This window comes from Capricornis sumatraensis, chromosome 4 (assembly GCF_032405125.1).
Source record: "Capricornis sumatraensis isolate serow.1 chromosome 4, serow.2, whole genome shotgun sequence".
Taxonomy (NCBI): Eukaryota; Metazoa; Chordata; class Mammalia; order Artiodactyla; family Bovidae; genus Capricornis; species Capricornis sumatraensis.
The window spans coordinates 128689294-128833472 of NC_091072.1; the positions used below are offsets into that span (position 1 = coordinate 128689294).

At 38.6% G+C, this 144179-nt stretch overlaps 3 protein-coding genes across 11 annotated transcripts in view; 2 read left to right on the forward strand and 1 right to left on the reverse strand.

Moving 5' to 3' along the window:
• Nucleotides 1-65478: 65478 nt before the first annotated feature.
• KRAS (KRAS proto-oncogene, GTPase) lies at nt 65479-109390 on the forward strand. Of its 4 annotated transcripts, XM_068972032.1 has the most exons (7): nt 65562-65617; nt 69396-69517; nt 90526-90704; nt 91700-91859; nt 100105-100220; nt 100450; nt 105023-109390. In XM_068972032.1, the coding sequence occupies exons 2-7, from the start codon at nt 69407-69409 to the stop codon at nt 105137-105139; spliced, it is 684 nt and encodes a 227-aa protein (XP_068828133.1). In that variant the 5' UTR covers nt 65562-65617; nt 69396-69406; the 3' UTR covers nt 105140-109390. The 4 variants fall into 4 exon arrangements, with proteins under 4 accessions (XP_068828134.1, XP_068828136.1, XP_068828133.1 ...); XM_068972033.1 differs by lacking the exon at nt 100450 and having other exon boundaries at nt 65479-65604; nt 100105-100228; nt 105023-105109; XM_068972036.1 differs by lacking the exon at nt 100450 and having other exon boundaries at nt 100105-100228; nt 105023-105109.
• Nucleotides 109391-109909: 519 nt separating this feature from the next.
• On the reverse strand, nt 109910-116873 carry ETFRF1 (electron transfer flavoprotein regulatory factor 1). Of its 5 annotated transcripts, none has more exons than XM_068971697.1 (4): nt 116794-116873; nt 116491-116645; nt 110830-110917; nt 109910-110751 (listed from the first exon to the last, which is right to left on the reverse strand). In XM_068971697.1, exons 3-4 carry the CDS (start codon nt 110872-110874, stop codon nt 110530-110532), a joined length of 267 nt encoding a protein of 88 aa, XP_068827798.1. In that variant the 5' UTR covers nt 110875-110917; nt 116491-116645; nt 116794-116873; the 3' UTR covers nt 109910-110529. The 5 variants fall into 5 exon arrangements, with proteins under 5 accessions (XP_068827798.1, XP_068827799.1, XP_068827801.1 ...); XM_068971698.1 differs by having other exon boundaries at nt 116790-116843; XM_068971700.1 differs by lacking the exon at nt 116491-116645 and having other exon boundaries at nt 116794-116843.
• Nucleotides 116874-135126: 18253 nt separating this feature from the next.
• Nucleotides 135127-144179, forward strand: part of DNAI7 (dynein axonemal intermediate chain 7) — a 69749-nt gene continuing 60696 nt past the window's right edge. For both annotated transcript variants that reach the window (XM_068970944.1, XM_068970946.1), the window contains exons 1-3: nt 135127-135201; nt 139128-139229; nt 140301-140438. In XM_068970944.1, coding sequence (XP_068827045.1) covers nt 135142-135201; nt 139128-139229; nt 140301-140438 — 300 coding nt within the window. In that variant the 5' untranslated portion in view covers nt 135127-135141. The remainder of the gene's footprint in view (nt 135202-139127; nt 139230-140300; nt 140439-144179) is intronic.

Genomic DNA, 144179 nt, shown 5'->3' on the forward strand with positions numbered 1-144179 from the left:
TGGAGCTAAAGCAAAAACAATACCCAGTTATGGATGTGACTGGTGATAGAAGTAAGGTCTGGTGATGAAAAGAGCAATATTGCATAGGAACCTGGAATGTTAGGTCCATGAATGAAGGCAAATTGGAAGTGGTCCAACAGGAGATGGCAAGAGTGAACATCAACATTCTAGGAATCAGCGAACTAAAATGGACTGGAAAGGGGGGAATTTAATTCAGATGACCACTATATCTACTACTGTGGGGAGGAATCCCTTAGAAGAAATGGAGTAGCCATCATAGTCAATGAGAGACCGAAATGCCCTACTTGGATGCAATCTCAAAAATGACAGAATGATCTCTGTTCGTTTCCAAGGCAAACCATTCAGTATCATGATAATCCAAGTCTATGCCCCAACCAGCAACACTGAAGCTGAAGTTGAACGGTTCTATGAAGACCTACAAGACCTTTTAGAACTAACACCCACAAAAGATGTCCTTTTCATTATCGGGGACTGGAATGCAAAAGTAGGAAGTCAAGAAACACCTGGAGTAACAGGCAGATTTGGCTTTGGAGTACGGAATGAAGCAGGGCAAAGGCTAATAGAGTTTCACCAAGAGAACGCACTGGTCATAGCAAACAGAATAGATTAGAAACTCCAAATTTTGATATTTGAGTTACTCCAAAAACAGGTCCTTTTCAGCCTTCTAAAATCAGTACTACATCTGCAGCCCCTGAGCCCTCTGCCTTAGCCACACTGGACTCTTAATTAGACATCCTTTCTTCCTCCATCTCCTTACCTTCACTCACTCCATGGTCTTTGTCAGCTAGCATGTCCTAGGACCCAGTTAGGCCATAGAATCATGCAACCTGTTGTCTGCTTTGGTGAAATGGTCCTGAGAGGAAACCACAAGGAGGTAACCTTTATTTAACACAGAAATTATGTTCCAGAAACATAATTTTGGAAGTATTACCTCATTTAGTTCTAAGGACCCTGTGGGTTAGGTACTATTAAAATCCTGATCCAAAGGATTAAGAAACCAAGGCATAAAAAAAAATCAGTTGGGACTTCCCTGGCTGTCCAGTGGTTGAGATTTTGCCTTCCAATGTAGGGGGTGTCAGTTTGATCCCTGGTCAGGAAACTAAGATCCCGCATGCCTCTTGGCCAAAAAACGAAACATAAAACAGAAGCAATGGTGTACAAATTCAATAAAGACTCTAAAAATGGTCCACATCAAAAAAAATCTTAAAAAAAATACTTATGAGCCCAAGGTCAAAGAACTAATAAATAGCAGAGCCAAGCTTCCAATACAGATGGCCCCAGAAAGTTGAGTCTGTGCTCTCTTCTTTCTTTTTTAAAAATAATTAATTATTTATTTTTATTTTTGGCTGTGCTGGGTCTTTGTTGCTGGATTCGGGCTTTCTCTAATTGTCGTTAACCTGGGGGGTTTCTCTCTAGTTCTGGTGTGCAGTCATCTCATTGCAACGGCTTCTGTTGTTTCAGAGCACAGGGCTCTGGGGCATGAGTTGTGGCACACACACTCAGTTGCTCCACAGCATGCAGAATCTTTCTGGACCAGGGATCGAATCCACATTCTCAGCAATGGCAGATAGATTATTACCTACTGTACCATCAGGGAAGTCCAAGAGTCTGCCCTCTTAAATAATCACCATGCTGCCTCCTAAACATTTGCTGGGGCAGTGCCAAGGTCAGCAATTCCAGCTAAGGTTATCAGTCCAAGTGAAGCTAGACACCAACAGACAGTACCAGCATGTAATGCCAGACAGGTCAGGAATGAAATGCATTGATGTGTGAGGAGGTTCAAGGCTGACAGTCGTTAGATGAGCAGATCAGGAATGACGTTGATTAAAGTTCAGAGACTCAGGACCGCTATTAATGCAGTGTTGACCGTGACATCTGCTGTGGGTCAGAACTGCAAGCTGGGATCAGTTCAGGACTCTCACACAGCAAGTCCATCTTGTTAACACATTGTGTGTCCCTGTCCCCCATGAGAGATGAACCTCCAGAGAGAAAGAAACATGCTTTCCTTACCTTGGTCACCTCCATTAGTATCTGACAGAACATCTTTATTTAATCTACGAATATTTATCAAGTGTGCATATGTGTTACGGGGTTTCCTGGTGGCTCAGACTGTAAAGAATCTGCCTGCAGTGCAGGATCAAAACCCGGGTTTGGTCCCTGGGTTGAGAAGAACCTCTGGAGAAGGAAATGGCAACCCACTCCAGTATTCTGCCTGAAGAACCCCATGGGCAGAGGAATATGGCAGACTACAATCCACAGGGTCACAAAGTTGGACACAACTGAGCAACTAAGCACCCATATGTGTTATGAACATTGTACGGTTTAGGACCATTTCATGATTCCTTCCTCAGTGTTCTTTTGGTACTTTTTTCTCTAATTTAATCTATGAATTGCATTTATACAAGACATCTGATTGCTAAGAGTTCTCTCCATGTTTTTCACAGAAGCTATACAAATCGCCTCAAAACTGTAGGGCTGTCTGGAAATGAATTAGGGCTGAGACTTAAAGAAAGGACTCTGGGGAGTTTTAATTAGAACTGCAAAAGCATCATGCAGATTCCTTGCCATTTGGCGAATCAAAGTTGATCCCAATAAAATTGCTACACTTGGCTCAATTACAAGCGTAGTGTCTTATCCTTCTCTGGATTCCCCTAGTGTCTTGCACAGATTCTAAATATAGTAGGTTAGCTGTATATTCCAGTTGGTAAGACATGTTAGTGAAAATTTCATACCTGATCACTTTTTCTTTTTGTCTTCGAAGCTTAAAGCTATTTTCCTTAGGGGAAAGTTGGCTGCTACAATATAGAAAGGTCTGGGTTATTTGTCACAGGTCTCCAGCTCTAGAATTTAATAATAGCAGAAAAAAAGTTTGAGATAAATGCCTCTATTTTACAAGGTTACACAAAGTAAAGTTCATCCTGTTCATTATTGACCAGCAACCTAGACATTCAATGTTTTGCTTCTACTTAGGATAAAAAGTTTTTAGTGCCCTTTCCCTAAATCATGTTACTATAAGGGTTTTGAAGTTACTGGGCCTATTCTTCAACCTTCAGGCAGAACTATATTAAGAAATTTTCCTGAGCATCTGAGAATTAGTGGTGTTCTTAGATACCTTCAGAGCAGATTACACAGCTCCCACCAATAACCACTTGTAGTGTTTAAAAGCTGGGTAAGTACTCTTGCCTGGAAAATCCCATGGACAGAGAAGCTTGGTGGGCTGCAGTCCATGGGGTCACTAAGAGTCAGACACGATTGAGCGACTTCACTTTCACACATTGGAGAAGAAAATGGCAACCCACTCCAGTGTTCTTGCCTAGAGAATCCCACAGGTGGCGGAGCCTGGTAGGCTGCCGTCTATGGGGTCGCACAGAGTCAGACATGACTGAAGCGACTTAGCAGCAGCAGCAGCAGCAAGCTTGTGTAGTTACTTTACAGAGTCATTTCTCTTTCTCAGGAAAAAGCATGAAAAAATTTAGGAAATGGAGTTACTGAATTGTATGTGGGGCTGTCCTGGGCATCAAAGATGCTTGGATTTCCAGGCAAGAATACTGGAGTGGATTGCCATTTCCTTCTCCAGGGGATCTTCCCAACTCAGGAATTGAACCCGGGTCTCCCATATTGTAGGCAGACGATTTTCTGTCTGAGCCACCAGGGAAGTCCTTTATGGATATAGAGGAAAATGACTTGCATATATGGCATATCTGAACTTGGAGTACAAATATTGAGGTTGAGTCCTGGTTCTAACTCTTACTAGCTATGTGGCTTTCTAGGAATATAATAACGTTTACGAGATTCAATTTCTTTATGTGGGATCATAATAACCCAACAGAGTGATGTTTCATATACTGTGAAATATATAAAATATGACTGCTGTTATACAAAATATAAATGCCTCAATCCTTTTCCATTTCTACTTTAGCTTTATAGAAGAGATTATTTTTTAACTTCTATTTTTAAAAGATCTAAAACCATGCTTCTTTGTGGATGGGAGTATGCCCATTTAGTCATAATCCAATATTACTCAATTATTACAGAAAAATAAGAAATTACACTTGTGTCTCTTTTTCATGAGGTTGTACATTTTTCAAGGCAGAGATTCTGTTTTATTAATCTTTATAGTCTCATTATTTGGTACAATATGCAGAGTAGATATTTAGCAAATACTTATGGGATTGAAAAATTGCCTAAGTTATTTATACTATATAAATGTTAGCTCATTACCAAAAGGGTGTAATCATTAATTACTCTTAACTCCTTTTCAGCTTCAAATGTATAGAAAGATGTTTTTCTTCCTGTACCATACATATACCATCGTAAAGATCCTTAACATTGAACAATATAGCATGTCTTAAATCACAGAAACTCTTCTTTACCCTTAAAGATATGCTCATCATATGAACTGTGTGTTCATCTTAAAAGAGAAAAAAAAAAAACTGGTGGTTACATAGATCAGTAAGATTAATTGTTAGACAAAGAAGCAAGTAAGGTATTGAGAAAGAGACATGACTGAAAGAAGCGAAGAACATTTAAATGGCAAATATTTTACTCCAGGGATTTGGCTAAAGTATTTGAAAATCTTGGGGCCAATTATGTGAACTCTAGAGACTGTTGACAGGGTAGCTACACTATGTGGGTGCTGGAAAAGAATATGTCTTTTCTTTACACAAGCTTCCAGAACTAGTTCTCATGAATGCCTAAAATATTTGTTTTATAAAATCATGTCGGGAAGGTTTTTTTTCCCCTTTACTTTAAGAGACAACTATTGTCTTCCTGAGCTTCTTTACAAATAAACTTTGCTTCACGTTTAGTGTATGTTATTGGATATTTGTAGCAATTTCATAAATTCTTTCAAGGTTTTCAGTTTAGCTATGTGATTTAAACCTTTTGATGAAAGGCTATTTCACCAAAAAGAGTGTAAAACAGAAATTTTGTTTTACATATTCTTTTGGGTTGATCTTGTCAACCAAAAGAACTCCTTGAGTTCACCTTCCAAGGTCTGGGGGAGGGAATACATAGAAACATTTTCCTAAAGATCTTTGGGACTGGGCATCTTGCATATGTGGCCAAATGGGCTGATGGTTAAAGTGTGGGATAAACCCAGAACCCACCAAACAGTGTTTTTAGGATGGGCATGTTGTATTCATGGCACCTGGGTACATAAAACCATTCATACTCCAATGCAGAAATTTGTGACCAATCATAGACTCTTTGCTACTGATCATGAATGTAACCTTATCATTCCTCAAAGTACCTCCAGGCACCTGACAGGAAATCCTCTTACCATCCCAGCTAGAGAATCCTGACACAGTTCACGTGTGTACTTTGAACGACACGTATTTTGCAGAGGAAAGATACGTTCTGTGCATGACTCTTCATAGCAAGAGGGACTCTGTGATTACAGCCTATCCTCCAACACCTTCAGCCCTTTTTAATACCTAGATACATTTTAATACCTATTGCAAACCAGGGAAATAAGCCAGAGATAAACCATGCGATTGGAAATTAATTTGGAATCCATACGTCACTTTTGAAAGGATGTCATGTTAAATAAGGGCCTCCAAGGTGGTGCAGTGGTAAAGAATCCCACCTGCCATGCAGGAGATGAGGTTTGATCCCTGGGTCAGGAATATCCCCTGGAGAAGGGAATGGCAACTCACTCCAGTATTCTTGTCTGGAAAATAACATGGGCAGAGGAGCCTGACAGGCTACTGTCCACGGGATCACAAAGAGTCGGACATAGCTGAGTGATTGAGCACACACATACACACGTTAAGTTGAATGCCTTTCTTTGTAGGAGAAACTATATGAAATAAGACTTCTATCAAAGCGTTTGTTTTAGCCATGTTCTAATTTCCTCTGGGAAGTATTCTCTCAGCACCAGTTGAATTGAGCTGAAATCACATCAATAATTAAAATAATTGATCGTGGTAGGAGTTGTAAGAAAACAACTTTAAATTTCTGCAACACTTATGTGGATTTCAGGCTATTGCACTTGTTGAGAAATGGTTATGTTAAGCCTGACAAGGACAGAGGGATAATTTTTTAGATTTGGAAGGATTCTTTCTCCTTAAGGGTTAGAGAGTTTTCACGAAGAGAAAATTCCTGAAGCAGAAAAAATAGAGGCAACCTTTAGGTAGGTAGGAGAAAAGAGTTCTATCTCCATTCTGGCTAGATGGTAAAAAATAAATAAATAAATAAAATCCAGGTGTCAAAAATAGGTCCTACTAGCTGGGATTAACGGAAGCCTTTTCCCTGTGGATGTATGAAGGAGGCTAAGGATGAGTGGACTGGCACTTCATAGTGATGGACAAGTGAAATTCTCTAAACTACTTTGTAGGCTAGATTTTCTAAGTTTTTTTTTACTTTAAGTGTTCACTTTCTATGTAACGACTCAGACTTTTAGGAAAATTTTGTTTGACAGTTACAGATTTGTTAGACCTGTTAAAGATGATAAAGAGTAGGAAAGGGTGAGAATTTTGAAGATGATGTTCCAAGGCTTTTACACTAGGATGGTAACAAAAAACAAATATCAGTAAGAGACTTCCAAGAGGGAAAAGAGGAACTTAATGACCCACTGCAATAATGCTCTGTACCAACCCTCAGTGAGTTTTACCAGTTTAAGGAAAGAGATCTTACCTAGCAGGTACGATTGGAGCATTTAGCCTTGTTGTGAATGAGATGTTTCCATAAACTAATGAGGTTTCGCAGACATAACTGAAAATTGGGGGACGAGCTGAGGGCATCCAAGCATCTTTGCATTTGAGTAAGCCTTAACTAAAGGCTAAAGGTAGACATTTAGGAATAAAAGGTAGAAAAGTCTACCATAATACTGGACTGCATGTTGCCAAAGGGCAGATATTTGCTGCTAAGGAAAAGGCCATTGTAATGGGGAGAGGAGAGAGCTGTTAGAAAAAACACTGAGGGACTAACCAATACAGAGATCATGGGGTCAGGGGGCCTGGCCCTTTCAGCAAGACTTCCAAGGATGCTGTCAGTAGAGAAGGGTGGTTGGCATATGGTCAGTCAGTTCAATCACTCAGTAGTGTCCGACTCTTTGCGACCCCATGGACTGCAGCGCACTGGGCTTCCCTGTCCATCACCAACTCCCGGAGCTTACTCAGACTCATGTCCATCGAGTCAGTGATGCCATCCAACCATCTCATCCTGTCGTCCCCTTCTCCCACCTTCAATCTTTCCCAGCATCAAGGGTAAATGTATGAGTTGGCTGTTTGCATCAGGTGGCCAAAATATTGGAGTTTCAGCTTTAGCATCAGTCCTTCCAATGAATATTCAGGACTGATTTCCTTTAGGATTGACTGGTTGGATCTCCTTGCTGTCCAAGGGACTCTCAAGAGTCTTCTCCAACATCACACTTCAAAAGCATCAAAAAAAGCTTTCTTTATAGTCCAACTCTCACATCCATACATGACTACTGGAAAAACCATAACTTTGACTAGACAGACATTTGTTGGCAAAGTAATGTCTCTGCTTTGTATTATGCTGTCTAGGTTGGTCATAGTTCTTCTTCCAAGGAGCAAGAGTCTTTTAATTTCATGGCTGCAGTCACCATCTGAAGTGATTTTGGAGCCCCCCAAAATAAAGTCTGTCACTGTTTCCATTGTTTTCCCATCTTTTTGCTATGAAGTGATGGGATCAGATGCCATGATCTTAATAATGGTAGGAACCTCTAAGATTGCCCCCTATGAACCCCACTTCCTGGTATTCATACCTTTGTATAGTTCCCTCTTATATTACACCAAAATAGGCTTTGTGACCAATAGCATTCTGTAAAAAGTGATGGCATGTCCCTTCTGAGATTAGCTTATAAAAAGATTTCAGGGACTTCCTTGGCTGTCCCATGGCTAAGACTTCATGATCCCAATACAGGGGTCCCATATTTGACCCCTGGTCAGGGAGCTAGATCTTGCATGCTACAGCTAAGACTTGGTACAGCCAAATAAATAAAATTAAAAACAAATTTTTTAAAGTCTGCTCTCATCTTGGGAGATTATCTATCCATCTATTCATATACCTACCTTTCTATCTATCTTTATTCATGTATCACTTTCTCTGGAAGAAGTCACATCATGAGTAGCCCAACAGAAAGGCCAGTGTGGTATGGAAATAAAGCTACCTGTCAACAATCATGAATGGGCTTGAAAGCAAATTCCTCAGCCCCAGTTAAGACTTCAGAGACTGAAGCCTTAACCATTATCAGACTGCAACCTCATACAAAAGCTTGAGCCAGAACAACCCAGCTAACTCAATCCAGATTCCTGACCCTCAGAACTATGTGAGATAATGCTGTTTGCTGTTTTAAGTGCTAAATTTGAGGATGAATTGTCACACATTGATAGATAATAAGGCACAGAAGTGTGGAGCCAAGAAATCCAAGAGGAATGTCAAATAGAGAAACACTTACAGCTTACCAAAATCCCAGCTCATTCTCAGCACATCTGCTAATGTCAGGGACTTTTGGTTGGACACTAGTTGAGAGATGCATGCATGCTGCGTGCTAAGTCGCTTCAGCGGTGTCTGACTCTTTGCGACTTTGTGGACTGTAGCCTACCAGGCTCCTCTGTCCATGGGATTCTCCAGGCAAGAATACTGGAGTGAACTGCCATGCCCTCCTCCAGGGGATCTTCCCCACCCAGGGACTGAACCCCTGTCTCTTATGTCTCCTGCATTGGCAAGTGTATCCTTCACCACTAATAGCACCTGTGAAGCCCAGTTGAGAGATAAGATGGTAGATTAGTTTGTCCTCTCCCAATCTTCCAGCAGAGGAGGGAAGAAAATGCCTGGTGTGGATAATAGAAACTCAATTTAACAGAAGCTTTGGGGAATCTATTCAAGAGTGGAAGGGATTACCAGCCAACATGCAGGAGTTGTAGACTAGTGGTGAAACTTGCTTCTTGCAAACATTCCACTTCAAAAGGTAAAGGAAAATGACCATTCAAGACAAGAAGGAGCTCAACTTGTTTTTCACCAGCAGAGTAATAGATCATATGGGGTAGGGGACCTGAAAGCTAGGCATTAATGGTAACCTTCTCCAAACAATCTTTCTGATTTCTGGGGATAGAAGAGCAAAGAAGTCCATGAACAGCTTCAAATCAGAAAGAAACATACCCAGGGAAAGGGGACTTTAAAATCTTAACTCTAAGAAGTCATTCTCTTACTTGATTAACCAAAATTTCTAAAGGTCAGATTTCTTTGTGAGTGGGTAAACCAAACAGCAAATAGGGTGACATGTCTTGCTCTGGGAAATCTAACCAGCTGAATAGAACACTTTGTAGAAGAAAGAAAGTCTGCCCCAGCAGAAGCACACAGCATGCCCTAATAAATAAGGGGCAGGATAGCTAGTGGTTGGGTCCTGAGAGATCCAGTGGATGCAAGGAAATAGAACTGATGGTCCTGGTAGTAAGGTCGACTGAGATCTCAATAAAAGACACTTGTTTAGGAATTTTTCCCAGATGAGCAGAATCTTTCTGAGCCCTTTTCTCTTAGGGATGGTGATAAACGTGTGAGAGGTAGGAGCTTCCCTACTTCTTGTGGCTCAGTGGTAAAGAATCTGCCTGCCAATGCAAGAGATCCCACATTCCGCAGAGCAACTAACCTGAATGCCACCACTATCGAGCCTGAGCTCTAGAGCCCAGGGGCTGCAACTACTGAGCCCACGTGACACAACTACCGAAACCCCCACACCTTAGAGCCCCCGCTCCACAAGAGAAGCCACTATTAGGAGAAACCCGGCTCACTGCAGCTAGAGAATGTCCATGCAGCAGTGGACACCCAGCACAGCCAAAACTAGACACATAAATAATAAAATTATTTTTAAAAGAGTGAGAGGTGTACAGTAACTCCCCCACATACAAAACCATAAATTTTTGAACTTTCGAAGATGCAAGTACGCCTTTGCGTGTCTAATCACATAAATTAGTTCATATGTCTAAAATACATTGTCACATGCATGCATCCTTTACAAGTGGTGGCCCTTTTGTGTACTTTACTGTACAGTACTATGTAGAGTACAGTAATACAGTACCTTTATTTCAAGCCCAGGATGTCCAAAGGCAAGTATAAAAGCAGCAGAGATGTAGCTGGCACTACTGTACTTTTCAGGGTAGTACACTATAAGATTGGTGGCTTAGCGGTAAAGAATTGTTCCCACCTGCCAAGTGGGAGACATGGGTTCAATCTCTAGGTCAAGAAGACCCCTTGGAGAAGGAAATGGCAACTCACTCCAGTATTGTTGCCTGGGAAATCCCATGGACCTTGCAGGCTGCAGGCCATAGGGTCACAAAAGAGTCAGACCTAACTTAGTAACAGATTTTCACTTTTCATTGCAAGATTAAAAATGTTTTCTTTATTTTTTGTGTTTGTTTATTATGTACTAAACTACCGCACAATTGCACTCACAAGCTAGTAAAGTAATGCTCAAAACTCTCCAAGCCAGGCTTCAGTAATACGTGAACCATGAACTTCCAGATGTTCAAACTGGTTTTAAAAAAGGCAGAGGAACCAGAAATCGAATTGCCAACATCTGCTGGATCATGGAAAAAGCAAGAGAGTTAAAAAAAAAAAACACATCTATTTCTGCTTTATTGACTATGCCAAAGCCTTTGACTGTGCGGATCACAATAAACTGGAAAATTCTGAGAGAGATGGCAATACCAGACCACCTGACCTGCCTCTTGAGAAACCTATATGCAGGTCAGGAAGCAACAGTTAGAACTGGACATGGAACAACAGACTGGTTTCAAACAGGAAAAGGAGTACGTCAAGGCTGTATATTGTCACTCTGCTTATTTAACTTATATGCAGTACATCATGAGAAACTCTGGGCTGGAAGAAGCACAAATGCTGGTGAGCATATGAAGAAAATGGAACCCTATGCCCCCTTGATGGAAATGTAAATTGGTGCAAACACTGAAGAATAGTATGAAGTTTCTTGAAAAATTTAATAGAACTATGGTACAATCAAGCAATTCCATTTCTGAGTGCTCACTTGAAGAAAACAAAGTCAGTTATTTGAGAAAAATACATGCATCCATATGTTCATTGCAGCATTATTTACAACAGCCAAGATGTGAAAGTGACATAAGCACCCATCAATAGATAAATGGATGATGAAGATGTAATACATATATATATATATATACACACACCCATAAACATATCATGAAATATTACTCAGCCATTGAAAAGAATGTAATCTTGCCATTTGTGACAATCCCTGGTGGCTCAGATGGTAAAGCGTCTGCCCGCAATGTGGGAGGCCCGGGTTTGATCCCTGAGTCAGGGAGATCCTCTGAAAAGACTCAGGTTCAATGCCTGGGTGGGGAAGAACCCTGGAGAAGGGAATGGCTACCCACCCCAGTATTCTCGCTTAGAGAATTCCACAGACAGAGAAGCCTGGGGGGCTACAGTGCATGGGGTTGCAAAGAGTCAGACATGACTGAGCAACTAGCTCTTTCACTTTTCAGAGGGGAAGATGGTGAGGGGAGAGAAATAGATGAGGGTTGTCAAGAGGTACACATTTTCAGTTACAAAATAAATGAATCAGAAAAAAATAAAAATTTTAAAAAGCAAATTAAAGGAGTCACAGGTATAAAATGTATGGTGTGAGGAATATAGTCAATCATGTAATATCTTTGTATGGTGGCAGATGACAACTAGACTTACCATGGTGATCATTTTGAAATGTACAGAAATACTGAATCACCGTGTATGTACCAGGAACTAAATAGTGTTATAGGTCAATTATATTTCAAAAACAAACAAGCAAGCAATGTCATCGAATAAGAGATCCAATTTGTAGTTACCAGGAGTGGGGGATGAGAAAAGGCAGAATTAGATGAAGGCAATCAGAAGGTACAAACTTCCAGTTATAAGATAAATAAGTACTAGAGATGTAACGTGCATGCGTTCTGTCACTTCAGCCCTGTCCAACACTGTGTGACCCTATGGACTGTAGCCCACCAGGCTCCTCTGTCCATGGGATTCTCTAGGCAAGAATACTGGAGTGGGTTGCAGTGTCCTCCTCCCAGAGGATCTTCCAGACCCAGGGCTCGAAGCTGTGTCATGTCTACTTGCGTTGGCAGATGGGTTCTTTACCACTAGCACCACCTGAGCAGCCCAGAGAGGTAATGTACAGCATGACAAATATAATTAACACTGTTGTATGTTAGAGATGCAATGGAGTTGATTTGCATCAGTCACCTGCTCCCAGTGAGCAAGCAGGAATGCAACTCGAGTTTTTAGAAGTTTGGGGGAAGTTGCCAGAGTATTAACAAGGAACTCTGGATGCTTCTCAAATCTGGTGGAATCTTTGTTAACACAGATGATATCATATGTATCTGTACATCCCTATGGAAACTTAGGCAGAGTCATATTCAACTGGGAACACACTGGGGTACTGCTTTATATAATATATATATAATATATCCTTCTCTATAATGTTCAATAACCTTTGCTACTCCAAAATTTTTGAGCAAATTTATTGGCTTGGCGTATATACTCTTTACAAACTTAACTCTCCTATTACACTGTATTTTACCTGGTCTTGGATGTGTAGGACAGAGGATGTATGGGTCTAGAAGAAGTATGGGAATTTTAATCAGCTGAAAAAATGCTCTATAAGCATTGCAGTCAGAAATGTTTGAAAAATATCCTCCCACTCCTGGCTGAGGGCGTGGAGGGACTAGTGGGAGCTTGATGGGTTTTTATCCCTAAGTACCATCACTGCTCTTCCATACTCGTGAAATGTTATACTATCTTATGCAATGAGGAAAGATCTGTGCCTAAAATAAATACAAGTAATTTTGCATTTAAAAATGGGTATTTGCCACAATTAGAGAGCCCACAAGTCACAAGTACTGAGCCCATTCACCACAACCAGAGAGTCTGTGCACTGCAATGAAAGAAAGATCCCTCGTGATGCGACTAAGATCCTGCATGCCACACCTAAGACCCAATGCAGCTAAGTAAATAAATATTTTTCTAAAATGAAACATTATTAATTTAAAGATTGATATTAGCATCATTGTAATGGAGATTAAGCAGAATTTGATATCAGAATATCTGAATTCAAGTTTGGCAGACCACCCCATCTTTCTACATCTCCATTTCTTTATCTACAAATGCTTCACGTTTTTGGAGGTAGGTAAAGAGCTCTTATGAAACAAACAAAACAAAATCAATAGCCATAAAGGGAGAGACTGATACATTAGACTACATTAAAAGTAAGGACTTTTTATCAGAAAACATCAAGAAGAAAGTAAAAAAGGGAGCCAAAACCCAGGAAAGAACAAGCTGTGATGTAAATAAATGGCAAATAACATATCCAAAATACATTAAGAACACCTACCAAATCAATAAGAAAGATAATCCAAGAAAAAAATGGACATGGAATTTCAACAGACACTTCACAAGCAAAGATATCCAAATAGCAATAAACACAAGGGAAATAGTGTTCAATTCCATTGCTAATAATCAAAGAAATGCAAATTAGAGTGAGATAGTTCTACACACCCATAAAAAAGGGCAAAATTAAAGCCAACCATAGCAATGTGATAGTGAATAGTAAGAAAAACAAGAACATTTATATGCTCTTGACAGGGGTATAAGTTGGTATAATCAAATGAAAAATGATTTGGCACTATCTAACAAGTACAGGAGATCCAAGCAGTCCATTCTGAAGGAGATCAGCCCTGGGATTTCTTTGGAAGGAACAATGCTAAAGCTGAAACTCCAGTACTTTGGCCACCTCATGCGAAGAGTTGACTCATTGGAAAAGACTCTGATGCTGGGAGGGAAGGGGGACAACAGAGGATGAGATGGCTGGATGGCATCACTGACTCGATGGACATGAGTCTGAGTGAACTCCGGGAGTTGGTGATGGACAGGAGGCCTGGCGTGCTGCGATTCATAGGGTCACAAAGAGTTGGACACGACTGAGTGACTAAACTGAAGAAGTACCTAAGGCTTCCCTGGTGGCTCAGTGGTAAAGCATCCCCCCTGCTAATGCAGGAGACACAGGTTCAATTCCTGGGTTTGGGAAGGAAATGGCAAGTCACTCCAGTGTTTTTGCCTGGGAAATCTCATGGACAGAGAAGCCTGGCAGGCTATAGTCCATGAGGTTGCAAAGGAGTTGGACATGACTTAGTGGCTAAACAAGTGAGTACATATTTTGTGACTAAACAATTTCACTACCAGATACATTTACCCTAACCTGTGTACATGTGCACTTCTGGACACATATTCAAGAAAGTTCATAGAAGCATTATTTGCATTAGCCAAAAACCTGAAAACAATCCAAATTTCCATCAACAGTAAAGGATAAATAAGTTGTGGGATACTTATTCAGTGAAAATATTTCATTGCAATGAGAATGAGTGAACTGCAGCTGGAAACACTATTGTTGCTCAGTCACAAAGTTGTGTCTGACTCTTTGAGACCCCATGGACTGCAGCACACCAGGCTTCCCTGTTCTTCACAATCTTCCAGAGTTTACTCAAACTCATGTCCATTGACTCAGTGATGCCATCCAACCATCTCATCCTCAGTCACCCCCTTCTCCTCCTGCCCTCAGTCTTTTCCAGCATCGGGATCTTTTCCAATGAGTCAGCTCTTCACATCAGGTGACCAAAATATTGGAGCTTCAGCTTCAGCATCAATCTTTCCAATGAATATTCAGGGTTGATTTCCTTCATGATTGACTGGTTGGCTCTCCTTGCTGTTTAAGGGACTCTGAAGAGTCTTTTGCAGTATCACAGTTCAAAAGCATCAATTCTTGAGCACTCAGCGTTCTTTATGGTCCAACTCTCACATCTGTACCTGACTACTGGAAAAACCATAGCTTTGACTGCGTGGAACTTTGTTGGCAAAGTAATGTCTCTGCTTTTGAATACTCAGTCTAGGTTTGTGATAGCTTTTCTTCCAAGGATCAAGCATCTTTTAAATTTCATTTTAAAGAACCTAATTTTATCTTCCCTATCTACATCAAATGTCTAAGTTAAATAAGAAATGTAAAGTCATTTTAAAACTATAACATACCATATGTTTATACTATTGTTGTTTCTATTAATATCAACAGGCGAATAGTTATAAAGAACTTGAGTCATTCTTAACACTGACAATACTAGAATACCATATTCTCAACTGAAAAATCACATTTCCAAGGGCAGAATGGTTTACTAGCCCAAAACTCTGTTAAAACAAATTCATCCTGTCTAGACCTATGCAGCATCAAAAGTGAAAACAGATGACTTAGCTATTTCCTTTTCTTTTTAAACATGACTAGCAATGCTCATTGATATGACTTTGGGGCCAAATATGTGAAGATTATGTCAGAAAACTCAAGGCAAGAGTTGAAAATCAAGGAGAAAAATTCTAATTGAAGATCTAGAAGCATAATTTAAATCATTATGTTTCTTCCAGTTACTTGTGTACAGTTGAGGTTTATTTTAAACAATTACTATTTATTACTATTGATAACATCTATGGTAAAGTTAATAATAAATAGTGCTGAATTTCAGGGAATGTTGTGTTTAATATTATTCACTTTGTGAGCTTAATGAGGATCTTTTCTTCTGTTCTCAGTACCCTACCATGTCTGCAATCTGTTACCTATTATTATTAATAAATTATTAATAAAGTACTGCTTTCATTATGCTGTTCTCTCTTTGGTGATTTAGGGACATCCATAAAGACAGGAGTTTTTATGGAAGAAATCATTTATGTATCTGCTAGGAATAATCCTCAACAATCCCCTTTCTCCCTCCACAAATAATCATTCACCTGGTCCTCCTGATTGTACTTCTGTCATTTTATTTAAAAAGTTCTGGATTCTGTATTTTTTTCTTTCTTGCTGGCAATGATTTTAGTTCCCCCATAGGAGTTATTAAAAAGACCTCCTAACTGGCTCTTCTGCTTTTAATCTCTCTCTCCACTAATTCATTCTTCATGTGAAACACTTTCCAAAACAGGATTTAATTGTGTCCGTCCCTCTCCTTGAAATCCTGATGGCTCATTCCAGCTTCTACCTTTATTCTCCTGCTACTGGTCCTTTCCTCCACATCCCCATGGATTCCAGAGATAGGCTAAGCTACAATTACACTGAATCTTTGGGCATTGTCCCAACCCAGCCTTCTTATGCCTGTGTAAGCATCCCATGTCTTTCCACTGACACACAGTAGGCATTCAGTAAGTGCACATTGACAGTAACACTGTTAGACTTTATGGAGAAGCTTCAAGCTCCCCCAGGCATTTACTTTCTTTCTGCTTTGGGCCCCCAAAGTGACTTGGTTCCTGTCTTGATTATTGTTTTGAAACTCTTTAGTCTTTCTTCCAAGAACGGAAGCCCTATTTTATTTATCATGGTATCTGAATAGTACCTAGTCCCTGAATAGTACTATATATATTTATTTATCAGAGCCTAATAAAAAGCAGGGCTTCCCTGGTGGCTCAGATGGCAAAGAATCTGCCCCCAATGTGGGAAACCTGGGTTTGATCCCTGGGTCAGAAAGATCCCCTGGAGAAGGGAATGGCTACCCACTCCAGTATTCTTGCCTGGAGAATTCCATGAGTCTTGTGGGCTGCAGTCCATGGGGTCACAAAGAGTCGCACACGACTGAGTGACTAACACTTAGCACTTTTCCAGTAAGTGACAACTGGACATTTCCTCTGTACCAGTTACTATGTCAAATGCTGGTACACAGTGACTAATAATCCCATTTTCATGGCTCTCTATCCCTGGTGGAATAGTAGACCTACCACAGTTGGGTCTGAAAAAAAATATTTCCTATTTGCCTTCACTCATAGCAGATGCCTGGAATATCCCATGATGAAAGGATCAGCCTTTTCTTTTTTAATCAACTTTTAAAATAGCTCCTTTCACCCTTTCATCATAAATGCTCATACAAGCAATTTCTCAGCTTCTCTGTCACTTGACCTGAGGTTTTCAAAGCATCCCCTGAAGAATCTGATTTGAAAAAGAAAATCTGTCAGTTGTGATGAGGTGAAATTGATCCTTAGTCACATGTTCTCCTTTCTCAGACTGCAATACTAACCACCATTCTATTAAGTGGCGCCAATTATGTTTGAGAGTCCATCATGTGACCATGGGGCTATCTAGCCTCATTTGAATGAAATCGTTTAGATTTACAGGCCATCTAGAGAGTAAAAAAATCACACACCATCAATAAGCTTTACTCTTCACCATCCACCCTTAGGGTGAACTATATAAAATGATATGCTAAGGCATTCCTTTTAAGAAAATAATTTTCTTCCCTTCTAATGTAATTGATTTTGCATATTTTTGCCCTAACAAAAAGACTTTAAGGAAAGGTTTTATATTAATTATTAAGCACATACATATTAAATTCTCATCTTCCAGACCAGGTTGAGAATGTAAGTCAAATATCTGTATATCATTCATAGATGATCAGCTTTCCAAGATTTAGAGTTAATAAAATCCACATAAAATTATAAATGAGTTGATATGGTTTTATGGAATATAAATAAGTTGATAGCCTCAGGAAGAATGAGTTAATAGCTAACTTTAGATATCACCCCACACTGCCTGAAATACTCTTCATTTTGTCAGATTTCTAATCTTGGATCAATCCAAGTTTTATTTCAGCTGACAAGTTCTGCATTGAGAATATGGGACACTCCAAGGGGCCCAGTCATTCTCAACTTAATACCATTCAGTACCTGATTGGTTATCTCCCGGAAACATTCTAGTGAATATTAGCATCAGATGGATTTTCCCTTGGAATCCAGCTGAAAATAAAGGCAGTCAGATAATGAAAGTTTTAATGAATAATGAACTAGAAGTGGTGAGATAGGGAAGGAGGAACACTGTAGAAAGTAGACTGGATTCTTTCTATTGAAGGGCTTTGTGACACCGAAGGAAAACATGGGAACATCCAGTACTCAGAAGCAAGGTTACTGGTAAAACTACTTTTACAGAAAAATTGATCTTAAAGTCAGGTAGTCTACAAACACAGAGTTCAGCTTCACTTCTCTGTAATCTCTTGCCTTTGCCTTTCTCTGTGTGTTGGCTTCACCTGCAACCTGTGTGTGGGCATAGTGTGTGTTAGTCTGACTCTTCGTGACCCTGTGGACTGTAGCCCACCAGGCTCCTGTCCATGGAATTCTCCAGGCAAGAATACTGGAGTGGGTAGCCATTCCCTTCTCCAGGAGATCTTCCTAACCCAGAAACTGAATCCGGGTCTTCAGCATTGCAGACAGATTCTTTACAGTCTGAGCCAACAGCTGCGACAATTCCAGGTCACAACAACAATATCTAAAGGAAGATGGCAGTCTCTCCCTGTGTCATTGCAGGATGGCCAAACGTTTTCCTGAAGCCCCCCAGACAAACTTCCCTAGTATGCTGTATTGGTCGAAATTACGTCACAAATGGGTGCACAAATCAATCTCCAGTCAGGAGAAAGAGAATGCCATGACTGCCTTGGATCAATCAGAATTTAGCTCCTTCAGCTAGAGGTAGAATCACTACCTCCTGAAGCAACGTAGCACCATGGAAGAGGAAAGTGAGAGTGAAAGTGAAGTCGCCCAGTCATGTCCGACTCTTTGCGACCCTATGGACTGTAGCCCACCAGGCTCCTCCGCCCATGGGATTCTCCAGGCAAGAATACTGGAGTAGGTTGCCATTTCCTTCTCCAGGGGATCTTCCTGACCCAGGGATTGAACCCAGGTCTCCCGCACTGCAGACAGGTGCTTTAGCCTCTGAGCCACCAGGGCAGAGACCTAAAAAAGTGGAACTCTAATAAGCAGAAAATTAAAGGAAATTGGTTACTGATTATGTAACCAGTATCTGCTAGGTAGGGTTTCCCTGGTGGTTCAGATGGTAAAGAATCTACCTGCAATGCAGGAGACCTGGGTTCGTTTCCTGGATTGGGAAGATCCCCTGGTGAAAGGAATGGCTACCCACTCCAATATTCTTGCCTACAGAGTCCCATGGACAGAGCAGCCTGGGGGGACATGACTGAGCAACTGAGCACATTCACCTATCTGCTAAAGGTAAAGGATGCATGATTCTATGAAGTGAAAGAGAAGGAAAGACTCACGGGGGAGACCTCCAAATACAAAATTCATAGGTGTTAAACTTTTGCCTAGAATTCAACTCTGGATTTAAATTTGTCTTTGATGTTAACATCCATTATCATTGTACACCAGTCATAGAGATACTTGTCATAGAGATTCTCTATTTACCAATTACCTGATAATAGAAACAGTCTATTGATAGAAGTATTGAGTATACTAACTGGACCTCATGCTTCCTTTTTCCAACTGAAGCTAGTATAAAACTAATTTTTGCAATAATGGTTTCACAGACAAAACACTATGCATGTCTTGTAATTTCATGAAAAGGTAATTTGATACATGCATGGGTACCTAATATTTTGTGATTTAGTGCTGAGAGGAGATTTTACGCTGTTTAATTTAATATTTAGATTCATAGTCATTAGTTGCATTTTCTAATATTCTAGTATCACAGCTGTTATTTATTCATTTATTTCTCCAAGTAGTATTTACTATCTATATATTTTATACTACTGTTGTTAAGTTGCTAAGTTGTATCTGACTTTTTAACTGTAGCCCACCGGGTTTCTCTGTCCATGGGATTTCTCAGGCAAGAATACTGGAGTGGGTCGCCATTTCCTCCTCCAGGGGATCTTTCCCACCTAGGGATCGAACCTGCATCTCCTGCATTGGCAGGCAGATTCTTTACCACTGAGCCACTTGGGGAGCCCATATGTTTTATACCAGGCACCAAGCAAAATTCTAAGAATGCAAAGCGTGGCAAAAACTGAAAGGATTCTCAAGAACAAATAGATGTTTTGCTCAGTAGGTTTAGATTTAATCTCTTGAGGGATACTCATATTTTTTAAAATCATCCAAATGTAAACAGACTCTGAAAGAAGTAAGAAAGAAAAAAAAAATTTTAAGCCAACTTTCTTCAGATCTGGCACATAAATAATATGGTGTTTTAAGAATTATTTTGAGGGGACCTCCCTGGGGGTCTAATGGCTAAGACTCTGTGCTCCCAATGCAGGGCCCAGGTTCCATGCTTGGTCAGAGAACTAGATCCCACATGCTGCAACTAAAGATCCTGCATGCCACAACTAAGACTTGGTGCAGCCAAATGAATTAATTAAATCTGTTTTTTAAAAAAGAGAACTATTTTAAGGACTTCCCTGGCAGTCCACTGGTTAGGACTCAGCACTTTCACTGCTGTATCCTGGGGTTTAATCTCTGGCCAGGAGCTAGGATTCCGTGGCACAGTTTTTAAAAAAAAATCGTTTTCTTAAAAACATCTTGTGGAGGTGAGTTTACATTTGGGAGGAAGCTGTTGGGTAATATAAGGCTCTCAGTCTCTGGTGCTTATCTCCAAAGATGGTAAAAACACTTAACATGCTCAAACTGATGATATCATCTACCATTACACCTTTGCAAATAGTTATCTCATTATCAAATGTGAATAGAATAATGAAACGGGAAGACTCACAGAATCTGACAAATATATGCCTGTCCAACTAACAAAGCATGCATTTTAAAGATTTTGTGTTTCACAAAATGTAGGAATTTTGACTGTCAAGACCTTGGAGGCAGAGGCTATTTTTACAATTAGACAATTTATGCAACTCCCTGGTGTTTACTATGATACTTTATATTCAACATTGACTTGAATACTTTATACTGAGAAAAACAAAGATAATTCGTTTCTCATTGTTCATTTGTAAAATTTGCTCATTTGGGGAAAAATTCAAACAAAGGCACTCAGGGCTAGAAACAGAAAATACAGTTTTGAAATTACTGGCAACTGAAAATGTACTCAAACAGTAATTTCTGAATATACACAAAAATCTCAACATTGAATGATATTGAAACACGAAAAATTATGGAAACTCACAGGGAATATAAGTGCATCCTTCTTAACATTCAATTAGATACAATTCAACTAAACAAATACATTGCAAAATCCTAGATGAAGGTTAATGAGGGCATAGCTAAAGATACTAACTTTGAGAATACAGAAACAATTGAGCAATATTACAGCGCAGGATAAAATGCAAGCTCCTTAGCGTGGCATGAAATGGTGTCACAATTACACTTCTCTTGTGTTTTCTGTATCATCTTTTGCTAACTACCCCTCATTCCAGCTGTTGAATATAGTCTGGGATTCCCCATATCCTTAGTATCTTCCTGCCTTTCCCCAATATTTCATTTGTAATATTTTCAAGCTTAAAAGTTTGAAGAATTTTACAGTGAGCACCCATATGCTCACTATCTAGACTTTATTATTAATGTTTTATTGTACTTCTTTTTTATATATCTACTCTTCTCTTTACCCCTTTACCCATCAAAGTAGAGTCACCTGTAGTCTTCACCCTAAACACTGCATGCCTTTTCATTCACCAGAGATGAGTACTTGTTTATGACCTCTTATTTTCCTACTGAAGTAAAATTTACATGCAGTAAAATGTGTGAATATTAAGTGTGCCATTCACTGAATTTTGACTAACAGTGTGTAATATAAATCCCTATTGAGATATCTCACTATATCATCACTCCAAGAACTTCCTTCAGGCCTTAGTTCCCAGTTAATTCCAGCCCCAGCCTTCTACTGCTTAAATTTTTTCCACCAGAGATGAGATTTGTCCTTACCGTCAGAGAATTGCCTATAAATGGAATTACGCAGAATATACTCTTGTCTCATCCAGTGTACTGTTTTTGAGTGTATCCAAGTATATCAGCAGTTGATTCCTTTTTTACTGCTGAATAGTATTCCTTAGTATGTATGTATCACAGTTTGATTATCCATTCTTTTATTGACAGACATCTGGGCTGTTTTCTGGTTTTGTCTATTACAAATAAAGTTACTATGAATGTTCCTGTACAAGTCTTTCTTTAAACATATATTTTCATTTCTTTTGTGTAAAAATTAGTGGAATTACTGGGTCATATGGTAATTATACATTTAACTTTATAAGTAATAGTCAAATCTTTTCCAAAGTAGTTGTACTATGTTACACTTCTCTGCCAATGTATGAGAGTTGTGATTGCTCCACACACCCTTCAACATTTGGTGTTGTCAGTCTTTTTAATTTTAGCCATTCTGGTGGGTGTGTAGTGACATCTCATTGTGGTTTAATTTGCATTTCCCTAGCGAATGATGATATTGAGCCTTTTTTCATGTGCTTATTGTACACTTGCACACTTCCTTTTGTGATGCATCTGTTCAAATCTTTGTCTTTTTATTACTAAGTCGTAGGAGTTTTTCATATAGCCTGCTTACCAGTCTTTTGTCAGATGTAAGTTTTAAAAATGTTTCTCTAGGCTGTGGCTTACCTATTTATTTTCTTAATGGTATTTTTAAATAATCAGAAGGTTTAGATTTCATGAAATCTTATTTATCGAGTTTCTCCTTCATGGTTATTGCTTGCCATAGCCTAAGAAACATTTGTCTCTTCCCTATCTTGTTTTTTCTTTGAAAGCTTTTATGGTTTTACCTTTCATGTTTAGAGCCATAATCTAACTTGATTTATTTTTTTGTATACAGTGTGAGATGGATGTTGAGATTCATTTTTTCCATATTGATATGTAGTTTTTTAAGAACCATTTGTCAAAAAAATTTCTTTTTCCCATAAGATTGCTTTGGTATTTTGTCAAAAATCAAATGGACATCTAAGTGAGGATTTATTTGGAGGCTCTCAATTCTGTTCTATTGATCTTTGCTGATATTTATGCTAGTGCTATAATTTATTTATTATTGTAACTTTACAGTAAGTCTTGAAATCATGCAGTATTATATAAATGCTTCAATTTTTTTCCATATGTCTTGCATTCTAGGCCCTTTGTGTTTCCATATATGTTTTGGAATCAGCTCGTTGAGTTCTACAGAATATCCTTCTGGAATTATAATTTGGATGACATTGAGCTATAGATCAATTTTGTGTCTTGTCCTTTAAATTTTTTTTCTTTTTCTCCATTCTTTTTTGTAAGTTAACCCCCCTGCGTGAAATATACTTTTTATGTCTTTACTAAAAGGTGACTACTATTCATTTTTCAGGACTCAGTTCAAATTGCACTTCTGTTAAATTTTCTTAGTCAGCCCTCTGTGGCGATAGCATTAATTGCTTATTTCTTCTTTTGCACTCCACAGCTAGTTTTGCATACTTCAATGTAACTTATTATATGGTAATGTCAGACTTTATTTTTGGGGGCTCCAAAGTCACTGCAGATGGTGACTGCAGCCATGAAATTAAAAGACGCTTACTCCTTGGAAGAAAAGTTATGACCAACCTAGATAGCATATTCAAAAGCAGAGATATTAGTTTGCCGACTAAGGTCTGTCTAGTCAACGCTATGGTTTTTCCAGTAGTCATGTATGGATGTGAGAGTTGGACTGTAAAGAAGGCTGAGAGCGGAAGAATTGATGCTTTTGAACTGTGGTGTTGGAGAAGACTCTTGAGACTCCCTTGGACTGCAAGGAGATCCAACCAGTCCATTCTGAAGGAGATCAGCCCTGGGATTTCTTTGGAAGGAATGATGCTAAAGCTGAAACTCCAGTACTTTGGCCACCTCATGTGAAGAGTTGACTCATTGGAAAAGACTCTGATGCTGGGAGAGATTGGGAGTAGGAGGAGAAGGGGACGACAGAGGATGAGATGGCTGGATGGCATCACGGACTCGATGGACGTGAGTCTGAGTGAACTCTGGGAGTTGGTGATGGACAGGGAGGCCTGGCGTGCTGCGGTTCATGGGGTCACAAAGAGCCAGATACGACTGAGCGACTGAACTGAACTGATGATTGCTTTTGGTTACATATCATTCTTCCTTTTCTAGACTGAAAGGTCATGAGCAGGGAGCAATATTTTATTCAGAGTTATTCCCCCTCACCTCATGTAGTAACTGACACATAATAAACTATCCTTAAATTTTTATCCATGAAACTCTTTAACTGTGTGTCAACTCTTCACCAGAGGAGACATCTTGGTGGAGGAATACAGAAAAGAAACATGTACACAGATAAATGAATAAAATAATTACAGATAATGCTGCTGCTGCTGCTGCTGCTAAGTCACTTCAGTCATGCCTGACTCTGTGCGACCCCATAGACGGCAGCCCACCAGGCTCTGCCGTCCTTGGGATTCTCCAGGCAAGAACACTAGAGTGGGTTGCCATGCTAAGTGACATAAAAACAATAAAACCAAGGGAAGGGACAGGGAACAGAAGAATACAATGCAACTACTTTTCATCAGGTGGTCAGGGAAGGACTCAGAGGAAGTGACATTTTGAACTGAGAAATAAGTGATAAAATGGAACATCCGTAGGACTTCTAGGGGGAAGAGCCTTTCAGGCAGAAGGAACAGGAAATGCAAAAGCCCTAAGGTAAAATCAAGTTTAGACCAAAGAAGGGACAATTATTGGGCAATTAAGCAAATCTACCAGAGAACGGTGTCTGGGAAAGTTTCACAGGGCTGAGGCTTGAGAAAATGCGTAGGTGTTATCCTGTCAGAGAAGTCAGAGGGAAAATATTCTAGGCAGAGGGATATGGCAGGAAGAAACACATAAAGGGGAGAGTGGTAGGAGACAAGGTTATAGAGGTTGGCAGAAGTCAAGCAATGTAGGCCTATGGACCTTAGGAGGGTGAATGATTTTATTTTATTTGGAAAAGAAAGTTAGGAAGATGAGAAGTCAACATGGAGTACAGTTTGTGGAAATCTTGAGTGGCAGGTAGACACAGCTGGGTGACAGGAATGGTGAAGCCCTGAGAACAGGGAGACTGCCGCAGGGACTTGGTGAGACATAAGTGAAATTTTGACTGGAGTTCCTCAGTGGAATGAAAGGAGAGGCACCATCTTTGAGTTCTATTGGAGATGTCACAAACAGGTCTTGTGTATGGTGACTCTGAGACATCAAGAGGACTGGATTGAGGATGAGTGCCACTTGTTCTGGACTGAGTGTGTCGTGGGGCCATTGAGATGGGGAGAAAGACCACATTTGGACAGAGTGAGTAGGAGTGGGGAGAGGCCAGAAATCAGTAGTTAGAGGGCTTCCCAGGTGATGCTAATAGTAAAGAATCTGCCTGCCAAGGCAGGAGATGCAAGAGAAGCGGGTTGGATCCCTGGCTTGGGAAGACCCACTGGAGGAGGAAATGGCGCCAACTCCAGTATTCTTACCTGGGAAATCCCATGGGCAGAGGAGCCTGGTGGGCTACAGTCCATGGAGCCACAAATAGCAGGACACGACTAAGCATTCCCATTCTCTTGTGGAAATGTTGAGTTTGAGATATGCTATCCAGGAAGAGATGTCATGTAGACAATTGGATGTATGAGTCTGGAACTGAGAGGAAAGGTCAGAACTGGATGTACTTGGGAGTCATAAGCATATGGCAGGCATCCAAGGCCATGAGCCTGGAGATCATCAGAGAGATGGGGCGGGGGGAGGGCAGGGAAGAGGACTGAGGAACAATGGAGATTGGGAATGAGGAACTACTGTGATAGGATAGAATCAGAAGTCTGTGATGTCAAGGAAGCCCAGAGAAGGAAATGTTCCAACAATGAGTATAAGTAAGAGATCCAACTAAATGACGAGTGGAAAGCTGGCATGTAAGAACCTTGCAAAATAAAATTATTTAATCATAAAATCCATGTCAATTGAGTCATATTCACATAGCCTGATGATAGTGGGTTGAGGAGCGATTTCAAGGGAAGAAAGAAGGAGACAGGTAACATGGACAACTTCAAAAGTTTTGTCCTGAAGGCGATCAAAGAAATGTGTAACAGCTAAGGAGGAAGTAAAAGATTTCTCTTAATCATTTATTTTCTAATACAGATGATATTAAGACATGTTTGCATGCAGATGGAAATAACCCAACCACAAGGGAGAAAGCGAAAGAAAAAGAATTTAGGAATAAGATCCTTGTCAAGTTCTAACCAAAAATTGCAAAAATTTTCTTAAAAAGATGAATATATATTTCTTGGAAGCTTTCCTGGAATTTATAATAATTTCAAACTTTAAAAAGTTAGAGGGGACTTCCCTGATGGTTCTGTTAAGATATCACCTTCTAATGTAGGGGACACAGGTTTGATGTCTGGTCAGAGAACTTAGATGCCACATGCTGCAAGGCAGCTAAGCCCTTATGCCGCACTTACTGAGCCCCTGCACTCCAGAGGTTGTGTGCTACAAGAGAAGCTCACGCACGGCAACGGAAAGCCCACGTGCTGCAACAAAGACCCAGTGCAGCCAAATGTTTTTTAGAAAGTTAGAAAATATGAATAGTAATAATATCTAGTTCATGGGGTTTCTGGAAGATTAAGTAATTTGATATATATATATATGCAAAGTTAGAATAGTGCCTGAGTATACATTCAGCATTATTTAGAGGACAGGCATCATTTAAAGGTGATTTTCTTTTTTATTTTTTTGCTCTGACTCATTTTTATAGTTTAATTACCTAAGGGCAATCATATTTCTTTTAATAGCTCTTGAGGGAACTATGCATAATATGAGTATTATATATATGCACTACATTTATAATTTAGTATAGTGTTGTCACCCAGTAGGCTTTTTACAAATGTACGTTTAACATTCTCCTAGTGATAACATCTTTTGTAACTATGCTATATTCATCCAAACTATTAACTCAACTACAGACTACATGATTTTGCCAGTTTGTTTTTTTTTTTTCCCATTGGTCCTTGCTCTATTCCAGGACCTAACCCAGGATAAACATGACATCAGATGTCCTATCTTCTTAGTCTCCTTCTATCTCAACTGTGCCCTGGTCTTTCCTCATTTTTCACGATCCTGAACATTTTGAAGAGTTATGGTCAGGCATTTCATAGGTTAGTCTGACTATTCTCATGATTAGACTAGGATTATGGATTTAGGAGGGCTTCCAGGTAGCACTAGTGGTAAAGAACCCACCTGCCAATGCAGGAGACGTAAGAGATGGTTCAATCTCTGAGTTGGGAAGATGCCCTGGAGGAGGGCATGGAAACCCACTCTAGTTTTCTCGCCTGGAGGATCTCATGGACAGAGGAGCCTGGCAGGCTACAGTCCATAGTGTCACCCAAAGTTGGACATGACTAAAGCGATTTAGCATGCACGCAGGCATGGATTTGGGAAATAATTCCACAGAGGTGAATTGACACTGTCCTTGCGTCATGACATCCACATGACTTATTACTGACAATATTAACCTTGATCACTTTGTTAAGGTGCTGGGTGCCAGAACCCAACAAAACAATTCCACACTTTACAGCAAGTCACTGTGTCCAGCCCATACCCAAGAAGCAGGGAACTAAGTTCCACTTCCAGGAGCAGAAGTGCTTTCTTATAAGAAAATTTGCCCCTTAACCCCAGTTTCTTTATTCATTTATTTAAATCAGTGTGAACTGTTCTTGAAACTGTGTTAGTGTATGTGCTCAGTCATGTCTGACTCTTTGCAACCCCATGGACTGTAGCCCGCCAGGCTCCTCTGTCCATGGAATTCTCCAGGCAAGAATACTGGAGTGGGTTGCCATTCCCTTCTCCAATTATTTCTTGAATTATTAGCCAATACTCTATTTTGTTGCCCCAGTTTTGGTCCTTGGGTTCTTTTGGGTTAACTTCTGTCTTTTTTACATACTCTCACACTTTTTTTATTTTTACCCATTCTTTGAAAGAATAGTAAATGACAATGTACACAAAAAAAAGTGCCATATACAATTTAAACACGTTGTCATCCTCTAAAAAGTTAATCTTTGTTGGCAGTTACCTTTAATTTGGCATTATGCAATAAATACTTCCTGATATCAACTGTTTTCATTTAAGGTTTTGTTTTTAAAAAGTGAAGTTCCTTGAAATTCTTCACATATTGTTCCACGACCAAAAAAAGAACCTGAAAAACAGCTGATAGAACATTGAGTGTTCCCTGTGCTTCTCAGTCTCCTGGAAAGTGAGAAACCTGTTAAAAGAATGCTTTAATGATTCTGTTTTCCTATTAAAAATAATAACAAGGTAAATATATCTGCTTGGTTGAGAGGTGTGACTTAAAGTGAAGGAAGGGCCTCATGGTCTTGGTATCTTGTTGCTTTAGAAATACTAGAATAGCACTGCTAAGTGCTCTCATAATGCCTTTCTAAATATTTATTTGAGAGGTTCTTGCAGAGGCTTTTCTGAGCCATCAGGCATTCATGAGCATGACTAAACTGGCAGTCAGGCAATTTTCTGGAGAGAAATGCAAATGCAATGAAGATCTTTGTATCTATCATCTACAAGTTAGTTCAGAAAGAAGCCAGGAAGCTGAGTTGGAAAAATAACAAAAGCATTTATTTAGAAACTTACAGAGTTTAGTACATTTGTAATTTAGTATACTTAAAAAAAAAAAATCTAACAGCGTAAAGTACTTACTTTGTACTAAGCATTAGAACAGACATGTTCGTCACCTTTCTTTTTTTTTTTTTGTAATTTCTTTGTTTTTAATTGGAGGATAATTGCTTTACAATATTGTGTTGGTTTCTGCCATACATCAACATGCATATGTCCCCTCCCTGGTGGCCTCCCTCCCACTTCCACGCCATCACACCCCTCTAGGTTGTCACAGAGCACCAATTTGAGCTCCCGGAGTCATATATCAAATTCCCACTGTCACTTTTCTCATAACGTTAGAGGTTAAATCTTTACCCAAGGTCGTTGTATTAGTTTTGTTCAAGTTACAGAAAATCCAAAACTGCAGTGGCAGATAAAGAAGTTTATTTCCCTCTTGTGTTAGAGTCTTTGAGCTGATAAGATGTTTCAAATCATGCATGACTTGACTTTATAGTCCAAGATGGCTGCATATGTGTCCTAAGCAGGAGGAAGGAAAAAGAGGTCAAAAAGTGCATCCATGCTGCTCTTTAGAAAGATTCCCAGAAGTTTCCCCTTGACCTTTCTGTTTATACCCTCTTGGTCAGAACTTAGGCATGTAGCCATATCTTGCTGCAAGTTATGCTGGAAATGTAGTTCTTTTTCTAAGTGGCTTTGTGCCCAGTCAAGTTTTCTACATCTACAGAGGGGAAGACAGATATTAGGGACAACTGGAAGCCTCTGTGATAGTCATAAAGGCACAAATGTGATTTGAACTCAGATATGTCCTGCCCTCATAATCTTTCTACAACAAATTTGTTCATGGAGAAAGGTATAGAAAAGACATTGAATTGGCCCCCACTTTTAGCATTAGCAAGCTGAGTGAAAGAAACGAACACATGTGAAACAAGGTATGCAAAAAAGCTAAAGAAGTGTGAAGGGGGCTTTGAAAATTCATTTACATTGTCAAAGAGGTATCTTCATAAGTCTTCAGATCCTCCTGGAAAGGAAGAACAACACTGGGACTTCCCTGGTGGTTCAAAGAATCTGTCTGCTAATGCAGGGGACACAGGTTCAATCCCTGGTCCAGTAAGATTCCACATCATGCAGGGCAACTAAGTCCAAGCGCTACAACTACTGAGCCCATTCTGTAGAGTCTAGGAGCCACAACAAAAGAAGAAACCGCTACAATGAGAAACCTGCACTCTGCAACCAGAAGAGTAGCCACCACTCACCACAACTAGAGAAAGCCCATGTGCAGCAACGAAGACCCAGTGCAACCATAAATAAAAAATAAAACTTTATTTAAGAAAAAGAGAAATAACGATGATTTAAGGACCACTGTCCACAATTCTAAACTAGACCTGTGCTGTCAAATATTACAGCAGCCACCAGCGATACGTGGCTATTGAGCATTTGGTGACTAGTCATGATGTACTGTAAGTTTAAAACATGCATTGTGTTTCAGACTTAGTACAAAAAAAAATTTAAGTGTATCAGAGTAATTTTTTTCTACTGACTATATTTTGTAAGTATAACATTTTTGCTATACGGGATTAAATAAAATATATTATAAAATTACTTTCACATATTTCTTTTTACTTTTTAAATGTAGCTACTATATTTAAAATTGCATATGGGACTCACATTTGTGGATGTGTTATATTTCTATTTTAATTTGTCCTACAGCTGTCCTATCGTTGAAACAGTTTTTTAAAATGTTCATAGGATCTGTGAGAAAGTCATCTCTGAGGGTTCCAGAAGGAAGGATGTGGTAAACTGGCTCAAATAAACGATCTCAGGTTCTCTCTGGGATTTCTTGCTTAGCTTCTATGAATGTCAATGACGCTAGCTGATCTCTGGATAACTTGTATGGATTGACTCCAACCCTGAGGTTGTACTGCACCTCTCCAAGCCACACTTCAGAAGCATATGGCCCTTGTTATTACTAGACAGATAAGATGATTTATTAAGATTACTTTTTGAAAGCACCTCTGTTTGGTTTATTCACATCCACAAGGGGAATACTTTTAGGTTCGACTTAGTAATAACAGCTGGTCAGCACAGTCTTGAAGAACCTCATGATTTCTCGAAGGTGGCTGAAATCGAGTCCTCAAGCACAAGTAGTAATATTGTAACTTAATAAGTCTTTGGCTGGCTCAGAGTATTAAATTCATTAAAGTAATGAGGGGCTTTCTTATTAACCTCTTATCTATCTCTAGCTTCGGGTTCTCTTTAGCAGTGATTGATCTATACTTTCCAGATGAAAGTTCAGTGTTCTCTCTACTTAGAAAAAGAAGGCAGATTTGAAGAGTTCTGCATTTTTTTGTTCATTAGTATTTTACCATATATTGTCCACAGTGAGTATATCTTTCCCTTATTCTCCTATTCTGAATACACTTTAGTGTATATATGCACATATACATGCGTTATATTATTAGTAGTAATAATATAGTTCTTGGGTTGGCCAAAAGTTCAGGATAGGGGGACACATGTACACCCGTGGCTAATTCATATCAATGTATGGCAAAACCACCACAAAACTGTAAAGTAATTAGCCTCCAATTAAATTAATTAATTAATTTCTATAACATATAAAAACCCAAGAGGACTTTCTGGCCATACAAATACCTAATCAACAATAACATAATTATATGATTAATTAATAATATGTAATATTATAAGATCATGGCATCTGGTCCCATCACTTCATGGGAAATAGATGGGGAAGCAGTGGAAACAGTGTCAGACTTTATTTTTTTCAGCTCCAAAATCACTGCAGATGGTGATTGCAGCCGTGAAATTTTAAAAGACGCTTACTCCTTGGAACGAAAGTTATGACCAACCTAGATAGCATATTCAAAAGCAGAGACATTACTTTGCCAACAAAGGTCCATCTAGTCAAGGTTATGGTTTTTCAGTAGTCATGTATGGATGTGAGAGTTGGACTGTGAAGAAAGCTGAGAGCCGAAGAATTGATGCTTTTGAACTGTGGTGTTGGAGAAGACTCCTGAGAGTCCCTTGGATTGCAAGGAGATCCAACCAGTCCATTCTGAAGGAGATCAGCCCTGGGATTTCTTTGGAAGGAATGATGCTAAAGCTGAAACTCCCATACTTTGACCACCTCATGCAAAGAACTGACTCATTGGAAAAGACTCTGATGCTGGGAGGGATTGGGGGCAGGAGGAGAAGGGGATGACAGAGGATGAGATGGCTGGATGGCATCACTGACTCGATGGACGTGAGTCTAAGTGAACTTCGGGAGTTGGTGACAGACAGGGAGGCCTGGCGTGCTGCGGTTCATGGGGTCGCAAAGAGTCGGACATGACTGAGCAACTGAACTAAATTGAACTGAATATTATAATTACATTATAATATTAACATCATCATATAATATTATATAAAGTTATATAATAATATATGCTATATATTATTATATAACTATTTTATTATATATTATATATGTACACATGTATATAAATACAATATCTTATTTTTCTGAATATTACATATATGTAGGTAGACAAATAGAGAATCAATTTTCATGCCCTTAGCATTTTCATCAAATTTTGTCTCATTCCAGATTTCAAATATTCTATTCGTCCATTCTGCCATTGTAATGATCTTTTATTAGCTTCACATTATTCGGCACTCTCATGATTCATTTGAACAGTTTGCAAATACACGGTATGAAATTAAAATAGTGCATAAATGGCAACCCACTTCTGTACTCTTGCCTGGAAAATTCCATGCACAGAGGAGCTTTATAGGCTACAGTCCATGGGGTCGCAAAGAGTCGGACACAACTGAGCAACTTCACTTCACTTCACTTCATCTATAACATTTAAAGCAAAGCACACCTTTGATAAAGAACTTTAAAAAGTTTTCTTCTTTAACAAATATTGCCCTTGATGGCCAAAAATTTTTTTAAATGTATTGATGAAGGCAAGAGAAAGGAAATGTTGGCAGTGAGGAGAGGCAGTTGTCTATTCAAAGTGTACTAGTTTTTAAAAAGTTATCTTAAATTACTTAAGATATTTAAGTTTTGTAGACCACTATTGTTTGGTTGTCCCCAGTTCTTCTCTTCTGGGTCAAGCACCACTTAAGAAGTTTGTCTGCCTTGAGCTTCAGCATGGTGGTTCTTGTAGTAACGGTCAACTGTAGTACCCAAACTAATAACCACAAAAATGATGATGTGATGCAGGTTGAACTAATAATAGTTTTTCCCCAAGGTCCAGGAGATGGTGAAGGACAGGGAAACCTGAAGTGCTGCAATCCATGATGTTTCAAAGAGTCGGACATGCCTGAGCAACAGAATAACAACAACCACCCCAGGATTTAGAAGACAGAGCTGTTCTTCACTGAAGAAAGTGAAGGAGAAAGAGTGTGCCTGACCAGGTGACTGGTTTGAGAGCATATCACTGATATGCAAAGAGGAACAGATTCATGGGATGGACAGAGAGTTTTCAGAGTTTTTGTGTATCTGGTTTTGTTAATGTCTAAGGCACAGATGTATATCCTATCCTTAATGACAATCCAGTTAGACAAGGCAATAAATTTCGCTTTGCCTAAGTGAATTTGAGTGGTGCTCCTGTCACTTGAGAGCCAAACATGCCCTGGCTAATACATTATCCTTTTGGTAGTCAGCCTACAAGACCATTGCCAAAGATCACCAACTCTGGCAGTCACACCTTTGTGTAGTATCCTCATAGACTGAATAGGAAAGTGATCAATAAAGCACAATGAATGTGATGGTCTGTGACTTTGTAGCTTCACAGAAAGTATTAAGGCTTCTATTTTCATCTCACCCATTGATTGCAGAGGAGGCGCCAGCTGCCACGTTGTAAGGATGCTCAAGCAGTCTCAAGAGGAGACGTACATTGAGAAGAACTAAAGCAACTTGCCAAGAGCCAGGACCAATTTGTCACCATATAAGGAAGCCACCTTTGGAACCAGATTCTCCAGCCCCAGAAAAGCCTCCCAGTGACTGCATGAGAAACCTGACTGAAAGCCACCTGCCAAAGCCCGTTAAATCCTAGCCTTTAGAAACTATAAGAGATAATGAATATTTATCATTTCAAGTATCTGGTTGGAGATAATTTGTTAGCCCAGGCAAATATATTATCTATATCAAAACAGATAACTCATGCAGCTTTGAAGGAATATTGGAAAGAATTGAGAAGCTTCCTACAAATATAGTTCTTTCCCAGAGAGATGGTCAGAGCCTATGTTGGCTGATACCCAGTATTCCTATTCTGTCTGCTTTGCACACTTAACTTGCATTAGCATCAATCATAATAGAAGCTACTATCTCAACATAGAAGAAAAATAGCAAATCAACTCATTTGAATTCCATTTCATGACAAAGAATAATCTGTTAGTTTAAATAAGACTCTAGGTTGACTCTTACTTAAACATATCAAATCTCACTTGCTGTTGCTCATAGAAGAGTAAATATTAACTTCTTGGAGATATTTAAACACATTTTTCCCACTGGTCAATATAATAAAGGTAAGACTTTTCCTCAGACAAATGAGTAATTGAGAACTACTGTTAATATAATCTAAGGAGGACTCTAACATTGGATTTTCAAATTGGCTTCTCTACTAGAATATTAGATTTTAGTTTGATGTGGTATAAAACACAAAGTTATTTTTTGATGTGGTATTTTTAAGTTTGTTAAATAGAATTAAATATTTACTTTTTTTCCTGCCTTCATTTTCCATGTTTCTAGTTTTGATAATTATTACATGCCTTTTTGTTGGAATTCAGTTCAGCTTCACCCTCAAATGATAACTCAGCAAATGGATGTAGGTGTTTGTTCTGTTGGTCTCAACATGAGGCAGAGGCTTGCATGCCAAAAATCCATGTATTTTTGTGGTCCCAGCACTATTTATGGTGTGATTTCACATATATTCTCTGTACTTATTTCTCTCATATGTCAAATAAGTGCCCTGAACATGTACAATCCTAGTATAGTTCAGTTCAGTTCAGTTCAGTCACTCAGTCATGTCTGACTCTTTGTGACCCCATGAATCGCAGCACACCAGGCCTCCCTGTCCATCACCATCTCCCGGAGTTCAATCAAACTTATGTCCATCAAGTCCGTGATGCCATCCAGCCATCTCCTCCTCTGTCATCCCCTTCTCTTCCTGTCCCCAATCCCTCCCAGTATCAAAGTCTTTTCCAATGAGTCAACTCTTTGCATGAGGTGGCCCAAGTACTGGAGTTTCAGCTTCAGCATCATTCCTTCCAAAGAACATCCAGAGCTGATCTCCTTTAGAATGGACTGGTTGGATCTTCTTGCAGTCCAAGGGATTCTCAAGAGTCTTCTCCAACACCACAGTTCAGAAGCATCAATTCTTCGGCTCTCAGCTTTCTTCACAGTCCAACTCTCACATCCATACATGACTACTGGAAAAACCATAACCTGGACTAGAAGGATCTTTGTTGGCAAAGTAATGTCTCTGCTTTTCAATATGCTGTCTAGGTTGGTAATAACTTTTCTTCAAAGGAGTAAGCGTCTTTTAATTTCATGGCTGCAATCACCATATGCAGTGATTTTGGAGCCCCAAAAAATAAAGTCTAACACTGTTTCCACTGTTTCCCCATCTATTTCCCATGAAGTGATGGGATCAGATGCCATGATCTTCGTTTTCTGAATGTTGAGCTTTAAGCCAACTTTTTCACTCTCCTCTTTCACTTTCATCAAGAGGCTTTTTAGTTCCTCTTCACTTTCTGCCATAAGGGTGGTGTTATCTGCATATCTGAGGTTCTTGATATTTCTCCTGGCAATCTTGATTCCAGCTTGTGCTTCTTCCAGCCCAGCGTTTCTCACGATGTACTCTGCATAGAAGTTAAATAAGCAGGGTAACAATATACAGCCTTGATGTACTCCTTTTCCTATTAGGAATCAGTCTGTTGTTTCATGTCCAGTTCTAACTGTTGCTTTCTGACTGGCATACAGGTTTCTCAAGAGGCAGGTCAGGTGGTCTGGTATTCCCATCTCTTTCAGAATTTTCCACAGTTTATTGTGATCCACACAGTAAAATTGGGAAAGTCACTGAATATTGAGTTTTCTATTATCTGTCTGGTAAACTGGCATGCCAGAAAAATAACCCACACTGGTACATGTAAAGCAATAGATTTTAGTGTTCCCGATACCTGAGGTTGTGTTTTGTATAATGATCTCAGTATTGGAAAGATTTTTGAAAAAAGAAGCATTATTAATAAGGTAAAATAATGTTCTAGAATGCTGTTAAGAAAAAGTACCTAGAAGCCAGAAATGAGTCATAATTATGAAAATGACAATACCTTATCTTTGAAAAGCACAGTATTTTCAAGGAATTGTGATTTAAATTAAAATTGAATTACATATTAAATAATATGTGTGAATAGCCCAATGAGGTAATGACCCTTCTTTATGTTCTTCCTATTTCCTTGACTGTACAATAAAAATCTCTGAAAGGCTGGATTTTCACAGTAACAGTATAGTTTGGTATCTATAGTACAATATAATATTTTTATAGCAAACACTGACTATAACTCAGTCAGCATTTTATTCATGAAGCTGCTGAAAAATCCTTCTCTAAACCAGTAATAAAAAAATTAAGTCATGACCAGTAGAGTTATACTATTCAGTATCTGAGATGGAATGAACATTTATTTTATTACAAGGACCCTGGTGCATTCATTATACATTGTATCTTACTAGATCAGAACATCAAACCTGTGAAAGAGGTACCATTCTCCCCATCTTCAAAACAAAGAAAGAAAGGCAAAAAAAAGGTAATTAATTTATGCATTTTGAAATAACAAGAATGAGGAGGAACTGGGATTTGACACAGATCCCTTAGGATAGCTTTCAGACTTTGTTTTAAGCTGTAGAATCTTAAGGCAAAAGCTTCTGTGCATGTGAAAAATAGAAAACAGATAAATTCCTGGGTGTTTGGGTTGGCAGCTGGTTTTGTTTGCTGCTTCACTTCTCTTCCTGTCTCTGTCTTTCACTGCCCTGGAACATCCCCAGCTGAAAAGTACTGGGTTATGCGTTATGCCTTTGTTTGTTTGTTTGTTTTTATTTTTAATTTTGGCTGTGCTGGGTCTTTGTTGCAGCAAGAAGGCTTCTCTAGTTGTGCTGTGTGGGCTCTCTACTTGTGGCACTCAAACTTAGTTACCCAGAAGCATGTAAGATCTTAGTTCCCTGACCAGGGATCAAACCCATGTCCCTGCATTTGGAAGGCAGATTCTTAACCACTGGCCCACCATTATGCCTTCCTAGTCTAGCTTTTTTTTTTTTTTTAATACCAACAATCCTCATTTAGGGTGCCAAAACCTTTTCTACTAATAAGAATGTTTGACAAGCCAGAGCAAATCATACTGGGCTTCCCTGGTGGCTCAGTCGGTAAAGAAACCGCCTGCAATACAGGAGACCTGGGTTTGATCCTTGGGTCAGCAAGATCTCCTGGAAAAGGAAATGGCAACCCACTCCAGTACTCTTGCCTGAGAATCCTATGGGCAGAGGAGTCTGCTGGGCTACAGTCTATGAGGTCGCAAAGAGTTGGACCAACTAAGCACACACACATTCTATATATTGTTATACAAGGTAGACACGATGCTGATGATAAATTCTACTTGGTATATAAATAGCATCTGTTTAGTTTCAAAGTTAATAACACATGCGCAGGTCTTTTAAGGCACTTAGCTAGTTTTACTCTTCTCTCCTGAAAAGCATTCGCGTAGCTCTTTGTGAGAAGTTCTATTTAGTTGTGTTCAGTTCAGTTCAGTTCAGTCAATCAGTTGTGTCTGACTCTTTGTGGCCCCATGGACTGCAGCATGCCAGGCCTCCCTGTCCATCACCAACTCCTGGAATTTACCCAAACTCATGTCCATTGAGTTGGTGATGTCATCCAACCATCTTATCCTCTGTCGTCCCCTTTTCCTCCTGCCTTCAATCTTTCCCAGCATTAGGGTCTTTTCAAATCAGTCAGCTCTTCGCATCAGGTGGCCAAAGTATTGGAGTTTCAGCTTCAGCATCAGTCCCTCCAATGAACACTCAGGACTAATCTTTAGGATGGACTGGTTGGATCTTCTTGCTGTCTGAGGCACTCTCAAGAGTCTTCTCCAACACCACAGTTCAAAAGCATCAATTCTTCGGCACTCACCTTTCTTCACAGTCCAACTCTCACACCCATACGTGACCACTGGAAAAACCATAGCCTTGACTAGACGGACCTTTGCTGGCAAAGTAATGTCTCTGCTTTTGAATATGCTACCTAGGTTGGTCATAACTTTCCTTCCAAGGAGTAATCATCTTTTAATTTCATGGCTGCAGTCACCATCTGCAGTGATTTTGGAGCCCAGAAAAATGAAGTCTGACACTGTTTCCACTGTTTCCCCATCTATTTCCCATGAAGTGATGGGACCAGATGCCATGATCTTCGTTTTCTGAATGTTGAGCTTTAAGCCAATTTTTTCACTCTCCTCTTTCACTTTCATCAAGAGGCTTTTTAGTTCCTCTTCACTTTCTGCCATAAGTGTGGTGTCATCTGCATATCTGAGGTTATTGATATTTCTCCCTGCAATCTTGATTCCAGCTTGTGCTTCTTCCAGCCCAGCATTTCTCATGATGTACTCTGCATAGAAGTTAAATAAGCAGGGTGACAATATACAGCCTTGATGTACTCCTTTTCCTATTTGGAACCAGTCTGTTGTTTCATGTCCAGTTTTAACTGTTGCTTCCTGACCTGCATACAGATTTCTCAGCTGTGTTAGCCTTGTGTTTTTGCCATGTAACTCTGCCCCTGAGACAGAGATTGACAAAGCTTGGAGACTGGTGGCCGGTGATGAAGCCTGGCATGCGAGGCATGCCGTTTCTTCTCCCTGGCAGAGTTTTAGTATGAAACACCCAGGGAGGGTCAGCCTTGGGTAAATGCAGAAGTGAGGAGAGGGGTGACAGGAAATAGAAGCCATGAGTAAGCAAAGCCACGAGGCAGAAAGAAAGTGAGCAGCATGGAGTCAATAGCAATAGTTGGAAAAATAAGCAGGTGGAGAGACACAGCCAGAGGAGCTGAGTCATGTGCATGGCAGCAAGCCAAGAGTTCCTGTGAGGTCACCAAAGGGGAGCTTATATGGCTAGACTAGAGCTTTTACTCAGTTGTTGCAGAGTGCCTAGAACAAAAATCTAGTTTTCCATGAGCCTGCAATGAGAACTTTATCCATCTTTTCTACTTGCCCATGTTGTATCCTTTTAAATGATGGTGGTGTGTTTAGTGGCTAAGTCGTGTCAGACTCTGTGACCCCATGGACTGTGTCCCACCAGGCTCCTCTGTACATGGGATTTCCCAGGCAAGAATACTGGAGTGGGTTGTCATTTCCTTCTCCAGGGGATCTTTTCAACCCAGGGACCAAATTCACGTCTCCTTCATTGGCAGAAGCATTCTTTACTGACTAAGCCACCAGAGACACCATCCTTCTAAATAAACCTATTTAATTGAGCCAAGTGACCATTTCTCCTTTTTTGCCACCATAAAAAATCTGATTAACACAACATTGAAAACTTGCACAGTGCCTGGAATGTAACAGGAGCTTCATATAATGTGGCTATTATTATTTTAAAAGAGATTCTTCAAGCAAAAACTTCAGACTAATACTCAAATCCAAGTGTTGCAGTTGGTTTGAATTTGTAGCTTGGTAGCTGTCCATGGGGGTCGCACAGAGTCAGACACAACTGAAGCGACTTAGCATGCATTGAAGAGGGAAATGGCAACCCACTCCAGTATTCTTGCCTGGAGAATCCCAGGGATGGAGGAGCCTGGTGGGCTGCCATCTATGGGGTCGCAGAGAGTCAGACATGACTGAAGCGACTTAGCAGCAGCAGCAGCTTTTTTCCCTCCCCTGTCCTTTAAAGATTTTTTTAATTCTAGGAGAGTACCCAATTTGGATAAGTTTAGGTGTGGAAATAAAACACATGTTCTAACAATTTGGAAGAGATGGATGAATCTCTTGAGATATGAGGTTTCACAAAATATTTCAAATTATTTTTCAAATATTATTGGCTTGGCAAAAACAAAATGATTTTCTAGAAGAATTTCTCTTTTTAACATTCAAATGTCCTCAAGGGAAATGTAATATACATATTTCAAACTCATTCTACGTAACTCAGTATTATCTAATAGGACTTGATTGATGTTTAAAAATTCAATGAGTATTTTAACTAAGAGGTTTTTTTTTGGATGGTGATCGTGCTTTTTCAGAAAAGAGTTGAGTTAGATGATTTTTTAAAAGGGTCTTAGAACTTGGCCTCCAAACCTTACCAAATATTTTTCCTTCCTTTGTATAACAGGGGAAAAGTAATATCTGAAAGATCTCTTTTCTTCCAGTGACTAAAAAAACTACAGTAATTTGAATTCCAGAAAACTAAGGCAACAGGGGAGAAGCCAAACATATTCTTAACCTAGATGTTAAAAAAGAAAGAAAGAAAACAAAGAATAAAGGGAAGGGTAAAGAAAGGGTAAAGGGTGAGGGAAGAAGAACCAAGAGAGAGAAAAAAGAAAAAAGAACCAGTGAGATGACAAAGAATTACAGATTTGTGAACTGAATGACATGTAATCAATGATCTAAATTTCTCTGCAGAATGCATGCAGTCTCAGAACTCTGGAAAGATCAGCGGGTACGAAATTATACCTTGGCTCTATCCCCTTGGTACCCTATGCTGCTCTCATTATAATTATCATCAAACTTTATTGAAATCCCTTCAAAATGGATAGCTCTGACTGCACTGTGCATTGTGTGAGGGTAGGGTCCATGTTTGTGTTGTTCGGTATTATCCCCAGAACCAGCATAATACTCAGCAGAGCAGGTGCTCAAATTATTTGTTGAATAAAATGTTATAACTGTACCATCTGGGGGTTAAAAGCACAAGCTCTGGAATCAAATTCAATGTCATTTCCCACCTCTGTAGATTGGATAGAGTAACAGTGCCTGCCTCACTGATTCGTAGTGAGGATTTGATGAGAAAATACACATACAGCCCTGAGCAAGGTGCTTGGCATATTGGTAGTGTTGAAAAAATGTTCTCTATAACAATAATCCTTACTATCCCCCATTAGCAATGAATCTCAGCATTTGTCTTCAAAAAGAGAGAGAGGTTTTTACAAAAGCCAGTGAAGATAGATTAAAACACACACACACACACACACACACATTGTGATGTAATCATGTACATTTTACCAGCACTGTCTGAAGCATCACTGTCTGAAGCTCCCTTGCAAATTTCTCTTTTTTTCCGATTGGCTGGTTGGCCACTCTCACCAGTAGTGAGTAATTTGATCTTACTCATTTCTGGCTGAATTCAGTTGGCTGTGGAAAAGGCGTGCCGAAAAGTATGAAGGACTGTAACTCTAGATCCTTTCAGCCTAGTAAGTATGTCAATCGTCTAAAAGAGTGGCCTTGATTTAACAGTTACATAGTCGAGAATTCCTAGAGTAAGACTTTCTTTTTTCAACACCAGCATGACTCTGACCTTGAACAGAGTGTGTTCAGGTCATTCTGGAAGTATCCCTTGGACAGATGACTCAGAGATTGAAAAGCCATAAATGACTTGCCTGTAAGTTCAGAAATGACATTAGCGTTTATTTTTTTAATTGCTGAGATTTTTATTACCCTTTTTAATAGAATATAATTCCTTTATAATGTTGTGCTAGTTTCTGCTGTACAGCAACGTGAATCCTCTATATGTCATACATATATCCTCTTTTTCTGGGATATTAGCCTTTACATGAACCCAAAAATGAGGCTGGAGGGCTATAATAAAAGCTGCTGCTGCTGCTGCTAAGTCACCTCAGTCCTGTCTGACTCTGTGCGACCCCATAGACGGCAGCCCACCAGGCTCCCCCGTCCCTGGGATTCTCTAGGCAAGAACACTGGAGTGGGTTGCCATTTCCTTCTCCAATGCATGAAAGTGAAAAGTCAAAGTGAAGTCGCTCAGTCGTGTCCGACTGAGCGACCCCATGGACTGCAGCCTACCAGGCTCCTCCATCCGTGGGATCTTCCAGGCAAGAGTACTGGAGTGGGGTGCCATTGCCTTCTCCAATAATAAAAGCTAGAATTTATCAAACACCTATCACCGTGAGATGTTTTATAAATATTATTTTTAATTCTTATAAAAAAAACCTATGAAAGCCACTCTATATTTCCTACTTTACAGATAAGGAAACTGAGACTCACAGGTTTAAAAACCACTGGACTGTACCATCTTCATATTTTTTATGTAAATCTAAAACTTTTGAAATGTGAAGCTTATTTTGAAAAGCAAATTAAAACATTTCTTTTGTTAATGGAAACCTTCAGAAGAAAACATTGATTTAAAAAGTAAATTTCTAAAACATAAACTTTGAAAAAAAATCACTAGACCTGAGAATAAGCTCAGACCTGTCTTGACTTTAATGCGAGGAGCCTATGGTTTGCTGCTTTCCTAGTGCTTGCGTATGGAATTTATAATAAGACAGAAGCCATTATGTGGATGGGTGGGGTCTTTGTTTTGCTGTTGGGTCATACTCTTCTTAAGAATAGAAGAGTTGCCTGTCTTATTCACTCTTTTCTCATTGCCATTCACTCCAATGCCTGGCATAAAACAATACACATTAAATATGAATTGAATGAATGAATACATGCCCCCTTTTCCTTGGTGGCCTCTTGGAATGCAATGAATAGATACCACTAATTCATGAAACATCTTGTCAAGCATTGTTTTCATTAAGGTCTTCAATCAGCAAACAGCACAGGGACTTATTGCTTTAGTAAGTTCCTTAGGATGAGAGGGAATCTGAGGATCTCTGAAGATGCACCCCCAGTCTCTCTTACATACACACACACACACCTACCTACCTGCTTTAAAATTCTCTCCACTTGCTAGCCATACTTTCTAATTGACACCACTTAAAAATTGCTCCATTAAATGAATAAAAGCTCATTTAAGGAAAGTAATAAGGTGGAAAGTCTTTTAGCCTTAGGAAGAGAAGAAAAACTCTATTAAAGGGGATGTGACAACTAAAAAGAGCCTGTTGGAGTCCAGGCAAGGAAAGCCAAGGAGCCTGTTTCAAGACAGTAGGTTGGAGATTGTGTACCATGGATGCCCTGAAACCGTGGCAAGAGTAACTGAGTTTTTCACTTAGGGGCTTCACAGGTAAAATGGCAGAACCCACTTCTGCCTGGTGGCTAGGCCAGGCTTTGTTCTCCTCCACTGTGATCGGTCAGTGGCAAATGGTTAGCATGGCTCTACTCTTACGTTCAGAGAAGGCAATGACATCCCACTCCAGTACTCTTGCCTGGAAAATCCTATGGATGGAGGAGCCTGGTAGGCTGCAATCCATGGGGTTGTGAAGAGTCGGACATGACTGACAGACTTCACTTTCACTTTTCACTTTCATGCATTGGAGAAGGAAATGGCAACCCACTCCAGCGTTCTTGCCTGGAGAATCCCAGGAACAGGGGAGCCTGGTGGGCTGCCGTCTATGGGGTCGCACAGAGCTGGACACGACTGAAACGACTTAGCAGCAGCAGTAGCAACTCATACGTTCCCCATTCCATAAGAATGCGAGCCACGTCTGATCTGCTCACTGGAGTGCCTTGAGCAATGATACAGCACTGGTACTGAGTAGGTGCTCAGTACATATCTATATCAAGCATGTTTTGTTTCAAGCATTTCATCTCCTAATCACTCTGGGAAAAAAATGGATACAGGTAAGAAAACCTTCCATTTGGCAGTTGTAAAGATTGCATAGCGTTTGCAAGAGCAGTTCTTAGTTTTTCTGCTTCTTTATTTCTCTTTTTAAAGGTTATGTATTATTTTACAAGTAACAAACTTAACGGTAAAATTTTTAAATAATTAAAAACTTTAAACTTCACCACCCACTATTTTTTTTTTACCATGAATAGTTTACTGGGTAGACTTCTGAATACATATGTAAATATTAATTTCTTATTACAAAAACAGGATCATGTAATTTTATAATCTACTTCTTGATGAAAGTGAAAGAGGAGAGTGAAAAAATTGGCTTAAAGCTCCACATTCAGAAAACTAAGACCATGGCATCTGGTCCCATCACTTCATGGCAAATAGATAGGGAAACAGTGGCTGACTTTATTTTTCTGGGCTCCAAAATCACTGCAGATAGTGATTGCAGCCATGAAATTAAAAGATGCTTACCCCCTGGAAGAAAAGTTATGACCAACCTAGACAGCATATTAAAAAGCAGAGACATTACTTTATCAACAAAGGTCTGCTAGTCAAGACAATGGTTTTTTCAGTAGTCATGCATGGATGTGAGGGTTGGACTATAAAGAAAGCTGAGCGCTGAAGAATTGATGCTTTTGAACTGTGGTATTGGAGAAGACTCTTGAGAGTCCCTTGGACTGCAAGGAGATCCAACCAGTCCATTCTAAAGGAGATCAGTCCTGGCTGTTCTTTGGAAGGACTGATGCTGAAGCTGAAACTCCAGTACTTTGGCTACCTGATGTGAAGAGCTGACTAATTTAAAAAGACCCTAATGCTGGGAAAGATTGAAAGGAGAAGAAGGGGACAACAGAGGATGAGATGGCTGGATGGCATCACCAACTCAATGGACATGAGTTTGGATAAACTCCGGGAGTTGGTGATGGACAGGGAGGCCTGGCATACTGTGGTTCATGGGGTCGCCAAGAGTTGGACATGACTGAGCAACTGAACTGAAAGTGAAAGCGAAAGCGAAAGTGAAGTCACTCAGTTGTGTCCAACTCTTTGTGACCCTGTGGACTGTAGTGTCCGACTCCTCAGTCCATGGGATTCTCCAGGCAAGAATACTGGAGTGGGTTGCCATTTCCTTCTCCAGGGGATCTTCCCGACCCAGGGATCGAACAGAACTGAACTAAACTGATTTTCATTTAGTAATATTTTGGTAATAAATCAAAATAAATAATTCTATACCACCATTCTTAGTGGCAATATGACATTCTTAAGTGGCTATACTATGTTCTATATTAACAATCTCCTAGCATCCATTTTTTGCTAGTGTAACTATGCTAAATATGAACCTTATTACATGTTTAGAACATATTTCAAACATTGGACAAAGTTTTACTGAGGTCTGCAGTTAACAGGAAAGACTACGGAAGACCTACACCGGATATTAGAGCTGCTATCTCTAGAGTCCGTGGGGCCACCCAATGGCCTATTTTCAACCTTAATCATGTCTGTTGCCCCACTGTAGAGTTTTCTCACCCTCATCCATCTTTTGATTTATCTTTAGAATAGACTCTGCCCCTTATTGTTAAAGAAAGCTTCATTGTCCATGATCTATCTTTACCTCGGTTTTCCCTTTATTTCCATTCCCAGCCAGAAAATGTCATCCTAGCAGGATAGGATTCCAAAAGAAAATTTGTATTTATTGGGGTGACCTCCCCAGTTTTAAACAGGCCATTGGTTTCTGCTCAGTTCTTTAAGTCTTACCTCTAAGGTGGTGAAAGAGGGTGTTATGGTACCTCTCAAATTTCTTTTTTATGTTTTCAGCCATCTTCATCCCTGCTCAGCTAAGATCCCAAGCCCATCTTGTACTGGCCCAAGCCCTGGGCCAGTGACCTGGGCCATTCCTTTGGTTCTGCAAACCTGAGTCTTCTCCACACATCTTTCTCTCGTTTCAGCTCCCACGTCACCTTAGAATGGGCCCCACAGCAATGTATTTATGTTTTTCTAACTTAGAAATGCCACAAGCCATGGCTTCCTTGAACATAGAGAAACAATTGTTCAATTCAACAAATATTTATTGAATACCAGACACTGAGCATGGTTAAGTTGCGACATGGGCATTGAATGAAGACATTGAAAGGATAAGAGACATAAGTGTGGAAAACACATAGGCAGGTAAGTCTGAGAAAGGCAACAGAACACATCCCTGAACTTCTTAGACTGTGAACTACACAAGGGCAGGGAGGTTTCTTTGTTCTGCTTTATTTTTGTACTGCTGTATCCTCAGTGCCTTAAATAATGACTGGTATGTAGTAGATATTTGATGGATATTTGTTGGATGTATGAATGAATAAGACATGACTCTTGACCTCAAGAAGCTTACACTCTAGTGAGCAAGAAACAAAAATGGTACAATAATAAGTGCTCCTACAGAGATGGACACAGTGGGAACAAAGGTACAAAACCCAGGCTGGAGGTGATTAAAAGTGGCTGGAGACGAAAGAATTTGGTCTCCCCAGTTTTCCCCAGTATGTAGTAAGGCTGGAAGGGTTCTAAAGCAAATATTTCTGTCTCCTAGACAAATGGTTCTGGTCAAGAGACAAAATGTGTTGATGAGTCAAATTTTTAATTCTTAATAGGTGTAGTTATAATTTTAATTATTCTTCATGGTTGGGTGGGCTTCCCAGGTGGCTCTAGTGATAAAGAACCCACCTGTCAATGCAGGAGATACAGAGATGCAGGTTTGATCCCTGGGTCAGGAAGATCCCCTGGAGGATGGCATGGCAATCCACTCTGGTATTCTTTCATGGAGAATTCCATGGACAGAGGTACTGAAGCAACTTAGCACTCATGCATGGTTGGGTATTCCTTAACATACCGATTTCCACTTTACTGTCTATCATTAGAGTCCAAATATAAATTTTTGTAAATAATTTTAATACAACATTCCTTTTTACTTCTGCTATAGGCGTTGTGCCTTCTGATCAAGTACTAAAGTGAAGTTGAAAAAGAGAAGAGGAAAAATAGCAGATAGGCCCTTAGAACAATAAAACCAGAGGGAGAGGGGTCTGTGAATTACTGAGTTACTGTTGTTCAGTCGTGTCTGATTCTTTGCCACCCCATGGACTGTAGTACACCAGGCTCCCCTGTCCTTCACAATCTCCCAGAGTTTGACCAATTTCATGTCCATTGAACTGGTGATGTCACCTAACCATCTTATCCTCTGTTGCCCTCTTCTCCTTCTGCCCTCAGTCTTTCCCAGCATCAGGGTTTTTTCCAATGAGTTAGCTGTTCACAGCAGGCAGCCAAAGTATTGGAGCTTCAGCATCAGTCCTTCCAAAGAGTATTTAGGGTTGATTTTCTTTTAAGATTGACTGGTTTGATCTCCTTGCAGTCCAAGGAACTTTCAAGAGTCTTCTGCAGCACTGCAATTCAAAAGCATCAATTCTTCGGCGCTCAACCTTCTTTATGGTCCAGCTCTCACATCTGTACTGAGCTACTAGGAGGCCCTAATTTCTATAAAGTGCTTTAAATACTTACAGGGAAATTTTCTCACCAAAGAATAAACTAGAGGGTCTTCTTTGGTGGTCCTGTGGTTAAAAATTCACCTGCCAGTGTAGGAGCCATGGGTTCAAACCTCGCTCTGGAAAGATCCCACATGCCCAGGAGCAACTAAGCCCAGAGGCCACAACTACTGAACCCTCGAACCCGAGAGCCCATGCTCTGCAACAAGAGAAGCTACTACAGTGAGACGCTTGGACCCGAAAGGAGGAGAAGCCCCAGCTCGCCACAACTAGAGAAAGCCCAGGTGCAGCAACAAAGACCCAGTGCAGCCAAAAATAAGTAAAGAAATAAATTTAAAAAAAGAGAACAAACTAGAAATTAAAAGCAAAGTAGTCAGTGTCTTTCATTGCATCATTCTACTCCAAGTATATGAGAATCTGGAAGCTTAGGCCCAATTGCTGTGTTTCTACTTTATGCTGTTATAACATAATTTACATTCTATCTTGAAAGTCCCTTGGTTTAGGCCTAAAAGAGGAAAAAAAAAAACAAAAAAACATTCTTTTAGGAAAGGAAATTATCTCCTGAATGAAACCAGATTATGTTGTTGAACATAACATTATGGGTCCTTGTTCCCAAGTAAACACAGAAAAGGATTCTCTAATAGAGATTTTCAACTACAAGAGTACCTCTGACTCTAAACATATTGTTAGCACTCACAGATTCCTGCAGGAACAATGCACAGATGGTGTATTATATTGAGATTCTTGAAGGGCCTCTGTGTGTTGATGTTATCAGTTTATGTACGTGAGTGACATAGCTTCATTTGTAAATAATAGACAACAAGAACATTTAGTGATAAAATAGAATGCCATTTGGACTATTAACGTTTTCATTATGGCAAATGCAGAGTGGTGTGTAAAGTTTTGGGTAAACACGTTTGTCTCTACTAATGGTACGGATGCTTTGCAAAAAAGACTTGCTGAATATAAATTGAAGCTGATGTTGGTCATACATTATGTATAATATTAAGAGCTGTGCCACAAAAGCCTGCATTTCCTGGGTAACAAAACATTTAATATGGAAACTACATATATAATTTCCCAAGTCAACTCAAGAGGTTAAAACTGATGGATCATATATTGAGATAAAATCGTCTAAAGAACTCATTCTGTTCTTTTTTTCCAGTAGAAAGTTGAAATATTCATTTGTTTAATTCATTAATGCTTTAGAATTATTCTCCAAACAGAGCTGGTGCTGTTTCAGACATTCATAATATCTATCTTCCTATGCATGTAACATTCACTCCTCTCATTCTTTCAGTTCAAGTAGCAATGTTTCTAAGGAAAAAATTTCCAACTAAATGCCTTACAAAATGATTTTTGTGCTTCTCTTTTCAAACGCTGAGGTAATCATGCAGGAAAAGCATAAGAATAAATTATTCTCTTTTGGGGTGAAAGCATTCATATTTGATAAGCAATTTGAAAGTCAAATGAGATGTTACCTAAACATTTTACATTTTTTATGGGCTTATTTTATTTGGTATTCTTTCCAGGAAAGATCATTACTAAAAGAAATATACACATCAAAAATATTTATGACAAAGTACAGGTACAGATAATTTGTGTTGCTGCTGCTGCTGCTAAGTCGCTTCAGTCGTGTCCGACTCTGTGCGACCCCATAAACCACAGCCCACCAGGCTCCGCCGTCCCTGGGATTCTCCAGGCAAAAGTACTGGAGTGGGTTGCCATTTCCTTCTCCAATGCATGAAAGTTAGAGAAACAGAAATCTTGGGAAGTGAATGTGAAACAGAACCTAGTGATAAAAAGTTTCTACGAGAGTAGTGCTAAAGACAAAAAAGTAAAAATGTTTTGTTTTATGTAAATATGGGACCACTACTAGAAATACAATCTAGAAGATACAAAGAAGAAGGAGAAACAACAAATTACTCAGAGAGAAAAATATATATCACAGGAAATGTACCAGTAAGTCTGTTTTTAGAATGTCATCTGTATCTTAATGTGGCCCCTCTGGATGGCTGCCAAATCAGAACTGGACTAGAAATGTGGTTTGGGGATCTAAAGTTTGTTTCACATTCTTTCTCCTATCCTAAAATTTGTTTCTACTACATTTAAAACATCAACTGGCAATTAGTTCAGCATTTCATAATGTATACAGAGGCCCCAGGCTCTCGTGAAACCTTATGAAACTGTTTATAACATACCACAGTGGAGAAAAAGGCAAACTGGCAATCGACCTGCACCTCCACCCCCACCTTTGACTTTGCACCCTTCTTCTGGATACAACCATATATAAAAGCAATGAAATTCTATTTCAGTGTGATGGCTGCTGAGAACAGGGGTGATACACAGCCACCTTAGAGAATAACCAGGGCCAGGTTGGACTTCATAGCATTTTCTCAGGAGGTATAGGATTTACACTCGGGGTGTAATCTTGGCACATATCTACATATATTTATTGTGCATCCAGTCTGTGCCAGGTACTAAAACGAGTCTTTATGGAGGATGCAAAAATGAATGGAACACAATTATGTCTTCAAGAGGGTTGCAATCCAACTAGGAGATATGAATCATTACAACCAGCTATATAATAAAGGTATGTCTGGTGTGAAGCCTTGATTGTCTGATAGATTCATAGCCAACTTCAAAGAAAAACAGCTAAACATTGTTACTTATTATATACATGTTGCATCCCAATATGCTTTGAAGATTGGATCTGAAACCAATACCAAAATCCCAGAGGCTATCTGGGGCACAAGCTCTGCCCAAGACAGGAGTCTGAAATTGATGAGTCCCTCACCAGACAGCCTGACAAAGTTCACCTTCCAAAAGTTAACACTACTGAAGTTGAAGAAGTAGAGATAGATGCTTACTGTCACTGTGACGACAGAAAAGAAGAATAAGGAGCAAGCAGTGATGTGCTACTTGAGTTCGAATGGGGACGGCTAGCTGAGCATATGGCTAGAGTTTCTTTTGAGTCTGCAGAGTCCAGAGCACTGCTATGTCCTGGATTTAGACTCCCCAATGATTTGACTTTAGAGACTGTGGTTCTTTCTCTTACTTCCCTACAGAGCTTCATAATATATTTCTATCAATTAGGGGATTGCCTGCAGCTTCTCTGGTGGCTCAGCTGGTTAAAAATCTGCCTGCAATGTGGAAGACCTGGGTTCGATCCTTGGGTTGGGAAGATCCCCTGGGGAAGAGAATGGCTACCCATTCCAGTATTCTTGCCTGGAGAATCCCAAGGACAGAGGAGCCTAGCAGGCTACAGTTGATGGGGTCGCCAAGAGTCAGACACAACTGAGAGACTCACCTTTCACTTTTCCACTGGGTGTGCTTATTCCTTGAACACTGAAAAAATTCTAACACAAAAAAAACCATAGGAGGGTTCAGTGAAACACATAGGAGCAGGATCATTCTCACCTTGTAGTTTCTGGCACAGGACACCTAGAAGGCCCCACAGATAATGAATGAAAGAAGTGGATGCAGTGTGGGACTTTGCTGGTGGTCCAGCGGTTAAGATTCCCCTCTTCCACTGCAAGGCGTGCAGGTTCTATTCTTGATCAGGGAAATAAGATCCTGAGTAGCATGGCCAAAAAGTTAAAAAAAAAAAAAAAGGGTGGATATAGTAGTGAGAGCTGAGGAGAGTGGAAATTACTCTTTGCTAAGTGAATCAGAGACAAGCTTTTGTGAAGATTGTATCATCTGAGCAGAGACTTGAAGTCAGAAGGTGCCTAGTTGGGAATGAGAGGGATGGCTCCTCCAAACAGTCTCTAAAAGTGGGACTTTTAAACAGTTTTTAAGTTATTATGTTGTCATGAAAGTTGTTAAGGGCAAGATGAAAATACATTGGAGAGGTTGTTGTTTAGACACTGTTGTGTCTGACTCTTTGAGCCCACTAGGCTCCTCTGTCCATGGGATTTCCCACGCAAGACTACTGGAGTGGGCTGCCATTTCCTTTTCCAAGGGATCTTCCCAAACCAGGATCAAAGCTTCATCTTCTGTGTTGGCAGGTGGATTCTTTACCACTGAGCCACCAGGGAAGCCCACTTTGAAGAGGGCAGTAGGAAAATAGCAGTTAAAGAGTTGCACTGTTTGAAGGTACAGTGGTCCCTCAGCAACCCTGGGGGATTGGTTCCAAGACCCCTGAAGATAACAAAATCTGAGAAAGCTTGAGTCTTTTGTATAAAAGGGCATACTATTTGCTTATAACTTACACATATTCCCCCATATACTTTAAATCATCTCTAGATTACTGATAATATCTAATGCAAAGTAAATGATATGCAAATAGTTGCTGGGTATGTGACGAATTCAAGTTTTGCTTTGGGGAACTTTCTGAAATTTTTTTTTTTCTGAATATTTTCAATCCCGGGTTAGTTAAATCTGTGGATGCAGAACTCATGCATATGGAGAGCCTACTGTTTTCACCTTCTCATAAAACAAAAACATAGATGTCACACCTGTCTATTCCTCCTCCATTAGAACCTGCTTTTGCTAATGTTTGAGGATTAGGGAGGATTCAAACATGAAAACAAGAATTTCAGGCAGCAGATTCTTAGAGGCAGGAAAAGTAGGGAAGTCATGAAGTTTAGCGTAACGTAAGGTACCTAAAGGAGGATGCTAGTGGGAAATGAGACTGGAAAAGTAGATTCAGAGTTGAACTTTGTTCTGCAGGTATCTGTGTTACAGGCGATATGACTTTTATTCTTTTGGCTGTGCCTCTCAGTTTAGTCCCCCAATCAGTGATCAAACCAGGGCCCCCTGCAGTGCAAGCTTGGTGTCCTAACTGCTAGACCACCAGGGAATTCCCTATGATTTCTAAACTAGGGAGAGATGTCAGCATTGTGCCTCAAGAGGATTAATCTGATAATAGCATATGAAAGTGGATTTAAAGAGGGAAAAATAGTGGAAGGAGAGAGGGGCAAAAGCCCAGGTGAGAGGTAATGTGGATTATCCTCACTGTAAAACTATGTACTTTACAGTGTTATTATTTACTAATTGTGTAAGTGTCTTGCATTTATATGCTGCTGCTAAGTCACTTCAGTCGTGTCTAACTCTGTGGGACCCTATAGACGGCAGCCCACCAGGCTCCCTCATCCCTGGGATTCTCCAGACAAGAACGCTGCATTCCTCATTATTTATTTATTACAGCTCTTTATGGTAAGTCAGGACCACAGCAATACTACACATCTTTCTTTAATTTATAGAAATAGGATTGCATACTAGATGCAAAATTCCACAACAGCTTGTTTCTTCAACAGCACATAAGGAAAAATAAAAACCACTCCACACACTGTTTACTATTTTGGGTAGAGATGTTACTGAAACCTAACCAACCCCAAATTCTTGTTACAAAGTAGTGCTTTTTTTCTCAGCTGCTCTATGAATCTTTAGATTTAAAAGAAAACTGAAAGCAATCTACCTTTGGATGTTGAGCTTTATGTTAATGTCTCAATGCATAATATTACACATTTTAGGATTTTTGGATTTTATATACTCATGTTTCACCCTGTGAACGTAACATGCATCCCAGCAGCCTGCCTCTGACCATCTGAAAGCAAGCTCCCAATGGATGGTTTTCAAATGTTCTACTCGAGAAATATTTGAAAAAGACGACCCGACTCTGTATTGATAATGGCATCAAAAATTTTCTTCCTTCTTTTTCTTTATTTTGCAGGATTTTTCCTTTTTTCTTAGAAAAAGAACCAGACCAATGATTCTCAGTCTTTTCTCTCTGAGATGCAAACGATTGAAGACAATCACATTCATCATAGACTCCCATGGGAACTAGCTGCAACTCCTACTCAAGAAAGCACATGAGAATTCAAGTCAGCTTGAGAAGCATGTGCTCAAGATGACTCTGAACATGACTTAAATTTCTTAAAGCCAGCTCAAGTATGAAATCTTATAATATCAGTTACAAATGACTTATAGATATTTTCACAACTAAATCATCTCAACATCTTGCTTAGTTGACAGCTCCTAGCCTTGATGACGCCCTCACCAGCAAGCATTACTCAGTGTGGTAAAAGTATACACATAACACTCCCCCACCATCCCGATGCGTGTATCTTCCCAGTCTCTCTCTCATTTTTTCAATCTTTTCATTAAAAAAATTTTTTGGCTGTGCTGAATCTATGGGCTTCTGATGATGTAGAGCACAGACTCTACAGCACATAGGGTCAATAGTTGTGGTGTACGGGCTCAGCTGCCCTGAGGCATGTGGGGGTCTTAGTTCCCCCACCAGGGATCAACCCTGAATCTCCTGTATTGGAAGGCGGATTTCAACCACTGGACCACTAGGAAAGTCCCTTCCCAGTCTTAACTAGATATGAAAGTGAAAGTGTTAGTCGCTCAGTCATATCCAGCTCTTTGTGACTTCATGGACTATTGCCAACCAGGCTCCTCTGTCCATGGAATTCTCCAGGCAAGAATACTGGAGTGGGTTGCCATTCCCTTCTCCAGGGGATCTTCCCAGCCCTGGGATCAAATCCAGGTCTCCTCCATTGCAGGCAGGCTCTTTACTCCAAACCACGAGGAAGGCTTAATGAGACATAGATTCTCACATTTTCTTCATTTTTAGCTCTGCTTTCTGAGCTTTCATTTTTCAAACTCTATCAACAATTACATACACTTGTGTAGAATTGGTTCTTTGATTTATATATATATATATGATTTTTATATAGATCACAACAAATTTTCACTTAGAAAATCAGATTGGTTATTGGTTCATTTTGATTTATTTTCATGAAATTGAATTTAGGCTAATAGGTATTCTAAATCATAAAGAGAAAACAAGAAACATTCAATTATGTTCAAAGGCAGAGTACCTTCTCTCATCTAAAATCATGAGGAGAATTTGCATACCTCTCATGATTTTATCTATTAAACAACTCATTTGGGTTTTTTACCTTTTAGAAAATGATATAAGCTGTATAACATTGTTAAGCCAGAAATAATTCAGTAGAATGTCCATTAGTCCTTGTTTCTTGATGTAATAGCTGATTTCAGGATGGTTTTCTGGAAATAAATATTTATTATATTTTAGCATATTTTTGTGATTTGTCCCCTTCTTACTATTATGACACATGTCTAAGTTCTTTTTGTTGTTTTACTCAACAGGTATTTCTTGAGTGTCTCCTGCATGTTCTAGTGGTGAGAATTCAGCATTGAATAGAACAGACACAAATCCTAGTTCATGTATATCTTGGTTTCTAGCTGAGGGAAGGCAGACAGATGGTGATAAGTTCTATGGAGAAAAGAAGAGTAGATAAAGAGAAGAGAGACAGTTCTGGAATAGAAGTTGCAGTTTTAAAATAGATGGTCAGGAACATTGCTGAAGAAGTGGCATTTCAGCAAAGACCTAAAGGAAACAAGGGACACGGTCATGGGGTGATCAGAGGGCAGGAGCCTCCGAGGTGGTAGAAACAGCAAGTGCAAAAACCATGAGGTGAGCACTTGCCGATATGTCGAAGGAAAAAGAGGAGGCCAGTGTGGCAACAAAAGAGGAGAAGGACATGCCTCTAGGAAGGTAAGGGGGTCTCTCATGGGGCATGCTGAGGGGGCTGCCTTTGAATGACTTGAGAAGCTACTGGAGGTTTAGAGTAGAGGAGTGACAAACTTTTCTTGCAACTGACTTGAACATCAGTGGGTAGGATATAACATGAATTTGACACTTAATTGATGACTTTGGAAGGTCAGAGTATTTTATGGAGCTAGGCTAAGATTTAATATCTGAGGAGTTTCATAGTTTGGGTATTTTTTCAAAAAATATGAAAGGAAGGAAAGAAGAAAAGAAGGAAGTAAGAGGGAAAAAGGGAAGGAGGGAGGAGCAAAATAGGGAAATAAGGAAGGAAGAGAAGGAGAGAGAGAGAAAGAAAGAAGAAGAAAGAAAGGAAGAAAGAAGGGGAAAAAAGACACTGAGACACTGAGAGTAGAAATTTTCATTTTAACAACATTATCCATACTCCTGACAAACCTGGTAAATTAAAGCAATCTGGAGAATATATAGTGTGTTTATAGTCACAATAAATTGATGATAAATTCTTTGTTTTTGCTCACAACTTTCCTTCAAGCCAGGGAAGCACTGAAACTCTTTGTCAGTTAAACTGTCTGCCAAATACACAAAAATTATATTTGGAAATAATTCCTTTGGTGTCCTAGGAAGTTTAATTAATTGTTGTTTATAAAGTGCTTCAAAATCCTGTGGAACACAAAACTGACCTAAAAACAAGAGTTTGCAATTATCACAAGGAAGTACATTATTTGGGGCTTCTGTTTTACCTTTGCATATTACTGTAGTGATAATTTCTCCTACACTCCATTGCCAATGGAAGCCTTCTTTTCTTTTTCTTTTTTTTTTTTTTTTCCGACTGTTGCCTGCCATGTGGGAGCTTAGTTCCCGACCAGGGATCAAACACCTGCCCCTTGCATTGGAAGCTCAGAGTCTTAACCACTGACTGCCAGGGAGGTCCGATGACTTTTAAAAGGGATTCAGAGAGCGTGTTCTGAGAAGTAAAAGAATAACTTTAGAAAAGTTAACCATGGCTTTTGTCTCTATTAAATTTGATTCTTGTTTACCAGTAGAAATTTAGCAGTTCTTCAAATGGTAGTTCTCAGAGTATATGGTTCAGGTACCCCTGGAGATTTGAAGACCTTTTTAGGTGTTCCTCAAGGTCAAATCTATATTCATAGTAACACCAAGATGTTGTTTTCTTTTTTCACTTTCATTTCTTTTGAGTGTATAGGTGGAGTTTTTTAGATGCTATGTGTGATGTTTAAACAGAGAATCTGTCTAAAGTAGATATGAAAATCTAGCTTCTGTAAAGCCAGGCCTTTAAGAGATTTGCAAACATGTTAAAACAATGTTACTTCTCTCACTATTTTTAAAAACATGGTTATTTTCACTGGATATATGAAAAGACATATAATCTTCCACAGAGACTAGAAGAATTTAGCTCCCCCCCTAAAAAGTGTCTTGCTTCTATCATCTGAGGACATATGGATACTAAATTAGACACCTGGTCCCAAAGGGTTAATGCCCCTAGACTCCAAAATGTTCAACTGATGCGCAAAGTAAAGCTCTGTTGAATGTACAGAGCTTACAACTTACAACTTATCTAATAACTGTGATTAAGGAAGAGAGACAGAATCTAGGAAATCTAGCTTGTTGTCAATAAGTCATCCAATGAGCCCCTCTTTTAAAGAATACACCTAATTTCTGGTTTTCTTAGAAACAAAACAAGCTTTCAGTGAAGTCCTATTGCCTTAGGTAGACAGAGTCAAAAGCAAGAGACTGAAATTAACTTGCAAAGATTTTACTTAGAGTGGATTATTATTAGTTCTTGTATTTTCTTTAGAGCAACCTAACAGCAAATCTTTATGACGTGACTACTATGCGCTAAGTTCTCTCTGGGCACTGAGGATTCAGGGGTCTATGGCTCATGAAATTTATATTTCAGGGGAGGAAGAGACAAGCAAACAAATGACGGAGATATTTCAGATATGAGTGTTAAGCAAAGAGTGGTGTTAGACAGGGATTAGTTGAAGGGCAAAAGTAAGGGAACAGGGTGAAGGGGTGCTGATTGAGCAAGGTGTGGGGAAATCTCTCACTGAAGTGCTAATGTTAAGCTGACACCAGAAGGCAGGCTGAGGCTCTCTGGCAGGAAAATGCAGGTATGAGGCCTCAGGGAGAGAATTAGGAAGAAAGAAGTGGCTAAATCCCATGGATGGAGGAGCCTGGTAGGCTGCAGTCCATGGGGTCGCTAAGAGTTGGACACGACTGAGCGACTTCACTTTCACTTTTCACTTTCATGCATTGGAGAAGGAAATGGCAACCCACTCCAGTGTTCTTGCCTGGAGAATCCCAGGGACAGGGGAGCCTGGTGGGCTGCCGTCCATGGGGTCGCACAGGGTCGGACACGACTGAAGTGACTTAGCAGCAGCAGCAGCAGTGTAGCTGAAGCCTAGTGAGGGGAAGGGTCGTGAGTGGTATGATCTGAAAAAGGTAGAAACTACTGTTATGCCCAAATCGCGAAATCTCCCAATGACCACCAGGGAGCCAGTATCCGATGCAAAAGCAAGAAAGTTTTATTACCAAGCTGGAGGTGGGGCTCCCACCGTTACCAACGCAGCGGCTAAGGAGAGGAGCCCCAACTCTGGGTTACATTGCTTATATAGGGTATTCTCGCGTGAAAAATTCAAAAAACGGGAGTTTCCGGGTTGGGAGACGTCTAATTGGTTACCTTCTGTGGAAGGGTCAGGTGTTGGGTTCTGACTGGTTTTCATTTCCCGGGCTGGCCACGGGTTCTGATTGATTCCCATTTCCCGGGCTTAATTCGAATTTTCCGGGCAGGTCATAAGTCCTGAAGGTAAAGTCAGGAGATCCTGATCTGGGATCTGATTGGCTCGCAGGTGGTGGGGTGAGGTCAGGGGATTTCCAAAAAGCTCTTTTCCAGGAATTTTTACAAAATGGAGTGGCTTAGGCTCTTCACTTCAGGGCAGCAGAGGATGAGAGGGTTGAATGGCCTCACCAACTCAATGGACCAGAATTTGAGCAAGCTCCGGGAGTTAGTGAAGGACAAGGGAGGCTGGCGTGCTGCAGTCCATGGGGTTGCAAAGAGTCAGACATGACTTAGCGACTGAACAAAAATAACCTCATGAAATAGCTTGAAGGAGCTTGAATTTTACTCTGAGTGCAATGAGAGCTTGAGCTGGTCACACGATTCAGTTTGCATTTTGAAAAGAATTAGTCTGGCTGCTCTGTTATGGAACTTGATTGCAGAGGAGCAACAATAGCAGCCAGGAGACCTGTTAGCAGTTGACTGTCCCCTGGGAAATGGATGATGGGTGGTGGCTTGGAGAACAGTGGTCACAGTGAGAAACAGGAGACGCGGACAGATAGGAGACTGATGTGCTGTTTGTTTACAAGAGTGTATAAAACTTGTCCGGCTCATCGGAGCTCAACAAATAGTAACCCTTATGTCACCATCCCATTTCTAAACATGAAACTCCCAGAGATTCACCAATTTGTTCTAGTTCATAAGACTGGAAATTCAGCTAGTGCTAGTGGTTAAGAAGGAAATGGCAATCCACTCCAGTACTATTGCCTGGAAAATCCCATGGACAGAGGAGCTTGGTAGGCTACAGCCCATGGGGTCGCAAAGAGTCGGACACGACTGAGTGACTTCACTAGTGGGAAAGAACCCATCTGCCAATGCAGGAGACATAACAGACTTGGGTTCCATCCCTGGGTGGAGAAGACCCCCTGAAGGAGGAAATGGCAACCCACTGCAGTATTCTTGCCTGGAGAATTCCATGGACAGAAAAGCTGGGCGGGCTGTGGTCCATGGGGTCACAAAGAATCAGACATGAGTGAAGGGACTTAACACCGTACTGTTACATGATCCACGGAACACCTTACCTGAGGTCTTTTTTCCTTCCAATCTTTTCTGCCTTTAGCTGCCATTCTAATCTTTCTCAAACATTGCTTTCATCATGTTTACCTTGCTGATAAGAGTGTTATATGTATTGTGTGGGTATTGAGTAATTGCAGTAAACTAGGCTTGTTTGGGTGGGTGGGGTCACACACCTAAGATAGCTTCTCGCCTCTGGGATTTTAGAATTTACTTGGGAAGACATGATTAACTCATATGACATAATAAAGAGATCAAAAAGAGATGGCATACTTAAGGAAGCTTTCAAATAGGAGGAAGGACTTGTGCTAGATCTTGAAAGAAAGAGAATTTTAGCAAAGAGAGAGGCAAAAAGATGCCTGGTGAAAGGAGCAAAGACATAATATCCTAGCTTTGTGGCACAGAAGGGAGGTTTTTCTTTTTTTGAGGAAAAGAAGGCATCTTTGGGAAAAGGCAGGGGACAAAATCTCAGGGCAGGATGGTGCCAGACCATGAGTCCTATCATAAGCTGGGAGCCAAAGATTTGGACTTGCTGCAACTGGATATAGAGTTAATAAGGATTTATAAGCAAGAGTCAGTCTTTGTAAAGGCTTAACTGGGGCCAGTGATCATTTTCCCTCTCTAATTTTCTAAGGTAATGATCAGTCTTTATGTACTCATTAGGAACTTAGCTTGTAACTCTTTACACTTTTAAAATATATAATCTGTATGAGTGCAGCCTCTATGGAGTCGGTACAGAATATACGTTTGATGATGATGAAAGACATGTGTAAGGAAGATTCACTTGGCAATAGCATGTGACCTGAACGAAAAAGAAGAAAGCCAGGAGATAAGGAAGCTGTTCTAGAAACACAGGTGTGAAGGAAGGAATGCAGATGAGGCAGAGATGAGAAAAGACTAGGCAGTATCACTAAAAGGAGCTTGCAAGCAGAGAGGGGTAAACATTAAATTTTCAAATCTCAGTGTTTTGAAGGATCATGACAGTGATCAAGTGTGAGGGAAAAAACAAGGAGAGGGAAGTAGCTTGGGGAAATAAGATGGGGAATTTGGGTTTTGACCAGCATCCAAGAAGATGACTGGACATTCATTTAGAGATGATCTGAGAGGGACTTCCCTGGTGGTCCAGTGGTTAAGAATCCACCTTGCAGTGAGGGGGACTCAGATTTAATCCTTGGTCAGGGAACCAAGCTCCCACATGCCTCAGGGCAACTAAGTCCACAAGTTGCAGCTACTGAGACTGCGTGCCACAACTAGAGAGTTTACGTGCCACAAGCAAAGATCCTGCATGCAGCAACTAAGATTCCATGTGCTGCAGCTAAGACCGGGTGCAGCCAAACAAACAGAAAAAAAAAGAAATGGTCTGAGAAGTTAACTAGAGGAGATGAAGTGACTATGCAGAGACAAGGCAGGAGTTTTGTTATAACTTCATTCACTACATAGAGGCGTAACAATGAGGATACAGAGTGAAATGGGGGCGAGGACTTTGAGAAATTAACAACCTAGTGGAGAAAACAGATATGCCAAAAAGGGACACAAAGTCTGCTGAAATAACTGTCCAGAGGAGACTATGTGCTGGGTAAGGGAAATAAGTAGCACCTATTCAGGACTTCCCCGGTAATTTAGTAGTTAGGGATCTGCCTGCCAATGCAGGGGACATGGGTTTGATCCCTGGTCCAGGAAGACTCCACATACCCTGGAGCAACTAAGCCCGTGTGGCACAACTGCTGGGCTCACACTCTAGAGCCATGAGCAGTAACTACTGAGCCTGCATGCTGCAACTCTTGAAGCCCGTGCATGCAGAGCCTCTGCTCCGCAACCAGAGAGTCCACTGCAATGAGAAGTCTGCGCACTGCAACAAAGAGTAGTCCCCACTCGCCACAACTGAAGAAAGCCCGTGCAAAGCAAACAAAGATCCAGAGCAGCCAAAAATTAATTAATTAATTAAAAAAACCTATCTAAATAGCACCTATTCAGCAATTCATCTGAGAAAACTGATGGAGGGTCCATGTAAACAGCCATAGGTGGCTCCTCTTGCTTAACTTTCCCTGCTCCATGTCCTGCTGTTTGGCCACCACTAGACGTCTGGACCCAGGATTGGCACTCAAACAAAGGCAGTGGTCTCTAAGCAGGCATAAAGGAGAGCAAGTCACCAATCAGGTAGCCCATCAGGAAAACTATGTCCCATAAAGGCCCATCCTAATGAATAATGAATGACAGATACATTCAGATCCTCTCTCTTGGGATGTTTTAAACACAAGTCACAGAGAGTGCTCACCAGAAGCAGAGATGGCAGTACAGGCTGAGACTATGAAAAAGAAGCAGGGGGATGTGGATTTGAGAGAATGGCAAAATTACTAGAGTATAGGCAATAGATGCTTGTTAAAGAGGGGCTGAGCAAGCAAACAGAGCCTATTTTGGATCACAAGAGCTGCAGTTGATTCCTGGAATAAATGGGAGTTCTGGCTGATGATATGATACGATTTTCTAAAGTTTCCTAATTTTCTTTAAATAAACCCTCAGCATTTGCAGTATTGTGGACATGCCCTGGCATTTTACATCTCATAAGAGCCCAACTAATACAAGGGTGTCCCTGTTGCTTTAGCTTTTGATTCTATCAGGGAGTAGTACCCCATGAAGGGAAGGGTGAGTATGATCTTCATTGGGTGGTGGTGTTTAGTCGCTAAGTTGTGTCCAGCTCTTGTGACCTCAGGGTCTACAGCCCACTGGGCTCCTCTGTTCATAGTATTTCCCAGGCAAGAACACTGGAGTGGGTTTCCATTTCCTTCTCCAGGGGATCTTCCCAACCCAGGGATCAAACCCATATCTTTTGCATTGGCAGGCGGATTCTTCACCCCTGAGCCACCAGGGAAGCCCATGATCCTCATTAAGAGCAAAATGATGTGAGTGTGTGTACACATGTAGGTGGCTGCCTGCCCAGGAGTGTATAATAGTAGAAGCTAGAAACTTCAGTTACCTCTTAGAGCAAGGCTGACAGCACCAAAGTTTATATTAATACTTTTTGTCATTCCCTTTTTCTTGCCGAATCATTATCAGTGTGGGTCTGTGTGCTTGTCCTTGGGGAGGTGGCGGGGGTTGGGGGGGGTGGCGGGGGTGGGGAGGTGGTGGGGGTTGGGAGGTGGGAAGAAAGGCAAAGTCAGGGAGACTATGCAACTCAGGCAAAGAAAGCTAGCAGAAAGTGCAACTGCCAAGGAGAGAGGAATCTGAATATTTCTAGATCAGAGTTTCTCAACTTTCAGAAATGAAGATTTCTGGTTCATCTTAGATCAACTGAATGGGATATCTGGATCAGGGGCCTAGGAACTTGCATTTTTGTAAATTTGCCTGGTGATTCATGAAATGCTTTCCTTTAAGACCCACTGCTCTGAGTCGGACAGGACTGAGCGACTTCAATTTCACTTTTCACTTTCACACATTGGAGAAGGAAATGGCAACCCACTCCAGTGTTCTTGCCTAGAGAATCCCAGGGACGGAGGAGCCTGGTGGGCTGCTGTCTATGGGGTCACACGGAGTCGGACACGACTGAAGTGACTTAGTAGCAGCAGCAGCTCTAAGTCTGAGCTTCCCAGGTGGCGCTAGTGGTAAAGAACCCACCCACCAATGCAGGAGACATAAAAGATGCGGGTTCGATCCCTGCGTCGGAAAGATCCCCTGGAGGAGGGCATGGCAACCCACTCCAGTGTTCTTGCCTGGAGAATCCCATGGACAGAGGAGCCTGGCAAGCTATAGTCCAGAGGGTCAAAAAGAGTTGGATACGACTGAAGGGACTTAAGAAGCACAGTTTAAGTCCAGGGTCAAGAAAAGCTTGTTGGGGAGGAGGTGGCTGCTTAGGACCAAGGGTAGAAAGGCTAGCTGTGCGTATACTCACATTACGATAGATGGAAATGTGTGAGGTGAGGCAGGGGTGTGGGGTGCAGAGAACAGACAGTGGGATGCAGGTCTGTCTTGGCAATCCCCAGCCTAGATGATGACTGAGACATGTAATGGATTACATTTCTGCTCATGCCAGAATTTTCATAGTCAGCATAGAAGTGCTATATAGAGCTTTCCCCTCTTCTATATTATAGTCCTTTGAAGATTTACGGAGCACCAGCTATAGGGAAAACACTGTGTTAGCAGCTGTCAGAGAAAACAAGAGCTTATCATGTATTTGAAATTGGACAAAATAAATCTGTGATTTACATTGAAGGGTGACTACAAAGCAACTTAGAAATAAGTGCAAATTCATTCAGTAACAAAAACTCACTGTGTCCATCATGTGCTGCTCCTGCTAAGTAGCGTCAGTCGTGTCCGACTCTGTGCGACCCCATAGACGGCAGCCCACCAGGCTGCCCTGTCCCTGGGATTCTCCAGGCAAGAACACTGGAGTGGGGTGCCATTGCCTTCTCCAATGCATGAAAGTGAAAAGTGAAAGTGAAGTCGCTCAGTTGTGTCTGACTCTTTTCAACACTGTGGACTGCAGCCTACCACGCTCCTCGTTCCATGGGATTTCCCAGGCAAGAGTACTGGAGTGCGGTGCCATTGCCTTTTAGAATCTCCAGGGTGTGGTATATCAGAAGGTGATGTGGGTAAGTTTAAAAGCAGATTTTGTTAAGACTACAGAGACTTTGAGGTATTCTATCTAAAGAAGGATTAGATTCACACAGTTCAGACGTAAGGTAACATCAGTCATTCAACATTCCATGCACTTATTGAGTGTCTATTGTTTTTGTAGTGGTAAGTAAAGCAGACAAAAATCCCTACCCTTATGGAGCTTATATTCTGATAGGAGACAGACAAGAAAACAAAATAAATTGTATGTTGTGTTGCTGCTACTGCTGCTAAGTCTCTTCAGTCGTGTCCAACTCTGTGCGACCCCATAGACAGCAGCCCACCAGGCTCCCTCGTCCCTGGGATTCACTAGGCAAGAACACTGGAGTGGGTTGCCATTTCCTTCTCCAGTGCATGAAAGTGAAAAGTGAAAGGGAATTCGCTTAGTCGTGTCCGACTCTTAGCGACCCTATGGACTGCAGCCTACGAGGCTCCTCCATCCATGGGATTTTCCAGGCCAGAGTACTGGAGTGGGGTGCCATTGCCTTCTCCAATGTTGTGTTAGAACAAGTGGTAAATGCTCTGGTTCCTTGGTGGCTCAGACGGTAAAGAATCTGCTTGCAATGCAGGAGACCTGTGTTTGATCCCTGGGTTGGAAAGATCCCCTAGAAAAGGGAATGGCTACCCACTCTAGTGTTCCTGCCTGGAGAATTCCACGTTCAGAGGAATGTGTTCGGCTATAGTCCACGGGGTCCCAAAGAGTCGGACATGACTGAGTGACTAATACTTAACAGAGATGCAATACCAGGTGACCTTTTGGGAAATTCATTAGAAGACATTTGAACAAAGATTTACAAGTGTCAAAGAAGGCTTTTTGGATATATTGTACTGTGCTTAGTTGCTCAATCGCGTCTGGCTCTTTGTGACCCCATGGATTGTAGCTCTCCAGGCTCCTCTGTCCTACTGGAGTGGATTGTCATGCCCTCCTCCAGGGGATCTTCCCAACCCAGGGATCAAACCAAGGTTTTCCCGCATTGCAGGCGGATTGTTTACCAGCTGAGCCACCATGCAGTGTGTTCAAGATAAAGAGGCAGCAAAAGTGCAAATTCCCTGAAAAAGCCTGCCTGCATTTTCAAAAAAACAGCTAGGAATCAGCATGTATCTTTGGAAGTGAGGAAGATAGATTATATATTGGATAAGAGCTCAGAAAGGAAAGGGAGTAGGGTGTCAAATAATTTAAGGCCATGGAGGACGTGGAGATGTTTGTTCTATGTTAAGCAGGATGGCAGCCACTCTGAGCAGAACATGATCTGACATGAAAGATACTTCCTTTCAGCTGTGTGAACTTGGACCCAATTTGTAACCTATCTAAATTTGTTTCCTCCTCTGTAAACTAGAGAAAAGCATCTGACTTCATGAGGTTGTTGTGATGATTAAGAAAGATGATATGTGCATTTAGTATCTACCTGAACTAGGGCAGGCATATTCTTTTCCCTGCCCCGTTTCCTGTCTCCTCTCTTCTGCCTCTTCCACCTGGTGCCAGGTGCCAGGAGACAAGAGGCAGGAAACAGCCTGGAAGAGTACAGCCCACGTAAGGGAAAGGAGGAAAAGGGGGCAGCGGGTGTAAGGCCTAGGTTAACAGACATACCAGTTGGGCTTTAAAATAACTATTCGTGTTTTATGATGCGGATTAGAAGGACAGAGCTACGAGTAGAGACTCAGATGGGTGGTCCTACTAGTTATAAGTGCCGGTCTGCCAGGCCTCAATTTTAAAAAAATACTCCCCCAAACCTTTATAGATAGTTTATCAAAGCAGACTCTGGGCATACTAGAGTTATGTTTAATTGTTTCATTGTTTAACGTGCTAACTCCCCGAACGTTAACTGATTAATCTGTCTTCTAATTAATGTTTGAATGATTCTCCTCAAGTCTAGACTATTAAGGGCACTTCTATTTAAAAATAGTCTGTCGTCTGCTTGTACTGTCAGGTGCCGTAGGTATATCTGAGGTCGCCGTTTTGAGTGACCCGCGATGGCTTCGAAATATACATAAAAATAACAACAGAAAACAACAGATCCGCCGCTCCCCCCCCCCCGCCCCCCGCTTAATTAGTGGTGAAAGATTTTGTCGCGTTTGTCTGGGCTTGGGGCTAGCTCTCAGCCCCCGATTGTGGAGACTGGTAATCATCCAGGTGTGCTCAGAAAGCTCCGGGCCAGGGAACTGGCGGCCAGGTCTCTTCCGAGGTCCCCCAAGTTGCCTCCTACTTTGGGTGACTGCCTGTTTATTTACTTGCAATAAATGATTGTAAATGAATGTACCCAAGTGCAGGCCGACCCCATGGGTGGCGGGATTTTCGCAGCTCCACCGTGTGGCCCCGACAGCAGCGGGCGGCGCTGGCCTCGGCATCGCCGGGGTACCGAGCCCGCGCCGGCCGGGGTCCGAGGCTGCGGCTCTTGGCCTGCCCTGCGGCTGGAGCCTGGGGGCGGGCCCCGCGTGGATCCGCCGGCGCCCCCACCCGCGCGCGCCGAGGCACCTCCCAGAGCCAACCCCTCTGCCACTACGCCGGCCGCGCGTCCCCACCCTCCACGGCCCCAGCCACCCGCTTCCTCCGCCGCGCCGGCCCCCGCTCCTCCTCCGCCGGCCTGGTCCGCCCCCTCCCCGGCCCGGGCCGGCCCCTCTCCCTCTTCCCGGCGGCGCTAGCAGGCTCGCTCTTCCCTCTTCCCACAGCGCCCTCAGCCGCACTCCCGTCTGGAGAGGAATCGAGCGCCGAGCGCATCGATAGCTCTGCCCTCTGCGGCCGCCCGGCCCCGAACTCATCCGTGCGCTCGGAGCTCGATTTTCCTAGGCGGCGGCCGCGGCGGCGGAGGCACAGCGGCGGCGGCGGTGGCGGCGGCGGCTTCGGTGGCGGTGGCGGTTCGGCCAGTACTCCCGGCCCCCGCCATTTCGGACTGGGAGCGAGCGCGGCGCAGGCACTGAAGGCGGCGGCGGGGGCCAGAGGCTCGGCGGCTCCCAGGTGCGGGAGAGAGGTACAGAGCGGACCACTCCTCGCGGCTCCTGCCGGGGTCCCGACCCTCCTCGCCGGCGCCGGGCGGGGCCGGCGGCGAGTGAATGAATTAGGGGTCCCTGGAGGGGCGGGAAGGGGGCGCGGGTGCGGGGCCTGGGCGGGCGGGCCGCCGGGCGGACGGGGCCGGTTGGGGGGGCGGTCTGCAGGGGGAGACGCGGCGACGCGGGGAATGAGGAATGGGCGGTGCGGGGCTGAGGAGGGTGAGGCTGGAGGCGGCCGCCGCTGGGGCTGCTTCCTGGACGGGGAACCCCTTCCTTCCTCCTCCCGAGAGCCGCGGCTGGAGGCGGCCGGGGAGAAACTCGCGGGCCGGGCGGGCCGCCCCTCTGGGCGGTCGGGTGCGGTGGAGGTTACTCCCGCGGCGCTCCGGCCTCCCCTCCCCCTCGCCGTCCTTCCCTCACCCTCCTCTCCGCTCCCGCACCTCTTCTTCCCTTCCTAGTACTGGGCTGCCTCGGTTGCTGCCTTCTCTGCTGCATCTCATCTCTGGGACGAAGGTATAAACTTCTCCCCCAAGCGCAGACTGGACGGCTTGTGGTCCTTTTTCAGTGTGTAGGGCGGATAGATGAGTAAGAGGCGAGGTCGCCTTTTGGAAGCGCAGGGGAAAGTGCTTAGAGACCACTGATGGAGGTTATTGTGTTTGGAAAAAATGCATCTGCAGCCGAGTTCCTGACGGCTCCCCTCCCCCCCCGTATGGGCTGTGACATTGCTGTGGCCACAAAGGAGGTGGTGGAGGTAGAGATGGTGGTGAAAGAACAGGTGGCCAACACCCTGCAACGTAAAGCCTGGACTTCGTGTAAAGGAAAAAGTTAATCCCAGAAGGTCTGTTTTGCTTTGTCAAGTTAAAACACACACAGCAAACCCGCACGGCAGAAGCAGGGCTCTTTCTCTGCTAGTTGATTGTGAACAGCAGTAGTTAAAATTGCACGTGAAGTTTAATTTGCCTGTTTTCCTTTTCCCCATGCCTCCTGTATTACCCTTATGTGTACAAATTGGACTCCCAGCCCAGGAGTTATTACAGTACTCCTAAACGGTTCCTAGGCCTTTTTTTTTTCTTTTTTTTTTTCCCTAAAGCGACCTACAAGAGAAGTTAATTGTAGCAATCTGCCAGCCAAGTGCCTGAAATACTCTGAGGCATGTGCAGTGGTGCAGGTGAAGTCCTAAACTGGCCTTCTTAAATCTTGATATCCACCAAAACGAGTGGTTAAGAACAAAAAAGCATTTTCTAGTTTTTACTTACTATACATGTTACATTTGTAATGGAAGAAAAAATTGTTCAAAAGAAATTACAAAGGGAAAAAATTCTGTTCATAGTCATCATCTCAGAATCAACCTTATGAGTGATGTCATTCTTAGGTGACTAAGGTTCAAAATGCTGACTCGAACGTAGTGGACTAGAGACGTCAAAAATGGTTGATAGCAGTACTGTTTACCTTAGACTGTATCCGTCCACAGGCATTCCTGGTTTTAAGAAACAGTAGATGAAGTGATAATTCATTTTTTTTAATGGTCAAAAAAATGAACATTTTTTGCCTGAATGAAATGCTCAGTTCTGGTCCCAGTTCCACCCCTTACTAGCTTATGTAGCTTTGGACATGGAGAACTCCTTTGGCCTGTGATTTTCAATGGGAACCCATTTCTCTCTAGTGGATTAAAGAAACTTGATTTTTGAAATCCAAGTGAAAGATTTTTTTCAGAAATAACCACTGCATAAAAAAGTAGACCAGAAAGTGTGTGGTGTTGAGAATTCACATGTGTATCTGCAAGCTAAGCACTAATCCAGTATTTGTCCACAGTCTCCCCTAGACTAGCTCACTTACTGGCCATAAGGACTCTTCAAAATTACTGAAGATCCCAATGTGGAGTGTGTCAGTATTGCCACAACAGAAATTAGAATGGAGAATTAAACAATATTAATTCATTTAAAAAAGAAATAATTAGCCCTTTACTTGGTAACAGAAATAGAATATTTAATGAAAAGTAACTGTTTTCCAAAACAAATGCAACAGTTAGGGAGAAGAGTGGCATTGTTTCACACTTTCACTAATCTCTCTAATTGTATGGCTTCGTAGAAGATAGCTGGATCCTCATAGCTGCTTCTGTAGTCAATGTATTGTGATCACAGGTCTGGAAAATTCTACTGTATACACTTGTGAAAGAATAAGAGTGGGAAGGGTAAATCACCTCATACCATTATCATCAAACCAGGTTTTACCTCTTGGACCCTCTCCAAAAGTCTTAGGAACCCTGGTGGGTTCCTATACCACATTTTAAGAACTGCTCTTCTAGGCTATCCAGATTTTATTGGAGGGGTGGGGTGTCAGGGAACTAGAGGATACGTTTTGGTGTGATTATCCTCACCTATCACATTTGCTAATGCCAATATTAGGAATGAAAAGAGGGAGCAAAACAGGACATAATGCATGTTGGCGGTGGCCCTAGACAAGCCTCGGTGGCACAGAGCAGGCCCATGAGAAACTGTGATACAGCAGTTGCTGGGCCTGTCTGCTCTTTGGGAATGGGTTCAGGAAGTAGAGCCAGAGCAAGGATGTGGTGGGGTGGTGGGGTGCCTACTGGGAAGATTCTTGGTCTTCAGTAAATGGGATGCTGCATGTGTATAATGTTGTATAGTATATCTGCACTTTCATTAATCTGGAACTACTTACCGTGTAGTATATTCTTGGACATTGACTACCAGTTCACGACTGAAATTTGTAGTAATGTAGTTATTGAGGGAAAGGAGGTTAAAGTAGATACATTCATTTCAAAGAGTTTGAAACTAAAAAAATATTGTCTGTGTTGGTGCTGTTAAACCTTACCTGTTGTTGATATTTATTGCTACTGTTGGGAGTTGATATATGACAAGCAGAGAGTAAAAGTCATGTGGGTTACTGTGATATAACTAACATCTTTTAGAAATTCTCTCATTAAAAGCTTGCTTTTCTTTAAATATTATTTAATTCTATTTTCTGTGCAAAGTGCTTCAGCACTAGTAATAGGATATATTGTGATTGATGATCAGATGATCTATGCTGAATAGTTCACAATTCTCAAAGTTCTCTTATTTTTTACACCATTATTTTCCCCAGCAGATAATTTACAGATTACAGTGTCACCAGATATTGTCCTCATCTGCTTGGCATCTCAGTTTTTATTTTCCCAGCATAGTGTCTAGCTTTGACAGTCCTCCTGCCACCCCAATTTGATTCTTGCTAACTGTCCTGGAGAATGACCATGATGATGCTTTTTAAAAGTTTTCTATAGCTGTCGGCTCCAACAGAGACACTCAGCATATCCACTTGTAACTCTTAGGGGCCCACATCAGTGAGGAATACTGTGGTGGTAGCTGTCAACAAGTTCTGTGCGGTGGGTCCACGGGACATAGAGCAGCGCACTCAACACTTGTCCTGAGCAAAGTCATGGCTTGCTCCTCCGAGAGCCATTAACTGCTGCGGAACAGCAGACTGCTGGCTCTTTAGTTAGAGCAACCTGAGTTGAAGGTAAAAGAACTGTGCACTCTGAATGCAGTGTTCTCAAATGCTGATGAAGGAGTTTGTAAACAAACTACAGTTCACCGCAATACACATCTGTCGTCAACTGGTGTTTCCTTGAATTTTGTGAAGTATTTTGAAAATAATTTTCCATATAAAGGTGAATTTGTGTATTGATAGAGCATTTGGGCTACATTAACCTCATGTGCGGCACATGTTCTAACTTAGTCACGTTTTCGTTATTTTTATTATAAGGCCTGCTGAAAATGACTGAATATAAACTTGTGGTAGTTGGAGCTGGTGGCGTAGGCAAGAGTGCCTTGACGATACAGCTAATTCAGAATCACTTTGTGGATGAATATGATCCTACGATAGAGGTAAATCTTATTTTAATATTATGCATATTGACTTATGCAGGCCCATCCTTGGGTACAAAAAATGGTTTCTCTGATCATTTTCTCTGACTACTCATTATAAGGCAGTTATACTAATCATACTTTTATTACATTAACTGAAATGTACTTGGGTTTCACAGCTTTACTTTGATGTTATAAGTAACCACAGATACGAGAGCCCAGCCCATCTTCTCTCAGGATGGTAATACTGTGACGTTCACTCTGTATTAGTGTATGTGTATTTTGATTGGAAGTGTATTGCACAGTTTTCTCAGAGAATGAAAATGTGAGTTTACCTCTCGTCTGTACGATGAGACATATCTAATAGTCATTTTTAAAAAGGTGGCTTTTGTTTTTATGGGGTTTTGTTTTTCTTTTTTTTTTTGGTATTTTGATATCACATGTAGAAGTTGACACTGGTGATGCATAACCACTTGATAATTAAAAGCATTTGTTGAGTAGTATTTTCATATTTTCTTTTCACGTTGAAGTAGTGGAGAACCTACAACTACCTGATGCATTTTAGAAAGCTCATTCTTTGCTTCTGTGGATATGTATATCAGCTGATATATAAGGGTACCACCACCAGTCCTTACCTTTGCTTTTCAGCCCTTTTTCAGTTTATTCAAGCCAGTGTTAGAATTGTTTTTTTTAATTACAAATTGATTAGTTAGTAATTTTCAGACTTCTTCAGTTTTATGAAAATGAACCAAAGGATGGCTACCAGCAAAATGATAGAATAAAGGCCTGGCAGAGAGCTTGAGAGGGCAGGTAGTATTCCCCACTGCCTTCTGGCAGAACTGTACTCAGATGCTTGGAAGCAGATAAGGATTTATTTAATCCCAAAGACCTGCAGGAGAGACTGGCACATAACTGTCCTTCTTAACTAATTTCCAGAATGTACTTATTAGCATATTTCTTGCATAGTCTGAATCTTCCTGTTAAGTTTAACCTAGTACCAGCTCATTTTTGAAATAGATTTATGTTGTTAGATTATTTCTTAGACTTCTTTATTCCAGGTTAAGCAATCCTAATCCTTTAACTTTTATTCTAGATCTGATATTGCCAGATTTTTAATCAGCTCTGAAAAATTTCCCAGAACTTTCTGAGAGTCCCAAGCTGTAGAGTCTAGAACAAGTCAAAATGCCCTGTTAGGTACTATGTGTGTAATGTCTTAAAAAAAAACAAAAACACCTTGACTGCACTCAGGTAGTTTCTGAGGACATTGTTGGCCATGGGAAGATGTCTGTGCAGTGTAGCATTTTGAGGATTGAGTAGATAACTGTTCATAAGGAAATGTCAAATATTTTTGCTACTGCAGGAAAGAAGATGAAGAAAAACACCCTTATTGGCAAAGATCTGAGTTAAACACAGAATCAACTTTTACATGGCTTCCAGGTTTAATAATTTTGCATTAGTAAAAAGGAGAGTCTAACTTAAGTGGCCCACCTATGTAAGAGTCATTCTGTATTTCCTCTTGGCAAGTCAGTTCAGTGCTGATGGGTTTATTTTTTACTTTGAGGAGGATTAAATAGTTCACCTGTTCCTAAAGCCAGCATACTCCACCATTTAAATTGGAAGTAAAAAGGAGTTTTAATAGAATTTAAGTTAAGCAAAGCACGGTGGTTTTCCTGGGATTCTGGAATATGATTGTAGCAGAAGTGCCCATCTTCTCTGAAAATCTGAGGAATTCCATTATGCTCTGTTTCCTATCAGAGGTCAGGAATGATATATTAAGAACGTGATTAAAAAAAAAAGCTTAGGAAATCTTTTGGTCAAAATTGTTCTAAGTGTAATATAAATTTTAAATAAAGCTAAAAGGCTATCCTTTATTTGGGGGAAAGAAAAAGCTTATAAATTCAAACCCATTAACTCTGATATGATTTCTGCCAAATCAGAAGACTTGACCCAGGGAACCATTGATTACCTGTGAACTTTGAAACTGACGTCCGTCACTAGAGTAGTCACCTGGGAAAAGGTTTCGGAGATTGTCTCTTATCTCCCAAGTGACAGTGAGTCTCTGAGGGAACTGACACATTAAATTCTTGGTGTAGTTCAACTAGAAGAAAAGCAGGAGAATCCAGTTGTTTATTTTAATAAACAAAAATACGTGACATTTTTATAAAAAGTTGAAGAATAGTGAGCATCACTACTGCTAAAGTTTTTGATTGGTGGACAGTGTAGGTCAGAAAAAATAAGAGAGGACATAGACTTGGCACATTTGGAATTCTCATCAGTTTTTCTCCCTTAAAACAATGGGAAAGAAGTTTAGAGAAAAATTTCTAATTAAGTAATGCCTTATTTTCTGGTTGTTTAGAATTTTCAGAGATTTATACTGTAAGAAAGGTGGTTATAGTTTCATTTTATTGATAATAATGGTCTCTGAGAGGTTGTAACTTGCTTAAGGATACTTAGCTAGTAAGTGATAGAATTTTAAGTTTCCTGAGATCAAGTTAAGTGGAATTTCCACTGTTCCTTTTGTAGCTTTTTAAAAATGAAAAAACTGCCCTTCAAGGTAAGAAAATATTAAATATTGGAGGCTGATTTGGATTTCCCAGTATATCAAAATTTGAACTCAGCATACTATCTGATGGCATCCTAATGGCAGAGATTGATACAGAATTGGGTATGATGCATGGATGGAGCATGTTTATATCTGCATGATAATCACCTTTGCTTCTATGCTGAGAAGATTTTATCTTTATCTTTTATGAAGCTCATCTACGAGTTCTGAGAGAGAACGAAAGACCTTTTTAGCGGTGCAGGATTATTAAACACTCAGTCCTCATACAGTACTAAGCTAGAAATAATATGTACTTCTATAGTTTGGAGGTCATGGTTATTATAAAAATACATTCTCTGAAATGTGTTTTCTAAGGTAAAATTTGGTGGAAGCAGGAAAATGGAAGTAGAGATTGGAAGGATCAGGTGGTCAGTTAGCAAATATATAACAAGTATCTACTGGATATAATATAAAAATAGATATAAGAAGTATTTTCTCCCAGCTCCAATTCATTGACATCTGCATGCTTCTGTTAATGTGATATTTATAATTCAGTCTCTGATGAAACAGTTCTTTCCTCAATAAGGAAGAATGGATTTGTAATTGGATTGATTGGTTCCATCTTTAGCGCTCTGGTATGCTTATTCGCCAAGATATATCAGTTTCTCTTTGAAAAAAAAATTCCATGTTAATTGTGTAATTTACTTGCTGATTAAGGTATTTAAACTTTAGAGAATTAAATCAGTATTAAAGAGGAATTTAAGAAAAGCACTGTTTAATGATATAAGCTGTTAATTTTCTTTTTTCTTTCATTCCTTTCTTTTTTGTTAAAAAAAAACACATGTATCAGTAGTTACTAAGGAGGAATGGGTGGTGACTTTGCCCCTCAGGGGACATTTGTCAATCATCTGGAGACAATTTTGGTTGTCACAACCGGAGGACGGGGACTGCTACTGGCATCTATAGTGGATAGAGGTCGAGGGTTCTGTTAACCTCCCTGTAGTGCATGGGACAGCCCCCCCCCCAAAATGATATGGCCCTAGATGTCAGTAGTGCCCAGGCTGAGACCCTAATATGCATTACGTACAGATTTAAACATTCTGTAAGTTGTGAAATTCAAGTCTATGAGAGTGGTTTATGTTAGATTTTTTTCTTTTAACATAGTATAGATGGAAACCTTTCATTTTCTAAACTAGCAGTATATTAGCTTACTCTGGAGTTCTGTAGAAGCATTCTGTTGTTTTTAAAACAAGGTACACTGCAGTTTTGTAAATGCCTTTCTCTTCAAGGCTGTGGCCTCTCTTCAACCACCGTCCCCCCCCCCCCCCCCCCCCCGTTTCAACTGAGTGCCCTCTACTGGTCAACTTACTTGCTTTTATAATAAAAATTGAAATCCTAAGTTTGGATGTTTTTTTAATTAACCTGTGGGTATAAACAATTTATAACTATAAATTTTACTTAAAAGTCTTATTTTATATAATGTTTTAATAATCTAAAGTATCAGTTTTTCTCTGCTAGTATTAAGATTACTGTATGGACTAGTTGCTGCTGCTGCTGCTGCTGAGTCGCTTCAGTCGTGTCCGACTCTGGACTAGTTAGGCGTAAATAAATATGTGGGTGAATATTTTTAACTAAGAGTGGAAAAGCGGCAGTGTGAAGAAAACAGGGCGGTGCCCTTGTTAACATTGATTGAGGCTGCTTTGTCTGAGGGGACAAGAAGTGGCACTTTAGGTCTATGAGTTTCTTTTGGTGCACACAGGAGGTACCTCACGGAGTTCAAAGCTTAGTGATGAATTTCGTGGGGTGTTAGGAATGGCCTATTCAAAAGCGGAAAGCTGAAAGATAACATTATGTGCAGTTTTATAGGACTGTAGAATAATTGAGAGTACCTTATTGTGTTAATTTGTTTTTAGAATAAACTAACACAAAATTCAGGTACTGTATTTAGGTCAACTTAAGAATATTTATTTAATAATAACTATTTATTGAGACCTGAATGTTAAAAATTATTGGACATGTTTTATTCTAACTTGGGAGTTCTTATAAATACAAAGCTTTAAAAACATTCAAATGAAAGTTAGCAATGGAAATAAAAGGAAAACTTTTTATGGTTTGGCATCTCATAAGATTCTGGTTTACCATGTAATTAATTTCTTAATTCCATAAATGTTATTCAGTGCCTACTCAGTACCATGCAGCCTTCCTAGGGTCTACAAATACATTGAGAAACAAAAGGGACCACCAGTTCATTGCCGTTGTGGAGCTTATTAGTCTTAGATATATTTGGAAGCAGATCTACTGTTTATAGACACTAATCCTAATTAATGTAACTTAGAGGCTTCATACTTTAGGAGGGCAGTAGATTTCTTATATCTTAATTATATTATCTCATAGTACCTAGGTTTATGGAACAGTTATATTATTGTGATCTTAATATAATAAAATTAAAAATGGGTAGTAAAAATAAAATATTTGAGAGGATTAAATAGGGATACAGTGCTTACCTTAGGTAATTTATGAACTTTCTATTTGGAACATTTCAACATGCGAAGAGTTGACTCATTGGAAAAGACTCTGATCCTGGGAGGGATTGGGGGCAGGAGGAAAAGGGGACGACAGAGGATGAGATGGCTGGATGGCATCACCGACTCGGTGGACGTGAGTTTGAGTGAACTCCGGGAGTTGGTGATAGACAGGGTGGCCTGGCGTGCTGTGATTCATGAGGTCGCAAAGACTCGGACACGACTGAGCAACTGAACTGACTGAACTGAAACCCATGGAAAGGTAGTTAAAAAAAAAATTGTACAGTGAATACCTCTTACCTTTAAATTACACATACTTGCTTTATGTGTGTACACCTCTCTATGAGCACCCATAAGTGCTGAGTTACCTCAGTCGTATCCGACTGTTTGCGACTCCATGGACTGTAGCCCACCAGGCTCCTCTGTCCGTGGGGTCCTCCAGGCAAGAATACTGGCGTGTGTTGCATGTTCCCCTCCAGGGGATCTTCCCAGCCCAGGGACCGAACCTGCTCTCTTAGTCTCCTGCATTGGCAGGCAGGTTCTTTACCACTAATGCTACCTGGGAAGGCCTGTGTGCACACACATACTTGAATACGTATTATTTATGTTTGCTGAATTCTTTGAAAATAAGTTGCTTATGCTGGGACCCTTTTCCTCTGGATACAGGGGTCTGCAAACTACGACCTGCCTGTTGGCCCAGTAAAGCTTGTTTCTGTTTTTGTCAAGTTTTATTGGGGGCATAGCTGCTTGTAGTGCAGCTTTTGCACTACAGTGGCAGAGTTGAGTGGTTGCAAGAGACCAATTACTATCTAGTCCTTTTTGGAACAAGCTTGCTGACTGTCCTCTAACAGCAAGCATAATTTCTTGTATAACTCCAGCACAATGACAAAATATAGGAAGTTCAACACTGATAAAAAGTCTAAATTTTATCAGTTTCCAGAATGTGCTTTTAGCAGTTTTTTTCCCCCTGATCTCAGGATCACAAATTAACTGTCGCATCTCACAGTCTAGAAGGTTCCCAGCTTTTCTTAGTCATTCGTGGCATTGGCACATTTTGAAGAATTCAGGCCAGTTGTTTTGTGCAACATCTTCTCATTTAGTTTTGTCTGATGGTTTCCCTATGGTCAGGTTCAGATTGAACATTTTTGGTAGAAATACTCTGAAAGTGATGTCATACCCTCCTTGGGGTATCACATCAGGAGGCACAGTATGCTGGCTTGTTGCATTATTAATGGTGTTATGTTAACACTGGTTAGTGACTAATGTCATAGCTATCTCATATCTATCAGTTTTATCTCTGTGAAGGTATCTTTAATTCTTTATAATAGGTACTCTGTGGGGAGATGCTTTGAGACTGTAAATATCTTGTTCTCCAACAAACTTGTACCCAGTGGGTTGTAGCATCCACTGATAATTCTCACCATGTTAAACTACCACCATCTTGACGGCAAAATGGTGGGTAATCTGACTCTGTCATTATTTCTACAATTATTAGTTGACAGCTACCATTAAGTAAGGGTTCTCTCTTTTCTCTCCCTTCTCTTTATTTGTTTGGTTTGTATTTATTTGTATCAGTAGTGACCCACAGGTTCTTTTTTTATTTGATGTTTTAAAGTCTTTTCCTGTAATCACTGATTTTATGCTCACATTTATTTTTGAGATGACCAGTGAAATTGCTTTTAAGCTGGCCTCTGTATCTTATTGACATGTCTCCATCAGTTTTTGAACACTTTCTTACTTTCTGGCACAGTATATCCCAGGTTCACTTTGCCTATCCCTGTCTTGGACTCAGCCATTTGTCCAAAGGGCCCTAATTCATTTTAATAGGGAATGCTGTTTAGACATCAAGACCTGGGTATTGGGTGTGCTTGTGGCTACTGGGATGTCACTGCTTCTAGACCCGTTTCAACAGACAGAGCTAAGAGGTAGATTTTATTTGAAAATCATGAGTTCATTCTTCCTCTGTATCTTTCTTTACTATATGTAAATTTTGAATATTAACCAACATTAATTAATGTTAAACATTAGACAGCTGTGGAAATAAAAATGATAATGTCAGTTAACACAGATTGAATTATTTAACATTAGGTTAGCTTTTCTATTTGTGGACTTGGGATTAAATATTTTTCTCCATTAAGAAAAGTAGGGATTCTTTTCACTTTTTCAAAGCATTCTTAAACTATTTAGGAAAAAGTCAAGCTGTTTGGCTACATGGAAATTAAGACATCTTTAACAAAAATACAAGACAGGTGAAAACCTGGGAAAACTATTTGCATCATCTATCAAATCAGGACTTTCTTCTGTATCTGAATCAGAAAAAAGCAAACATCCAAAAAGATAAAAATGGGGCCAGGGGTGGGGGCTAAGCACACAAATAGCCAACCTATCCACACTCACACAAAAAGTGATGTAGAACCATGTTAAGGGATACTTCATTAATATGGTAATGCAAGCTCAAACAATAACTTTTTTTTTTGCCTGCACTCTGCAGCTTAGGGTATCTTAGTTCCCCAGTCAGGGATCGAACCCATGCTCTCGGCAGTGACAATGTGGAGTCTTAACCAATAAACCGTCAGTGGATTCCATTAGTAACATTTTTTATTTTCATGATGGCTAAGATTAGAATGATAGCACACCTGGAAAGGTATGGAAAAATGTGTACTCTTTATGCTGTAGTGGGAACATACATTATTGTAAACTTTTCTGGAGGTCATCAGTTTAGCAATACATATCAAAGTGGAAACCACATGTCAATTGATCCCACTTACAGAAATTTACCTGAAAGATTCAATTGGATAAATGTTTAAATGTATATCCAGGAGTGTTTATTGCACTGTTTACAATTTTTAAAAGTGAAAATAATCTACACATCTACTAGTAAGGAATGGGTGAAGTAAGTTATGGTATATTTATGTAAATGATATTACACAGTTGTTGGAAGGGATTAAGTAGATCCGTATGTACTGACATTGAAAAATGGTTCATTATGTAAGAGAAGCTGTATCATAGCCCTTTGTATGGGAATATGTACATAAAATATGGTAGGACATATGCCACACTCTCCGTAGTATTTTTTTTTAAACACGTATATACTGTTGGAGAGGGAAAAATACGTCCTCATTTTTGAGGGAGGAGAGTCACTAGAGTATTAGGTACTGTTAGATTACTTCATATTTATTTTCTTCCCCCTTTTAAAACCTTGAGGAGTTGAATAATACAGATGTATTAGAGATAAAAATATACAAAGAAATTGGTATTAGGCCCATTAAAGAATAGCTGAGAGGTACATAATTGAATATATGAAAATTATATTGGCATTCTGTAATTATTAAGATTGGATCCATGATGGAGCCATTCTGACCTTGGCATCAAGTGATAATTTGTGGGAGAATGCCACATGACTTCAACAGGTTACAGGTATAGGCTTATAATATCCTTATTTTCAAAATTTTGTCATTCAAATTTTCCTTGAGTTTATTCAGATTTTTGAACTAGTTTTATCTCTTGGGCATAGTACCCATTTTATTCTCTAGTCCTAAGCTAAGAGTCGATGGGTTTTTATAATTTCAAATATCCATTATTTGAAAGAAGTTTTTGTTTTCTTTATTCTTACTTTTAATGAATGTCTTAATCAGAATTCTGCTGTGAGAACAAGCTCTTTTAACACCCTTGCTCCCTAATCAATACAGAAATCCTTCATAAACCTCAGAGTTTTAGCTCTTTTTCCCTGGATCTTATCTAGCTCCATTATATTTATTTTGAAATACAGTGAGTGGTTTTGGGAAAAGTAGTCCAGGTGTAGAAGTTCAGTTAGCTTTTTATAGGACTTTTCAATTTATAAAGGAATTTTCGTGGTCTTTAATTCTAACCTGTATACAAAGTCCTGTGTATTATTATTTACCCACTTTTATAGCTAAAGGAATGAGAGCTGAGAGAACACTAGAGATTAAGTAGTTTGTGCATACTCACACACCACAAGTGGCCTTCCCTGATGGCTCAGTGGGTAAAGAAGATTGCCTGCAGTGCAGAAGACACAGGAGATGTGGGTTTGATCCCTGGGTCAGGAAGATAACCCTGGAGAAGGAAATGGCAACCTACTCCAGTATTCTTGCATGGGAAATCCCATGGACAGAGGAGCCTCATGGGCTACAGTTCAAAGGGTCACAAAGAGTCGGACATGACTAAGCAACTGAACGCAGGCACACCACAAGTAAGTGGAGTTCTGCAGCTGCCACATATGCAAGGTTCAGGAGTATATCTCTAGTTTGGATGACTTTGGCCCTGAGCATCAGACCTGTGTGTCAAAGCTGCCTGCAGGTCATAGCACCAGAGCAACCTACAAACGTATGAAATTCAACATGCCTCAGATTGAACCCATCTTTTCCTTTCCCCTTCCTCTTAAGTGCTCATCTCTAAACAGTTAGCTGTGCCATTTAAAACAATGGAAATATAATTCACATAACATAAAATTCACCCTCTTAAAATGTACAGTTCAGTGGTTTTTAGTATATTCACAAAGTTACGCAACTATCACCATCACCCTATTTAAGTCTATACCAATTAGCAGTTATGACCCAAACCCTCCTCCAGTCAGCCCCTGGCAACTATCAATCCATTTTCTGTCTCTGTGGATTTGCCTATTCTGAATATTTCATTTAATTGAAATCATGCAATATGTGGCCTTTTGTGTCTGGTTTTCTTCATGTAGGATAATTTTTCAAGGTTCATCTACGTTGTCATGGTTCGATACTTCATTCCTCTTTATGGCTGAATAATATTCTCTTGTATGAATATTTCTTTATGTAGTCATCAGTTGATGGGCATTTGGATAGTTTCCTCTTTTGGGCTATTTTGAATGACAGTGCTGTAAACATTGCTGTAAGGGATATATGAAGGTTTTTCTGTCCGTTTCACCCATTAAATATTTATTAAAACTGTTTAATCTTCTCCATCTTACTACTGTTGCTGCCTTACTTCAGGTTCTTGTAAAAGCTTCTGAAACTCATCTTTCAGCCTCTAGTCTGGGCTCTTTCTATAATTTGCCATAATAATGCTGTGAACCATAATAATAGTGAATCATGTCAATTTGATCCTCCCCCTACTTAAAAACCTTTTCATGACTTAGTATACAGTGAAGTTCAAAACTTCTTAATATGGCTTATTAGACCCTCCATAACCTGACCTCTGCTTGATGGTGCAGTTTCACTTCTAATTGCCTATAGTCTCTTAGAGGGACTTCTTGGTTCCATGTACTGAGCATGCCCCTTCATGTTTCTGTGCAATCTCTGCGCCTTTCTGCCTGGAGTGGTCCTCCTGTTTTTCTTAATTCATATAAGCAAAGTGGATCTCTTCTTTTATTTGCCATCTTGTTCTACATAAGGCGTTTTGCATCCATTTCATTGAGTTGTAATCAGGTGTTTACATTCATAGCTCTTTCACCAGACCTAGTTCTTTGAGGTTAGAAACTTTATTAATGCCTGGCTCAGTATGATACCTAGTAGATTTTTAGTAAGTGTTCCTATGATGCAAGGGAGGAAGGAGTAGGTAGGTCTGAGCGACTTCACTTTCACTTTTCACTTTCATGCACTGGAGAAGGAAATGGCAACCCACTCCAGTGTTCTTGCCTGGAGAATCCCAGGGATGGCGGAGCCTGGTGGGCTACCGTCTATGGGGTCGCACAGAGTTGGACACGACTGAAGTGACTTAGCAGCAGCAGCAGGTGGGAATGAACTAAAAAATAAGCCTGTGTTGGTATGTCCCAAATTCTTTGTTTCTGTATTGTAATTCTAACATACCAGGCTATTGTATGTTTCTAGCTGTCTTTGAGAACTAGCTGTGTACACTTTTGATGATTTATAACCAGTGTATGGAATACACTTCCCTGATAGCTCAGTTGGTAACGAATCCACCTGCAATGAAGGAGACCCTGCTTTGATTCCTGGGTCAGGAAGATCCACTGGAGAAGGGATAGGCTACCCACTCCAGTATTCTTGGGCTTCCCTTGTGGCTCAGCTGGTAAAGAATCTACCTGCAATCTGGGAGACCTGGGTTCTGGGTTCATGTGTGTTCTTACACATACATCATTCTATGATAGAATCTTTTAGAAGGGTAACAGAATACTTGAGCATTGAAAGAGTAAAAGTTTCTCAATTTTTTCTGTTGGTGTTATAGAGCTGTACATGAAAAATACTTCAGTTCAGTTCAGTTCAGTTGCTTGGTCATGTCCGACTCTTTGCGACCCCATGAATCGCAGCACACCAGGCCTCCCTGTTCATCACCATCTCCCAGAGTTCACTCAGACTCACGTCCATCTTACGATAGCACAATAAGAAAATCTCACAAACATTTCAAAAGTAAATCCTCAAAGAATACATTAGCTGACATTTCCAGCAGCCCTGTTCATATTTACAAGAGCATCTGATGGAATCAGCAGCATGAAGATGGAGATTAAATGGGATAAGGCTTGTAATATGCTTATCACAGTATCCTACATATAAATAAGGGTTCAGTAAGCCTTGGCTGTCATAATTACTATTAATAGTAATATGATTACTCTTAGTAAAAGTTAATAATTTCTTTAGATTTTGTGTTTACTCATGACAGGGTTAACTGCCTTAGTGGAAAACTCAGCTGAATATGTTAGAAGATGAACATACTGAATAACTTGATTACTGTTAATTATAATAGAAAAATGACAAGATGAGGTCCTGATAGTGAATTTATCTCATTCTTGAAAGATTTATTCCTGACTTTCAAATTCCTCTGTTGGATCTACATACCAGTTTCTACACATAAAACAACACTTGAAGGCACTTTAATAAGTTGGAAGACACTTTAAAAAACTTCAGTTGGTTCAGTTCAGTCAGTCGTGTCCAACTCTTTGTGACCCCATGAACTGCAGCACACCAGGCCTCCCTGTCCACCAACTCCCAGAGTTCACCCAAACTTACATCCATTGAGTCAGTGATGCCATCCAACCATCTCATCCTCTGTTGTCCCCTTCTCCTCCTGCCCCCAATCTTTCCCAGCATCAGGGTCTTTTCAAATGAGTCAGCTCTTCGCAGCAGGTGGCGAAAGTATTAGAGTTTCAGCTTCAGCATCAGTCCTTCCAATGAGCACTCAGGACTGATCTTTAGGATGGACTGGTTGGATCTCCCTGCAGTCCGAGGGACTCAAGAGTCTTCTCCAACACCACAGTTCAAAAGCATCAATTCTTCTGTGCTCAGCTTTCTTTATAGTCCGACTCTCACATCCATACATGACTACTGGAAAAACCATAGCCTTGACTAGACAGACCTTTGTTGGCAAAGAAATGCCTCTGCTTTTTAATATGCTGTCTAGGTTGGTCATAACATTCCTTCCAAGAAGTAAGCGTTGTTTAATTTCATGGGTGCAGTCACCATCTGGAGTGATTTTGGAGCCCAGAAAAATAAAGTCAGCCACTGTTTCCACTGTTTCCCCATCTATTTCCCATGAAGTGATGGGACCAGATGCCGTGATCTTCTTTTTCTGAATGTTAAGCTTTAAGCCAACTTTTTCACTCTCCTCCTTCACTTTTCATCAAGAGGCCCTTTAGTTCCTCTTCACTTTCTGCCATAAGGGTGGTGTCATCTGCATATCTGAGGTGATTGATATTTCTCCCGGCAATCTTGATTCGAGCTTGTGCTTCTTCCAGCCCAGCGTTTCTCATGATGTACTCTGCATAGAAATTAAATAAGCAGGGTGTAAATATACAGCCTTGACATACTCCTTTTCCTATTTGCAATCAGTCTGTTGTTCCATGTCCAGTTCTAACTGTTGCTTCCTGCCCTGCATATAGGTTTCTCAAGAGGCAGCTCAGGTGGTCTGGTATTCCCATCTCTTTCAGAATTTTCCACAGTTTATTGTGATCCACACAGTCAAAGGCTTTGGCATAGTCAATAAAGCAGAAATCAATGTTTTTCTGGAACTCTCTTGCTTTTTCCATGATCCAAGGGATGTTGGCAATTTGATTTCTGGTTCCTCTGCCTTTTCTAAAACCAGTTTGAACATCTGGAAGTTCATAAAGCCTGGCTTGGAGAATTTTGAGCATTACTTTACTAGCGTGTGAGATGAGTGTGATTGTGGAGTAGTTTGAGCATTCTTTGGCATTGCATTTCTTTCAGTTCAGTTCAGTTGCTCGGTCGTGTCTAACTCTTTGCGACACCATGAATCGCAGCACGCCAGGCCTCCCTGTCCATCATCAACTCCCAGAGTTCACTCAAACTCATGTCCAACGAGTCGGTGATGCTGTCCAGCCATCTCATCCTCTGTCGTCCCCTTTCCCTCCTGCCCCCAATCCCTCCCAGCATCAGAGTCTTTTCCAGTGAGTCAACTCTTTGCATGAGATGGCCAAAGTACTGGAGTTTCAGCTTCAGCATCATTCCTTCCAAAGAACACCCAGGGCTGATCTCCTTTAGGATGGACTGGTTGGATCTCCTTGCAGTCCAGGAGACTCTAAAGAATCTTCTCCAACACCGCAGTTCAAAAGCATCAATTCTTTGGCACCCTGCCTTCTTCACAGTCCAACTCTCACATCCATACATGACCACTGGAAAAACCATAGCCTTGACTAGACGGACCTTTGTTGGCAAAGTAATGTCTGCTTTTGAATATGCTGTCTAGGTTGGTCATGCCTTTCTTTGGGTCATTGTGTACAAAAAAGATAAAAATCCCCAAAGGGCAAAGGACATAGGTTATGGGAATAAATATGACAAAGAAAAACTATGTAACATTACTAGTCCTTAAAGAGATTCTAAAACAATAGGGTTTTTGGTCTAACAAACTGAGAAAAATAATAATGTAAGACCTATTGTTGAGTGAGTGGTGATGAGATGAGTACACCGTTAATTATTATTGTTTTTTAATTAATGGAAAATTGCTTTACATTATTGTGTTGATTTCTGCCATACAACAATGTGAATCAGTCATAATTGTATATTAATATATAACCCCTCCCTCTTGAGCCCCCTCCCCTCCCCCCACCCTTCTCCTTTCAGTTCAGTTCAGTCGCTCAGTCGTTTCCGACTCTTTGCGGCCCCACGAATCGCAGCATGCCAGGCCTCCCTGTCCATCACCAACTCCCGGAGTTCACTCAGACTCACGTCCATTGAGTCGGTGATGCCATCCAGCCATCTAATCCTCTGTTGTCCCCTTCTCCTCCTGCCCCCAGTCCCTCCCAGCATCAGGGTCTTTTCCAGTGAGTCAACTCTTCACATGAGGTGGCCAGAGTACTGGAGTTTCAGCTTTAACATCATTCCTTCCAAAGAAATCCCAGGGCTGATCTCCTTCAGAATGGACTGGTTGGATCTCCTTGCAGTCCAAGGGACTCTCAAGAGTCTTCTCCAACACCACAGTTCAAACGCATCAATTCTTCGGTGTTCAGCCTTCTTCACAGTCCAACTCTCACATCCGTACATGACCACAGGAAAAACCATAGCCTTGACTAGGCGGACCTTAGTCCGCAAAGTAATGTAAAGCACCAGGCTGAGCTCCCTGTGTTAAATAGCAACTTCCACTGTCTATTTTATATGTGATAGTGTATGTATGTCCGTGCTACGTTCTCGATTCGCCCTACTCTCACCTTTCCTGACTGTGTCCATGTATCCACAAGCCTGTTCTCTATTAGCGTCATCAGTACTACTTTTTGAGATTCCATATATATGTGCGTTAATATGTAATAATTGTTTTTCTCTTTCTGATTTATTTCACTCTGTATAAGAGGTTCTAGGTTACTGACTCATATTCGTTCCTTTTTATGGCTGAGTAATATTTCATTGTATATATGTACCACATCTTTATGCATTTATCTGTTGATGGATATCTAGGCTGCTTCCAAGTCCTGGCTATTGTAAATATTGCTGCAGTGAACATTGGGATACATATGTCTTTTATAGTTATGGTTTTCTCAGGGTATATGCCCAGTAGTGGGATTGTGGGGTCATATGGTAGATTTATTCCTAGTTTTTTAAGGAATTTCCATACTGTTCTCGGCAGTGACTATATCAGTTTACATTTCTAAGAAGTATGCAGGAGGATTCCCTTATCTCCACATCTTCTCCAGCATTTATTGTTTGTAAATTTTTTGATGATGGCCATTCTGACTGGTGTGAAGTTTATAGTTTTGATTTGCATTTCTCTGATAATGAGCTTTTGATCTGTGGTATTAGAGAAGACTGTTGAGAGTGCCTTGGACAGCAACGAGATCAAACCAGTCAATTCTAAAGGAAATCAGTCCTGAATATTCATTGGAAGGACTGATGCTGAAGCTCCAATACTTTGGCCACCTGATGCAAAAAACTAGCTCATTGGAAAAGACCATGATGCTGGGAAAGCTTGAAGGCAGGAGGAGAAAGGGAAGACAGAGGAAGAGACGGTTGGATGGCATCAGGGACTCAATGGACATGAATTTGAGTAAACTCCGGGAGTTGATGGTGGACATGAAAGCCTGGCATGCTGCAGTCCATGGGGCTGGAAAGAGTTGGACAGGACTGAGCCACTGAACTGAATAATGAGCAGTGTTGAGCATCTTTTTTGGTGTTTATTGGCTGTCTGTATGTCTTCTTTGGAGAAATGTCTGTTTAGGTCTTCGCGCATGTTTTGATTGGGTTCATTTTTTTTAAGCTGTATGAGTTGCTTATATATTTTGGAGATTAATTCTCTGTTGGTTACTATGTTTGCAATTATTTTCTCCCATTTTCAGAATTGTCTTCATCTTGTTTATAGTTTTCTTTGCTGTGCAGAAACTTGTTTTACTGGGTCCTATTTGTTTATTTTTGGTTTTATTTCCATTAATCTAGGATGTGTGTTAAAGAGAATCTTCCTGCAATTTATGTCAAAGAGTGTACTGTCTGTGTTTTCCTCTAAGAGCCTTATAGTTTTTGGCCTTACATTTAAGTATTTAATCTGTTTTGAGTTTATTTTTGTATATGGTGTTAGGGAGTGTTCTTAATTTCATTCTTTTACATGTAGGTATTCAGTTTTTCCAGGACACTTATTGAAGACACTGTCTTTTCTCCGTTGTATATTCTTGCCTCCTTTGTCAAAGAAAAGGTGTCCATATATACGTGGGTTTATCTTTGGACTTTCTATATTGTTCTGTTGGTCCATATTAATTTTTTTGTGCCAGTACCATACTGTCATAGTATAGTTTGAAGTCAGGGAGGTTGATTCTTATCGCTGTTTTTATTTTTATAAGACTGTTTTATAGTGCCTGCATATGTTTACAGTGGAACGGTTTATTCATTTGTTCAACTACTGAATACCTACTGTGTTTAAGACTGACACACAGGGTACATAATAGTGAATAAAACAGATGCAAGCTGAACCATCCTGGAGTTTAAAGCCAAGTAGGGGATGTCGACTTGAATAATTACACATAAGTACATAGTTGCAAATTATAATATGATCACCAGCTGCTGTTAGAAGATATATTGTAGGACTAGCAACAACTGCTAGAGAGCAATTGTAGGAGATTGCATGAGACACAAGCACATTGGGCCAGGGTGATGGTGGTGAGTGCTTGGATTTGGAGTATATTTTGAAAATAGATAAGTGGCATAAGATTGTGGGTATTAAAAGTCTGTAATTTTGTGCTCTGTGGTAAAATGTTAAGTATATTTCTTAACTATAGTTTTTTGGAAGTAAACCGTATTTTCTTAGCATCCTTTACCGTAAGTAGCATTACTGTGTCAAAGACTATGAACATTTGTGTGGCTCTTGATAAGTACTATACTTGCTTTCCCAAAGGGCTGTACCTGTTAACTGTTATCACCAGAAATGTTTGGCTTCAGTCTGTGTTTAACTTTTGCCAGCGTAGTATATTTCATTTAGAAAAGTTTTTCTTTTTTAAATTAAAAAAATAGTACTTTAGCTGGGAATAAGGGGAAATTATGGAATAACTTTCCCTCATTTACTATTTTATTGTATTGAGTTAGTTTTTAAGTGACTTCGTTTTATCCTAGTTTCTAGAGGATGTTAGTAACATATGTACCTGACCTAAAAGTTTATTCTATATTATTAGTATTATTCTGGGAGTAACACTAATTAAAAATGTAGAGTCTTATTCCTTTTCTTGCTTTATCTTTAACTAGTTTCATTGTGGAATTTATGTGGTTTTAAACTGGCTATGCTTTATAACTTGTATTTTCTCAGTGATGATTTGTTTTTTACAAATAAAAGGAGTAATATATGTTAAGAGTACTTTAGATTTGTGATAAGGCATTTTATTAGCTTAGAGCAGGGCTGGCAAACTTCTGTTAAGCATCATTTGATTCTTTGTCACATAATCTTTTTTTTTTTTTTAACAATCAATTAGAAACCCAAAAACTATTCTTGGCTCATAGGCCACAGAAAAACAAGTGAGCAGGATTTGGCCTGTGGGCAGTAGTTTGCTTATTTAGGCTTTTCATCTTGGGAAAGTGTCACTGTTGATACATACATTTTTTCTTACCTCCATATACTTTTTTTCTATGGCTGCCCTGAAGCTGAAACAAACGCTCTAGTATTCACGTGTCATTTTTGTTGTGCTTGCTGTCTGCTTTGTCTTAAAACCTGTCAGTTCTTTTCAGATCACATCTCACCATGTAACACTTTTGTTCTTAAGTTTTTACCAAGTTGTATTGCCTTTTTATATAGCTCAGTGACTAGTTACGCTTCTAAGGATGACCCTAGTTACAATTAACTTGGGAAATACTGGTTTAAGTTTTTCAGTTCAGTCGCTCAGTCGCGTCTGACTCTTTGCAGCCTCATGAATTGCAGCACACTAGGCCTCCCTGTCCATCACAAACTCCCGGAGTTCACTCAAACTCATGTCCATTGAGTCGGTGATGCCATCCAGCCATCTCATCCTTTGTCGTCCCCTTCTCCTCCTGCCGCCATCCCTCCCAGCATCAGAGTCTTTTCCAGTGAGTCAACTCTTTGCATGAGGTGGCCAAAGTGGGTGTTTTTAACCTAAATCTATTCTCTGTAATTAGCAGATTCCACCTCATTGTTTATAGGCAGGTTGTAGATTATTTTTTTTTCAATAGCAGAATGTGAGTCAGAACCTTGCTGTCAGTATCTTTAGGGCTTAGAAGGGAAAAGATAATAGGAATGAACAGAAACTGCTTTCCCAGTTTCCCAGTCTCTTTGATGGAGTGTTCATCCTGGGAACATGCTATGAAATACATGCAGAAACTGCGGCTATTTTACATTACATACTTTTGATACACAGAGTGTTTGAAAATTTTGTAAATGGGAATTTACTGAGTTTGTTTTAGAGGCAGTATCTGTCATCACATGTGAGTGATCCTCCAGCCACGCCTTAGGTATAGATCTGTATGGCTCGAGAAACAACAGTCTTTAATTCATTGTTGATAGGAAATTTCAAAGACTAAAGAAACTATTAACCATAAGGTTAACTTGTGCTAGTATTGGCAAGTGAAGACTATGAGGAAAAGTCTTTAGTCTGTTTTACGTGCTCAGTAGCCACACTTGGGTAATGAATGGATTGACTTGAATACGCTGTACTTTGCTCTCAATTCCTGTTCTTTGATTATACCTCGAAAACACTTTTTTATTAAATAATTTATGATATACAGGAGTTCTTTCAAGTGGCTAAGGGAATTTTTTTTTTTTTTTTTTTGGTGTTTAATCGCTAAGTTGTGTCCAACTCTTTTAGGCTAAAATAAAATGTCAACCAAATATTCAAATCTTTGGTCAAGAGCTTCTTGTTTGGAAAATTATATATTCATCCTTTTTTTCTGACTAGTGAGACCAACAGCTTTTTATTATAGACATTTGGAAAATACAGTTTACTTTAAAAGATAAGCACAAGATCATAGTCTAATATGGTAATCTTTCACACTTTTTAAAATTAAGAGGCAAAGAAAGAAATACATTAAAAATAATATTTGTTACCAAAAAAGATAAGTAATCAATTATTTCTTAAGTTAATTCTTTCTATCAGAGACATACTCTGCTAACATTAATATACCTACCACCATGAATTTTTTAATGTATATATAGATATGTTTATACAGATGTGTAGAAATACTGGGAACATGTCACATGTGTATCTTAGAATACTTTGTATGCTGTGAACATTTTTTTCAGACATTTTACCAAAAAACATAATTTTTAATGACCACTTTTTAAATGATAGATTGGTTTGTAAAGTAATTCATGAACTAAAGGTGGAACAAGAAAAAACAGTGTCCTTAGGCTTATACTTTATATCCATTATTAGCCCTACCTCTGCTTCTATGACCTCACCTTACACCAGCTCTTTCCCTTATTTTTTGAAGTCTATTTTGGCAGACAGTGTGTGAAATCTTTTAGGCATGAGGATTAATCAAAAGGTTCCCAGGTGGCTCAGTGGTAAAGAATCTGCTTACCAATGCAGGATATGTGGGTTTGATCCCAGGGTTGGGAAGATCCTCTGGAGAAGAGACTGGTAACCCACTCCAGTATTCTTGCCTGGGAAATCCCATAGGTAGGGGAGGTCTGTCAGGCTACAGTCCATGGGGTCACAAAGAGTTGGACATGACTGAGTGACTGAGTAGATACACACAGACTAATCAAAAGTCAGAGGAAAGTCAAATTCATTTCAAGAGTCTGTTATGTTACTCACCCTCTTTTCTTTACTCCCTCTTTGAGTTGCAGTGTCTCTTAAGGTATCCAACTCTTTCTCTTTTCTTCTCTACTCCCTCTCTTTTTTACTAGGGATCTCACAGAATTTGCAGACAGAACAATCATTCTCTTTAGCAGTTTCATAGTATCTATCTGACTGTTAAATATTGTTCCCAGGACTGTAGAAATGGACTATGGAGGCTATGAAAATTCTCAGTATTGACCATTCTCTTATGAATTCCCTTGACCATAGGTAAAATAATTGCATGACAATTATTTGTAAGTTGCTTGGTTTTTCTTGCCACCTAAATCATCCAGAATAGTAAGAGTTGGTAGAGCTATCCCATTTTGTAATAATTATTTTTCTTTACAGAGAATTTTGGGTCTTTCTGTTCTCAGTCTGTGCACTTGCATTGTTGAATCTTCTTGTAACATCTTTTTTTTTAAAAAAAACTTTTAAAACCGTGGTAAGATACACATAAAATTTATCATTGCCATAATTTTAAGTGTACAGTTGAGTGACAATAAGTTAAATTCACAACATTGGACAACCATTAGCTCTGTTTCCAGAATTTTTTCCTCATCCCAAACTGAAACTCTGTGCCCATTAAATAATAACTCTCCAATTCCCGTGTCCTCAGCCCCAGGTAACCTCTTTCCTACTTTTTGTCTCTGTGACTTGACCTTTTCTAGGTATCTCAATATAAATGGAATCATATAATGTTTGTCTTATTGTGTCAGACTTCATTTAGCATAATGTTTTCAAGGTTCATCTGTGTTGTATAGCATATATCAGAATTGCATTTCTTTTTATGGCTGAATAATATTCCACTCAGTGTGTGTGTGTGTGTGTGTGTGTGTGTGTGTGTGTACAGTCATGCTGTCACACACATTTTATTTATCCATTCATTTTATCCAACAAACATTTGAGTTGTTTCTACATTTTAGCTATTGTAAGTAATGCTTTGACCATTGGCATACAAGTATTTGAGTTTCTGCTTTCAGTTCTTTTGTTAACATACCTAGGAATGGAATTGATGGATCGAGTTTCTCTGCATCCTTACTAGCACTTATTATATTACCTTTTTTTTTGTTTTAATAGCCACTCTAATGGGAGTGAAGTGGTAGCTCATTGTCATTTTGATTTGCATTTCCTGAATGAGGTTGAACATCTTTTCATGTACTTAATGGTCATTTGTGTATTTTCTTTAGAAACCTGTCTATTCAATTTGCCCAGTTTTGAATTGGATTGGTTTTTGTTTGTGAGTTGTGTCTAACACCTTTTTAGAAGCAAAAGGTGCACCATGATAACCCAGACTGTGTTTCTCCCTTCTCAGGATTCCTACAGGAAACAAGTAGTAATTGATGGAGAAACCTGTCTCTTGGATATTCTCGACACAGCAGGTCAAGAGGAGTACAGTGCAATGAGGGACCAGTACATGAGGACTGGGGAGGGCTTTCTTTGTGTATTTGCCATAAATAATACTAAATCATTTGAAGATATTCACCATTATAGGTGGGTTTAAGTTGAATAAACTGAATTGACATTGAGGAGTAATTGTATCTCCGTTCATTGAGTCTTTGCTAACTGCCATGCACAAATTATCTAATATAAAATAATTTTTGTGAGGTAGGTAATATCCCTGTTTTGCATATGAAATCTTATGGATTGAGCAGTTGAGCAGCTTGTTCCAGATCACACAGTGGCGATGCTGGAATTGAAAAGCAGGCCTGTTTGACTCTAAAACTGTGCTCTTAACCACTCTGTACTGGAGAAACAAAGCTTAATGCTAGATCCATCATAAAAATGAAAACCATGAACAGAAATGTGAAAAGATAATTGAGATGGCACCACTTGAATAGCCTTAAAAAATAAGTCCATTTAGTGTGGCATTTCTTGGAATCAAATAAATATTGGCTTTAGATAATTAAGGAAAAAACACAGCTCTGAAGTTAAAAGACAGAAGTGTTAATACAGTTTTTAAAGAATCTTGGTGAATTTGCATAAAATTGATTACTTTTATTAAAATAATTGTTCACATAGAAATAAAATCTTTCCACTTGGTGCTCTTTTTTAAGAATGGAAAGTTAAAAATATGTTAATGTTGTAAACCATGTTTTCATAAAAACATTAAAAACATTCTATATATGTATATTTAACAACATATACAGTATGTGTTTTTAAGATTATAATTTTAAAAATTAGGCATAGCACTTTTTTGGCCTAGCATTTTTCATTATTTCTGTTTTATCATTGTGACCTATCTGCATATGAACCTGTTAGACTGTAGTACTATTACATTTCTGGATATTTGATCTTTTAAAAGGCATAGAAGTTCTCTCTGTTTAGAATAGAGAAAAATAAGCAGAAGGAAGAGAAAGGAAAATTTGGTGTGATGGGAACTAGGAATTACATTAACAACCTTTATTTTATGAGACAAAGTTGTGAATAGTTTCTGAGAGATTTTTGTTACTAATTCCTATGCTATAACTTTTTTTTTTCCTCCCCAGAGAACAAATAAAAAGAGTTAAAGACTCTGAAGATGTACCTATGGTTCTAGTAGGAAATAAATGTGATTTGCCTTCTAGAACAGTAGACACAAAACAGGCTCAGGACTTAGCAAGAAGTTATGGAATTCCTTTTATTGAAACATCAGCAAAGACAAGACAGGTAAGTAAAATTGTAATAACAAGTCTGTCCTCTCAAACTATATCAAGTGATTTTAATCATTAATCACAGTTTACTAATATATATTCCAATAATGTGATTTTGGGAGCAGGAAGGCGTGAGCATTAATAAATGGACATACCTGATAGCATAACTGTTGATTTTTTTTTCCATTATACTAAAGTAGGAAGTAAAACAGTATTTACTTGGTAAATGTTCTCTAAAGGGTATGAGAGGGCAGTCCTCATTCCCGTGTCCATGTGTTATTTTTGGCTTTGGTTTCTTTCCACATTGAACAGTTCAGCACATCTTATAGTTAGGATTCAAGAAATGTGGGAATTTTTTTTTTTTTACTGTTTTATTTTTTTAAATTAAAAGGGAGACAAGTTTTGAGTTTCCTATTTTTGAAGTGCTTTTAAGAATATTATGTCATATGTTTCTAGATTAAATGTTATGTGTTTGGAGAATTTTACTTTGCTAGAATATTCTTTCAAAGGATATATTTGTTTTTCAGGGAAGTTTTTATTAAGGCAGGAGAATATTTAGAAAGCAAATAGAAATTCTCAGTTATTCATTTACTGTGTTGTTCTGAAAAAAAACACCACCACCACCAGAGTGATCCTGAATGTTGTTTCAAAAATTATTTTAAAAGTAACTTTTTCCCTAGGTAAAATTAATTGATATGATTTAACCTCTTTGTGTGAAATAAGAGTTTAACATATAGAATAAATAAATTCCTAGAAAGGAATATATAATGTTATGGAATACTGGTATGTTCCATACAAGGTGAACATTTGTTTGGGGCCTTGTCTGGTTATGGCCCGGAAAACCAATCTCATGGAATTTAACTTTATCATGCTAGAAGTTAAGAAAATTGATGAAAACTCATTACATGGTTAAACTTATAAAAACATCTTATAAATCTTTCACTGAATTTTGTAAAGGGATAAAAATTTTAAAAGTAAACTGTTACTCAGCTAGTATATATATGTCTGCTTCCCTGGTGGAAGATTATATGTACCACTTTCTAGTTGTACAAATTTGGTACACAGTAAAAAAAAAAATTCTATTTTAAGTCTTCATTTGGAATTAAAAGCTGAATTACTGTAGTTTTTAACCGTAATACAGGTTATCTCATTCTAAAACCTGATTTATAAGTTACAGAAATACTTGGTATATACATTACTTCATTTTACCTTGGAAGAATTAAGATTTTATTCATAGCATTCCCAAGTCCCAAAGGGAAGAGGTTTGATTTTTATCATCTTTGTACTGGTCTTCTCTGACTAGAATCCTGGATTTCGGTTAGGAAGTACTCAGAAAGCATGATTGTAACATTGTAACTTTTTCTCCCACTTTCATATGAACATTTTTCAGATATAAAATTGAAGGATTTTTACTGAAAGCATTTGCAAACCTGCTACCTAGATTTTACCATTAACATTTTATTAACTTATATTATTTATAACTTTAAAAATAAATATTTTAGATTGGGAGATATATTAGTTTACATTGTACAAAGGAAAGAAAAAAGCCTAATAAGAGACTTTGCCTGATGTTGTAAAGGGCTGCAAATAAAGCTGTACTTCTCATACTTTAATATGCATAAGAATCAAGTGGGCTTCTTATTCAAATCCAGATTCTAATTCTGAATTAGAATTAGGGTCTAGGTTGGAAGCTGTGATTCTACATTTTTAACAAGCTCGCAAGTGATGCTGACTTTGGTACATGGACCACATCTGGAGTGGAAAGGTAATAAAGGACAGAAAAAGAAGTCCTGTTACTTCTGCAGTGTTACCCTCCACTCTTATTTGATATAAGAGCCTGAAATAGTTGTGTCTTTCCTTGTTGTATGGTTACTACCTCAGAAGTAATATTGATTCTTAGTGTTTGACATTAATACTTTAATACACCACAGCATTCATAACTAATCGGAAAACTACCTGATTTCCTTTTAAAATAGATTTTTAGGTTTTATACTGGTTTTTGTGGAGGGAGGGGTAGGGAAGGTAATTAGGTATGTGATACCTAGTGGATTAACCTGAATTTGTTTTGTAGACATTTTTATGGATCATCGAATTAAAATATACATGATATATTACAAAGAAATACTTGTACGTTATTCCTTAACCTTCTAGCCCTCAGCTTTTCTTATATTTATATCCTGTTTTATTGATCTGGTTATGTAATTTATGGTGCTGAACTACAACTTTGATATTTAGTTTCTGATCTTTGATTTCTGTATTATATGGACTTGTTGATTTGTCTCTCAAAAGTTAATTCATTTCTTTCTGTTGAAATTAATTTGATATTTGCATGCTCTTAGAAGACTTGAATTAACTATTCCAAGTAATTGAGAAAATGAAATATGTAAATTTTTATAAATTTTAATTTACATCTCCAGTTTTTGTGAAAATTTGAAGCCCTATTTTCTGGAGAACATTTTGATATTCATCTCCTATTACTTGTTTATTATTTGAGCAAAATGAATATGCATATCCTCATTGTAGTTTATCAGCAGCTACTTGTTTAATGCCCTGTTTTGGTCTTGAGCATGAACTTAAAACACAAAACAAGAGAAAGTTGTATTCAAGTTAGTAGGAACAGGACATGCATTTAGAACTTTTATAGATAAAAGTCAGGGGCTGGCAAGCTTTTTCTGCAGAGGGTCAGATGATAAATACTTTAGGCTTTTGGGCCCCAAGTGATATCTGTTGCCTTTTTTTTTTTTTCTTACAGCTCTTTAAAAATGCAAAAATCAGTCAGCTTGTGGGCAGTACAAAAATATAGGCTGTGGCTGCATTGGGCTTGTGGGTTGTACTGTGCTGATTGTTGATTATCTAGGGAACTGTATTCTTTGACCAGACATGAGAAGTTAGGTCAGACTTTCAACTTAAATTTTATAGGCTAACATTAGTAATTTTAAAGTAAAATTTACATATTCTGTGAAAGAGAAGTAGGAGTTTTACTCTAGTATTTTTAAGGTAAGGGTTGCAGACTATATATTTTACCAACTTAATTTGTTTCTTATTTTAAAAAGCCCATTTTTATGGCTAAGATACAATTCTATTATATTTTTATAAAATTATAGTTTGCAGCTATCATTTTAGTCCACATCTGAAAGGCCAAAGAAGTTTTTGTTTCTGCAGTTAGGCTGCATCGGGTTCCTGTGTTCCAAGTGTATAATAAAGTCTGCTGTCTAGATGACATTTTTCTGGCCTCTTTGGGCAGTGCATGGCAGTGTTCACAAAGGCTGTTGAAACCAAATTGTTGACACCATGGTAATCAGCAGTGTGTTTTCCAGTCTGCTAAAATCAAAAGTGGGGAGCATTCAGGAAAATGGATGATAAAAGCAGAATTTTCTGAGTATCTGTTACTTCTGATTCAGCTTTTTTGCTTTCTGGAGGTCTCAATTTGAGCATAATGTGAAAATTTGTTTTATGAACTTAAAAATGTTTTAAATTAAAAAAAATTTTTTTTAATTAAAAATATCAGTTTTCTGTTTTGTTGTTGTTAATTTCTAGATACATAAATTTAGTTTTTGGGAGACCTCCGTTAAAGAAAGCTTATGATCAAACTGTTTTAACAAAGCAAACCAAACAAAAAACATTCTTATGTGCCACATTTCTCTGTTTACCAGTAGTTGGGGTTGTGTACAAAAGATTGATATTTTGAACTTTGCTTTTTATGAGTTCAGTTCAGTTCAGTCACTCAGTCGTGTCCGACTCTTTGCGACCCCATGAATTGCAGCACGCCAGGCCTCCCTGTCCATCACCAACTCCCGGAGTTCACCCAGACTCACGTCCATCGAGTCCGTGATGCCATCCAGCCATCTCATCCTCTGTTGTCCCCTTCTCCTCCAGCCCCCAGTCCCTCCCAGCATCAGAGTCTTTTCCAGTGAGTCAACTCTTCACATGAGGTGGCCAAAGTACTGGAGTTTCAGCTTTAGCATCATTCCTTCCAAAGAAATCCCAGGGCTGATCTCCTTCAGAATGGACTGGTTGGATCTCCTTGCAGTCCAAGGGACTCTCAAGAGTCTTCTCCAACACCACAGTTCAAAACCATCAATCCTTCGGTGCTCAGCCTTCTTCACAGGTCCAACTCTCACATCCATACATGACTACTGGAAAAACCATAGCCTTGACTAGACAGACCTTAGTTGGCAAAGTAATGTCTCTGCTTTTGAATATACTATCTAGGTTGGTCATAACTTTTCTTCCAAGGAGTAAGCGTCTTTTAATTTCATGGCTGTGGTCACCATCTGCAGTGATTTTGGAGCCCCAAAAAGTAAAGTCTGACACTGTTTTCACTGTTTCCCCATCTATTTCCCACGAAGTGATGGGACTGGATGCCATGATCTTCATTTTCTGAATGTTGAGCTTTAAGCCAACTTTTTCACTTTCCACTTTCACTTTCATCAAGAGGCTTTTTAAAACTAGACAAAACAATTAACCGAGGACCTGCTGTGCACCAATGCATAGCATAGCCTCCGAAGCAGCTCAGTAGTTCCTGAGGTAGGTTATCGTTCGGCAAGGTTTCTTTCCAATTCAGTGATGCACAGTTGCTTTTTAGAATACATCTTGTTCCTCCCATTGCTCTCCCCCAAGAAGGCTAGAAGAGGGGTGGCAGAGGATGAGATGGTTGGATGGCATCACTGACTCAATGGACATGAACTTGAGCAAACTCCAGGAGATAGTGAAGGACAGGGGAGCCTGGTGTGCTGCAGTCCATGGGGTTGCAAAGAATTGGACAGAACTTAATGACTGAACAACAGCACAGGAAGGCTAGTATTCTTGCATCTGTCTACAGTTCAGGTATTTGAAGTGTTATTTCATTGAAAGAGTTTTGGCAGGTAGTAAACTGTTCAACTGGAACAAGTACTTGTTTAAAATTGAATTGGTTAGTGAAAGCATTACAGGCACCAGGATACAGAATGATGTGGTTAACAGTTCTTTCTCATACTGAAGTGCTGTATTTCCATAGTCTCCACAGTATGTTTTCAGATAATGACTGAGCTGAAAGTAATGTCAAATCTCTTGATTTAAGAAAATGTACAAATATATCTTTAAAAACTTACTTTAAATTTACATACATAGATACATGCACTTTTGCTCCTACAGTACGCACTTGTGTCTCAATTGTTTAATCAGTGAGATCTGAAGATGAGTATTTTGTGGCAACAAGCCATAGTCTCAAGAATAAATCATTGTGTGCTGGTTAAGACCTTAGCAACTAGCCATAGTAGGTATTAAACATCTGTTTTGGCTGTGCTTAATCTTTTAAAATTACCTACAAATTCTGGAATATGAAACCAGTGTTTTGCGCCAGTGGTTTAAGGTACATACGAGGATCAGTAATGTTCTCTTCATGTCAGTATGACTTTAAAGCATATTATCAAGAAATAAGTAATTAAGTCTGAGAAAATATGGTAAATAACAGATTCTTTAAAATCTAATTTAAATTTTCTATTAGTAAAGATGAGAAATGAAAAAGTCATTCTGGAATAACTATTTCTTGGTGGTGTTAATTATCTTAGCCTCTGAGGTCCTGATACTGAATTCTTGGTGGCGGGTAGTATAGTTCTTTTTAATTATTGGCTTCCAACTCTCTCTCTGCATTGCTGGAAACAAAAATCATATATTCTGATATTGGTGATGGGATGTGCATACTTAAAAAGCAGACACATTCAAACTAGTTTTAGAAATAAATTACAATCAAAATTTGCTTCTGCTAAATTAGTAGAGCAACAAAACCCTGTTTTTTCCCTCCATCATAGAATATTTCAGTACTTCTACATTGACCTTATACCTTCTTTTTTAAACAGGAATGAGAGTTTTTATTCTTAAAAATATGAGCTTTACTTGGTTTGTTTTATTTGTATATACATATATTTGAAATTTCTTGCATTAATTTTCAAATTGAAAAGAGAATCATTTGTGAAGATATCTTAAGTGTCAGCACAGGCTTTATATTTTATATGCATTACTAAAGCTCTTTTAATACCTTAATTATTTATATAATAATGAGAATAGTAATTTCTTAAAAACAGACCCTCTCCTCTTAGACAGTAGTGATAAATACAAAATATTAAAAATTTTATATATGGGTGCATGTGGCTGTCTCATTTAAAGTACCAACATATTTAATGATATCAGAAAATAGTTGGAATTTTTATTTTGTAGTTGGCTTAGTTACCTAGTTGATTAAATTGATTTCATTAAAAGTATACAGATTTTTATATCACAAGTTGATACAATAACTTCAGAGGTACATTTTAATATATAATTAACATTATTTAAATCCCTACTTAACTAAAACTTAATTTTATGAATTTTAAATTAAAGTTTTACTTCAAAGATAAATTACTGAGTTCCACTGAAGCAGTTCTTAATACATTCTAAAGATTTATAAGCATTAATATTGCTATAAAAATTGAGATGCCCCTTTTCTTTTCCTTAACTGATGTAAGCAGTGGATGTGTGATGATGTATGTATGCTAAGGTTAAACTTTAGCTGTTGGTTTACTTAAGTTAATACTTAAATGGCTGATTCTCTGTGCTTGACTGAATTTAAAACTGCAGATCATATTTTTGGTACAAATTAGCTTTTTAGGTGCTGGGTCCATTTTGTCACATTTGGTTTATAGAAAGACTGGTGTTACCAATTGCAGAGACTTAAATATGCCACTTCCCATAGTGAGTAATTCTATCTTAAAATTGAAAGAACAGATTAAGTTTAAAAAAATATATACAGTAAAATAAACCACTAACATTTTAAAAGCACATCTTTCTTTCAGAAGAATGGAACATGTCTTTTAAGTTAATTTGTACCACATGTAAATTAATGCGTGCTTAAGTCACATCAGTCATATCTGACTCTTTGAGACCCCATGGACTGTAGCCTGCCAGGGTCCTCTGTCCACGGGATTCTCCAGGCCAGAAAACTGGAGTGGGTTGCCATTCCTTCTCCAGGGGATCTTCCCAGCCCAGGGATTGAACCCACGTCTCTTACGTCTCCTGCATTGATAGAGATGGATTCTTTACCATTACCATTAGTGCTGCCTGGGAAGCCCTATGTAGGTTAATGTTTGTGTTAGTATTTCTTTTTAGAACTACTAAAGAATTCCTAATATTTTTGAGAATATACTTTAAAGAAAATTTTAAGATATTTTTAATATTTTAAAAAAATACTTTTAAGTGTTCTTAATACTTTTAAGAAATTAATATTTCTTTTTTTAGATGTAAGCTTCTACTTTGGTGGTTACATTCTTCTGGACAAACTAACAGTACAGTTAATCTAAACATTTTGTCCTCTTGGCTACTGTCTAATTTTCTAGACTAGAAAAGACATAAAATATCTCCCTATGGGCATATATGATTGTGTTTGTTGTCGTAGCTTTCTCACCATAGCCTTAAGCAGAAGAAGTCCCCTTGGCTCCTGCGGAGTGTGTAAATTAGAAGATATAAAGCCAGGACATTGGGTATTGTTCTAAAAATTATTTTTTAAGACTTGTAGTACGGATACAAAATTATATTGCTCCTATTTTGTATTTTTTAAACGATTAAAAATATTTTCATTTTATGGTAAGTAGCCCTCATTTAGCATTTTTATTTAAATAGTGCAGTTCTCGATCCACAAAAGTCCCAGTCTCGGTTCCATTTGTGGGCTCTAGAAATTGACTGGACAGTTGCAATTGAAGATAGTGAAGTTCAATCACAATTGAACTTGTGATTCCAGTCTCTTGACCCAGCTATATTTTGAGGTGTTGTGTGCATGTTTGTGTGTGTGTGTTTAAACAAAGGTCTGACTATCCCTTTTGTACCATTTTTCTCCTCACTCCTGACTCAGAGCAGGGGTGGGGATCAGTGGTACAAAAATAACTTGTTTTCCCTAAGTCAGAGAAATAATTTAAATCTAACTTCAGTTTAGACTTTGATTTAATTCTGTGACTAACAAACTAAAATGATTGCATTAATTGATATACAGGTACTAATAACACATGTACTTCAAAATTTTAAAAAAATTCTTATCCCATTACAAAACAAAACTTGACTTCAAAGAACAAATCCCAATTTATGCCCTATTTTAATACTGAATCCCCAGTTCTATTCAAACAGTCTGATGTCTGTTTGAAAAAAGAAAATGCTCAAGTAAAGCTCAAACTTTCAAATTTCGTGCACATGGCTATCCCAATAAATTACTATTACCAATGAAGCAGACTTTAAAGAAGTTGTGTTTTACAATGCAGAGAGTGGAGGATGCTTTTTATACATTGGTGAGAGAGATCCGACAATACAGATTGAAAAAAATCAGCAAAGAAGAAAAGACTCCTGGCTGTGTGAAAATTAAAAAATGCATTGTAATGTAATCTGGTAAGTTCAGCATATTAATTTTGGCAGAAAGCATATGTTTTTCATAGCTAACAAAGTAGCAACCACATGAGATCTACTTTGGTGTGGGATTCTAATTTGAAGTATTAAAAAAATAAACATGTAGTTTGCTTCCACAGTCAATACATTTATTTTTAATCTAATGGGTATTAATTATAATTGAGGCAGATTTTGATGGCTATAGACTATTCTACATTTGTCAGGGTCTTGAGAGACAAAATATGCCGTATCATATAGCAGAGTTGAATGGCCCAGAAGGTGGGAAAGGATCACTCATACAGAGTATGTTTTCTTTTGGACATTCCACAGGCAGGTACTTATTCTGTCTCTGCTCTCTTAATGTAGTGACATCAGCATCACTTCTTTACCCAAGTGAGAAACCTGGGAGTCTTGGGATGACTCCCTACTTTTCATATCCATTTGGAGGCAACCACAAATTTCTGTTATGATGTTACCCTCTTAACTTTTTTTTACATTTATTTATTTTTGGCTGTGCTGGGTCTTCATTGCTGCGCACAGGCTTTTCTCTATTTGCAGTGAGCAGGGGCTACTGTCCAGTCGCAGTGCATGGGCTTCTCATTGTCATCGCTTCTCTTGTTGCAGAGCATGGGCTCTAGGGCACATGGGCTTCAGTACTTAATGCACGTGGGCTCAGTAGTTGCCACTGTTGGGCTCTAGAGCACAGGCTCGATAGCTGTGGCACCACGGGCTTAGTTGCTCCATGACATGCTGAATCTTCTGAATCAGGGATCAAACCTCCATCTCCAGCACTGGCAGGCAGATTCTTTACCATTGAGCCACTAGGGAAGCCCACATTCTAACTTCATCACATCATTAGTTCAGACTTCTATCATTTCTTGCTGGGATTGTTGAAACCTCTTACTTGGTTTACCTTTTGCTGCCTTCATTCACAGTGCAACCAGAGAGATATACCTAAAAGGTTTCATAGAATACATATGGCTCCTTAACACCTTCCTTCCCCTCTCACCTTTGGTTTTATCTCTAAAAAACTCCTTGACTGAACTTTTTTTGTCCTCTTGTAAATCAGCACTATGTTACTTCTTACCTTCCCTTAAGTATTGGCTGTTGCTCTTGTTTGGAATGCTACTGTTCTTACCCCCTAGTTTTACTAGTTAGCACACTTTCATGCTTGTCTAATCTGTTCTCTAAGAATCTTCTTTAAACCACCAGTAGACTGGGCATAATGCCCTTCTTGTGTATTCCCAGTTTATTGCTCTTAACTGTTACACACTTTCTGTGTTAAAGTGACATAACCTATGTTTGATTCCTATACAGTAAGAATTTTAGAGAGCTAGAATCTCATATTTCTAATCTTTGTATGTCCGTGGCCTAATGAGGTTCCTGGCACACAGGAGCTGCCCAGTTGGATTTATTGAGTGGAATTTCTCAATTTCCTTTCTAGACCAACCCATATTAAACTTGATTTTCCTTAGAAAATATTTCCCTCAATAGATGACATAAAGTTCACGCCAAAGCTTAAGGTTTTGATGCATATTATTTGTAATATATAATGTTCTGGGAGAACATGAAATAAAATTGGAGGATATCATTTATTGTGCTGATTAAACTAAAGGTTGGTGTTCTTCGTATGAGTCGAAGGTCTGAAATAATGTATCTTCAAAAATATACTTCGGAATAGTAGATTAAGTTCCAAAGATGATATGTGGTATGTTACAAACTAAACTCAGATGAAGAAACAAAGCAAAATTAATGACCAGCATTAATTTTTATTGATTTATGAACTCAATATTTTTTGAGCATCACTGTACAAAATAATATTTAATTTAGAAGTGATAAAACCCAGCATTGGGATGCAATCTGAAAAGTAAAACTTCTGAAATAACAGCATTTATGACCAGAGTTAAGTGCTAGTCTTTTTTCTTCCTGCTCTGTTATTATTAGATGATTTTTAAAGTGGAACTATTTAGAGTAAAATAAGCTTTATGCTTCAGTTTTTATTTGAAACAGATGACAGTGTATACTTTTCTAAAATCTCAAATTTGTGCAAACTATTTCAGTGACTGTAGTGTAAATGTCAAATTGTTGGGCATGATGAATCTTTTTCAGTGATCATGAATAGCATTTTATATAAGGAAAAAATTGTACTTGCTAATACCTAAATTTTTAAATAAAGATATTTTTACAAAATTAATTTGACAGTGATAAATATATGCAAATTAGTTTTTCTTAGTCCTAAAATGATGGGTTTGAACAAAATAACCCTAGTGGTATCCTGTTTTGTCTTCTTTACATGTATATGAAAATGATTAGTTCCCACGTGAAAAAAAGGCATCCATTGCCCTGTTTTGATCAATTTTAATATTTTACTAATCATTAAAATTAATAAGATTTTATAGAAAGGAGAGTTCAGTCCAATATAAACTATTTGTCAGAATCTTAGAAGAAGGTAATGTAATCAAATTCTCCCTTCATTGCCTCCTAAATGATTATATATTGTTTTCACCTTAGGGTGTGTCTCCTCTGTATCTGTCTCATGGTTTTTCATTTTGTCTACTTGAACACATTGATGTTTTTCTTCATTATAAAAACTGTTGAAGTAGACTACATAAGGATGTGTGATCGAAGGGAATTTGTGAAGGGTAAGGGAGTTAGAATAGATCCTCTCTTAAGATTCCATCCCGTTCTAATAGTTTATGTTTATAAATTAGTCAGGGTTGGTATTGTTTATAAGAAAATAATTATTCTTTATTGTGTCATTGGAAGTTTTTTGCTCTTTATGTGTTAACATGAAGATTTATATAAATGAAGCCTTGATTGTATTGCTGATGAACTGTCCACCTACATTTCCTCTCTCCTGTGGGTGAAGCAGAAGCATAGGTTGTATCAGTAATGGTATCAGTAAGTGGGGAACATCAACTGAAGTTTGGGGGCTTCACTGGGAACTTCTACTCACTAGTGTTCAAATCAATAATGCTGGGTTTTATACCACTACTATTGTTTAAATGTGAGCAAGCCTTTCATTCCCACTCTGTTTAATTCTTTAAAAACATTGCTAATACTTTTATAAATTTTACATAAAATGTGAAAATCAGTTAAATGTAACTTGCATGGAAATGCCCAGAATTAATTTAGTTATTGAAATATTAATTGTAGAAGATCTTAGTAATGCATACAAGAGAATTATCTGTTAAATTTTCAAGATAAAATAATGAATGTGTTTCTGTTCGTATTCGACAGAAGTGGTTAAAATGAGTAAAAAGCCAGCTTTTGTTGTTCTTGAAGTGGCTTGATTTATACAACTTTGTTGTGTATTTGTTCCTGAGACTCCCTCTAGTGTCTAGGTTTGAAAACATCATCAAGTTAACAGGCATTTGATGACAGTTACTGGGGCTTCCCTGGTAGCTCAGCTGGTAAAGAATCCACCTGCAATGCAGGAGACCCTGGTTTGATTCTTGAGTCAGGAAGATGCCCTGGAGAAGGGATAGCCTACCCAACTACAGTATTCTTGGGCTTCCCTGGTTGCTCAGACGGTAAAGAATCCACCCGCAACGCAGCAGACCTGGGTTCAATCCCTGGATAAGGAAGATCCCCTGAAGGAGGGCATGGCAACCCACTTCAGTATTCTTACCTGGAGAATCCCCATGACAGAGGAGGAGCCTGTCAGGCTACAGTTCATGGGGTTGCAGAGTCAAGACCCGACTGAGTGACTAAGCACAGCACAGTACTCTTCAGTTGAACAGATTTTAAAATACATATTTTAAATACAAGATCGTATTTTTTCTTTAATTTTTATTTTGCTTGTATGTTTAATTTGCTTTTAATAGGGGTAGGGTAAGAATAGACTTAGGTGTAGATCTTGTACCATTCAGGATTGCAGGGTTAAAATCAGCTGTACTATTACCAGTTTGAGTGGTATTTTTCATGTTCTGTATGAATGACTAGGGTGAAAATTATTTTGACTCAAAATCACTTTCAGCCATCAGTGATTTGGGTACCTTACTTTGATCAAAACAAGATTACCAAAATGACCAAATGGCAATTTCTTTGAAGATAACAGCATCTGACTTTATATGACAAACTTCTGAATACTTCATATGCTAAACAGATATTAAAAGTATAATGAAACATCTCCAAATCAGTGGACTTCACCACCATTTAAATGATCTAGCTCATTTCTCCAATAGAAGCATTACATTTTTCAGAGTAGCGTGTCTTGTGGTCATTTTAAATTTTCTTCTCACAAGTATGTGAATTGAAACTAATCCCTTAATAAAACCAAAAGTAATATATTCTGATACTTTATACTTCATGATAATTATTTAAATCTAAATAATATTGAACCAGAGCTCAAATATAGTGAAATAATTATAAAAGTAGTATATACTGGCATGGCTTATATCAAATGTCTAGAAACTCAGGGATAATTAAGTATAAATATATATTCACATATATACACAAATACATTTGGATTTTGGTGACAGAGATATGCCAGTATGGAAAAACTGGTAGCAAATTAAGTTCTCAGGAAGTCATGTGTTAATACCTAAGTGTATGTAGGATTCTTTGCCATTGATTTCATTGCCTTTTGTGAAAATCAGTGTTCCTATAATGTTACCAAAATATCCTTGAAGACACTTAGGAATCCTGAAAAATCTGATATATATATGTCTAAAGAGAAATGTTAAGTATTCTTATTCTTTCTCAGTATTTCCACTAGTAATACATCCTTTCTGTTTTCTGTATACCTCAAACTATCATATATATTCACGTTTTAATACTTGTTATATGTTTCAGGGTGTTGACGATGCCTTCTATACATTAGTTCGAGAAATTCGAAAACATAAAGAAAAGATGAGCAAAGATGGTAAAAAGAAGAAAAAGAAGTCAAAGACAAAGTGTATAATTATGTAAATACAATTTGTACTTTTTTCTTAAGGCATACTTAAGTAAAAGTGGTAATTTTTGTATATTACACTAAATTATTAGCATTTGTTTTAGCATTATCTGAGTTTCTTTCTGCTCCATCCATACTGTTAGCTTTTATCTTGAATGCCTATTTTTAAATGACAGTGGAAACTTTTTTCCTTCAAGTGCCAGTATTCCCTGCGTTTTGGATTTGAACTAGCAATGCCTGTGAAAAAGAAACTGAACACCTGAGATTTCCGTCTTGGGGTTTTTGGTGCATGCAGTTGATTACTTCCTATTTTTCTTATCAATTGTGAACTTTAGTGTGAAACAAATTAATGAGGCTTTCAAATCATCCCTATTGTATTGTTTTATCTAGTCACACACATGGATTAATTACTCATTATAACTTCAGTTGAGATTTCATGATTGGTTTTACTGAAACATCGAGGGAACATGAATTTATGGGCTTCCTGTAGTTTCATCTTGTAGGTATCATTGTCCTATAGTTTCAGTTACCCTTAATGAATGTAAAGTTACACTGTTCACAAAGGTTTTCTTCTTTCCACTGCTATTTGTCAAATGGTCACGTTCCCCAAAATACTATATTTTTTCTATAAAAAGGGAAAAAAATGGAAAAAAATACAAGGCAATTGAAAATATTAAAAGGCCACTTACTTTCCACATTAGGTAAATTCTTATAATGCTCTGAATAGCTTTTTATGTTAAGGCAGACCCAGTAGGTATTGAGGATTAGAACAAGCATTTTGGAACTATATTTACATGCTTTAAATTTTTGTAATAATTAAAAAATTTTAACATGTATAAAGAGTTCTCATAGGAATTACATACAGTCTCCCTGTGTCAGATTGCTCTTTCTTAGTAAATCTTTTTCTTGAACTTCAATCTTTGAAAGTAGTTTTAATTCTACTGGTAGTGATGTAAAAGATTATTTGGGCCAGTTAGCTTGGTAGGTGTTACAGAGACCAGGGTGGCAAAGCTGGGCCTTGTGTGAACCTTTAAGCTACATGGAGAGTTTCACAGAGTGGACTGCATCCCTGTGGTCTTCCATTGTTGCCATGCCTTGGTTGGTCAAAAACAGGGACTTGCAGAGAGATTGAATAGCTCAGCAAGGTACATTCTCATTATGTCGTAGTCCTACTCAGGAACATCACTTTTTTAAAACAAAAAACCCCAAAAAACAGAACTTAAAAAAAAACCATATTATTTTAAATGAGATTTTAGGTGAGGTGGCAAGATTTTAGTTTTTTTTAAATGTTGAAAAAATGTCAAAATCTTGAGTATTGGCTAGTTCTCTTTAACGCTGGCTAAAGTAACATTTCGTAAACACTTCAGTACAGTCTGGTCCATTATTAAGAATATCTAATGCTTATACAGTAGATAAAGTAATGCTAACAAAATGATTCTTTGAATGAATTTAAAATGTTAACTTATTTTAAAATATTTGAACTGAGATAGTGTGTTGAGGTGAAAGTATCACTGGAGAAGGAGGAAGTTGACTTAGATTCTAAGTTATGTGTCTTTGATTTTGGACAAATCACTTACTAGCCATTTCTTCATTTTTAAAGAAGTCATCTCAAAGGCTGTATCTAGCTTTATAACTATGTGATTTACATTCAGTTTACATAAGGATATACCTATTTGTCAGTCTCAGCACCATCTGTAACTTTTTACCTGTGTTATCATCTTCAGTGCCAGTCTTAGGCAAAATTGTGCAAGAGGTGAAGTTTATTTTTAAATATTGTTCTCTGCTTCCAGGACTTTTCCCATATTAGTGTTGTCTTGCCTGCCTACCTTACCCTTCTCTATGTCCCATGACTTGATGTTTTTTCTTATAATATTTCTCATTTCTCTGATCTCAAGATTTATTGCTGCTTTGGATATCCATGATGGCCTCCTATCAAATCATATCAAAATGTCCTATATTGTAAAATTCCTCAGGCTTAACATAATCTGACAGAAACTATAATGGGATTTGACCTAATAGCTAATTTTCAGGTTGTGGCTGTAGCAATTTAATTTTAATCCTCTGAACATCATCTCTTTGCTGCCTGGTCCATCAGTGATAAAGTAGGAGTTTTCATACCTGGTATGAATAGTTAGAACCCTATCCCGTGAAAGGAGAATTTAATAAAAGTAGTGCTGAGAGAATTCCTTATGTAATTTACTAGGACTAGCTCTGCTAATAGTGATACATTCCATTGTTTTAAAAACTAAAATCTTACCGTGAAAGATACTTTCAAATTTAATTCATGTCTTACTTCTTTAGCAGAAGTCATTTATTCAGCAAATATTTGAGTGCCTGCTAGATGCCAGGCACTGCCCAAGGCACTGGGGATATTAAGAGTACCCAAACACGGGACATAAGGCCTGTCCTTAAGTAGTGTTTATATTCTAGAGGGTCTATATATCAGTGAGGCATCTGACACATGACCCAGATACAACATAATGCATATTGTAATTCTGCAAAAAAATGATTTGGTCTCTAAGCTTAGTTTCTTCCAGTTCTAAAATAATTGTTTTGCTCTTATTCCAATGTAGCTGTTTAGTCAAGCTCTTTTTTAATTAAATCAGTTTACTTCAGTGTTTTAAAGGAGTAAATTTGATTATTTTTTTAAATTTGGCATAATTATGTGATTCTATTGAGACAATTACAGTACAAATTAAGTTGTATGTCAGATAATGTTAAAATCCCCCTGTGTGTAGTATGGTCTCTTTGTATAAGTAATTATAATAGATGTTAAAAATTAAATATTGAATTCTAAAAGTTGTTTCTTCTGGGTAAAAATAAACAGATGCCTGAGGTAATTCACAGAAAAGGAAACTTCTGTGTAAAAATCAATATGGTTTCTGAGATGCTGTATTAAACTACAGGCTTTTGGAACATTAGGTAGGGAGTTAAGACTTGCTTTAGTACCTCCTCTTGTTTCTAAACAAGAGAAAGAAATGGCCATACTTCAGGAATTGCAGTGTATAACTGAGATGATTTTTAGGACTCTTGAATTTTTGATGTAGCTGGGCAACTTTTTTATGGCAGTGGTAATTATCCTTTATTATGTGAATTTTGAATGGTTTAATAAAATGTTTGTTTTTGTAGAGATTTTAAAAGGGGAGAGATAATCCTAGAAATAACATAAATGTTATCTAATTACAGCCTTAAAGATAAAAATCCTTGTTGAAGTTGAAAAAAATTGCTAAATTACATAGTTTTAGACATTAACGATTGTGGAAGAATGTAGCAGAAGTATGTAGTAAAATTTGAGTATCTCCACTTAGGAATTCTAGGCTCTATTTTAACTGAGTCACACTGCATAGGAATTAGAATCTAACTTTTATAGGTTATCAAAATCTTGGCCACCATTGCACAATTTTGTCCTAAAATATATGGAAACTTTGTGAGGCATGTTAAGTTGCAGTTTGCACAAGTTCATCTCATTTGTATTCCAGTGATTTTTTTTTTTCTAACCATTTTTCCTAAACATATACACATTTAGGTTTCTTTGTAGGCAGTAAAAACTACCTGCCCTTTCCATCTGTCAAAAAGTAATAATTTATTATTTTGTATTAATGATTTTTAACAACCCATTAGTAACTTTAAAGCTGAATTTATATTTAATAAGTTTGTTGTTGATATTGGGTAGCATGAAATCTGCATTGAGAAATTGAACAGCATATAACTGGTAGCTGTAAATTCCTTCAGAAAATGAAATTTCTTTCTTTCTAGAGATATGTTCACATCAGTTCCTAAAGATGAGTCATAACTAGTAATACTTGTTTCAATAGTTTTAAGTGCCTGTTTGGGATGATAATAGGCAATTTTAGATGAATTTATGAAAAAAAAGTTATTACCTGCAGAAATGTCAATTATAGACGGTCCCCTTCCCTGTAGAGCTAAATGGGTTATGTAATGTTTTATTCAAAAGTTTCCAATTCCACTGTCTTGTGTTTTCATGTTGAAAATACTTTTGCAGTTTTCCTTTGAGTGCCAATTTCTGACTAGTACTCTTTCTTAATGTAACATGTTTACCTGGAATGTATTTTAACTATTTTTGTATAGTGTAAACTGAAACATGCACATTTTGTACATTGTGCTTTCTTTTTGTGGGACATATGCAGTGTGATCCAGTTGTTTTCCATCGTTCGGTTGCGCTGACCTAGGAATGTTGGTCATATCAAACATTAAATTTAAAATGACCACTCTTTTAATTAAAATTAACTTTTAAATGTTTATAGGAGTATGTGCTGTGAAGTGATCTGAAATTTGTAATATTTTTGTCATGAACTGTACTGCTCCTAATTATTGTAATGTAATAAAAATAGTTATGGTGACTATCATAGTGTGTACTTTTTTTTTTTGGCTGTGCTGCAACGACTTGTGGGATCTTAGTTCCTTGACCCCGACCTGGGTCCACAGCAGTGAAAGTGCCACCTCCTAACCACCGGATTGCCAGGGAAATTTGAAACATTATCCCCACAAATGATACAGGATAGTTTATAAGCAACAGATGCTATAGTATATTAGTATATCTTTTCTTTAGCTTATGAGCTAGATGTTTTTTATTTGTGTAAGGCGCTGTGAACATTGTGTAAGAGTTTTAAGTGTTTGCTTAAAACCATGTTAGGTTTAGGTCCTATACTAACTCATTTAGAAGTGGATGCAAACCAAATCTGCCTTTATGACAAAAGAATAGAATAACATAAATCATTACTTTTTATTGAAGAAGGTAATTGGTATACAACAGGTGATTTAAGGCCCAAAGGCATCCAATTACAAAATTAATACTGGAAAGAAATAATTAAATAGGCATATTATGTAATGCCAGTCACTGGTAGGCTGTTTCAGGTTCTTAACTCTATGCATATTAGTTCTACTAACTGCACTTGAATCATTACCAGATGCTACTTCTTTTGCAGTGAACACTGGATATGTGCTGTTAACATTTCAAATGGGGTCAAAAATGAGCTCCTTTAAAAGTTAAGGGAAATAAACTTGCAAGAAAGTACTCTGCTTAAGTGTACACTAAACGGCATTCGCTTCTCAGTAAAATGCGGAAATGGGCTAAGAATAATTGGCAAATTTTTCATTAAAACTTAAGTACATTATATTTTCATTCAAAATTGGGTGCTCATCAATTTTTAATAAGTAGTTGGCAACATTATATAGCTAAATTACTATAAAATTGACATTTAACAGTTATATAAAAATAGAGCATAAAGGTTGCTGATAAAGCAGTAGAAGTTGAAACCTGTTTTAGTTTAGTAAGGCGGCTCAGGTATTTTTAACACAATATATCTTGACACTTTAAAGTTATTTTTGTCATAGCTGGTACATAAACAGCTGGCACTGATCTTCAGTCAAGTGATAGTAATACTGATCATTTAGTTTTGTTGGTATCTGAATAATAGTGTTGTTTCATAGCTCTGTATTTCCTAAGGAAGTATAATGCTTCTAGTTCTTTCATTACAAATTTGCCCCGTTCAATAAGTTCTTTGATCTTCTCTGGGTCCTTCACATCTTTGTTTTTAAGGAAAACATTCTTCAGACGCCTTTTGAAATAGTCTGCCCCTTTTGGATAGTCTCGTCCAAGATACAGCAGCTTAAAAAAGAAAGATTATATGTTTCTGAACAACCTATGTCATATAACATTTACAAAACCGGCAATATACTTACTTACATTCTTATAAAGATTCAATACTTCTCCTCTTAAAGAATTGGCCATTTTCTTTTATCATGGAAAATATCCACTTTTATATGTAATATACCTAAAGAAAAAGAAAAATTTTTACAAATAACTGCATTGTAGTCTTGAAAAAGATTTACCCAGTGGTAAACTGGTACCCTTTTTTTTTGCCATTCAATAAAAGTTGACTGTGCACTTTTATGTTCCAGGCCATGAGATGCAGCTGTGAACGTGTCAGGTAAGATAGCTGCTATCACAGAATTAGCCTCTCCTGAGGGACATTATGAATTGTGGTAAGCTTCTGTGAAGGAAACAGAACAATTAGAGAAAGCAGATCATCATAGCTAGATAAGCAGGTGGACCTCCTCTTACAGAGCGGAATGAATTAGAAGTAGATTTGGAATCCCAGCTGAGTGTTGTACAGGTTGCTTAATCTTTCCGAGCCTCTTTTCTTGTCAAGAGGGGGAACTGTCTGCCCTGCTCTCACGGCAAGGCTCGAACTGTTTGCAGGACACTGGGAAGAGGCCTGACCAAATCAAGCGTGCCCTCCTAAGAAAGGCTAAAGAGTAGGACGAACAGGTGTGAGAGTCAGGCAGGTTCACAGCTAATGGCAAATGGGCAGGAGGATCGGTGATGAAGAGACCAAGTGAAGAACCCATAAAGGAGGTACGTGAGGAGCAGGCAACATCCAGTGGGATAGATAAGCTTAATCTTCATGTGTACTTTGTGCTGCTAGTGAGAGGCAACATCACAGTCTAAACATAGAAAATAATTCCCAATACTTGTGATGGTTGTGGGGGTTAACTCCTAAAATTCATACATGATAAACATTTAGTTTGTGATAGGCCCCAAATGAATGTCAATGCCATTTATAACCTTAAAATTTCATAATGCCCATTTGCCCATTAATCTAAAATAACATACTTTTTTATATCCCTCATTAACATTTTTATTTTAAAATAATTTCATTCAATCTTTCAGAAAAGCTGCAACTCAGTACTAATAACTTTTTTCCCTGAACTATTTGAGGATACGTTGCTAACATGATACCAAATCAGCCTGAATACTTTGCAGTGCCATCCAAAAGAAATGCAGTGCAGGCCACCATAGTCCTTATTAAAAAATAAAACAGCTCTATTTTAATAATGTATCATGTTTATCCAAAATATTTTAAGAAGTGTTATGCCAGACATGTTTATAAGTACCAGTGGCTTAGTTGCTACCATACTGGACAACAGTTTGAGGTACTTTCTATGAACAAGGACGTTTTCTTACAGCACAAAACCACCATCAGAATCAGGAAATTAACAAGCACTGCTATGTTACTACCATTGAATCCACAACCCCGAGTTTTGCCCTTTGTAGCAAAAGAATCCAATCTACACTGATTACACATTGCATTTAATTTCCATGTCTCTAGCCTTCAATCTGAAAAAATTCCTTTTGAGTTTCCTTGATTTTCATAAACTTGACATCTGTGAGGATTACAGGCCATTAATTTTGTAGAAATATGTCTTGTTTTGATGTTAATTTATGGCTAGATTCAGCTTACATAGTTTGGGCAGAAACATTAGACATGCCTTATTGCATTGCATTATATTATGTGGACACAATTCTAGTCTGTTCCATTATGGCTGAGGTTAGTTTTGATCACTTGGTTAAGGTGGTGTTTGTCAGGACTCCCCACAGTTACTTTTTTTTCCTTTGAAGTTAGCATTTTGTGGGAGGTACTGTGAGACAAGTATATGTCATCCAGAAAAACCTTTCATCTTGCAAAAACATTAAAAGTAACAGAGCTTATGGGGGTGGGGGGGGGGAGTTTGAGACATAGCACTCAAATCCTCTGCAGCTGTAAACAGCACCAATTAAAAAAACATAAATTGGGACCTGGAGAGCTGATCTGAGCCACTCAGATTGCTCTCAGCATTGCTGGAGGATACCACATAGATAGGTGAAGATTACGAGTAGGAGTAGAGGGCTGGAGACCAGGAAGGGATCACAGGAGACAGGAGGAAATCCCTGGGGATGATGGTTTTATCATCATGCTTGTGAGGTTTCATAGGTGTAGGTATGAGTCAAATTTATCAAATTGTATTTATACTTGACAAGTGTAGCTTTTGTGTGTCAATTACACGTTAGTAAAACTTTAAAAGTAGTGTAGACATGCTGGCAGAATGCTAAGAGTAGAGTTGGGAGATACTGAAGTGCACGTGAAAGTAGACATCTAAACCACAAGGCTGGTCAGTAGGGGATTCAACCTGTAACCAGGTCAACAGTTGTACACCTCTCTGGGAGGAAGCCCTTTTTTTTTTTTACAAATATACTTGAAAGGCTTCTGCTGCCAGTATAGCAACTAAGTGAAGACCTTTTCTTACTGAAGTTTATAGATCTGCTTCTGTGGCTTTTCTTTCTTAGGAAAAAAAAAATATAGGAGCCAACACTGCTTACATGTTAATAACTGTCTGCATCCCCTATTTACTAGTGATTTATGAGTTCACAGTGACAAGTATACAATGTATCAGAACATCAGAGTTCATTAATATTAACTTTCTTGTTTTCCTCCAAAGTGCTATTTTTCTGCTTTTGTGTGTTATCACTTGAACTTTCCTACATAAATGGTAGTCCTTTTTCAAAAAAAAAAAAAAAAAAACCTTTAGAAGATCCGCTTAGAGGTTGCAGCTTAGAGACTTTGGGGCTTCACTGCTACTGCTGCTGCTAAGTCGCTTCAGTCGTGTCTGACTGTGTGTGACCCCAAAGACAGCAGCCCACCAGGCTCCCCCGTCCCTGGGATTCTCCAGGCAAGAACACTGGAGTGGGTTGCCACTTCGTTCTCCAATGCATGAAAGTGAAAAGTGAAAGTGAAGTCGCTCAGCCGTGTCCGACTTTTAGCGACCCCATGGACTGCAGCCTACCAGGCTCCTCCATCCATGGGATTTTCCAGGCAGGAGTACTGGAGTGGGTTGCCATTGTCTTCTCCAGGGCTTCACTGAGGGTGATCTAATTGGGCCCTTTATTGGGGAACCTCTGATGTTATCATCTTAGTCTGTTCTCCTGGGCTGGTCAGATTCCCCAGTTAAGAGTCTTCCAATCTTCTGAGGATTTACTAAATTAAGAAGTGGAAAACGACTCAGGGCCTTGCATTCAGCATCATGTATACTCAAATGCACCTAACCTGCTCCCAGTGTGATTCGCACTGAGGACACCTTCACACCATAGATTATTGATTCTGTCCAGAAATAAACCTCTAGTCTTCTGAGAGTGAGGCATGCACTTAGAGGTGTTTCTCAAATAGCTTTCACTTCATCCTCTCTGATTTATTTCATTCTTCATTTCCAACTCCAATGGCCCTGTTGCAGGGCCTTTTTGAGAATTATGCAGTATAAATTGGGCTTTGCAAGTGTGCTAGGTGACAGTCATCTGTCTTGCAGCTTCCAAAGTTTTACTGTTGTCATCTCCTCCTCTATTAGTCTAATTTACTTTTTAAATGGCTTACTAAAGATTTAGTGCTTTCAGGAGTGAAATTAGATGCGTCTATCTAACCGGGTACAGCAACAACTAATTCCATTTTTGAAACTTTTTTTCTGAGAGCCATTTTTTGTGTGTTTTAATCTTACTGAAAATGACACTTAAGGAAGAACCTTTTGCTTTTAAAATAATTGTAAATTAAATTACATTAGATGTAATGTCAAATCAGAAATTACAGCCTGTTTAATTCCTGGCAAAGAGCATAGCTCTATTTAATTCATAATTTGTAAAAGCTTTTAGAAATGTGGCTTAAATTATCTTTAGCTGTTTTTTTTTTAACAAATTATGCATAAAAAAGGACCTGCCAGGCAAAAAAGTAGCTGCTGTGACTGAGATAAATTTGTCCCATTCCTTGATATATTAATTTTTATGAGTTAAGGAAATGTTTTATTACTGCATACTGACCTTCAGGCATTTAAGTTTACTATAGCCTTTAGGAGAAACAGGTTTCCTCAGGTGAACTGGTGAACAATTTAAATGCAGCAGGGACCTGGGGCTGCTCCTTAACCCTGCATAAAGTCATGGAAGTTACTGTTTTTATAAAGAGCCAAATGAGAGTTAGGGACTGAGAAGTTCCCTATCATTCTAAGAAACCTGGATGGAGGTGGGCATACAATCCACATTGATAGCTCTTTCCCAGTGACTTGTGGGCCAAGACTTAACCAACTCCAGTATCGGGTTAAGTGAGAAGGCAATGGTAACCAACTTCAGTATTCTCGTCTGGGAAATCCCAGGGACAAAGGAGCGTGGGGGGCTACAGTCCATGGGGTTGCAAAAGAGTAAGATATGACTTAGTGACCAAACAACAACATCATGGTGCCCAAAGCTATTACTGATCACTCTTCCCCATGAAGTTCAGATTTGACTCAGATGGAGCACATTTCCCCAAAGTAGTTAAGCCCAAAAAGCTTCACACTAAAATTTATCCCAACACACTTGCCAGCACCAAAGGATATGTAATCCGAGAGGCAGGTGGCAAGAGATTTTGCCCCCAAAGCTGGTATGTTGCTTGGTTGAGGCCTACCTAGAAGCCAGATTTTAAAAGTGAGTTGGAAGATGGTCATGTACGTTCAGAGGGGCTAGGAACTGCACCTGTCTGGAGGTAAAAGTGAACAGAGGAAATGGGCCTTCTTCTTCTTGCAGGTTGTAAGACTAGTAGAGAACTAAGTAAGCCCACTGGTATAATCTCATAGCAGAGCAGTCCCCTAGAACACAGTGCAGCATGTTCTAACACATCCATAGCAAATCCTCCTCCCTGGGGGGAATTTGGTGGAAGGAGAACTGGAGCAAGTCTCTCCCCTGAAATCCCACGATATCAAAATTATTTGTGATTACCATTCACACTTCCTTACTCCCATCAGAGCTGAGTGAAGTTCTGTAATCATACACATTAGTTTGACTGAAAAACGTAAAAGCTTAGGTCCATACCAGCTTCGGAACGGTATATCAAGTCGACATTAAGACGTTTTTAATCTTGCTACCAGGGATGTGAAGGTGAAATGCCATAGCTATGAAGCAATCTGGATTTCTGTGGGAGAATAACTTTGACCTATAACGACTAGCTCAGTCAGAAATACTTATTTAATAATACCTTTGGTCAATGAAATTGCAAGAGAGACTGGGTTGTGTGGACATAAAATTACAATCAGAGATGAGAAATGCTGGCAAGAATTTTAAAGCATTTCATGTCTTGTCAGGCTAAAATGGGGTTTAAGCCTAAACGGGGTTTAGATCTAAATTCATACGGAATTCAGATACGCTTTGGAAGGTTAATGTCTCAGTCTCTTAATTTCTTCTAGTTTTCCTGTTGGTCTAAGCTGCCAGAGTTTCTTCATGTTGGTAGACCGACATTCGAAGGGTTGTGTTACCGGTTAGTACACTGTGACCTTGACTCTGGGCACAAAATTTAGCGCGTCTTGCTGGGTCTCTGAGACCTCCACCAGTAAGGACTGTTACCCAGGAACTGCTTCAAATTAGTTCCAATTCTTGCTTAGAGCGCCTCTTAAAAACACAAAAAACAAACCCAAAAAACAGCATATACCTTGATGGCTCAGGAAATACACAGGTGCAAGGAGAATAATCTGAAGGTCATTTAAAAATAAACAACCCTCTAGGAGCCAATTTATTTACCTCTTTTTCTAAACTGCCAATTGAGCCCAGCCCCACGCTGGTCTAAGCGGTGGCGGCCCAGGAAGCCGACCCGGTGTCAGCCACTTGACCCAGTCGCGTAGTCGGCGGCCCCCTTCCTTCTCGAAATCCGCAAAGAAAGATTCGCCCCAGCAAATCTAGGGAAACAGGGAGAGGGGCCGTCAACGTCGGAAGACGCACATAAGCCCTTTTCCTAAACCTGCTGGTCCTCTCCCAGAGGATACCGCCTCCAGACTCAAGCATCCGGAAAACAAAATAAGACGCCCCGGCGCGGCACTCACGCACTTTCCGGCACGCCGCAGCCGTAAACGCAACCCTCAGCTCCAACGCCGGAGGCTGTCGACCAAGGCGGGCGGCAGGCTGTAGTGGGGCGGAGCAACCTGTCAGGGAAGTGGGTAGGGCACCGTCCGGAAAAACCCCAGCGCGACTGCGCGAACACAGACGCGGGGCTCTCCGCAGCGGCCCTGGGGCCCCCCAGTGGGCGGGGCTTGTCGTCCTGACAACGCGGGAGCGTTTGTCCACACGACCCAGAGATCACACTTGGCCGACTACCGAGGTCGTGTATGCTTCAACATGGTGAGCAGGAAACGCAGGGGAGCAGGGTCAAAGGGCGATCATTGATGCTCCTGCGCTGTGTTAAATGATGTGGCAAGGGCCTGTCATATTTTATTAGAGGAGAGCGAGTCGGTTTAGGAAAGACCCCATATCCTTAGCGGGGATGGACCTCTCCTGAAGTATGGCCTTCCATTCGGGGTCTGATGGACGGAGAGAGAGTCCAGACCTGTTTCTGCAAACGGGGAATGGCCAGTTTGTGGTGTTTTAATGAGATCAGATGATATTTTAATCTCCAGCTGCTGCTAAATTCAAATATTCGTCTCAATTTAGTTACTCCTAGTAGTGATAGACATTCCTGTGAAATTTCTTTTTTTTTTTTTAATTGAAGCTTGGTGGAAATGCATAGTTTTGTTTGGTTTGCTTTTTCCGCCTCAGCAATTAATTGAAAGCTGCTGCAGTTTACTCTCGGAGAAGGCAATGGCACCCCACTCCAGTACTCTTGCCTGGAAAATCCCATGGACGGAGAAGCCTGGTAGGCTGCAGTCCATGGGGTCCCTAAGAGTCAGGCACGACTTCACTTTCACTTTTCACCTGCATGCATTGGAGAAGGAAGTGGCAACCCACTCCAGTGTTCTTGCCTGGAGAATCCCAGGGACAGGGGAGCCTGGTGGGCTGCCATCTGTGGGGTCGCACAGAGTCAGACACACTGAAGTGACTTAGCAGCAACAGCAGCAGTTTACTCTGCTTTGAAAATTTATTTTATGTGGTTTTCTGTGGAAATTTGAATTGTTTTGTGATTCAGAGTATGCAACCTGCCTGGTGTTTAAGTACGATAGAGCGTCTTGTTTTGTTTTTCTGCACTCTTCAGCTGTCGTGTCTTCTCCAGGAACACAGACCAACATGTAGCTATAACATGTTCTCGTTTCCCATTTTCTTAAACGTGATTTCCATCTTCTTCAGTGATTAAAACCAGATGGAAGTGGAAAGCGTAATTAGTTAATTATTTAATTCATTAATTAAAGGAAAATATGGAGCATACTCTTTGTGCTTGGCACTAGACTGAAACGAAGTACACAAAGGTGATAATTACAGTCTCTCCCTGGTATGGAAGACAGACTTAGCAAATTAATTACAATACAGTTTTATAACTATAATCATTGAAGTGACTACGATGGAGTAACACAAAGATGGGAATGTTAAAATTAGGGCGGGAGAGGAAAGGGGGACAGGAAGAGCAGAGCAGTGCTTTTCAAGCTGTGTTTTAAAGTATGATGAATTTACCAGAAGTAATGAGAAGAAACAGGGTGTGGAGAGCGTTTATGTCAGGGAGAACAGAAAGTAAATGGATTTTAAACTGACTTAAAGCTGCTGATAAGGGAACAATAGGCACCTATTTATTTTCCAAGCAGTACACAAGTTTATTGTTTTTAGATCCCTTTGGCAGTCTTTCTCAAAATGTGGTTTCTGGAAAATTGGAGTAAGCTTGGAATGTACTTGCCAGGTGGCTCTAGTGGTAAAGAACTTGCCTGCCAGTGCAGGAGACATAAGAACCACAGGTTCCATTCCTGGGTGGGAAAGATCCCCTGGAGGAGGGCATGGCAACCCACTTCAGTATTCCTGCCTGGAGAATCCCAAGGACAGAGAGGTCTGGCGGGTTACAGCCTATGGGGTTACAAGAGCTGGACACTACTGAAGTGGCTTAGCACGCACGCAAGCCTTGAATACCAGTTCAAATGCAGCTTCCAGGAACAGACTGGACTCCAGATCTAAGTATTAGTTTCCTAGGACTGCCAAGTAACAACATACCACAGATTAACTGGCTTCACCAATAGAAATTTATTGTTTCATAGTTTCAGAGTCTAGAAGTCTTAGATTAAGGTGTTGTCAAGGCTGTTCTCACCCTGCCGGTGCTAGCTTCTGCTACTTTTTGTCTTGTGGCAGCATTATCCCATTCTTTGGTGTTATCTGAGTGTGTGTCTCTGTGTCCACAGTTCCCCCTTTTTACAAGGTTTCCAGTCTTATTGAATCAGAGGTCCAGCCTATTCCAGTGTGACCTCATCTTAATTTAATTACATCGACAAGGACCCTCTTTCCAAACAAGGAAACATTTGGAGACACTGTGAGATGGGACTTTAATGTATGAATTTTGAGGGAACGCAAGTCAACCCATACCATGAACTGAATTACAATGGGGAGAGAGAAGTGAGTGTGTACACTTTTAGCCCAGGAATATGCATTTTTAACAGGCATCCCATGTGATGCTTATGCTGAGAACTACTCTACTACTTGATGCTCTTATGATTTGCAGGAAGAATGAGTATATACGGTTTCCCTGATAGCTCAGCTGGTAAAGAATCTGCCTGCAATGCAGGAGACCCTGGTTTGATTCCTAGGTTGGGAAAATCCACTGGAAAAGGGATAGGTTATCCACTCCAGTATTCTTGGGCTTCCCCTGTGGCTCAGCTGGTAAAGAGTCTCCCTGCAATGTGGGAGACCTGGGTTCGATCCCTGGGTTGGGAAAATCCCCTGGAGAAGGGAAAGGTTACCTTTCCCTGGAGAATTCTATGGACTGTATAGTCCATGGGATTGCAAAGAGTCGGACACGACTGAGCGACTTTCACTTGATTGTATGTACTTATCCTGAACCTGCCTCACATTAAAAGCATTAATGAGAGATGACAGTTTGCCCACCTTTAAAATGTGGCTTCTTGGGAACAGGGCCATTGCTGTTTACATATTCTGCTGTATAGAATTTATTTCAAGATGGAAGTATGTTAACTATTAATGATAGCAAGTATGGTTAAAAATAAAACACCTTTGTAAAAGTTGTGAGAGTCAAGTCACCATTCTTATTTATGTCATCTCTAGTATCTCAGAGAACTTTGTGTGTAAATCATTAATACATTAATGATTAATCATTAATTATTAAATCATTAATAAATACCTGTTGAATGAATTAGTGAGATATATACACTTTACAAGAACATATAATCTACTGCTTGATGTCAGTTTTAACATTTATATTTTATATAGTGATAACCTTATGACTTGAACCAATAACTTCTCTTATACTAGTCTTCAAATGTAGAAAGTATATCATCTTACAGTTATATGATCCCCTACAAATTCCTTACCAGAAATCTAGTGAACACAAGGGCCAAATCAGGAAATTACAAGTAGTGTTACTAAAAAATACTTGTAAATATTTATTGAAATACTGTACTTTCTAAGATCTGAAAAAGCATACCTCTGCTTTAGGACACATTGCTGAATAGAATCACTTTGCCATAGCTTTGCCTGCTTTAAATTACTGATGCTTTTTTTTTCTGTAAAATCAACAATCTAACTTGATAGAATGACTGTTTCTCTGTGATGTGAAATCATTCCCACACTTTTAGGCTTGACGTTAATACCAATACTTAGTCAATGATTCCTTGTTCTTTAGAACCCTTTAAATCAGTGCCTTCTTGACTGGTATTCTGTTTCATAATCAGATATTTCATTAAACACGATCATTGATTGTCATAAGAAAGTTTAAAATTTGCTTACAAAAGATGCTTCAGTGGGTGAACTATCATAGTGTTTTCTAGACTTGTAGTTCTGTCTGAATTCTTTCCTAAGAAAACCTTTTGAGGTAATTTTAGATTTAAAGAGAATTTGCAAAGAGGGTACAGAAAGTTCCCTTGTCTTTTTTACCTAGCTTCTCTTAATTTTAACATGTTAGGTAATCATGATATTTTTGTTTAAAATGTATGAATTATTTTTTAAATTTATCAATTCTTTTGTTTTTCCAACTTTTAGGCTCCCAAAGCAAAAAAGGTAGGTAGAAATTATTTCTCAAAATAGTTTTAAAGAGCTGACATTGTACAAATCGAATTTTTAAAACATTTTCTGGTAGTTGTATTATAGTTTATAGAGTTTATACTAAGCTTAGTTTTTAGACATTAATGCTATTTAAATCATTGAATAACCCTTTACAATAACAGGATATATTTCAAATTTGATGTAGAAAAATGGTTCTAATTTCACAAAGACTTTTTTAAGATAGCCTTTAATTTTTACTTGTGTCTAGATTGAAAGTATTTTATTGTTTGTGCTGTAGAAAATTTTGGATTAAGAAGCTTTTCTTCATTTCAGATAAACCCATAAAAATGTAGGTCCAAAACATTCTGTGATTTAAAAGTGAACCCTAAGATAATATGTTTCTAAATGGGTTGCATGGTAACATGTACTGAATTTTTCTGTGCTTTGTTAAAATTTCCCTTTCTTAAAAGATGTCTCAAGTAACTTTTTCTCTCTTCACTGAGTAGATGTATACTTTAAAGCAGAGATTGTAGTCTCTTACTGGCAAACATATACATAGTTCATTTAACCTAAAAGTTCTTTTTTTAATCAGTTGCCAAAGGATTACCATGCAAAAATGTGATTTCTATTCTTAAAAAATTGGCAACCTGATAACACTGTTCCCATAAGGGAACAATTGACTAGACAAGTGACAGCTACCCCATTTTGGAAATGCTTCCCCTTTTGCTATAGTCCAGACTATGGCCAAATCTCTTTCATTATTTACCTCTCTGGTCCCAATGGGATTTCGATTTGGATTGCCAGGTTTAAGTCATATCTGAAGAGTCACCACTCTGTTAATTTCCTATCATTTTCTCTTGTGAAATCAATTGTACTATGTTCTGATAGCACATGAATTCGTACATACCTCAATTATACTACCTGTCATTTTATTGTAATAATTTTTCATTGTGAGCTGCTCAAGGTCAAGAACATGTTTTATTTATTTTTGGATCCATAGTGTTTAGTCTAGCACATAGTAAAAATTCACTGAATATTTGTTGAATAAATATATAATAACCCATTTACCCTACCATTACTTATAAACACTTGGGCCTATGATTATTTAAGAAGAAATGCTTATATAAGTGTGTCTTTGGTATGTATACAGTTGAACATTTTTTCAAAAAATACTGTTGAGTGCCATCAGTTTTTGCTTTTCTCAGTCACTTGAACCCCCTACCAACCTGATACTGTGTTAGGGACTGTGGATATAACTGAGCAACATTTATAAAACACATTCTTATGGGGAGTATTCTGGAGGACTACAATCATTTATACGTGGGTTTACAGTGGTTTATTAGTTTGTGTGGACATTTCATTTTTGGCTTTAGATCATGAAATCTTAGAGGCATTGTTTTAAATCTGAAAAGTTTTCACTTAATGATGTCATATTTTATTAATTCTAGGATACTCATCTTTTTACATTTTACATTTTAACATGACTGAAATTGAGATGTATCTTATGGTTGCTAATAGCTTCCAATCATTGTAGTCCTGGATTGATGTCTTTTTCCTCCAGAGATGTTTGCTTCTGTCAGTCACATGGGCTTACTACCAACCCAGTACTACTTTAAATTCTCTTCTTGAGGGTTTTTGGACCACACTAATGGTATGAGTCAGACTCATGAACTGGCTTGTGGTTTAAATTTTGAGGGATTTTTTTTTCTTTATTTCTATTCATTTTCAGGATCGATAGATGCAAGTTTCCTTGCTATGTCTTTCTGTCTCGTGGGTTCATTTATGTTTACCTAATATCCAGCTGTATACAGGCATCTTCTTTTATATTTGTATCTTGGGAATGTAATCTATTTCCTTTTTTGGTATAATAATTTATACCAGTTTATAATAATTTATAATAATTTAAAGGTACATCTCACATTCGATGGCATCATAGATTCTATGGAGTAAATATATCTTGGGGAACTTTTTTTGTTTCAGCACATTGAGATTGCATCACTTCTTTTCACAGCTATGTCACATTTCACAGAAGTATGTCTATGATTTTTATATTGTTCCTATTTTTTGCTACCACATACAAGGTAGAAATGACGACTCTTGTATATAAGACCTTGCAAACATATGAAAAAATAGTTGCTTCACTGATTTTGCCGTGTTCTAGGTAGTTAAGAGTACAGCAGCAAGACTAAGGGTCCCTGTCCTCTTGAAACTTACATTCTTTTTTTCCAAGCTTTATTAAGATATAATTGACATATAACATCATGTAAATTTCAAAGTATACAATGTAATGACTTGACATATGTATGTAAATATTATGAAATGATTACCAATATAAGATTACTTAATGCATCCATCACTTCACATAATTACCACTTTGTATGAGTACACATGTGTTGAGAACACACGCATACATACACACACATCACACATCACATTTTCTTTATCCCTTCATCTGTAGATTGACAGCACTGAGGTTGTTTTCAGTCTCGACTTGTGAATGACATCTCACTGCACGTGAAGGTGCAGATATCCTCGAAGAGAGCGATTTAATTTCATGATGCTTGCATTCTGTCTGGGGAGGGGAGGTGAAGAAAAAAGTATAATTTTAGATTGCTTGGAAGGTACAGAAACCAAGAAAGGAGTCAGTGAGAAATGTAGGGTAGGGTGTAATGGTGATGCTATGTCGTATAGGTTGAGTAAAGAACTAAAGTTTGAGAAGAGACCTGATTGAAATGACATTCTAGGCAGGAGAAACTATTGCAAAGACCCATAGTTGGGACTGACCTTGGTGGTTAGAATCTAAATGAGCAAAATAGAAAATGAAAGATAAAACATGAAGTGGAGCGTGGTGAGGGTGGAGGGGTGGGCCGAAGGATTGGGGGAGAGAAGTAGGAGCCAATTCATAGTCACGTTGGCTATGGTGAAATGCCTGGATTTTATTCTGAGTGTGGGAGAGTTGTACACAGAAGAGTCACATGATCTGACTTACATCTTTAAATGGTTACTGGAAAATGCACTGTAAGGAAGCAAGAGTAGACGTAAGAGTACCAGTTAGGAGGTGTCTTTAAGTCCTGTCCTTTGGCCATGGCATCTCTCCTTCTGCTTTAGAAAACAAAGGCATGTGTCTCATCCATTCTGAGTCTTACAAGCTTCATTGCCCTAGGTCCTTGACTATGAAACTATAGGACAGTTCAAAACACTGATATTGGCAAAGCATTGTTTAATCAAGGCACGAAAGACTTCTTGCTTTTATCTGTCTTACAAGTAAGTGGTGAAATGTGGCCTTTGAAATATTGAAATATTCTGAATGTCCTATATATTGTAGTGTGGAGTGGTGGAGCTGGTATTAATTTTTCTTTAGTGGCATTGCTTTTTATTGCCAAATGATGATGCAAAAAAAAATCCTCTCACAGTGTAATCTATTGATAAAATATTCAAGCTTGAAAAGTGATAATATTAATTTTTTAATGAAGAAAGATGAAAAGTATCAATAAAAATATAAATTAGCTTAATATTTTTACATAGACCTTAAAGTTGCCTTTGAAACTTCATATAATTTAAATTAGTGTTATTCACTGCAAAAACTAGGAAATTGTATAAGACTAACATAAAGGTTATAACTCCTGGTGCACTGTTAAAAGACCCATCACTGCTTTTCATCAATATGTTTTCTTCAGAAACCATTGTACTTCATGAAGTAGCAGAAGACATTGATTAGATTATAAGGAAAAACTCCCTTATAGATTAATGAATGTACAGATTAAGTCCAAATACTTTAATGTGAATTGATTTTACTTGAATACTTTGAGACTGATAACCAAGTACCCCTAGGCATGGAAGTATAAAGAATGAAATAAAAAGGGACACTATCACTCATTTCTCTGTGTATATCCTATTTTAATTTAGGAGCACCATATTCACAAAGAGGCCTTGGTTGCTTAAAATTTGAGTCCTAGCTTCTATCAAACATTCAGTGTTGACCCTAAAATATAAATGGTGTTAAGTTCAAGACATTAAATAATTGCATCTTTTAAAACAATGTGTGAGGAAATGGAATTGACTCATACCTGGCTTGTAATTAAAAAAGAGCTTATCATGATGATGCATATTAACACATTTATTTGTAGAGAAAAATGAACTCAAACTGTCCCTGATATAAAGTAAATATGATATGGCTAGTTGCTTTAACTTTGAAGGCTGGGTTTTGTTAATTAGAGAAATAGACCTGTTTTAATACTCTGAAAGAGCAAAATCTACAGTTTCAAATTTACAGTTTTGATCAATTTAAAATCAAGACAAGTGGTAAGATAAATTTTTTTCAAAAATATTATTTTGACTTTCCCATTTCCAGTCATACTGGCCTTAAGACATTTTAGATCAACCTTTCTGCTGGAAACAATTAATAATGCTGACTAAAATATATATGTATAGAGCAAAACTATCATCTTAAAAGCACCTAAGAGCTGATAAGACAGTAAGAAATTATCAGGCAAAAACCTAAATTAAGGTAGGAACCAAAGAAGCACTAAAACTCTTTTTCATGAGAGCATTTGCAGTTCAGTTCAGTTGCTCAGTTGTGTCCAACTCTGAAACCCCATGGAGTGCAGCACTCCAGTTACCAACTCCCGGAACCTACTCAAACTCATGTCCATTGCGTCAGTGATGCCATCCAACCATCTCATCCTCTGTCATCCCCTTCTCCTTCTGCTTTCAATCTTTCCCAGCATCAGGGTCTTTTCAAATGAGTCAGTTCTTCGTATCAGGTGGCTAACGCGTTGGAGTTTCAGCTTCAGCATCAGTCCTTCCAATGGATATTCAGGACTGATTTCTGGATCTCCTTGCAGTCCAAGGGACTCTCAGGAGTCTTCTCCAACACCACAGTTCAAAAGCATCAATTCTTTGGCACTCAGCTTTCTTAACAGCCCAACTCTCACATCCATGCATGACTACTGAAAAAACCATAGCCTTGACTAGTCGGACCTTTGTTGGCAAAGTAATGTCTCTGCTTTTGAATATGCTATCTAGGTTGGTCCTAACTTTCCTTCCAAGGAGCAAGCGTCTTTTAATTTCATGGCTGCAGTCACCATCTACAGTGATTTTGGAGGCCAAAAAAATAAAGTATCTCAGTGTTTCCACTGTTTCCCCATCTATTTCCCATAAAGTGATGGGACCAGATGCCATGATCTTAGTTTTCTGAATGTTGAGTTTTAAGCCAACTTTTTTTTGTAGAAGTGGTTAAATGTTGAATTTCTGGTCTTAACAGCCACAATGGAAGCCAAAAAAAGTGGAGTGATGTCTTCAGTGTGCTGAAAGTAAATAACTGACAAGTTAGAATTCTGTATCACCTTTCAAAACAAAGGTGAAATAAAAATGTTTTCTCAGGGAATTTTCTGATAGTCCAGTAGTTGGGACGCTCTGCTTTCACCAACATGGGCCTGGGTTTGATCCCTGGTTGGGGAAGAAGTAAGATACTGAAAGTCACAGAGCAGTGAAGCCAAAATAAAAAGCATTTTCTCATGCAAAAATTGTGTTTTCCATCTGCAAACCAGATTATATATATAAGGTATAAAACAGTAATCCTAATAATGACATGTGGATTTAAAAAATAAACTGAAATACATGACAACAAACAACCCATAATAGTCATCAGTTGAGAAATAAACAAAATGTGTATATCCATCTTGTAATACCACGGAATATTTTTCAGCCATAAAACAGAAGTTTTATGGTACATGCTGATACACGTAGCATGGAAGAAGCTTGAAAATGTTCTGAGTGAATAAAGCTGATTACAGAAGACCATACATTGTATGATTCCAGTTACATGAAATATAGAGAAAGTAACTGGTGGTATCATAGATCTGGGGTGTTGTGAGGAAATGTGTGTGTGTGGGAGCTGTGAATGTATATGGGGTTTCTTTGGGGGAAGTGATGAATATGTTCCAAAATTGATTATGGTGGTGGTTGCACAACTCTGAATGTGCTACAAACCATTAAACTGTATACTTTAAATTGGTGAAATGTATGGCATATAAGTTTTATCTCAGTAAAACTATTATTAAAAGATATATGACAACAGTATTTGGGTTGAGGAAGGATTATTTAAGATGTTCTAAAGTCCTTGTACTGTTTTGTAGTATGATAAATATATATATATATACACACACACACATATATATAAGATATATAGGTTGACTTTCTAAGATAGGCAATACAGTGATATACAGTACATAGATAACTTCCAAACGAGGAGAGGGAGAGTAGTACACTAACAAAGAAATAATCAATTGAAGATACCAAGAAAGAATGCAAAAGGAGAAAAAAATTAAATCCAATCATAATCTTTTTACAAACACTATCTTAAGAATAAAAGTACAGAAAGGTTGGAAGTAAGGTGATGGGAAAAGACATGCTATGCAAATACGAGAAAAACAAAAGCCAGTATATTAATATTAGACATGATAGACTTTAGGACTAAAAACATTTCTAGAATTAAAGAGGGTCATTTTATAATGATAAAAATTTGGTTAGCCAAGAAAATATAATTTTAAATTTGTATATACCTAATTGTGAAGCTTTGAAATATACAACGCATGAATTCAGAGAGCTATCAGGAGAAATAGACAAGCTCAAAATCATAATGCAAGATTTCTTCTTTAATTAACTGATAGAGCAAGCATTAAAAAAAAGTAAGGATTTAGAAGATTAGAGCAACATGATGAATAAATCTAGTGAATAAGACATTTATAACATTGCAGCCAATAACTAGAGAATTTTAGGCACACATTTTTTTTTTACCAAAACTGACAGTGTTCTGTAGCATAAAACTTCTCAAAATTCAAAGAATTGAAACAATTCAGAGCATGTCTTATAACCTTAATGAAATTAAGCTTAACAATAAAATAAGTACGAACAGAAAGACATGATATGCTAGGAATTTTAAAAAATTCTGACATGGGTCAAGAAAATATAGTGGAAGTATAAAATAATTTTAACTCAATAATAAGAAAATTACTTCAAAATTTGTGAATGTGTCTAAAGGTACTTAGAAGGAAATATGACACCCTATATCCTTACTTTAGAAGATGAAAAATTAATGAAACTAAGCATTCTTTTCAAGAAGCAAGAAAAAGACTAAAACGCAAAGTAAGGAGAAGGAAGGAAATAAGACAAATATAAAAATTAATAAAACAGAAAACATACAATAGGGAGGATTTATAATCTCATATCCTTCAAGTCGTCACTCAAATGTTATCTTCTGCTTGAGGCCCACCCTAAACACTCCATTTAAAATTGTAGTTTGTCTTTTTTGAGGGACCCCTACAGTCTGGAGTCACCTTGCTTTCCTCCATACTACTTTTCATCCTCTAAGATATTTTACAAATTACTTTATAATTTTGTTTATTGTACCACAGTGATACATTGTAGAGTACAGGGAATATAGCCTGTATTTTATAATAACTATAATGGTGTATAAGCTTTAAAAATTGTGAATCACTATGTTGTAGACCTGAAATGTATTAATATTGTGAATCAACTATAATTCAGATTTTTTAATTATTTAAAAATTTTTGGTTATTGTTTTGTCTTTCTCTCCCCATTTGAATGTAAGCTCATAAGTACATCATTACAAGGAATTTTGTCTGTTTATAGATATATTTCAAATGCCTACCACATGCTAGATTCTCAGTATTTCTTACAATAATTGAATGAATAAACAGGCTACAATTTATTTCTTTGAAAATATTGATAAAATTGACAATTCCCTGGTAAATTTTATCAAGAACAAATGGCATATATAATCAATACAGGCATTTCTTATTTTATCATGCTTTATTGCACTTCACAGATTCCGCATTTTTTACAAATTGAAGGTTTGTGGCAGCCTGTGTCAAGCAAGTCTATTGGTGCCATTTTTTCCAACAGCATTTGCTCACTTCATGTCTCTGTGTCACATTTTGGTAATTGCAATATTTCAAATCCCCCACCAGCAGAATGATTATGACTTGCTAAAGGCTGTGTATTGTCACCCTGCTTATTTAACTTCTATGCAGAGTACATCATGAGAAACGCTGGGCTGGAGGAAGCACCGGCTGGAATCAAGATTGCTGGGAGAAATATCAATAACCTCAGATATGCAGATGACACCACCTTTATGGCAGAAAGTGAAGAGGAACTAAAAAGCTCTTGATGAAAGTGAAAGAGGAGAGTGAAAAAGTTGGCTTCAAGCTCAACATTCAGAAAACTAAGATCATGGCATCCGGTCCCATCACTTCATGGCAAATAGATGGGGAAACAGTGTCAGACTTTATTTTGGGGGGCTCCAAAATCACTGCAGATGGTGACTGCAGCCATGAAATTAAAAGACGCTTGCTCCTTGGAAGGAAAGTTATGACCAACTTAGCATATTAAAAAGCAGAGACATCACTTTGCCAACAAAGGTCCATCTAGTCAAGGCTATGGTTTTTCCAGTGGTCATGTATGGATGTGAGAGTTGGACTCTGAAGGAAGCTGAGTGCCCAAGAATTGATGCTTTTGAACTGTGGTGTTGGAGAAGACTCTTGAGAGTCCCTTGGACTGCAAGGAGATCCAGCCAGTCCATCCTAAGGGAGATCAGTCCTGGGTGTTCATTGGAAGGACTGATGTTGAAGCTGAAACTCCAATACTTTGGCCACCTGATGCAGAGAGCTGACTATTTGGAAAGACCTTGTTGCTGGGAAAGATTGAGGGCAGAAGGGGATGACAGAGGGTGAGATGGTTGGATGGCATCACTGACTCATTGGACATGGGTTTGGGTGGACTCCAGGAGTTGGTGATGGACAAGGAGGCCTGGTGTGCTGCGGTTCATGGGGTCTCAAAGAGTTGGACACGACTGAGTGACTGAACAGAAGAAAATCTTAAAAATCTTAAAAAAAAAAACATTATTGATTCCTATCACGTACTAGGATGATGGTCCGCATTTTTTTTAGCAATGAAGTATTTTTAAGTTAAGGTGCATACCTTTTTTTAGACAATGCAATTGTGCACTTAATAGACTACAGTATGGTGTAAACATAACTTTTATATGCACTGGGAAACCCGAATATTTGTGACTTAGAATATTGCAATAGTCACTTTACTGTGGTGGTCTGGAACCAAACTTGCAATATCTCCAGAGTATGCCTGTTTTAGAAATGAAAAGAGAGACATGAGTTTAACAATAAATGACATAATTTAAAGAGCTTTATATGCCAATAAATTAGAAAATTTAGATGAATTAGACAGAAAACAAATTCTTAAGCTGTTTCATGAAGAAGTAGAAAACCTGAAAGTCCTATAATCATGTAAGAAATTATATTAGTGGCTTCAGATTTTCCCAGAAAGAAAATCCTAGGTCTGTAAGGCTTTGATAGCTTGTTCTTCATTCAAAGATTAATTATTTCATTTTGTTACGAATTATTCTAGAGCATGGAAAAAGAGGAAACATTCCTCTTTCATCTTAAGTTACCTGGGTAACCTGGGAATAGTATGAGAAAGGAAAATTGAAATTCATTTCACGAACATAAGTGCAAAATTTCTTACTGACAAAATATTAGTATGCTCAACTGGAAGTATATAGAATGATAAAAAATCATGACCCAGTTCAGCTTATCTCAGGGAGACAGAATTGGTTTAATATAAGAAATTAAGTTAATAAAATTAGATTGAGTTAGAAATTCAATTACTGTACCTTAATAGGGTATAGGGCACTTCCTTAGGCTGATAAGCATTATCTGTATTTTAAACAAAAAACTGCCAGAGAAGCAAAATACTGACATTAACAAATATTGACCAGGATAATGATTATGGGAATTTGAATAATTGGAATAATTACTATGGAAAATTCAATTTCAACTACATTGAAAATACGCATACCCACTAGTTTTACCTCTAGGTGTGTACACTAGAGAAACTCCTGTGTGGACACCACGATACATACACTTAAAAGTTTATAGCAGCACTATTCGTGATAGTGACAAACTAGAAACCATCCAATATCAATCAGTAGAAGAATGGATAAATAATGAGTTACTATTCAGCAATGAAAATACACAGCTGCAGCTATAGCCCCCCTTGGATGAATCTTTCAAACCACAATTTGTATCTAAAGAAGTAAATCACACAGAAGGATAAATATTGTATTATTCTACTTATAGAAAATATCTAGAGTAATTAAGCTCATAAATAACAGAAAGTAGGATGGTGATCGATAGAGGGTGGGTTGTAGGCAGAGATAGGGAGTAGGAGTCAATGTTTTAAGGATACAGAGTTTAGTTTGGGATGATGAAAAAGTTCTGGAGGTGAATGGTGGTGAGCGTTGTACAGCAGTGTGAATGTATTTAATGCCACTGATGTGCACACTAAAAAATGGTTAAAATGGTCATTTTTTGTTATGTATACTTAATGACAGTAAGTTAATAAATTACAGTTGTATTTATAAAATAGAATTTGATTTATGTAAAATTCAAAAGTAAGAAAACTATATTGTTTAGGAATATATACATATGTAGTAATACTTTTAAGGAAAATAAGAACATCATCACAAAAATTAGTGATTATTATAGAAGTAATTTTTTTGGCAAGTCAATATAATTTTTGGCATCTTGTTGTGGAAAGAATTTGAAAAATTGCATGATATGGCTGTAACCTATTTCATTTGCTTTTTAATATAAACTAGATTTCCCATTTTCTGTATCTGTAAAAATTAAAATAGAATCTGTCTGAATCTTTATTTTCCTCATCAATAGCTAACATTTATCCTTAGATCGTGAACTAATCAGGGAAAAGAAAAAACCCAATTGTCTCATCAAAAGATGCATATCTAGTAAAATTTTACTGTTTATGTTTTAATATTTACTTACCAAAATTTGTAATATAAAATGTTGCTTTACTCAATTGTACACCAAAATAATTAAAAAATTAACTCAATCCAGAGCAAAATTTATATTGCTTAGAAACTTAGAGTCAAGGAAATTGAAATTTTCATACATATTTTTATAATATTTCCATATCCTATTTATGATAAGAAAATCAGCAAAAGCTTTTCAAGTGTATTACAGTAGGGTAAGATTCTGTGAGGTGAGTAGAATGGAAATATGAAATCAAAGAAAAAAGGATTAGAAAACTTTTATTTTAAAAAAAAGCTTATTCATATTTTTAATTGAAATTGGCCATTAAATCACTATATTATGTAGATCTATTGGGTATATTTTAAATAATGATGGATATAATATTTAAAAGAGTGATGTTACAGTTTTCTTTTGCATATTTAGACTTGTAGTTAAAAGTTTTTAGTGTCAGCTTAAAAATGTCTGAATGGGTACATAGCTTTTCAAACTTCTTTTAGGGATATGAACAAATAATTTTAAAAGTTACTGATCAACTACATCTGAGGAGGAGAAGCCAGAAAAGAAGTCTAAGAAGAGGGGGAGGAAGCAAAATCAGTATCAATCTGATGGCCTAATGAAGAAAATATTTCAAGATGGAGAAAGAAAACGTTGTCAAATGATGATGACAAAATGAGGGCTGAAAAGTGGCCATTGCCACTGGAAACATGACCATCTTAAGCTTCCATGACAAGAGAGGCTTAACTGGTACAACAGAAATGAAAGCCTGATTGGAATGGAGCATGCAGAAAATGGGGACGTAGAAGCAGTGGGCAACTCCCTTTAGGCAGTCTGATATAAAAGGTAACAGAAGATCCCCTGGAGAAGGAAATGGCAATCCACTCCAGGACTATTGCCTGGGAAATCCCATGGACAGAGGAGCCTGGTAGGCTGCAGTCCATGGGGTCGCAAAGAGTCAGACACGACTGAGCGACTTCACTTCACTTCACTTCATTGGAGCAAAAGAGAGAGAAACCTGGGAATGATAGAATTAAATGGTATATACTTGTCAATGTCAATTTTGCCTTTGAATAATTTATATGCTAATTTTCCTACTGTTTCTGTATTTTGTCCTTAAGGCCCTGAGTCAAGGCTTTGCACTTAATAGGCAGTCTTATTTGAATAAATAGAGGACTAGATTCATGGAAGTAAAAGTGCTTTTAAGTAGTTTGTATACATGTTAATAGACTTTTTAAAAGTTGTGACCTTTATTAAGTCCGGCAGTAAGAAAAAGAAAATCACCAAAGCTGACCGGTTGAAGCAGATACAAGAGGAAGAAGAGAAACGACAAAAAGAGGAAGGTATAAGACACACAGTGGTAACTATTTTCATATGCGGGTAATGCTAACAATAGGTTGGCATTTCTGTCATCCAATCAATACTTTTTAAAGACAATTTTCAAAATTTTTAATTTTTTTAATTTAAATTTTTTTCAGATTTTATTTTATTTTTTTACTTAACAATATTGTATTGGTTTTGCCATATATCAACATGAATCTGCCATGGGTGTACACATGTTCCCAATCCTGAACCCCCCTCCCACCTCCCTCCTCGTACCATCTCTCTGGGTCATCCCAGTGCATCAGCCCCAAGCATCCTGTTTCCTGCATCGAACCTAGACTGGCGAGTCATTTCTTATATGATATTATACATGTTTCAATGCCAGTCTCCCAAATCATCCCAACCTCGCCCTCTCCCACAGTCCAAAAGACTGTTCTATGCTCAGCCATTAAAAAGAATACATTTGAATCCGATATATCTTGAAGGAGAGTTGCCAGATAAAATACAGGATGCCCACTTAAATTTGAATTTCAGATAAACAATGGATAATTTGGGATAATTTACCCATACAATATTTAGTATATACTTGACTCTTGAGAGTCCCTTGGACTGCAAGGAGATCCAACCAGTCCATTCTGAAGGAGATCAGCCCTGAGATTTCTTTGGAAGGAATGATGCTAAAGCTGAAACTCCAGTACTTTGGCCACCTCATGTGAAGAGTTGACTCATTGGAAAAGACTCTGATGCTGGGGGGGATTGGGGGCAGGAGGAGAAGGAGACGACCGAGGATGAGATGGCTGGATGGCATCACGGATTCGATGGATGTGAGTCTGAGTGAACTCTGGGAGTTGGTGATGGACAGGGAGGCCTGGCGTGCTGCGATTCATGGGGTCGCAAAGAGTCAGACACGACTGAGCGACTGAACTGAACTGAACTGAAACAAAAAAAAAAATTCCATTATTTATCTGAAATTCAAATTCATCTGAGCATCCTATATTTTTATTTGCTAAATATGGCAATCCTATCTTAAAGTGTTTGTATCATTACTGATTAAATTGAGAGCTTTGGTGCTGATTGTGCAGTAAGAATTCTTAAATTAAATATGGGAAATATATACTAGCAAGAAACACATAGAGCAGCCTAAGTTCTTACAGTGTAATACTGTCTATTTGTCAAATTTAAAGAGGATTTTCATTTGTTAAAGAATGTCAGGTAGAAATTAATAAAAATTTGGTTATTTAAAATACTGAAAAGTGACTTTAAGAATCTGAATAGTTCAGATAGTTGTAGCTTTTAACATGAAGAACATCTGTTGATTCATACTGGGTTTTAAATGTCTGTCCTTAGCTTCCCAGGTGGTTCAGTGGTAAGGAATCTGCCTACCAATGCAGGAGACGCAGGTTTGAGATCCCCTGGAGGAAGAAATGGCAACCCACTCCAGTATTTTTGCCTGGAAAATCCCATGGACAGAGGCGCCTGTCAGGGTTACAGTCCATGAGATCGCAAAGAGTCAGACATGACTTAGCAACTGAGCACCACCAGCACATTAGTTTCCAAGTTGATTTTTTATTAATAATCATATAAATCCTTTAGGTGACTTATGATAAGAAGACAGTATCATGACCTACTGCTTGGGGAATGTTTTATTATTTTGGGTTAAACTCTTATTCTTTAACGTATATTTCATGGTTTATTTTTTAACAGTGAAAGCAAGAGAAAATTTAGGTAGTTACTTCTGATGGTGTGGATGTCACGAGATTATGGAAATCTGAAGATTTTATTTCTTCTTAATTACCCATGATAGATCTGTCACTTTTCATTTATTAAAATCATTATTAGATTGCCATAAACTTTTTGGAGAAGAGAAATATAATTGTGGGCCAGAAATTTTGAGAGTCGTGGTTTTTTTTTGAAAGAAATCTGACAGTTTTATTTCTACCACATGATAAAGGCTGTGACTTAAATCTAGTATTCTACCACCACTATATCTTAAATATTTGCAGTCACTTTAAGTGCTTGAAAACAGACTAAAAAATTTTCTTGCTGTTGTTCTTTAGAAGAAGCACGTATGAAATATGAAAAAGAAGAAATGGAAAGACTTGAAATACAACGAATTGAGAATGAAAAATTGCAAAAACTTGAAGCAAAAGTAAGTAAACATTAATGATATTATTGCTGAAGACAAACTATGTGGCTATCAGATCTATTTTAGAGAAGGAAATGCAGCCCACTCTGGTATTTTTGCCTGGGAGATCCCATGGACAGAGTAGCCTGGTGGGCTACAGTCCACTGGGTCACAGAAAGTCAGACATGACTTAGAAACTAAAACAACAGCAGTCAGATCTATTTGGCTATTTAATATCATCCTCTTCCAGAGATACCCATAATATTTAGGCCTGTATGAACTGATTTAACTCATTTGATCCTACCATAAAGTTATGGTGGGTAAATTATTACCCACATTTCACAGATGAGGAAATTGGGGAATATGGACAGATTAAACAGCTAATAAATTTCATAGCCAAGACTTAGGTAGAAGTAGTCTTGCTTCAGAGCTCATGCTTATAACCATTAAGTTATTATTCTCAATCTATCTTATGGATAATTAAATATAGGAACCAAAAAATGTTCAAATTCTACCTCTCCTTTTAAAATTTCACTTCTCTTTTTCACCAGATTTCTTCATTATTGAATCAGTAGTTCTGAGACCTTTTAATCTCAGGACAAAGCCTCATTACTATTAAAAAGTGAAGTTCCCCAAGAAGTTTTTGTTTAGACAGTTTATATGTATAAATATTTATCATATTAGCAATTAAAACAAATTTCAAGATATTTATTGTATTAATAGAGATTAGACATTGTTAAATGTAAACATGAATTAAGAAGTAAACACATTAAACATACTTAAAGAAAAAAAACAATTGCTGTATTTATTGAGTTATAAAATAATATTAGTTTCAAATGTATGACATAATGATTCAATAGTTGCATGTATTGTGAAATGATCCCACAATAAATCTAGTTAACATCCGTTACCACATAAATGTGTATTTAAATTAGGGAAATGAGTGGCATTGTTTATATCTCTTAAAGCTCTTTAATGTCTGACTTAACAAAAGACAACTGGATCTCATATGTATGCTGAGTCACTTCAGTCGTGTCCCACTCTGCGACCCTATGGACTGCAGCCTGCCAGACTCCTCTGTCCATGAGATTTCTCTAGGCAAGAATACTGGAGTGGGTTGCCATGCCTTCCTCCAAGAGATCTTCCCAACCCAGGGATCTAACGTGAATCCCTTACTTCTAACCTGCATGGGCAGGTAGGTTCTTTACCACTAGTGCCACCTGGGAAGCCCTCCTGGATCTCCTCCTTACTTCATTATTCCATCTGTTACACTGTGTGTTGTATCAATTGAAGTAAATATAAAGAAAGAAAATTTGGCCTCATATAGATAGTTGGAAAAAGGAAAATTATTGTAACAGCCTTTCAGATGATTGTGGATTCTTGCCTTGATACTATACTGAAACTCAATAGGTGGTAGCATCTTAATGTGGAATCTGAAACCAAATAAATGAACTTTATGTACTCTGTTACACTAAAATATTGATCTATTTTTATACTCTGAATAAATCTTTTATTGACACATGATTTTGCAACATCATGACTTGATAGCTTGGGAAAAAATGGTTCACTGAATTATTTGCTTCCAAATGTTGATGTATTCTTATAATTCATTATCAAAAAGATCACATGCATTAGTGTCAACTCCAGCCAAACAGGAAAAGGTTTTAAGGATCGGAAAACTGTCAGGCTCCCTAGTAGTGGATACAGGTTTTCTAAAATTCAAATTTTTATTTGAAAGCTTGAATTTTATCAAGGGCAGCAGTGTTTCCTGAAAGTGACATGGTCAGTTCATTCATTTCTGACAGAAGGTCTGCCAAAGTACTCAAACAGTTGCACAGATGTTTATTTCTCAAGATAGCATTGTTCTTTGATATGCAGCAAAAGTGCTCTATGCATTCTTCCCATCTTACCACACAGAATATCGAAGGACATATACTTAAGTTTTTATATTTAATACAATTAATAATGTTTACTTCTTCATCAGGTCATTCTTATGTGAACCTGGCTACTTATCACCCCTCTCTCCTGAAGAATATGACCACTAATAAAGCTTGTGCCTTGATTTGAACAAAGGCACCAGCAATTTTACACCATTTTGCAAATGTGTACCCTGCAAAAAAAGCAAATAAAGTCGTAGTTTTGTCATTAAAATAGATTTGACCTCACTGATCCCGAAGGAATTTGGAGAATCCACCTGGAGGGTGCATATCACACTATATACACCACTGTTTCAGATGAAACCTTTTAGAAATATCAGTTCAGTTCAGTCGCTCAGTCGTTTCCGACTCTTTGTGGCCCCACGAATCGCAGCACGCCAGGCCTCCCTGTCCATCACCAACTCCTGGAGTTCACTCAGACTCACGTCCATCGAGTCCGTGATGCCATCCAGCCATCTCATCCTCGGTCGTCCCCTTCTCCTCCTGCCCCCAATCCCTCCCAGCATCAGAGTCTTTTCCAATGAGTCAGCTCTTCGCATGAGATGGCCAAAGTATTGGAGTTTCAGCTTTAGCATCATTCCTTCCAAAGAAATCCCAGGACTGATCTCCTTCAGAATGGACTGGTTGGATCTCCTTGCAGTCCAAGGGACTCTCAAGAGTCTTCTCCAACACCACAGTTCAAAAGCATCAATTCTTTGGCGCTCAGCCTTCTTCACAGTCCAACTCTCACATCCATACATGACTACTGGAAAAACCATAGCCTTGACTAGACGGACCTTAGTCGGCAAAGTCATGTCTCTGCTTTTGAATATACCATCTAGGTTGGTCATAACTTTCCTTCCAAGGAGTCAGTGTCTTTTAATTTCATGGCTGCAGTCACCATCTGCAGTGATTTGGGAGCCCAAAAAATAAAGTCTGACACTGTTTTCACTGTTTCCCCATCTATTTCCCATGAAATGATGGGACTGGATGCCATGATTTTCGTTTTCTGAATGTTGAGCTTTAAGCCAATTTTTTCACTCTCCTCTTTTACTTTCATCAAGAGGCTTTTTAGTTCCTCTTCACTTTCTGCCATAAGGGTGGTGTCATCTACATATCTGAGGTGATTGATATTTCTCCCGGCAATCTTGATTCCAGCTTGTGCTTCTTCCAGTCCAGTGTTTCTCATGATGTACTCTGCATAGAAGTTAAATAAGCAGGGTGACAATATACAGCCTTGATGTACTCCTTTTCCTATTTGGAACCAGTCTGTTGTTCCATGTCCAGGTCTAACTGTTGCTTCCTGGCCTGCATACAGATTTCTCAAGAGGCAGGTCAGGTGGTCTGGTATTCCCATCTCTTTCAGAATTTTCCACAGTTTATTGTGATCCACACAGTCAAAGGCTTGGCATAGTCAATAAAGCAGAAATCGATGTTTTTCTGGAACTCTCTTGCTTTTTCCATAATCCAGAGGATGTTGGCACTTTGATATCTGGTTCCTCTGCCTTTTCTAAAACCAGCTTGAACACCAGGAAGTTCACGGTTCACGTATTGCTAAAGCCTGGCTTGGAGAATTTTGACCATTACTTTACTAGCATGTGAGATGAGTGCAATTGTGCAGTAGTTTGAGCATTCTTTGGCATTGCCTTTCTTTGGGATTGGAATGAACACTGACCTTTTCCAGTCCTGTGGCCACTGCTGAGTTTTCCAAGTTTGCTGGCATATTGAGTGCAGCACTTTCACGCATCATCTTTCAAGATTTGAGATAGCTCAACTGGAATGCCATCACCTCCACTAGCTTTGTTCATAGTGATAGTTTCTAAGGCCTACTTGACTTCACATTCCAGGATGTCTGGCTCTAGATGAGTGATCACACCATTGTGATTATCCTGATCATGAAATATCACTTACAATTTAAACAAATTGTAGTATTCATCTTGAAATTAAATATTTATCCTGTAAATTTTAGATGCTACTTACAAAATACAAAGCTGAAATTAAAAAAAGATCAATGTATCTATCCTCATGAAACAGGATCTAGAAAGGAGAAATGAAGAGCTTGAAGAACTTTATTTATTAGAAGCATGTTTTCCTGAAGCAGAGAAATTGAAACGAGATAATAGATTTCTTTCCCAGGTAGGACTGATTTTATTTTTTTAGCTAACATTTTTATACCATAAGAGGGAGTTATAATCCAATATCCATCTTAATAACAGGAAACTTTAAATGTGTCTATAAAAAATTTAATCTGACAGATCTCTCTCATTTGCTTGTAGCAAATTAAATTCATATAGCTTTTAAGAAATCTATTTGTCAATAAGATCCTTGACATTTTTATATCCTTTGACTCGGATTTAATTTTGGGGAATTTATACTGAGGAAGTTATCCTAAATTAAAATATAAAAAGTTTGACCCTGAGGCAGTCAAGTGTTGTTCAAAACAGTGCAGCTTTGGAAACAATATCAGTGGTTAAAAAGGAAAAACTGTAATAATATGGCAAAGATTATAGTATAACTTAAAGCAAAAAAATTGTAATCACAATATGATCAGGCTTCTCTGGTGGTTCAGATGGTAAAGAATCTGCCTGCAATGTGGGAGACCCAGGTTCAATCCCTGGGTCAGAAAGATCCCTTGAAAACGGAAATGGCAACCCACTCCAGTATTTTTGCCTGAAGAATTCCACAGACAGAGGAGCCTGGTGAGCTTCAGTCCATGGGGTCGCAAAGAGTCGTACATGACTGAACAAGTCACACACACACACACACACACACACACACAATACGATTACAAATGTAGAGTTTGCATAGACTACACAATGAATGAATCACATATGAAAGTGACATGGCGATTAATAGTTAGTAATAATTTGAGAAATATAAATTAACCCAAATGTTAAACTTGTGTAAAGACAGGAGCTATATGATTAGCAAGGAAAGCAAAACAAAATTTTCTCATAAACACTGTTTTAAAAGTAAAATGTGACAATAGATATAATTTCTATTTATTTGAGTTATTGAAGCTTATAAGTTATATTGATGTAGAGATATCTGGGTATTTTAGAGACATCTTCAAGTAACTAAAATCGTAATATGTTTTCGCCTGAATTGGAAAACTAGGTTATAAGAGTTCATACCTCGAGAAAGAAGTAATTTAATCTTTGGTGGAATTTTCATCAGTAAGAACTTGCAAGCATTTCTGTTCCACAGTGGAAACACTACATTCAATGTGATGGGAGTCCTGATCCTTCAATAGCCCAAGAAATTAATACTTTTATTACCTTATGGAAAGAGGAAACCAATGAGACTTTAGAGGAAGTGATTGAGAAGAGTAAACTAGTGCTAAATGTAAGTATTTAAGCATTATTCTGTGATTTTAAGTTATAGTCTGATATTGACTCCAAAAATAGAAAAAATCATTGCATTTGCCAGTTAGTAACACTACTTCTTTCTTGGTTAGGAAGAAAAATATTTGCTCGTGTTTTTATTTTATTTTTTATTTTTACCACTCCTAAAAACCTCTCACCAGCTTAGGTAAGATCAGCCTAACAAATCTGAAATGTTAACTGTGAAATGTGAAAGTGAAAGTGATGTCGCTCAGTTGTGTCCGACTGTTTGTGACCCCACGGACTATAGCCTACCACGCTCCTCCATCCATGGAATTTTCCAGGCAAGAGTACTGGAGTGGGTTGCCATTTCCTTCTCCAGGGGGTCTTCCCAACCCAGGGATAGAACCCAGGTCTCCCGCGTTGTAGGCAGACGCTTTAGCATCTGAGCTACCAGGGAAGTCCAAAACTGTAACATTAACTGTAAGTGTATCCAATTCCAGAAAAAAATCAAGTTGCACCCATTTATGTAGATAACAAGTGTAAAAGTGTATGATTTTATCTTCAGCCAGAATTATCCACTTTTCAGTGATTCATTACACATATTTTTTTTTAATGTTACCTATAAGCCAAGCACCTCTTTTAAGCACTATAAGTACAAAGATGAATAAGAATATCCTACTTTCTATTTCTACAAATAGGTTGGATAGGTTAACCTGAGGCACTACCACTTACCATGCACTTAAAAATGCCAGGAAAAAAAGTTGTGACATTTAAATCCATTGCCTAGCTCAAAGGAAAGTAAAGGAAAAATCTTGGAGTCCATAAGACAATTCAGAAAAGTGGACAAGTGTCAGAGTCAGTGGCTTCCTAGAAAGTGTCTATTTGTTAATCTTTCATGGCTTATCATTGGTTTAAAGGAGCATCAGGAGGCAAGCCTAAGGTACAAGCAAGGTAGCAAGTGATATCAGAGACCCTTTTATGGCTGAGAGCCTCAGAAAGGTAATGTGGATAATAGATGAAAACCTACACTGCGAAGGGTGATGATATGCACTTGATTGGCTCATATTTAGCTTGATGAAGGCAAAACAATAATGTCTCTACCAAGAATTCTTAATAATGAGTGAGTCAGTAGTTAGATTGGAAGAATTTATCAGAATACAGCACAGTGAAGAGATGAAAAATTATCAAGGAGTAGTTAACAGACATGTATGATGGAACAAAAAGGACTAAAGGTATATTGACAAGGAGTGCCAGAAGGAGATGTAGAATAAGGAAGAGACAATATTCATTAGGCTGACAATTTCCCAGAATCCTCAGAAACCCAACAAATCCCAAGTTAGGATAAACAGAAAGGAATCCACACTTAGATACACCAATGTAGCAATGGAAACTTTGGCTATCTGATACGAAGAGCTGACTCATTGGGAAAGACCCTGATGCTAGGAAAGATTAAAGGCAAAAAGAGAAGAGGATGGCAGAGGATGAAATGGTTAGGTAGTTTCACTGACTCAATGGACACTCACTTGAGCAAACTCTGGGAGATAGTGAAGGACTGAGGAGCCTGGCGTGCTGCAGTCCGTGGAGTCACAAAGAGTTGAACATGACTTAGCAACTGAACAACACCAACACGAAGAATTCACTCCTCTTGGTCCTTTTATTCTCTAATGCTTTTTGTTTCGTTTCCTTACCATGTTGCAGTTCTTATCACTGTGGTTTACTTCTCCATGTGCCTATAGAGTGGAATAACTCCAGACTGTTAAGGTCATAATATGTTTGCCTAATTTAATCTGGAAAACAAGCTTATGAGATTCATTTTACACACAAAGAAACAGATAGTGACTTGCTTATGGTCCCCTACGAGACCTTAGATGAGCCTTACTCTGACTTTCTGAAGATTCCAAAGAGCCTCCCATGAGGGGTTTGGCTGCTAACAGAGTCCTCACAGAGTGTTCTTTCATATCCTCTCTCCCGACTGAGGCTGCCATGACGTGATGCTGGTCCAGGAGTCTGCTGCTCTTTAACTAGCAGAGGCAGCAGGAAGTAGTACTAGAGTTCACCAGTGATGAGCTGGGTATGACATCTTCCTGTTACAAATGTGGGGTATAGAGGCAGAAATAATAAATAGTAGGGAAGATGAGAAAAGGATAAGTAAAATAAAACAGGAGACAGACAAGGAGAGTGATCAATAACAGCAGAAGTCACAAGATGAACGGAAAGAACTGGATAGCAGTAATCCCATGGTAGGGCTTCCCAAGTGGCTCAGTGGTGAAGAATCCACCTGCCAATGCAGGAGACTCAAGAGATGTGGGTTTGATCCCTGGGTCAGGAAGATGCCCTGGAGTAGGAAATGGCAACCCACTCCAATATTCTTGCCTGGAAAACCATGGACAGAGGGGCCTGCTAGGGAGCAAACTCAGAGTTTGCTACAGTCCATGGGGTGCAAAGAGTAGGATGCAACTGAGCACTATCCCACAGTAAACATCAAGTTCTAAATTATCAAATTTATTTGTATGGCAAATTCTTATGTAAGCCTTGCTATGGCAAACATTCTCAGCCTGGTTTAGGTTACTCATGTTGCTGCTGTGAAGTAACTCCAATAACCCTGTGAGGTAGGCACCATCATCCCCATTTTTCAAATGAAGAAAGCGAGACTCAGATGTTAAATAACTTGTCCCAGATCATGCCACTGGTAAGAGGGTGAGGACGAAGCCCAGGTTTCTGGCTTGAGCCCACACTACCCAGCACGACTATGCTCTCTCTCTTACTTTAGAAATTTTCTATATATTATCTATGTCAGTTTTCAAAATTAAATTCTACTCTTTTATTCTTTATATGCTGTACTGCTTTTCAGCTGAGTTTACTCAGTCATTGCTTTCATGCTTCACAGCACATCAAAAGTTCATTCTGATTACAGTAAAAAATCCTATTCCATTACATGTGATTATTTCCTAAAATAAAGCTGGTTGCTGTCTTCTGTAGGAAAAAAATTACATTCTGCTATTTATTTGTTGTTCCTTGATCATACTGTGCCTTAATTTTTCCCAACACTGGATGTCTCTCCACTTGCTTGTATGATTTCTGAGAAGTTGGATATAATTCTTAACTTTGTTCTTCTAAAGGTAAGGTGTTTTTTCCCTTGGGCTGCTTTCAGGAATTTTTCTTTATTTTTTACTTTATGTCCTTTGAAAATGATATGCATAAACAGGTTTCTGAGGCATTTATCTTACTTGGTATTCTCTGAGATTCCTCAATCTGTGGTTTGGTGTCTGACATTAGTTTGAGGGAAATTCTCAGCCATTTTTATTTCAAATATTTCTTCTGGTTCTTTCCTTCTTTTCCTCCTGGTATTTCCATTATGTGTGTGCCACATTTATTTTAAGTTGTTCAAAACTCCTTGGTTATTCTGTACTGGCTTTTTTCAGTCTTTGTTCTCTTTGCTTTTTGGTTTTCGAGGATTCTCTTGATAAATACTCTCAGAGATACCTTCCTCAGCTGTGTCCAGTTGAGGAATAAGCCCATCAAAGGTATTCTTTGTTTCTGATGAAATGACCTCTAGCATTTCTTTTTGGTTCTTTCTTGGGATTTCCATCTTTCAGTTTAACATCACCCATCTAATTCTTGCATGCTGTCTACTTTATCCATTAGAACCTATAACACATTAATCACAGGTGTTTTAAATTCCTGTTCTAATCTTCATATCCTACTATGTCTGTCTGGTTCTACCATGTATGGTTCTGATGCTTGCTTTGTCTTTTCAATT

Coding starts and splice junctions, on each gene's coding strand:
- ETFRF1 (XM_068971697.1), bottom strand. CDS start 110,874: ATGGCCAATTCTTTAAGAGGAGAAGTATTGAATCTTTATAAGAAT. Junction 110,752..110,829: donor TATTGAATCTTTATAAGAAT/GTAAGTAAGTAT, acceptor TTCTTTTTTAAG/CTGCTGTATCTTGGACGAGA.
- KRAS (XM_068972032.1), top strand. CDS start 69,407: ATGACTGAATATAAACTTGTGGTAGTTGGAGCTGGTGGCGTAGGCAAG. Junction 69,518..90,525: donor AATATGATCCTACGATAGAG/GTAAATCTTATT, acceptor CTCCCTTCTCAG/GATTCCTACAGGAAACAAGT. Junction 90,705..91,699: donor GAAGATATTCACCATTATAG/GTGGGTTTAAGT, acceptor TTTCCTCCCCAG/AGAACAAATAAAAAGAGTTA.